General features: G+C 36.2%; 1 protein-coding gene across 1 annotated transcript; it reads right to left on the minus strand.

Annotated features, from left to right (window-relative positions):
* Nucleotides 1–31,787: 31,787 nt before the first annotated feature.
* On the minus strand, nucleotides 31,788–62,067 carry LOC131861136 (uncharacterized). Its single transcript, XM_059214920.1, has 2 exons — nucleotides 61,897–62,067; nucleotides 31,788–32,207 (listed from the first exon to the last, which is right to left on the minus strand). Exons 1-2 carry the CDS (start codon nucleotides 62,065–62,067, stop codon nucleotides 31,788–31,790), a joined length of 591 nt encoding a protein of 196 aa, XP_059070903.1.
* Nucleotides 62,068–144,179: the final 82,112 nt, after the last annotated feature.

Raw genomic sequence — 144,179 nt, forward strand, 5'->3', positions numbered from 1 at the left:
CTATTAAATTATCATTTGGGTGGCTGACCTAATTGTTTAGGTCCAGGGCTTGTATAAATATTTGTAAGATCTCATTGTAGATCATAGGCAAGGAGATAATAATGTAATAATCATTTGTGTAGAGGATTTAGTCGATCATAGGTGATCAAGTTGGGTTTATGTAAGATGTTTTACACATCTGGTATTGACCTTAACCAGAACTTTAATCTAGCATGTCTGATGCTAACATAGGCAGTTCTTTTTTCTGGATTGTTGTCCAAATATTTTGAGGTGGTTGACCTCCTCTGTAGTCAATGAGACTCCATTTTGATGAGCAGTGCACTCTAGGTAGTTCGCCTTCCTATATGTGCAGGCCCCTATTGTAATCATATACTTTCTATAGAAGTATCATCTAACCATGGATAGGGTTTGTTGGCACTGTGTTTTCATTGATTTCAACTAATATAGAAGGACAACCAGTATGGGAGTATAATTGATGTGCAATCATCGATGTCAACTAGTGTTGCAGGTCACCAGTAATGAAGAGAATGTCATTCAGGAGAACGATCACTGGATTCACCAGTACACAAGTTAGTATTTGACTTGTGTGGATGAAATGGATAGGTTACCAGTACAGTATATCATTGGTAAGGAAAGGATATCAACTGGTAAGAGTTGTGTTGACAGTAAGTAGTTGCTAACTGGCAAGCTTATGATCAATGTACAAATAGGATGAGCAAGGTGCTTGAGCTATTGTTTGTGATGAAGAGGTGGAATGCTACCTAAATCACATCAACAGAGGAGGAGAAGGATGTACAGGTCACTGGTATGCTGTGTGGATACAAAAAAATAGGACTCCCACCAGATAAAGATGCAGTCACCATGTGAATAGATAACTAACAATGAAGTGCCCACACCGGATCACATGTGCCTATTTGAAGATATGTTGCACAAATAGGGAAGCCACATGAGTGCATTGCAAGATGCAAGTGACAAGGATTTACTACCATTGGTAAGTGGATCTTATCTCCTATTATGCATAGTGTGCATCATAGTTTTGTGAGAAAAGGAAGAAGAGGTAAAGGCAGGTGTTTGAAGGCTCACACCGGATCTACCTGTGAATCAAAGGAATGCCTCAAATGCATGAAATCCAGGATATGCACTAGACTAATAGAGAAGGCATGTTGATCTACTAGAATAGATGAAGTGTGATGGGTTTGTCACTTTGAAAAAATGGTTGAGATGTGGTATGGGTTGATGAAGAAGGCAAGGCTGAGCAGCTGCAGACAAAGGAAAATAGTTGAATCGAAGATGGAGTCAATTGAAGGATTATGACATGGTGTCATGAAGAGTGTTTACTGGTGTGTATTTCCATCGGTAATATGGACAAACAAAAGATGTATAAGACTTCCATCTGTTGAAGATATGCATAAGTGAGGTTACCAAGCAGAGTGCAAGATTGAAAGTAGACTGGTTAAGGGTTTAACCGGCAGGGATAGTAACCTAGTAGAGGAACCCGTTAATGGAGTTGGTCAGTGATCCAATCCATACCAACACAAATGATCAAGCAAAGGTGGATACCGACATAGATGATCAAGAAAAGGTGGATGTCGATACAGTTGCCACATGGAGATGAAGTGACATACATGCATAGGTCGATGTATTGAGTCGGTGAAGTGTCTAATAACTCAATGATGAACCACTAGTACCAAACCGGTACTGAGAGGGGGGGGTGAATCAGTACAGACACAAATACAGTCCAAAACCAGTTTGACAACAAACACTCGCAATGACTGATAAATAGAGATACCGGTAAAACAGAGTGCAACCGGTAACATCCAGTATAGCTCACTCAGTCATAAACGGGTCACTCACTAAGATTTTCTCTTATCTCAATACCACATTATCATAATTTTCTCATGCATGAACTAGTAGACTTAACCATTAAATCTTCACAACAGTGAGTTCAATATGTTTTATAGATAGGCATAAAACATAGAACCTTCATGTGCATAACAGATAAAACAAAGCATCACAAGACAAAAGCTTTTCACATGACACACATATTTTTCACGTGGAAACCCAAATGGGAAAAACCACGGTGGGGATGAATACCCACAAGCTACTTTTTGAACTCTTTAGAAGTCCGCTCTATTAGGAGCCTTGTCCGGTTAAGAACTTTACAATAGGTTTTGGTAGGAACTGATCCTGTTAGGGATCACCCGGTTAAGGGATACCCGGTTAAGGGTTAAACCCGGTAGGGTCACCTTGTTAGAGGATTTTAAGAACTCAATAGATGAAAGGATCTCCTAAGCTTCTCTAGCTTCTCAGAACTCATTAGCTTCAAGTTACCCGATTAAGGGATTTACAGCAAGCCGGTTAAGACCACCCAATTTAAGGGATTTTGAATCAAGCCAGTTAAGGCTACCCTGTCAGGGGATTTTACAACTGTTGAAGTGGTTAGAGATCAACAGGTATTACAATGATCTATTAACAACACTTAATACTAATACAGATCCGTTTAGGCTCCTCTTTTCCTTCTGCACATACACTTTGCAGGTATCTCTTCTCTCCTATGGTCTGGCAAGAATCTTGTATCACTTTCGTTGGATACACACTCATAACTTTTGCCAACAACTTCAGACAGAAACCTAACATCGGCCTTATAGGGAACATACAGGTCAGTAGCAAAAACCTTAAATCCTAAACCTGTTAGGTTGAGCAATTCAAACGGTTCGATCCTGACCGTTGAAACATACTGCATTAAATGCACTAGTCTTGAGTCGATCTCAAGACATTCTCCATTGTCCATTATCCACCATTTTCATGGCGGCTAATAACCCATCACGCATTATCACCATTTGACAGACTTCGCACATTCCCAAGGTAGATAGGAATAGTCTTCTTCATGCAAGATCCTTCACATGCACAGAGCTTACATGGCAACATGATCTGTCCTCCATGATACTGCTAACTCATCACACAAAGATCACCGATTGAGTCACACAGACTTGAGATACTCCAACTAGAAACCCTGAAGTGGAAGCTGCCTTACCAACCAGTAGTCATACAGTGCTTCCATGTGCCGGTTCCCATAACTGCATGCCGGTTCACTTTGAACAAATGTGCCGCTTCACTTTGGCATATACTGGTTCACACATATTGTCGGTATCTCTTTCTTCACTTATCTCATGTGTCGGTTCTCACAATGTCTCATGTTGACATCAATGACAACATACAATATCATTATGTCTTCATGCCAGTTTACATAAGGCTCATTCCAGTTCACATAATGCCAACAATCTCCCCCTTTGGCATTGATGGCAGTATACAAAAGATATCTTCTCTACTTCACATCTTCTCCCCATTTGCTGCAGATATCTTTTCACTTCACTTCTTCTCCCCCTTTGACAATAATGCCAAAGTGGAGGCACAATCATCACTGTTTCCTCATGTTGCTCCCCTTGAGGAGTAGCATCCTTAAACACACCAATCAACCAAAGATTTGTCTATCCAGTACCTGACTAATGTGGAACAACCACTTTTAGTTCACCTCTTGAAGGAGCAATACCCCTAATTCACCTCTCAAATGCACAAATGTTGTCTTTGGGAGAGGCTTTGTGAATATGTCTGTTAACTGCTCCTTACTGGACACATGCTCTAGTGCAATCTCTTTATTCAGAACCTTTTCCCTCAAGAAGTGATACTTAAGCTCAAAATGCTTGGTTCCAGAATATAAAACCGGATTCTTTGATATATTGATAGCACTTGTGTTATCACAAAATATACTTACCGGTTCAGATATAGGGATCTTGAAGCCTTCCAGTACATGCTTCATCCAGATTGTCTGAGTGCAGTTCATGAAAGTAGCAACATACTCCACTTCTGCTATAGACTAAGAGATGCAACTCTGCTTTTTACTCATCCATGAGACCAGTCTACCACCGAGAAAGAATGCACCACTAGTTGTGCTCTTCCAATCATCCAAATTACCGGCCCAATCAACATTTGTGAATACTATCAGATTGAAATTATTGCTGTATGGGTACCACAATCCATAGTCAATTGTTCCCTTCAGATACCTAAGAATCTGCTTGACTGCACTCAAGTGAGATTCTCTTGGACTCTTCTGGAACCTTGTAGTGATGCCAACTGCATGTGCAATATCCGGTCTGCTATGCACTACATAATGCAACTTACCAATCATTGATCAATATTCCTTCTCATCAACCAGTGCGGAATCATCCTCCTTTGTCAATTTGCAACCGGTCACCATCGGTGTACCAACCGGTTTGCTATCTTCCATGCCAAAAGTCTTCAACACCTCTTTGACATATTTAGACTGAGTGATGAAGATTCCATCTTTCATCTACTGGATCTGCAGTCTAATGAAGAACTTAATCTCCCCTATGAGTGACATTTCAAACTCTTTCTTCATCTCATCAGCAAACTCATGACTCATCTTGTCATCTCCACCAAAGATGATGTCATCAACAAAAACTTCACAGATCAGGATCTGATCTTCTTCAGACTTAAAGTAGATATTTCTATCTTCACTTGTTCTCTCAAATCCAATCTTCACAAGATGGGAATGTAGGTGCTCATACCATGCCCTAGGTGCTTGCTTTAGACCATATAATGCTTTGTGTAGCCTACATACCATGTCACTGTCTTCAGATAGGGTAAACCCATCTAGTTGCTCAATATATACCTTCTCTTCAAGTACACCATTTAGGAATGCAGATTTTACATCCATTTGATATACCTTGAATCTCTTAAAAGCTGCATATGCAAGAAGCATACGAACTCCTTCCAATCTGGCTATAGGAGCAAAGGTTTCCCCATAGTCTTCACCTTCTTCTTGAGCATATCCTTTGCATACCAGTCTAGCTTTATTCCTAATCACTGTGCCATCCTCATTCAACTTATTTTTGAACACCCATTTGGTGCCAATGACATTTTTATGCTCTGGTCTGGGTACCAAGGACCATGTACCATTTTTCTCTATCTAGTCAAGTTCTTCTTCCATTGCCTTGATCCAGTCTTCATCATTATGAGCCTCTTTGAATGATTTAGGCTCAAATTCAGAGATCATACATAAGTTTTCTCTGATCTTTCTTCTGATAAGGATTCCTGCATCCTTATCACCTATGATCTACCTGGGATCATGATTCAACTTGACATACCGAGGAATGGTCTTAATTGGTTCTTCTTGCTTTTCTTCTTCATCCTTATCTTCATTAGTATCAACATTCACCAGTTCAGGAACACTGTTACTGGTGCTCAGTTGACTGACAACCGGTTCCCAAAAGGTTGCAACCAGTTCATTTACAACTTGCTCACTACCTGTTTTCTCAGTCTTCTCAAAGGATTCATCAACTCTTACATTGATGCTTTCCATAATTCTCTGAGTCCTATTGTTGTAGCACTTGAAAGCTTTACTCTTGGTGGAATATCCTAGAAATATTCCTTCATCACATTTAGCTTCAAATTTGCCCTGATGTTCACTCCTCTTGATGTAACATTTGCTACCAAAGACCTTAAAATAATTTACCACAGGGGTCTTACCAGTCCAATACTCATAAGGAGTTTTGTCCTTGCCCTTTTTGATGAGTACCCAGTTCATAGTGTAAACTGTAGTGCTCACCGCTTCTCTCCAAAAGGTGTGAGCAACCTTTCCTTGGATCAACATAGTTCTAGCTACTTCAACCACAGTCCGGTTATTCCTCTCTGCTAGGCCATTCTGTTGTGGAGTCTGGGGGGCAGACATCTATCTCTTGATGCCAAATTCTTCACAGTACTTGTTGAATTCACTAAAGTGAATTCCCCTCCTTGATCAGTTCTGAGACACTTGATCCTTTTACTGCTTTCCTTTTCCACTAATGCTCTGAAAGTTTTGAATTTCTGAAAAGCTTTAGACTTGTCTTTCAAGAATGTGACCCACATCATTCTTGAGCAGTCATTAGTGAGAATCATGAAGTACCTATCACCCTGCACACTTCTAGTTTTCATAGGACCACATAAATCAGTATGCACAAGATCAAGCAAGTTGTCAGTAGTGAAAGATTTACCTTTAAAAGTTGAGGAAGACATTTTCTCCAATTGACATTCTCTACACAAGGTATTATCCAGTTTGCACAACACTGGCAACCCTCTAACTGCCTTGATCTTACTAGCCTTCACAATGTTGTCAAAGTTCACATGGCAGAATCTCCTATGCCATATCGAGCTATCATCAAGCTAAGCCATAAGACATGTACTTATATTTGCATTTAGATGAAATAGGTTACCTTTAGTCTGCATGCCGGTGGCTACCAATTTACCATCTTTAACTTTGATTCTGCAAACTCCATTCTTGAATTGCAAAGTGAGTCCACTGTCATTTAACTGGGCAACACTTAGAAGGTTGTGTCTGAGACCATCAACCCAATACACATTGTCAGCACTAATCTTTCCATTCAAGGAGATGGACCCTCTGCCTTTGACCATGTATGGTGCATCATTTCCAAAGCAAACCACACCACCATCATACTCTTCTAATGATAGAAACTTGCTCCGATCACCAGTCATATGGTGAGAGCAGCCACTGTCAATGATCCACTCATTGGAATCATCAAACCGGGAGACAAGAGCCTTCTTGTCTATCACATCTTCCTTTACAGCAACGAACACAATGTCTTCATTTTCTTCATCTTCTGATTCCTCATCTGTGACACCTTCATCAACTACCACAAAACAATTTCTCCGGTTTCCTCCTTTGAATTTCTTGAACCTTTTCGGTTTGTCCTTGTTGTCACTATTAGGACAGTTCATAGCAATATGTCCTATCGGGTTGCAGGAGAAACATTTCAAAGGTAGCTTACCTTTGTATTTACCAGTTCCTTTTGAGAATCTCCTAGCTAGAAGAGCTTCAAATTCCATCAGAAACTCTTCATCCTTCATCTCTCTATTCTGACTAGGTTCCCCACTAGTGCAAGCCTCTTTTATTTTTTTGGATGGTATAGTAGAAGCTTTAAAAGCTGATTCTGACTTTTGAACACTACCATTAAAGCTATTCAGCTCATAGGCTATCAACTTGGCTATGATGGAGTCCAAGGATTCCTTAGACTTGTCTATTGATCTTAGCTCCTGAATAGTAGCAACCCTTATTGCATAGACTGGCAACAGGGATCTCAGGACTTTACTTACCATAGTGGAATCTTCTATTTTGCCACCTACACTCTTTATTTCTCCAACAACTATTTTGATTCTTATTCCATATTGCTGAATGGTCTCTCCTTCAACCATCCTCATGTCTTCAAACTTTCCTCTCAAGCTCTCTTCCTTAGCCCGTTTTACATGCTCATCACCACCATAGATATTTTCAAGAGCATCCCATACTTCTTTGGGATTTGCCTTGTCCTAAACATCAATAAACTCAATGTCAGATAGACTAATGATGAGGGCTTCCATGACTTGCCCATTTTCTTGTATCTCTCTCTTTTGGTCATCGGTGAGAGTACCAGTAGGAACAACATATACATTTTCAACATAACTCCAGTGTTGAACACCCGTGCTTTTGATGAATATCTTCATCCTGTCTTTCCATATACCAAAGTTTTCCCTGTTGAACTTTGGACCTTCCCTCTTCATCATTTGGCTAGGATCTTTTCCTCAAGCAGTTAAGCTTACAACACAAAGGACCTGGACTGATCTGATACCAATTGATAACTCAATGATGAACCACTAGTACCAAATCGGTACTGAGAGGGGGGGTGAATCAGTACAGACACAAATACAATCCAAAACCGGTTTGACAACAAACACTCACAATGACTGATAAACAGAGATACCGGTAAAACAGAGTGCAACCGGTAACATCCAGTATAGCTCAGTCAGTCATGAACCGGTCACTCACTAAAATTTTCTCTTAGCTCAATACCACATTATCATAATATTCTCATGCATGAACTAGTAGACTTAATCATCAAATCTTCACAACAGTGAGTTCAATATGTTTTTTAGACAAGCATAAAACATAGAACCTTCATGTGCATAACAGATAAAACAAAGCATCACAAGACAAAAGCTTTTCACATGACACACATATTTTTCATGTGGAAACCCAACTAGGAAAAACCATAGTGGGGATGAATACCCACAAGCTTCTTTTTGAACTCTTTAGAAGTCCGCTCTATTAGGAGCCTTGTCCGGTTAAGAACATTACAATAGGTTCTGGTAGGAACCGATCCTATTAGGGATCACCCGGTTAAGGGATACCCGGTTAAGGGTTAAACCTGATAGGGTCACCTTGTTAGAGGATTTTAAGAACTCAATAGCTGAAAGGATCTCCTAAGCTTCTCTAGCTTTGAGTTACCCGGTTAAGGGATTTACAGCAAGCCGGTTAAGACCACCCGATTTAAGGGATTTTGAATCAAGCTAGTTAAGGCTACCCTGTTAGGGGATTTTACAACTGTTGAAGTGGTTAGAGATCAACAGGTATTACAATGATCTGTTAACAACACTTAATACTAATACAGATCCATTTAGGCTCCTCTTTTCCTTCTGCACATACACTTTGCAGGTATCTCTTCTCTCCTATGGTCTGGCAAGAATCTTGTATCACTTTCATTGGATACACACTCACAACTTTTGCCAACAACTTCAAATAGAAACCTAACATCGACCTTATAGGGAACATATAGGTCGGTAGCAAAAACCTTAAACCCTAAACCTATTAGGTTGAGCAATTCAAATGGTTCGATCCTGACTGTTGAAACATACTGCATTAAATGCACCAGTCTTGAGTCGATCTCAAGACATTCTCCATCGTCCATTATCCACCGTTTTCATGGCAGATGATAACCCAACACGCGTTATCACCATTTGACAGACTTCGCACATTCCCGAGGTAGATAGGAATAGTCTTCTTCATGCAAGATCCTTCACGCGTACAGAGCTTACGTGGCAACACGATCTGTCCTCCATAATACTGCTAACTCATCACACAAAGATCACCGATTGAGTCACACAGACTTGAGATACTCCAACTAGAAACCCTGAAGTGGAAGCTGCCTTACCAACCAGTAGTCATACAGTGCTTCCATGTGTCGGTTCCCATAACTGCATGCCGGTTCACTTTGAACAAATGTGCCGCTTCACTTTGGCATATACTGGTTCACACATATTGTCGGTACCTCTTTCTTCACTTATCTCGTGTGTCGGTTCTCACTATGTCTCATATTGACATCAATGACAACATACAATGTCATTATGTCTTCATGCCAGTTTACATAAGGCTCATTCTAGTTCACATAATGCTAACAGTGTCAGGCAGTGAGGTAGATGGTGATAGGTTGACATTTATTTCAACTACGAGATTCATGGGATGCAAAGTAGAGGTTTGTGGCTCAAGGTCAATGGACAATAGAGATCTAGCATAGCCTATTTGAGGAGTTCGAGGAAGATGAAGGAAACCACAAAACCAATCTTGGTGATCGACCAAGAAATCTTCTGACAAGTTAAAAGTAGATTGCCAAAGATAGAACACATGATCAGGAAGGCACGACAATGGTGGAATTGATTGATGAGTTACAGTTCATCAATCCAGGTGATCAAATCAGATGAGATATGATTGGATTTGATTTGTCTCAGGGTTGATTAGAAAACCCTAACCACCTACAATTTGAATTGGCTTTTGGCAAGAAAACCATGTTATAAATATGCAAGCCAAAATCATTGAAGGGTGTTGCTGAATGAGGAAGTTTTGTTGCATGTAAGGATAAATCAATCAAGTGACCATCAAGAAGAAGAAAAAGAGACTGAGTGTGAGGAAGAACCGATTTGAAGTTCTCAATTGATAGTCAGCCATTGAGTCTAATAGAGGAGAGAACTGACAGAGAAGAAGTGCAAAAGACTATAGAGAAGGCAGGCATAGAACCGATAGAAGATAGTACTAGTGGAGAGCACCAGAGTAGCTGAGAGAAGTACAAAACTGGCTGAGAGAAGAACTAGAATAGAAGGTGAAGAGACAAAACCGACAATGAACTGGATAGAAGATCTAGCTGAGAGATTTGTAGAAGAGTTACAAAATTCATTTGTAACAAAGCTATTAACTTGTAAATGATTATGTTTTGTAATCACTTAGTTGGAGCTTGGTGCAGGGGCTGGTTCTCCTTAGGTTGGTTCCCTAAATCAGGGGTTGGTGCTCCTTGGGTTGATGCCCTAAAATTAGGGGTTGGTACTCCTTGGGTTGGTTCCCTAAAACATTGTAATCAGAGATTGATTGTGAGGTTGGATTGGAGTAGTTGTCTCCCACAACATTTCTCATCGAGGTTTTTCCCATCTTGGTTTTTCCTTACATATGTTGGTGTTACGTGATGTCCCTTTGTGTGGGACTACATTTGTGTTAGTCTCCCCTCTAACTGGTAAGTCTACATTGAGTTAGATTTGATAACCAGTATACTCACATAGGACAATTAAAGGGAAATGTTTGAGAACCACTGATTCAGCCCCCTCAGTGGTAAATTGTGTTTAACAATTTGGTATCAGATCTCGGTTCTTGATTGATAAGATTTCTCTATCTTGGGTAGATTTTGGCTTAAGGACACAATGGTTTGTTTAGTATCAATCCCTGCTCTAGTATTTTATGGTTCAAACTATTCCATTTAGAGCTGTAGAATGGAAGTCTACCTATCCTCTCTAGGGTTTGATGAGTGGATGTCTATTGCAAATGAATGCCCTAGTAATGTCGATCCTCCCACCGATTCAGATGCAGAAAGAAGAAACTAGTGTAATAATGTAGCAATGAAGGCTATAATTTATGGTTTATCTAATGATGTTTCCTCACAGGTGGATAGATGAAGATCTGCAAAAAGCTTATGGGATAGATTGAAGAAGCTCTATGGAAATGAGCCTACTACTACAGAACCGACTTGTGATGATAGGATGAGAAATACATCTCATGAATCTGTAGATGATGAAGGCAAATCTACTAGCAGCTGCAATAATAATGATGAAGGAACCCACCTCTTCATGGCTCAAGAATCAGAAGATGAGAGGTACACATCTGAGAATGATCATGTAGATCACTCCTACCTGCAAGATGTGTTTGGTAGTGATAGTGAAGGTGAAGAAGAAGATGAAGAAGTTGATCTTTAAGGTAAACTTGTAAATGCACTTGAAGAACTCAGTAGAGTGAAAAATGAATACAAGTTATTCAAGAATGTTGCTATAGTGGAGCAGAATCGGTTGATCAAATGCCTTGAGGAATATGAGAAATATATCTCAGAGTTGAAGACTTGAGAAGAAGACACCAAGGAGTGTTGGTGTAAAGATCTAGCATCTGAGTTAGAAGTAAAAGATAAAGAATATCAACAGCTGGTTGGAGAAATGGAGATTCTCTTAAATGACCTTGAGAAATTTTTGGATGAGCTTAAGGTAAGAATCCATTTTGATGGGAGCAGTGATGCCTTGGACAAAATGTTGAAAAAGAAAATGCATGCCAAGGACACTAAAGGATTAGGAAGTGGTGCCAGCGAATGCTCCACCAGAAAGAATGTCCCCCACAATGATATTTTGTTTGTCTCCTCAAATGGAGAGAACAAAGGAAAGACCTTCATAGTTAGAAATGCTCCTAGGAAGAAGGTTGATCTAACCACAACTGGTGAAGACGTGCAAACAAGAATGAGGATTAGTGCTGCAAGAAGAAGGAACATTGTAGATCCCAAAGGTAAAGGGAAGATGGGAGAAGACAGCTTCGCCAGAAGCAGGAACATGAGAAGACATCAAACAAGAACTCCTACCGGTAGAGGAAAAAGGGATGCTACCGCCCACAGGACAAAGCAGGTGTGGGAGATGAAGAGATCAGATGGAAGAGCTGCACAAAATGGACAACCTAGGATCCATCCTCGAAGAAGCATAAATGGAGATGCTAAAATGGTAAGATCTCCCCATGCATGGTAGAATAAATTTGTAAGTCATAGGCCATCATTTACTGGTTATTGCTTTGCATATCATGGCTATGGGAATGGGGAAAAAGGATGTAGAAAGGGATCTAGAAGGGTTAGTCTAGGATCTCATAGACTTCATGCAAATGAAAAAATTGTATCAAGGAGTAGATACATGCATATCCCCTCTCGTGGTTATGCAAATAATGTTTGTTATAACTGCAATGGAATTGGCCATAGAGAATTTGAATGTAGGAAGAGGAACTTGCAGTCACATGGAAGCTGATATAGAAACTATGCTCAACTTATAAATTCATCTAGAGCATATGGAAGTCAAAGACATGCATGGAACCAAAGAAGAAATATCCCTATAGAAATAAGAGGTCCATCGGTTTTGGTTGCCAGTCACAATAACATGACCAGAAGAAGATGGTAAAACTGGTATACTAGGAGATTCCCCAATCATGAAGTTGGGATGGATGTTGTGTGCTACTATAGCACTACTTCCGGTTGTGATGTAGAGCCTAGAAATGAAAGGACCCATCAGCAGAAGAAGGTAAGACCTTCTCCCATGACTGAAAATGGGAAGAAGAATGAGACCAAGAATGTATGGAGGAAGAAGCAAGAGGATTCAACCATGGACCAGCATTGTGCATTCAATGCACAAGTGATATCTCCTAAGGCCTAAAAGAGATGCAGGACCTCAGGGGGAGTAACATATTGACTAGATCATTCACCCCCTTAGTAAAAAAGAGCACTTGGAAGAACAAGATGCTACCGGTATGAAAATGGAAATGAGAAGATATGTGTGTGTAGTGGCTGCCTTGGGTACACACCTACAGATCAGTGTTGGATGACTACTGCATGTGTCAATGGATGGAGATTATAAATTGTAGATGAATAGTAACACAAAGTGTCATAAGTTACAGGAAGGTGCTTCAGTAGTGATGATGGACCGGTAGAGGAAACCGATATGTGCAGGATGTTGTCGACATGATTGCTAAACAGGTACTTGTAGGTTATGTAAGATAATGAGGTTGGAGATAATTGATTATCCCTAGTAACATGTAATGGGAAGTTATGTCTTAGGTGATGTTGTTAAAAACCTGAATGATATATGTTGGCCCGGTTGTTGATCATGCAAGCATGCATGTTTTGGGCTAACCAGTTTAATTTATGGCATGATAATGACATTGTATGACATTATGAAGATTCAGGATCATGTCATAGGTTGTGGTGGATATGATGGAGTTGAAATATCATCAAATGGTCATATATGCATAGCTCAATTAGTATATGGATTTGATTGGAGCCTCAGTATTGGATCTAACTGATATTATGGACCTGAGATGTATGCCTCAAGGGGAGTTAAAGTGCTTATGAAGTAGAGTTGACATGCTTGTACTTGTGAGTGTACTGACTGCCTAAACTGCAAATGATGGAATTTTTTATAGGAATACCCAGGAGAATTTTATGGTTAAGGATATCTATGCTTCATCTGGTTGGTTGTATTCATAGTACAATCACACTCAATTCTAAAGAAATTTGGGATTAAATGGGAGGTGTGTAGTCTAATCGAAAGGTGAGTAGTATTCACTAACACACCCTTTTGTAAATTGAGTGCTTTAACAATTTGTATTAGGTTTAAATGCTCAATTGGTGTTAGTTGATGGTTGAGTCCTCCATCTCAAGAGCTATAACTTGAGAAATTGAACCAATTGGTATCAAAAGAGGAGATGCATCCGGTAAAGAAAACAGGGAGAAAAATTTATGTTAGTGTCTAGTAGATACAAGGAGGAGTGATATCCTTACATTACCCTTTTCCATTGTTGTCAAAGGGAGAGAAATATTTTGTAGTATACCGCATACTACATGTGTGAGAGTTGGATCACACAAAGGGGGAGAGATATTATGTAGAATGTCGGATACTACACATGTTGACATCAATGCCAAAGGGAGCGATTGTTGGCATTGTGTTGTCATTGATGTCAACTAGTATAGAAGGACAAGCGGTATGGGAGTATAATTGATGTGCAGTCATCGATGTCAACTAGTGTTGTAGGTCACCAGTAAGGAAGAGAATGTCATTCTGAGGAATGATCACCAGAGTCACTGGTACATAAGTTAGTGTTTGAATTGTGTCAATGAAATGGATAGGTTACCAGTACAGTCTATCGCTGGTAAGGAAAGGATGTCAAATGGTAATAGTTGTGTTGACAATGAGTAGTTTCTAACTAGCAAGCTTATGATCAGTGTACAAATAGGATGAGAAAGGTGCTTGAGTTTTTGTTTGTGATGAAGAGGTGGAATGCTACCTAAATCACATCAACATAGGAGGAGAAGGATGTATAGGTCACCAATATGTTGTGTGGATGTAGAACAATAGGACTACCATCAGATAAAGATGCAGTCGTCATGTGAAGAGATGACCAACAATAAAGTTTCCACACCAAATCACATGTACCTGTTTGAAGATATGTTACACAAATAGGGAAGCCACATGAGTGCATTGCAAGATGTAGATGACAAGGATTTACTACCATCGGTAAGTGGAGATTATCTCCTATTATGGATAATGTGAATCATAGTTCTATGAGATAAGGAAGAAGAGGTAAAGACAGGTGTTTAAAGGCTCACATTGGATCTATCCGTGAATCAAAGGAATACCTCAAATGCATGAAATCGGGGATATGCACTAGACCGGCAGAGAAGGCATGTTGAGCTGATGGAATAGATGAAGTGTGATGGGTATGCCACTTTGACAAACCAATTGAGATATGGTATGGGCTGATGAAGAAGAAGGCAAGGTTGAGCAGCTGCAGACAGAGGAAAATGGTCGGATTGAAGATGGAGTCAGTTGAAGGATGATGACATGGTGTCATCAAGAGTATTTACTAGTATATATGTCCACTGGTAATATGGATAAAGTGTAGATGCAGAAGACTTCCATCTATTGAAAATATGCATAAGTAAGGTTAGCAAGAGTGCTGACCAGTTGAGTGTTCCACCGAAAGAGAAGCATAGTGCAAGATTGAAAGTAGACTGGTTAAGGGTTTAACTGACAGGGATAGTAACCTAGTAGAGGAACCTGGTAATCGAGTTGGTCGGTGATCCAATCCATACCAACACAGATGATCAAGAAAAGGTTGATGTTGACACAGTTGCTATATGGAGATGAAGTGACATGCATTCACAGGTCAGTGTATTGAGTCAATGAAGTGTCAGGCGGTGAGCTAGATGGTGACATGTCGACTGCGAGATTCACGGGATGGAAAGCATAGGTTTTTGGCTCGAGGTCAATGGACAATAGAGATCCAGCATAAACTGTTTGAGCATATTGAGGAAGGTGAAGGAAACCGCAAAACCAATCTTGGTGATCGACCAAGAAATCCATTGACAAGTTAAAAGCAGATTACCAAAGATAGAAGGCATGATCAGGAAGGCACTACAAGATAGTTCATCAATCCATGCTATCAGATTGGATGAGATATGATTGGATTTGATTAGTCCTAGGGTTGATGAGAAAACCCTAACTGCCTGCAATTTGAATTGGCTTTTGGCAGGAAAACCAGGTTATAAATATGCAAGCCAAAATCATTGGAGGGTGTTGCTAAATGAGGGAGTGTTGTTGCATGCAAGGAGAAATCAGTCAAGTTCCCATCAAGAAGAAGAAGAGATTGAGTGTGAGGGGGAATCTGGTTGAAGTGCTCAATTGACATCAATGAGGCAACCGACAGTCAGCCATTGAGTCTAAAAGAGGAAAGAATTGGTAGAGCAGAAGTGCAGAAGACTGTAGAGAAGGAAGGCATAAAACCAATAAAAGATAGTACTGGTGGAGAGAAACATAGTAGCTGAGAGAAGTGCAGAACTGACTAAGAGTAGAACCAGAACAAAAGGTGAAGAGACAGAACCGATAGTGAACTGGATAGAAGATCCAGCTGAGAGATTTGCAGAAGAGTTACAAAATTTATTTGTAACAAGGCTATTAAGTTGTAAATGATTATGTTTTTTAATCACTGAGTTGTAGCTCGGTGCATGGGTTGGTGCTCCTTGGGGGCTTGGTGCCCTAAAACGTTGTAATCAGAGATTGATTGTGATGATAGATTGGAGCAGTAGTCTTCAACAACATTTATCACCAAGGTTTTTCCCATCTTGGTTTTTCCCCATATATACTGGTGTGTGCATGAAAAGTGGTGCAATGAATCAAATATTTTGGTTTCTAGAGAAGTCCACACACCAATGGGACTCTCAGTACAAGTTATGGAGTTATATTGAATAACTCAACTTCCCAAGGGATGTTCCATTGTTCTCTATCTCACAAGACCCCTCAAGCCAATGCCTTTACTCTCATATCACTAAGGAAAGTGACTTAGGGATGACAACCATGAGAATGAGGGATATTGATCAATCTAGTATGAATGCATTCCTAATTATGCATGATACTAAATCTAATATGATTTAAACTAGCATGGATATGATGATAAGATAAAATGATTAGTAAAAACTATCCTAACATGCTATACTAGTCTAACATGATAATGCTATGATAATTAGAAATACTTCTAAAAATGCTTATTTAGATGATTTCTATTCAAAGAGAGGCTAAATGCTGGATTAAAATGATTTAGATTAGATGCTTATTAAAATGTCTATAAGCTTGATACTAAAGACTTAGATATGAAAATGAGAGAATGAGGACTCTATTTATAGAAAAAATAGGGCAATGAATGGTCAAGATTGGATAATCTTATCAAGGGCCAGGATTGAAAGCTATCAATCCATGTTTACAATTCTCACCAATGAAATGGTGACAATTGTCAATATAAGACTTCTTGAGAGGAGATGTAAGAAGCATTAAATGCTTGAGAAGACTTCATGGTTACCTTAGGAGGTAAGGGTTAAGGTTATCCATTGGATAAAGCTTTTACCCAAAGGATAAACTCTTGTGCAAGGGTTAAAGGAATAACCATGGTCAAAGCAATGAATGTTTAATATGACCCTTGGGTTAGATGAAGGTTGAGTTAGACAAAAAGTCTCTAATCATGAAAGAGGGTTGAGTTAACCATTAATGGTTTGGAAGACTTTCAAGGTTAACTTGTTGAAGACAAAGCCTTTAATGGTTTTCAAAGACTTTGAGGGTTTGCGAAGTGACTTCCCTTTGTTTAGGGATGTGACAATATTTAGGAGATGGGTTAGCCTAAATTGGAAGGGATTAGAAGAAGCTAGAAGGGGGTTTAGAGAGGCAAGTGGGATATGTAGGAAAATGCAAGTGGGTGGAGGGTAATTTTAATTAAAATAAATTACTTTATTTCAACAAAATAGAAGCAACTTGTATAAATACTGTAGATGTCTAAAAATGGTCAATGCTTGTGGAGTCATACTTTAACATTTGGGCATTGCCTTATTTTAGGGTTCTTGTGTTGCATTAACATTTCTTCTATGTTGCGCACTTGGTCTTTATCATTTGCGAGCATCGAGTCCTTCTTTTGCATTCCTCATTTTTCTCGCTTTCGAATTAGGTCTTGTCGATAGCAATCTTCAGTCATGATTTTGGTCGATCTTATCCTGTCGCATCATGGTGCGTGCTCATTTATCATCATTTTGGACATCATCAATCCTAATCGATGATAGAATTAGGGTTTTGTCCTCTTGTCAATCTTTCAATCATCTTTAGCTTGTCAGTAATCATTTGCGCTTATCAACTTGTCAATCTTGTCATTTTGTGATCGATTCTTCATTGATCCTTGTCCTTTTCAATCATGTCAATTTGGATCGATTAGTCATTGTTCCTTGTCAATTGGCACCTATCAATTTGATATCCCTGTCAATCTTGGTCAATTTGTCATTGATTTTTGTCAACCAATCTCAATCATTTATCAACATTGGTCCTTTGTCAATTAGAATCATGATCGAACCTACATTAATTTCTTGTTGTCTTGACCTAATTCCTTGTCCTCTTATTTCTAGGGTTTTATGATTTGTTCATTTAATCCTTTTCTTCTTCTTTGTGGGTTAAATAAATCTATTTATTTAGTCCTAGGTCTCTTTCATGAATTAATTAATGGATGAAAACCTATTAATTAATTCACCTAATTTCTATTTCATCTTTTTCCTCAATTTTCTAATTTGCTAATTTCTCCTAATTCCTAATTTCTATTTCTCCTATTTTCTTTAATTTTTCTAATATTTCCCCTAATTTCATTCCCTCATTTTCTCCTATGTTTATGCTTCCATTTGTTGCAATTATGGAGGCTATTTTCTCTCTTCCCTTTTATCATGGGAATGGCATTTCAATCTTCTCATAATTTGTCATACATCTTGCATAGCAACTTGCCATAATTTGTGCATAATTTGTCATACACCTTGCATAGAAAGTGTCACACATTTGTCATAATTTTGCCATTCTTGATTTGAATTTCTTTTCAAATCTCTTCATGCTAATCTTTTCATCTCTCCAATTTGTCTATAAATTGGATGATTTTCTTCAATGAAATGGGAATCAATCACATTTTCAAGTAACCTTATGCTGCGAATTTCATCTCTCAACAACTTGCTTTCCACTTGCATTTTGCACTTGTAGGTGAGATCCACATCAAATTTGAAGGTGAAAGAAGAACAGTAAAGCCACATGAAGGAGATATCTGCATCGGTTTGCTTTGATTTCATTTGATTTCAATATCTTGTCTTTATGTCTTCATTGATTGGATTAGGATTGCTTTCATAGCAGCTTTAGGTTTTGTAGTTGTCCTAATTGCTATTGTTTTGATGATTTTCAATTTCCTGATCTACAAATACAAATGGGGGATTTAATTAAATTAGATTTATTTATCTGCAATGAACAATTTAATTAAATTTATATTCAATTAAAAGGGAGAAAGGGGAATTAATTAAATAAAGTGATTTATTTAATTAAAGGCTATGGAAGGCTTAGGTGAACTTAATTATATAAATTGAGCAATTTATTTAATCAAATAGATGAATGTGAATAATTTAATTAAATAGAATTTAATTAAATAGAGAAATGAGATTAAAATGAGTATCAAACATTCACTTAGGAAAGTGGTCAATTTTATACGTCTACAGCTGGTGTTATGTGATGTCCCTTTGTGTGTGACTACATTTTTGTTGGTCTCCCCTCTAACCGATAAATCTGCATTGAGTTAGATCTGATAACCCATATACTCACATAGGACAGTTAAAGGGAAAATTTTGAGAACCATTGATTCACCCCCCTCTCAGTGGTAAATTGTGTCTAACAGGGTTTCCCGTTATGGTTTTTCCCTTTACCAGGTTTTCCATGTACAAATCATGGTGGTATGTGTTATGGTTGCATGGTATTGATTCTCTGGTTTTCAATTATGTTTTAATGTTTTATCAGTTATTCTGGTATCTATTTTCTTATATTCTGGTAAAAGTTTTGAAGTGCTTTAATTCACATAATTTGTTGACAACTGATTCACCCCCCTCTCAGTTGTCCACCGGTTATCCTAACAGAGCACGCTATTGATCCTAGTCTCCCTCATAATCCTATTCCCTCTCATTATCTTGATCCTCTTCATGATCCTAATCCCTCCCATGCTTATACCATGTTGGTGCAAGATGTTCATGAACCCCATGCATGCACAATGGGTTCCTCCACTTTAGTCCAGTTTGATCCGCTTCATGATCACATTCCATGTCTACCTCATAATGGACTCATGTTTTCTTCCCAAAGCAAAGAGTATCCTATGGATAATAAAGGCAAAGGGGTAGACCATCATAAGAAATAATCCCTCAATATCAAATAAAATATTAATGGTCATGGCCTTAGTGACATTCCTCAAGACGTTGGTACCCTTGCTAAATTCAACATCCCTCCAAAATCCAAACATGCACTTTTCCCTTTATCCCTTCCATCCATCTTAGGTCCTTATATCCCTATGTCCCTTATGCAAGGTCAATAAAGGAACACATCTTTGAGCACCTTCCATCCATCCAAAAGGCCTTCATTTCATTCCTATCCATCCATACATGCCTTTCTCCCTCCAAGCATAAGAGCTATAAGTCTAACAGTCCACATATAGTCAAGGATCAACATGTCCAATCTTATTGACATGTCAAATCAAAGCAAACTATGATCAAAAAATAAAAGAAAAATATCCAAAAGGCCACAAAGGCCCAATGAGAAAATAAAAGTAAAGTCAAAATCTATATGGGTTCCTAAATCCCTTATGCAAACAATACGTTCCAAGGAACCACAAAAACATAAAAAATTAAAAACGATGTGGATTCCCAAGCAGCTCCTTGAAGCACAACAGTCTAAAGGAACATTAGAAGTGGCACACATAATTTCTATTCCTCCATACAAACCTTTCAAATCTATTCCTCCATCACCTTCATCATCCTTTTTGGGTCATTATGTCCCAAAATCCCCATCCTTTCCTCCATCAAAATCTCAATATCCAAAATCCATTTTTCCTCCATTAGTCCATCACCCCTCAAGGTGTGTGCCACTCTTGATCTTGCCAACATTTCCGTCCACTCAAGAATAATTCTTCTAATACCCTATACATTATCCAATGCATATTTTCCATCCTTTCATCCATCCTATCCAATATTTTATATAAATCCTTACCTTAGTCCCATATCATTTCCATGTCATTATCCTGCAAAGGGGTAGACCATCATAAGAAATAATCCCTCAATATCAAAGAAAATATTAATGGTCATGGCCTCAGTGACATTTCTCAAGACGTTGGTACCCTTACTAAATCCAGCATCCCTCCAAAATCCAAACATGCACTTATCCCTTTATCCCTTCCATCCATCTTAGCTCCTTATATCCCTATGTCCCTTATGCAAGGTCAATAAGGAACACATCTTTGAGCACCTTCAATCCATCCAAAAGGCCTTCATTTCATTCCTTTCCATCCATACATGCCTTTCTCCCTCCAAGCATAAAAGCTATAAGTCTAACAGTCAACATATAGTCAAGGATCAACATGTCCAATCTAATCAAAATGTCGAAACAAAGCAAACTATGATCCAAAAATAAAAGAAAAATATCCAAAAGGCCACAAAGGTCCAATGAGAAAATAAAAGTAAAGTCAAAATCTATACGGGTTCCTAAATCCCTTATGCAAGCAATACGTTCCAAGGAACCACAAAAACATAAAAAATTAAAAACGATGTGGATTCCCAAGCAACTCCTTGAAGCACAATAGTCTAAAGGAACATTAGAATTGGCATCCATAATTTCTATTCCTCCATACAAACCTTTCAAATCTATTCCTCCATACAAACCTTTCAAATCTATTCCTCCATCACCTCCATCATCCTTTTTGGGTCATTATGTCCCAAAATCCCCATCCTTTCCTCCATCAAAATCTCAATATCCAAAATCCATTTTTCCTCCATCAGTCCATCACCCCTAAAGGTGTGTGCCACTCTTGATCTTGCCAACATTTCCATCTGCTCAAGAATAATTCTTCCAATACCCTATACATTATCCAATGCATATTTTCTATCCTTTCATCCATCCTATCCAATCTTTTGCATAAATCCTTACCTTAGTCCCATATCATTTCCATGTCATTATCCTGCCAATGTCTTCTGAGAAATACTCTTAAAAGTCATGGTTCATTTTTCAAGGCTACTCTTTGAACAAAAAATATGCTAGATTCCTTCTTCCATCCCCTATTATGTGTCCATTTTCTGCTAAAAAGTTAAAACTACAAAAAAAATACACAAAAATACAAAAAAAAGAGCAAAAAAAAAAGAAAAAATTTGAAAAAAAAAAAGAAGAAAAATGAAAAAACAAATGAGTAAAAAATAATAATTCATCCATTGGTGAAAACCTTGCAAACAGGCACCTTGGGCAAGTACCATGATGAAAACCTAGCAAACATGCATCATGCGTAATCTATGAACTTCTTGTATTCCACACTTGGGGGCACATTTCATTATCCTATCATCCCTCATGTCCATATTCCCTTTTCCACCTTTGATCTTGACAAGGATGAGGATCTTCATGAGTGTCATGCTTCATGTTCACAGATTTCATTCTATCACAACTTTTGGTTCTTATCCATTTTCTTATTACAACCTTTCATCCATGTTTCTTGCCTTATTGCAACCTTCTGTCACTATCCCTTAGCCTATCACAACCTTCAATCTATATCCCTTATCCATTTTTTATCTTTCTTATCCTATCCATATCTTATCACTGTCCATACACTCCTTTCTATCCCTTGATCTTGATCTGAAAAATACGGTTTCAAAAACCTCTTCACATGTCCCTCATGCCATTTCATTTCCTTACATTTCCATATCCAGTTCCTTATCCCATTGTTCTATAGTCCTTGGACTTGCATCAACTTTATCTTTATTATATATGGAGCCCATGGGATATGAGGTGATGTATGACATGCTAGATGGGTATGCCTCTACCCTACTTGCCTCGCCTCTTGATCTAAAGAAGAAGAGAACTGGCACCTACTTGGAAAGAGTAACACCGGTTGAAGAACCTTCAGTGAAGAAGGGAAAGGCAGTGCCATCAGTATCAGCACCAGTTACTTTAGCAAGTCCTAAAGTGACCAAGCGGTCACCGGCCAAGAAGAAACCGGAAGTTGCACTTGCCAAGGTCTTTGAAAGAAAGCGAAAAACTAAGAACACCTCACCAGATTCTGAGGATACAAAACGTGAAGTTCAGCCTAAAAAGACTAGGCAAATGAGGAAGAAGACAAAGACAACCAGCAATGAACCAATATCATTAGCACCGGTAAATATAGACATTTCCTCTTACAAACCATTGACACATTGGCAAAGAACTATCAAGAATATTAGGAGAAAAGTGCTAAGTGACTTAATAGATCATTTTGATGATTTTAATGATAATGAAAAGGAGGAAGTTGAACAGGAAGTTATTCAATATCTATGTATTAATGACCCGATCGCCATCAAAAATTAGATCTATGACACCAGATTCTTTATACAATTCTTTAGATAACAAATGGCACATTGCCATAGAAAAGGAACAAGAAATAAGAGAAGAAATTTTTGCACAATATTTTCCTGATGTGTCAAATTTAGAACTCTATGAAGTTATGGATAAATACAAAGGTCTCTTCTTCATGGGAAGAAGAAGACTCCTGTTACTAGAAGGGAAAGTTTCTAAAGTGGTGAAAGATACACACTCACATGCCAAAGCCACTCTAAGGTTGCACCAAGTGTCTGAAGCCAACAAGAAGGCTGAGCAAGAACCAGAAACCGGAAAACCGGATGAAGTATATGATAGTGAAGGAGAACCGGTCACTGAACAGATGGACATAATTGACATTGATGCTTTGGATAGTGAAAATGTCACTTTGAATGTAGCAAAGGAAAAGGCTGACAAAGAGAGAGTGGACAAGGAAAAACAAGACAAAGAAAAGGATGATAAAGTGCAAGCGGAGAAATAGAAAAAGAATCAAGAGGAAGAGAAGAGGAAACAAGTAGAAGAGGAGAAAAAGAAATAGGAAGAGGAGAAGAGAAAAGAAGAAGAGAAAAGGAAATAGGAAGAGGAGAAGAAGAAAAAGGAAGAGGAGAAGAGAAAAGAAGAAGAGAAAAGGAAACAAGAAGAGGAGAAGAAGAAAAAGGAAGAGAAGAAGAGAAAAGAAGGAGAGAAAAGGAAACAAGAAGAGGAGAAGAAGAAAAAGGAAGAGGAGAAGAGGAAACAAGAAGAGGAAAAGAAGAAAGAAGAAGAGAAGAAAAAGGAAGAAGAAAGGAAGAAGGATGAAGAGAAGAAAAAGAAAGAAGCAGAGGAACAAAATAAGGCAAAAGAGGAAAAGCAAAGAGCCGAAGTGAAGAAGGAAGTGGCAAAGAGCACACATGTGGAGACACCAAAGGCAACCGGTAGTCAAGCCAAACCAGCTGACATTATCAGTCCTATTGACCTCCAATCTGCAAATGAATCGGAGCTGCTCCAAAGCATTAAGCTTGCATAGGAGCGACTGGAAGAATTAAGGAGGAAAAAGGAACAAGATGTGATTCAAACTACAGTTCAAACTCTTACCAGTTTGATTCCCAGTACAAACCTCCCCAGTATCGATTCCTCTCTGGCCCAACTAAAACTTCTATGTATAGTTATGGAAGACTAGGTACAATGCCTAGAAGAGGTGGCTGAAGCTAATGTATAGAAGAAGCATCAAAAGGCATTAAACACTGCCTTAGTGAAGAAATTGAACGAGCTCTAGTCTAAACTTCAGAAAGAACAAAAGGACATAAGAGATGCTATGGATGAGGGAAAACTAATGCTCAGTAAGATAAGCCAACCCCATCTCTTTTGTGATGATGTGCTTGCATAGAAAGAAAAATGACAATCTGATTTGCAAGCATTTATAAGCACCTTCAAGATGCCCTATGATTCCTTTACTACATATGGGAAAACCATTCATCGGTTTCATCTCCAGTCCACCAGAATAGAGTTAGAGATTAGCAACCAGACCAGAGATTTGTAGGAACTTCAACTAGTTCTACTACCCAGACTACAAATACTTCAGAAGTACTATCTTAATCTGGATGCCTTAACAGTCACTCAAGAGATGAGCACAATAGATGCCATGGAGGAATAGGTATCCCATATGCAAAAATAAAGTGAGGTGGCTACCTCATTACTTGAATCATGGTCTTTATCCATGAAGACCTTCATGCAGGATTTTAAATCAATTTTTGATAAGTTTCACTCATTATTGTCATAAACATTTATTATATTAATGATATTGAGAAACAAGGGTTATTCTGCAATACTTTGTCATTGTTGGCAAAGGGGGAGTAGTATTTTGTATTTAAAATTTTGGTGAATGCTATGTATACTTTCATGTTATCTCTTTAAGGGAGTAGTATACATTGTATTTTCTGCAAAAAGGGATAGTGTATATGCTTAGGGGGAATAATTTTGATTATGGAATATTTTTGTTGTAAAACACTTAGATGTCAAAATTTTTCCTAAGTGTTGCCATCAATGCCAAAGGGGGAGATTGTTGGCATTTTTGATGATGATGTTGTGATTGTCATTGATGGACACACACTTGCTTTGAGATCACTTTTTGTATGTATGAGTTATGCTCAGCTGGTATTTGTTCCAACCGGTATTATGTATTATAGTCTTTATACTATCGGTGTTTTGCAGAAAGTGTTTACCGATCTCAAGCGGTATGAAGACCTCAAGTGATTCGAGGATCCCAAAGAGGTACGAAGGAACAAAGCGGTTGTTATCATTTTTCCCATTCTTCATTTTGACAAATTGGTAATTGGTAAAATGTGTGAACCGGTAATCAGTTAAATGTATGAACCAGTATTACTCTATGATGAGTTACCAACTGGTATTTTTGTGATGAGTTATCATCCATCGACACTTTGGTAGTGATTTTGTGTCGTGTTACCAAATGTGTCTAGATGCACTGAACCTAGGAACTTGCAATGTAATCCTATTGGACCGACATGAAATTAGATTCCTTTATAAGGACATCATGTCTAGGGTTTTAGGTGGTTGATGAGGTTTTTGTATGTGCGATCATAGAAGGAGATTAGGTCTGTGTGAAGAAATAGAGTGTGGAGATATTCAAGACTAAAGTAATGCTGAAATGCATTAACAATGAGCTATCAAGGATCTAACCAAGCATGTTGTGCTAGTATTTAGATCACTCACTTGTTGATTACTCACATATTCGACAAGTCTGAAACGCTTAACTAGGTAGGCCTAGCAAAGCCTTTGTAAATCCTATAACAAGGTGGTTCACAGCTGTGGATCTAAAATCCTCTCACAAGGTAGTCTTTAATCGGACTTATCTCCTAACAGAGATTGAGATTCCTAATAGGATATGTTCCGGTGAAGAACATTGTATGACCTTAACTGGTCTGGTTACTATTCTATAGATAGTTACTTGTGAGTCTCATCTCACCATGGTTTTTCCCATTTGGGTTTCCACATCAAAATCTCTTGTGTTATGGTGATTGTGCTCCTATGGGTGAATGCCTTATTTGTTGTTTGGCTTGCATTTGTTTTCACCGGTTTGTTAGTAAATCTATTATACCGGTTTATTGCTAAACTATTTAAGTGTTTGAGTTTAGTAATTTTTGGTATACTAATTCACCCCCCCTCTTAGTATTCATCACTTTTGTACATGGACAAACATTTTACTAGACGTTAGATAGAAAACATGACAAACATTGCACTTAATAAATCATGCATTAACAGATGAACTTTTGAATCAACCAAGTATTCAAATTGGTCAACTTGTCTTATCAATCAATTAACATCAATATTATTGTTCCTTGGTCAACATTATCATGGGTCTTATACAAGGTGTGGTATACTCGAAACCAGACTGTATCCTATCTTAGACAGGGTACTGCATTCCTTGAAACTAGGCAACATGATCATTCTATCATCAAACAAACATTATCACTTTGACAACAAGATCAAAATGGTTGTTTGACTTGTTTGGATTTGTGAGTCTTATCTTCATTGATTTATCTTTGATCATGTAGAGTGATTTAGAGTTGTCGAGATGGCTCATGGTCTTTCTTGTTTTTTTGTTTTCTATTTGCGGAGTGTTTCATAAAATTCAGGGGCAAACACACATAATGTCTTAGGATGGTTGAACCATTCCTTGTCTACAATGTGTCTTTTTTATGCATAGGGGATTGCATTATCACCCTGGCCTTCATTTCCATGGTGCATCGCATCCATTTTTCCATATCAAATAAAAGTTCTCACCTACTATTTGCATTTATGAAAGCAAGAATTCATCACACTAATCATTCTTCACTTCTCACTTGCATTTCTTCTATCCCATCAATCATTCTATCTATTCATGAAATCAATCATTATCAAGCTATCTATTATATTTGTTCAATCAAGAATTTCTCTAATTTCATATCAATCAACCCTTTTTCTACAATCAATCAACATTCTTCCCTTCTTACTCACATTTTTCTCTTTCGTCATATTTTCTCTTTCATCTAACATTCTTCTCTTCTTTCAAGAGATCATTCATTTCTTTCATGCATAAATAATATCTTGAGGGGGAATCCTACCTCCATCATGTCGTCTACTGGGGCATGATTTCTCAAATTTTTCTTTGAAACAACACTCAAACTCGCATTGTCTAAAAGAGGGGCAAAATGTAGACACTGAAAATTGTCCTAATTCTTCGGCGACACTTTTCACTAACCTTTTTCGTCTAAATTGATTAAATAATTTTAATTATTTAATTAGTACTAATATTCTTCTTTTAATTTTCCTATAATTAAATAATTCTTAATTATTTAATTATTGTTCTTCTAAAGTATTAATTAAATAATCTTCACTATTTAATTAATTTTCATCATTATCTCTTTCCAATCAATTAATCTTGATCTCAATTGGCTAATCCCAACTATTCCTCTTCGATTAAATAATTTTCTTAATTCATGTACTGTTTTAGTTATCTTTAATAAAATCATAAATATTACCGATAAAAAAAAAATTAATTTGCTTAATTATTTAATCCTTTTATTCTAAGATAATTATTCTTCTATGACTAAATAATTATTTCAATTATTTAATCCCCTTTCTCCAATTGTTCTAATTAAATAAATTTTTAATTTATTTAATTGTCATGTGTGGGTGAAATAAAATAGATTTATTTATTTATTTGTGACCCCACTTATCTCTTCCACTTTCTAATTTCTATCTCCCTTATCTCTTCAAATTGCTAATTCCCCACTAGTCTTTGCCTCTATTTATTTTTGGTATATTTTAGTGAAAATAGATGTTTCCAATAATTATTTTCACTTAACTCTTTTCATTTCTAATTCTTCCTCAACATTGGAAATGCAATTTCCTTTTTATCATAACTTAACATGTCCTCTCATTTAATCTTTTCCATTGATTACTTTCAATCTCAAAACAATCTTTACCATCCAATGAATCTCAATTTTTCTATAATTGGGCCCTTTTCTCATTGATTTCATCAACCACACTTCGAGCAACTTTATGTTGTGATTTTCATCTCTCATTGTCAATTTTCTTTTCACTTGCATTTGCACTTGTTGGTGAGATCCACATCAAATTTGAAAGTGAAATAAGAACAATGGAGGTCAACGGAGGCAACATCTATGTTTATTAGGGTTTGCACTTTTGATGTTTGTTTTTTGTTCTTCTATTGAATGTATTAGGATTGAATTTCATTACCAATTAGGTTTGTGGTTGCCTAATGTTTATGCTTTTGATGTGTTTTTCCTATTTTCCTAGTTATAGTTCCTTGCCTTGCTAGATACTATTGACAAATAAGTTCATCTTTCTTTATAAATAAATGATATAAACATCTTCCAAAAAGTCTTAAAATCCCTAAAAAATAGAAGTCCTAAAAAAAAGTCTTGAAAAATATCCATAAAAATAAAAAATGTCTTGAAAAATTCCCTAAAAATTGAAGAAGTGCTTATTAAATCCAAAAACATTGAAAAACCATGGAAAATACAAAAAAGAACCATTAAATAATCGGGCCAAAAATTCTAAATATCTAAAAACAATCAAAATTCGAAAACATCACCATTGACCATCCGTTATAAATTATCCTTGAAAAGGTTGACATTTAAATAGACACAAATAATATAACACATGTAAAATATTGAGCTTAACAAATCAAGATCAAAAGATGCACCACCAACCTAATTTGCAAACAAACTGATCAAATTGTCCAATCAAACATCAATCAATCCCTATCAATCATCATTCATCTTACATTGGGTATGGTATACTTGAAAACTAGATGGATTGGTCTTATACAAGGCACTTCATTTCTGGAACCAAACATGATCATCAAACAAATACTCAACTTTGACTAAAATATCATGATGGCTATGATTCATTTGGTCAAGTGAGTCTTATCTTTCATTGATTTATCTTTGATAATTTTTCTATGCTACTCAAGGATATCCACAAGTGAATAGAAGAGAAATGATGGTTCATGATCTTGCTATCATTTTTTGTTTGTGGGATGTTTTCATGAAGTTCTAGGGGAAACTATCTTTTGGGTGTTTGTGTTGGCACATTCATTCAACAAAGATCCTATGCAAACTTAAGGTCACAGATCAATATGCTTGTCACTGTCGAACATACCTTGACCCTTAACACACAAATCTTTAGAATGGATGATTAAATTCCTTGTTTGCAATGTGCCTATTAATGTAAAGTGATAACATCATCACCTTGGGTTTCTATAACTTGGTGCAAAGATATCCATTTTTCATATAATAAATGCTCTATTATTTTTATTCACTTCTTACTAATCATTTTTCTGGCTAACATTTATTCTATCAATCAATCAATTTCAATCAATGCGTCAATCAATTTATCACTCAATATATCATTCTATCCACCAATCTATCTATCTATCTATCTATTAGTCAATCAATCTCATACTATCTATTATATTTGATCAATTAAGAATTTCTTCATTTGATATTGATGAACCCTTACCTACAATCAATTAACATTATTTACTTCTTGTAAAGCCCCTCCCCAACTCATCCTTTATGAGAGAATGTAATAAATACTTTTAGATTTGTTCTCTAATAGTCTCTTTGATATTAGTGAATTCATTATGATTTATGTGGATGAAGTTATGTCCTAGACTAATATGTTGATCGGGCTTATGCACTCACTATTCATGTATGGATTATATTGCTTATGAGGTTGTGATGTTATCTTGATTATGCTAACCCTATTCCATAATTATGATGATGATTGAGTTGATGATAGTGACTGTCTTCTAGTGTCTTCGTGATAGGGATGATGTCATACCACTCACTGTGAGTATGATATGGCATTGTGATTCTCTATCACTTGCCTGATCTTTTATTATGTATATGTATCATACATATGTTGTATTGTGTTTTAGTGGTGGATGCAGGGTTGCAAGTACTAGACATAGACTCCACCTAGTCTCACAGGTTTGAGTGTGTCTTATCCCAATGGTAAGTTGTTGGAGATGGCATATGTTTCCTTCTCATACTTTAGGCTTAAGTAGATATCCTTGTCAATTAGTGTCTTGGCTTGAGTCATTGGTCTGCATCATGTGGTATGTTGTTCAACCTTATGTCGGGTTGCCTTGTGAATTTGTGATTATTTATTAATTAATAATTAATCGATTTATATAGTTTATTTAATATTAAATTAAATTAATGGATGGTACTAATATTTGATATTAATGTGTGAATTATTATTATTAGATATTTATTATTTATTGATGTTTATTTCATGAATTTGTATTTACTTGATGATTTTATATTATTATTATTTTATGGTCTGATGTTTAATTGAAATTATATGAGCTTTTGATTTATTGAATTTTTATTTATTTATAAAAGTTGATAAACCACTGAATTATATTGATAATTTTTGTTTTTTACAGGGTGTTTGGTTCAAAGAGAACTGAAGAAAAAGAACCAGTAAGAAAACCCTTTAGTATTTCTCAAATAACACAAGCCTATCTACCCATTACAAGAAGCCCATGGGCACAATCCACCAAACAACCCTTGCCAATTACATAACAAGCCTCATTAGATATAAAGGAAGCTACCAAAAGAGGCATACAAGAGGAAACTGTCAATGTGAAACACCAGGAAGAACATAATCCGTCCAAAAAACCAAAAGATCAATCAATAAGATTCGAACCCGGGGCACCCCTGTCTATGAAGCACAGTTCTCCAATCCACTGATTAGTATGATACCAAAAACAAGAAGAGAAATTATTATAAGAGATCCTGCCAAGATGAACATCATGAGCAAACATAATATAATCCAAAGAAGGAGAAGGGGAGGATGCTGAAGACACCTTGGAACCAAAATAAGGCCAAGCCACAGAATAGCCCACAAAAGCAACCAAGAAAAGAGCAGCAAGATGAGAAACCATCTCGTATACCAAACTATCTACAAGTTCCCAGATCTCAAAGACAACCACCATCCTCCAAACCTAACCAAAGTCTTTCGAATAAAATAGAACATCTTAACACAAAAGAAGTGATACCACAGAAGGAAAAACATGAGAAGAGCATCTGCAAAGCCCCGATATAAACCAATCCAATAGAGGTATCATCATGAAAATAACCAAAACCAAGCACGAAGCCTCACCGAACAAGTAGTAACCAACATTCTTTACTATGATAAATAAAGCAACATACAAGAGGAGTGAGCATATCATGATCAACATAATCATAGTCATGAAAGAAAAAACCAAGCTGGAAAATGAAGACACCCAAAAGCTCATCCCCCACTAATTACCAAATTGGAAATCATCAACGGAGAAGACTCTACCATCTCAAAGAAACCATCATTACACAATCATGCAAGTGAATGATGAACTAGGAAGACAACCAAGTAATGATAACCAAATCATCCACCAAAAACTTACCTCGGCATGATTACCAATCAAAATCGCCAACCTAAAAGGTGTAATGATAAGAATATGACCATTCAAAATAGTAGGCACCCAAGTAATGATCACAAGTAAATGATCCCAAGTAATGAGCATCTCGAGCCTTAATATTCAGGCTACCACCTCACTAATGAAAGACAAAAAAGAAGAATAATATCATGAGAAATAGGAGACATCAATCCCACAAAAAATTAAACACGTCACAACCAACCAAGCAATGGTAAGCCATATCAGAAACTTGGCCAAATCAATAGATAGGGTATAGGCCAAGCGAATGTAGCATCAACACCCTCCATGCTCCATGAGGAAATACTTACCAAGTATGTCATCAACAAAAATGTTTCCATAAGGCTAGACAACACCCTCCCTGATGTAATACGTGAAAGAAAAACCACACCAAGCAAGGAGTGTGATGAAGGATACAAACCATGACCAACCAAACTTAAAGAAGAATACTAATGCAAGAAGTAGGGATATCCCGAGGGGGAACTTCTAAATACTCAACACATTCAACAATAGCCCTATTAGCCAAGTAATCTGCAATAACATTTATCTCCCTATAATAATGAGATATAGTAAAGGTATAAAAATGTTTCAACTGTGCAAGAATACGCTCTAACAAGTATTGTAAATGCCAAGAAACACATTTCTTAGCAAAGTCCAACTGAAAGACCAACATTGAATCCCCTTCCATGATGATATCCTTAATGTCCAAAGAAATGGCCAGATCAAGACCAAAAGATAATGCCTGAAATTCAGCAACATTGTTAGAGCCAATACCAATAGATTTACCCACAACTTTAACAATCTTAGAATTATGTTCAAAGATGACCACCCCAATCCCTGACTTCCCCGGATTACCCTTAGCAGACCCATAAAAATTCAATTTGAATGAGAATTAGGGGGAAGGCATCCATTTAGCCATCCTATGTTTGGCAAGTGAGGATAATCCAGCTATTAAAGCCCCATGGGAAGGAATGGCTCAAACTGATCTCCATTTCTAGGTTACCCAATTATCCCAATGAGAAAAGGACCTCAGATGTTCCAAATTTTTGTAAATGTAAGAAAGCACCACCTCAGAAATGGAGGACAAAATCTTGTCAAGTACATCCTCTAATGAAACTGATTTATGCTTAGAAATCCTAGAGTTCCTCTCCAGCCAGATGTTCCAAATGATAATAGAAGGAACCACTATCCAAAGAGAGGAATAAAAAGAGGATGAATATAGAAAAGGACAAGCCATGAAATGCAACAATAAATTAGGACAAATGGTAGAAGACCAACCAAGCATACCAAACAACCAGTACCAACAATCCAGAGAAAATAGACAATGCAAGAACACATGATCCATGGATTCCATACAATATCCATAAAACACACAAGAGAAAACCACAGTAATCCCAAGCCTATCCAGTCTCATCCTAATGAGAACTCTATCTTGAACTATTAGACAAGCAAACAACCCAACTTTAGGAAGATAAGTCAAATGCCAGAAAAGATGAGAAGGCCAAGGGGAGGAAGAAGAGGATTGGGACAATGACTTATACCCCTCCTTTACTGAATAAGAGCCTAAAGAACTCTTAGTCCAAACCAAGATATCATCTTTATCATGAAACACAAGAGATCTTTTCTGAATCTCTACCTTGAAAGCAACTCTGAGATCATTATCGATGGGCAGAAAAGTAATAGACTTCCATTGAGATACTGGGTAAGGACCCAAGGAATCAATATCAGCATAATCAGTAACAAAGACCCCACAAAGACTGGAAAGAATATCAGACAAAGGTGACCAATCTTGAATGGAAGATAATGCAGGATGACCATTCCAAACTTCATCCCAAAACTGGGCCTTCTTTCGATTATGGATAACCCAAGAAAGGTGCAGAAGGATAATCGATCTACAACTAACGAGAAAATTCTAAAAGGCTGATCCTTTCAGAAGAGATGAGGCTATGAAAATACTTTCTCTAGGTACCCCCCTTAGATACTTAGGAAACATAATGGAAGCCCATTTACTCAATGGATCCATGTATAGTTTCCAAACAAGTTTAGCCCCCAATGCTTTATTCTAGGAAACTAAATCTTGGATACCTGCACCTCCCAGCTCCTTAGGAAGGCAAACTTTATCCCAGGCTAACAGGGGAAGCTTTTTTTAACCCCCAATGTTATCATTCCAAAGAAAGGATCTTAAAGACACCTTGAGGTCCTGGACAACTTTGGGGGCAGTTTTCAAAATAGACATCAAGTAAGTAGGAATGGAATTGAGAACTAACTTAATCAAAAGAATTTTACCAGCCAATGTGAGCCATTTATGATTACAGGAAGAAATTCTAGAAGATATCGCATGGACCACTTTATCCCCAAAAATAGTGTTATCCGAACCAACAAAAAAAGGAATGCCTAAGTACTTATAAGGGAAGGCACCCACTTGAAAACCTCAAAATTCAGTGAGCCTATTCTTAACCAGAGGGGATACATTTAGAAAAAAACCTTTGATTTCAAATTTTTAACTTTCTGCCCAGAAAAAGAAGAGTAATCAGCAATAATCTTCTTGATAACTCTGGCCTCTGTCAAAGAGGTAGAACCAAATAGAAGAGTATCATCTGCAAAACAAAAATGGGATTGCAGAGAAGGATATCCATTAATTTTAATACCACTCCACAGACTAGTTGATCTAGCATCAGAAATGGCCCTGCTTAAGGCCTTTGCCAAAAGTATAAACAAAAAAGGGAAAAGAGGATGCCCTTGCCTAACCCCTCGAGAGGAAGAAAAAAATCCAGAAGGAGAGCCATTAATCAAAACTGAAAAATGAGCAGAAGATATGCAAGAAAAGACCCATTTAATTCAACTATGAGCGAACCCAAAACGATTGAGAACAACAACAAGAGACTTCCAGTTAACCTGATCATAAGCTTTAAGCATGTCAAGTTTAAGAATCATAGCCAGAGTCTTATGTCGCGAAATGGAATACAAAATCTCATGAGCTACAATCGCACCCTCCGAGGTTTCCCTACCAGACACAAAGCCACCTATTTAATTATCTTATTTATTTTTTATTATTTATTTATTTATTTATCTTATTTATTGTTTATTTATTTATTTATTGTTGGGCTATATTTTTTAATAAAAGTGGAAAAATACTAATTGTAATAATTATAAATAATTTTTTACAAACCTGGTTCAAAGAGCACCGGTAGGAAAGAACTAGGCAAAGAAAACCTTCAGTCTTGCTCATAAAAAGACCACTATTGGGTGGATATAGTATATAAAATTACATGAAAAATAGGAGATTCCAACCCTCCAACCCATACCCAACCCATCCAAAAATTCTTATATGCCAACCTCGAGTACAATATGAGAACCCAACCCATCTAAAGCTTGGAAGGCAATTACAAAATTCACTTTCCAAAAAAACTCAAAAAAGGCCAAGCATGCAACCATCAAGGATGAAGAAAGTAGTTGCTTGGACCCACATCTGGAGGAGGTGAGATCACCTCATAATGAGAATCAATGAAAACTTGATCAACTAGAGCAATCATCCGCAAAGGTTCCACCATGCTTGGAGGAGACATAACACCATTCATAGACTCAAGAAGAAAGTGTAAACCTGAAAAAACATTTACAGCAGCAGCCAAGATAACTGGCGACACATGATCCAAGAAGACTTCAAGAGAAAGCACAGTATCATCATAGTTATTAGAAACCAAAAGTAATTCACAATGTCAGCCATTAGATAATAATTGATGTTGAGATAAAAAGCCACCATAAGGAAAATCACCAAGTTCAAAATGATAAGAAGATAGAGAATGATCCAAATCAAGAGCATAATAAAAGGAGGAATGTAAGTATGCATCTAATAATGCTCAAACCAAAGAAGCATCTATGAGCATATCCATACAAACAGTAACAAACCGAGAAGCCACTTCAACAAGGAAAACATTAGCATTTTCCACCAGCCACCTCCAGCCCACCACCTTACGAATAGAAAAATAAAACTCCTAAGAATGTAAATTAAACAACCTACCAAGCTTATCATCATTGAAGGCATGAGTATCCTAAAAATCACAATTCTTAATAGGCAGTGAAATTTTGTAATTGGCACTATAAACATCCATCAAGAAAACACAATAAACCATAAGAAACAAGCAATTCAAAATGCATAGAGTAGTTGATTATATATAAAAGAATAAAAAGATACATCATTATTTTCCAACCTCATACCACTAACAATCATAAAATCCCACAAGCCTGATAGTCCATCTCATCAAAAAACTGATACGGAACCATAAGGCCACACGAGCCATAATTCGTAACTCGTACCACCAAAGGCTCTAATTAATATTATTTTGATTATTTATTTATTTATTTATTTATGTACCTACCCCTTATTATGATTGGCCCTCTTGGGAGTTGTGATTGTGAGGATATTATTATTTAATTGTTTGTTTATTTATTTATATTATTTATGGTTTATATTTAATTGTAACATTTATTAATAATGCCTTTGATTTATTTTATTGGGCTTTAATTTATTATTATTGTTTATTATATTATTATTACATTCTCTTGTTACTAATTGAGTAATTAAACATTATGTTTATACCTACCCTATTATTTTATTGGTTGAGATTTGAGGGGAAGTAAATAATATTATTTTATATTATTACCTCGATTTTTGGAAGGGGGGTTGGTATAGAATATATTTTATTGGAATATTTTGATTGGCTGATATTCTTCTTTAGTTTTGAATGAGATCTTATTTATTGGCTTGGTGAGCATTTTTGTGGTGTGTGCTTCTGGATATCTTTCTGTGAGTTTTAGATTTTCAAATTGCTTGGAGTGAGAATTGTTTGGTTGGATTGGATTATTGAAAGCTTTTTAGTTTGTTTTTTTGCTCTTCTGTGATTGCATTACCATCACTTTACTTCCAGGTTGGAGATATTTTCCATTTTTGCATTTTGATCATTGAAAAGAGTTGTTTTCTTTGTGTCTGCTAAAAGATTGTTTTGGGTAAATTTTTGGGAGTGATTTCAGTTATTTATTATTGTTTTGATTGAAAACAAATAAATTAGAAAAGATTGCATTTGAATTTGGAATTTTGATTTTGTGCAGTGAAGGAAATGGGTGTTTTGATATGTGAATTTTTGGCTATTTTCTTCCTGTGAATGTTCTATATGATGGTTTTTTATTTGTAGAGGCTTGTATTTACCTTTTGAATCCTATTTCAGGACCTCTTATTGTCTAGTGATCTTTCGTTGTGTTTTGGTTTGATATGGTTGTCTCTGCGACACTTTCTTATGCAAGTATTCACCGATTGAAATCAAATTCTTGGATATATGACTTTATTGGGCTTGTGTATTCCTTATTCTTCTTTTATGTTGATTTTTTATGTGTTCTGGGTTGGTTTTAGACCCTGATTGAGCCCCTGCTTGAATCTAGGCAAGATCTATTGCTTCTTTTTCCCATTTTTTAAAAGTTGCAACCCAGGTACCAAAGCCCTAAAATAGAGTGTAATAGCACCACTCTGGGATTCAATGGTGCTAGAGTAAGAAAAAAGCACCAAAATAGTATCAACACACTTTTGGTTAGGGTTTTGACTTTTTGGTTGACTTTTATTGATGGTTTTGGACTCTAGAGGCTCTGTACTGTCTTTTGTGATTATTTTGGGCACTGTGCTATTCCTTTTTGATGCATTTTAATCCTATTTGGGCTCCAACAAGTATTTTTGCACTTTTCTGTTGGGGTATGGAATGTTTCTCCAACAATATGTATGCTTCCCTTGCTATTGAGGATGAGTATATGCAGCTCCGACGAGAGGTTACATTGTGCCTCGTTGTTGAGAACAATGTGGTATCATTGGATTCATATTCTTTTCCTATTTATGTGTTTGTATCACTCTTTAGGCTCTCTTTATTGTTGCATTATGATGCTTTGAGCTTATGGCATGATTCTTGTTATATGATATTTGTTTACATGTTTATTGCTATCCTTTATGATTCAGTTTGTAACAGATTTGTAATGACTTTTGAATGCTTTCATTTATGAGTTTCATGTTGTTATTGTGATGTACTTGTTATGTGCTACTCTATTGTTTTGTTCCATGGTAGGGAGAGTGGCCTCTTGCATATGTGGACCAAGGTCTTGAGAATTAGGCCTCTAGGAGGGGGTCTAGACTTGATGGAACCACATGAAGACTTTTCTTATAATTGCAAGTGATAACCTTAATAATTGATTAGTGGGTTTGGGTATTTAGGAATTCACTAAACAAGATAATAATTTGTTTTGTGGCCTCACCTCATATCCCTAGAAGTGTGCACGCTCAGGATGATCTTGGGAAGACCGTTGGAGCAATAAACCTATCTCCCTTGAATGGCTCCAAGGTTGAAATGGTTCCACATGTCGATCAAGGTGAGGCTTGGCCCCTTATTTTGTGAGGATAGCATGTGATGACTGACACTCTTTCCCTACATGTTTCCATTATCCATATGCCTTGATTTATCAATTGTGCCTCTAGAGGTTGATTTCTTGATTTAGCCATGTGATGCATTTTGATGTTGTAGTCTTATGTTGGAGTCTTATGGTGTCATGTTGTATCCTATGGTTGTTAGGTGTCAACTCAGGTCTTGAGTGTGAATTGGAACCTTATGTCATCTCCTAGCACGGGGGGTGGTTCCTATTGGTTCCACATGGTCGGGTGGTTTGATGCCTTCTTCTATATTCCTCTTCTTGGATGTTAGCATACATTGATTGGATTCTTGAATTATTCCTCATGTGAATATTCTTTGGAGCTAATTTATATGCACTTGGAAAAAGAAACATTGGATCATGATGCTTTGTATTTTTAAAAGAGATTATGTACCCTTATGTTATGTATCTTCATATAGATGTTGATGTAATTGAGAAAGGGATGATGCAATAGCTAGGTGAAGTTTTTGTGGTACATTCATTAAGTATTGGATATTCATTGTGTAATGTTAGATTATCAGTTCTATGTGGATAAGAAAAAGTTAGTGTGTATGCATTTGTGTTGTATTGAAATTTTAAGATGAGGTTGTATGTATAATCTTATAGAAATTAAGCTGGAAGAATAGTAGTTGTTGTTATAGATCTTGTTTAAGAAAAGGAAGTTATCTAGATGAAATGGATTATGTTACTTAGGTAAATGAGATAGTTATCTTAGAAATATGAAATGAAAGTTGAAAGAATAATCTAGTCCTATAGAAGAGAATGGTTATACAAATTATGATGCTTTTATGATGAATGAAAGAATGGATATTGGGAGCATTTGATTTGATAGTTTCTAAAAGAATCTAAAGAGTATGCTAAGTGACTAAGTTATACAAATGTGTTAAGGATTTACTATAGTTGTATGGAAAGTAAATGGATAGATGGATAATACAATATGATGTTCTAAGTGTTGGCATAATGGTGGACATGATGAAGTTTGAGGTACTTAAGAAGTTGTCATTGATGGCAATACTGGTTCTAATGTCATCATAACCAATCGGAAAAGGGTTATAGTGGATTGGTAAGAAATAGGGGACTAAAGACTTCCACCGGTGAGTAGAGACCAGTTTACAAGAAGCAACTAGTAGTTGAGTTGAGTAAAGCAAGTTCGCCGATATAAAGAAAACAACCGGCAGTAGATCACAACATTGAAATGAAAAGGACAAGTACGCGTAGTCATCAACATGTTTGACTTGCTAACATGTAGATCTGACAAATTTAGAAAGATCCAGTTGAAGTCGGAGTTCTTGCTAGAGAACCGGCGAGATTTGTGGCATGAACGATTAGTCCCACTAATATAATTGGCAAGATTTGAGGAACAAACAGATTGGCACATAAAATGATTTTTTGAGTTTGTATTTTTGAGGGAAAGTTCGTGCCAAGATTGAAGACAGCTATATACATGTTTTTCATCTTGATTTTAAAGTGTCGATGGAGTTGTAAGTGGATTGAGGTTGAAAATTAGAGAAAGGAAAAGAACAAGCGAAGTGAAGAAGGGTTCCTCATGAATCGGTGAAGCCATCACCAAGTAGAGAGTGAAGCTGATACAAAAAGGATCCATACGATAGAAAAGTGTCATCATCAAATCAATGATTTGCTTCTCTCTAATAATTGTAGCAGATTAAATCCCTTAACAGGCTGAACCTTAACCAGTTCTATTTGTAAAATCTCCTAAGAGGGTCACTCCATAGAGGAAGTGTAAAATCCTTTTGCAAGGTGAATCCTAACATATTCCAAGGTATTCTTAACAAGATACCAGTCATCTTTAATAGGGTGATGTTCTGAGAAGGAACAGGATTGTAAACTCTTAACAGGGCACTCTTTATCATTGTAGTAAAAGAGATTGTGGGTTATCCCCATTATGGTTTTATCCCGCTAACTAAGGGTTTCCACATATAATTGTTGGTGTTTATGTGATGTTTATTTGATGCATGCAAATATATTTCCTTCAATGTTCTTGTCTTCATGATTAATGCAATTATTTAAGTTAATTTGAAAATGGTAGTTGCAGACCGGTTAGCTTGAAAGTTTTAATTCTATATAAATTGTTTTGATTGATTCATCTCCCTCTCAGTCACCAGTTAAAGAAAAAGTGTAACAGCTTGAGGAAAAGATCATGGAGGAATACCGGTATCAGAAGAAGCTTGATGAAGCTAATGAGATGATTGCTCAACTAAAGGAGAGACTGAAAAAATCACTTGCTAAAAGGAAGGAACTCGCTCTACAACTTAATGAGAGTCAGGATATCATAGATAAACTCTCTGATTAGAGTGGATCTAAAGAAGAAGAAGAGGTAGTCTTAGAACTGATGGAAAAGAACAAGAAGCTGCTTGAAGAAATCACAAATCTAAAAAGAAAGCATGAAAGTCAGGCCCTGATAATGACTGAAATACTAGAAGCCAACAGGATAGTAGAAGAAAAAAATAGAAATGCAGATGAAGCATTGTCAAAAGCTGAAAGAGCCAAAAGGCTTGCTGAAGAATCCCTAAGAGAGAATGATGCAATCATCATTGAAAAGGATGAAGAAATTTGAATTCTTACTCAAGAGAATATAGTTATGTATGAGCATCTCCATGGCAAAACAAAGGAAAATGAGAAGACGATGAAGGAGATTAAACAACTCAAAAATGAGTTGAAAGCTATAGATGAGAGAAATGAAAAGTTGAGAAAATTTAATGAAATCTCTGAGAAGATAGATAAACAATTAAAAGATTAGAGGAGAATAAAGTAGAAAACTAGTCTTGGTTACTTCGGTATAGGTCCAATGGAAAAGGGAGAATCATCTAATCCCAAGAGGATGAAGGATGATAAAAAGAACAAATCAGGAATGAAAGGAATGAAGTTTTCTAAATCCTCTTGCAATTATTGTGGTAAACTGGGTCATAAGTCTGATGTCTATAGAAATCAACCAGTCAGTCACAAGAAGCTATTCACCTGTGATGGTTATTGCTATAACTGTCACAAGTATGGACACACTACTTATGAGTGTAGACCTTGATCAAGTAGCATGTCTAGTAGAAGAAACTTTAATGGATATTTCTTTAGATGCAATAAATATGGACATAGAGCTGAAGAATGCATGTCCAAGACAAATGCATCAAGATCTCCATCTAAACCAGTTATCCCTAATAAGAAGATTAATCATCTCAATGCCACCTGTTCTACTTGTGGCAAATTTGGCCATGTTACAGCGAATTGCAGGATGAGAATGGGTCAGAGAAACAATGTAGGACCATGGAAGACAACTAGTATGACATGTTTCAACTACCATAAGATCCGTAATTTGGCTAGAGAGTGCCGGAACCGATCCTACAACCGGTCTGAAGATAGGAACCAGTTTGTCAAGAAGAAAGGGCCAAATGATTTGAAAGGAAAGAAGATAGTTGAAGAGGTGAAGAATGAAATGAAAAGGATGTGGACTACGAAGGAAGAAAGAAAATAAGAAGAGAAGCATTCTAAAATTAATTCATCATCCACTGGTGATGACAGTTCTTCTTCAAACTAAGCAAATCGATGCTCAGGGGGAGCACTTATTGAAAAATCATGGTTGACTCCCTGTAACCAAAGTGAGGTAACTCTTATTTGCATTACTTATATGTAGAAAATTTGACATATTGTTTGTAACTCTTCATCAGTGAATTGTTAATAGTATAGGTGTTAAAGGTTGTATTGTTATCAACAAGGAAGTGACACCGGTAAACTTTAAGTTATTACCATTTGAGATGGTACAACTTAACAAATGAATAAGGAAATGAAAGCTCATTTTGTCTATCTTGCTTTCATTTGTGCACTTTTGAGCTCCTAGTGCAACCAAAGGTTTTATAAATATGTCAAGTGCATTTTGTGCAAAGAGAGTTTGGAAATCAAGCCATGAAGTTTCGGTGATCAGAAGACCTAGCAGAAATGGTAGAAGAAGTCAATATGTAAATTTTGTTCAAATTCATCATGTCAGCTTCTGTGTCGACTCTTGTGTTGGTTGAGGTAGTTAAGGAACCACAACCCAAATTCAAGATGCATTCTATGAAGGCCAGAGAGATCGATATAATCAGTGCCCTATCAATTGTGCCATCTAGTGTGTTACTAGTTTAAGATATCTATTCCTTTATCCACTACAATATTGAAGATCTTGGAGACAAATTCATTCAAGATGAATTCAAAGGGTTTTGTGACAATGGTCTATTGAAGGAATAACATATGTATCTAAAGACCAAGGGTTTTTCGTATGCTGTTGATATTCCTAACCAATTCCATGTCGATTGGATTAGGTATGTGCTAAGTAGAGTGCATGACCAGTTTCTATGGTTGGAAGCTGAAGCACCAATCAAAATCACAAAGGATGTGATCCAAAGAGTAACAAGCATCAATGAAACAGGTGAAGCACTAACCCTAAGGACAATATCATCTGGTGAGGTCACTCGATTGACTCAATCCTGATATGACAAGAGAGAAATGATAGTCACTCATATTGAGGATGCAAAAGTGAGGTTTTCATTTGCAGTAATAGCTTATAGAGTGCCGCATGAATAGTGTTTTGAGTAGTGCTATCCATGTAGCTTACCGAATCATCGAAGAGGATGCAACATACAATATTTGTGAGATGTTAAGAAGTCAATTCCTAGTGAACATGGCCCGAATTAAGGACATAAAACAATCACTCAAGTATGGTTCAATAATAGTATGTATCTTCTTCTATGTGCAAAATTTCTTTCTCGGTAAGGTTAATGTAGTATGGTCTACAGATAAACCTATCACAATTCATATAGGTGAAATGATTAGAGACTTAGGTGATAAGTTTAAAGAGACAATGTGGGGTTATTATAAATAATTCCAAACTAGAATGCATCAAAGAGAAAGAATCCCGATCGGTACAGTTCAAAAGTACAAGGACACTATTTGCTTTCTTGTCGATACTGATTGTTGCATTATTCAAGCGGTTGAACCTAGAATTTTCAGGATACCCGCTATGGGTTATGAGATTGGGGCAGACATTGCCAAAGTATATGCAAACATGTTACTATCTAAACCAGTAGACATAAAAGCTAAGAGATTTGGAACTTATGAAGAGGCAAGCTCCAAAATTAAGAAGGAACTCAAGGAGCCTATCATTCAAAAGAAATTTAGGAAAATGATTGACACCTTAGACAAGAAATATGGAGGTGAAGCATCCGGTGCCACTTCTTCCATCGGTACAAGTGAACAAACAGGGGCAAAATCAAGAAAAGATGAAGAGAAAACAAAAGAAAAGAAGAAAATGTCCAAGACAAGATCCAAGGGTGTTGCATCCAGCAAACTAGTAGCATACATGAAAGAAAAGGACTGAGATATTCCTACATCTTCCCAAGGTAAAGGTGGACCTGTAGGAGTCACATATGCAAGAAAGAAAAAGAATGAAAGGACAATTGATACAAAGACTACGAAGAATCCCAAGAAAGACAAAAAGGAGGATGATAACTCTGACACCCAATCTAATGTGGTAGTTAAAGAAGTTAGAAGAAGTGGTAGGAATGTAGCTACAACTATTGATGAGTTGGTCCATGGGATCAAATAGTATGGAGGTTTATCTGGTGTTGAGAGAAAGTATCCCCTCTACAATAAGGAAGAAAAAATAAAAATTGAAGATGCACTCATCTAGAACTTACTTAAATTATGCAGAATTCCCAGTGAACTTAATGGAATAATTCCATCATATTTATAAAATCTCATTGAAGGGAAATGGAAAACCGCCCTGACAATTGAGAAGGAACACATAATAAAGGCACTCATGGAAGTGAAACATGAATTGGATTATAATCAAGCATCTTTAGTGGCCGAAGCATGTGTACAACATTTCAAAATAAGGAACGGAACAAGGAGAGTGGCCATACAAGATATTCAAGGTGTGCATGATGAGGGTGTTGACATGTGGAAAATAATTTTGAGCTAGCAAAAGGAAGCTGAGGAGGAAATAGAAAAAGAAGTGAAACAAGGACAAGATATAGTTGCTCAAGAAAAGAGAATGAAAAGACAAGGACACCACTGATGAGTTTGATGTATTTACAGTTGAAAATATCATAGGTGATGTTGTATCAGATATTCCTAATCTGACAAAGGATGCAGAGCCACTGATTGAACAAAAATCAACTGTTGAAAATATTGATATTGATGATACATTGACAAAGGGAACTGATCAAACTAAGCATCTTGAAGAAGATGAAGTTACAATTGAGGACATCCCTTATGAAGAAAAAACTCAAAGGCATCCAATGACAATAAATATTCCCATAACACACATGCAATAAACCTCATTTACAAGAAAAAGGTGTAGAGGGAGAAAACCCCAAGATGATAAATTCATCAATATCACCTGTTGATGAAATGGAGGAGAAGGAACAAAAAAAGAAGGAAGCAAAAAATAAGAACAAAGAGATGAAGTAAATAGAGGAAAAGAAAATAGAAAGGAAGGAAATAGAAACAATAGATATTGGTCCAAGGGAAACCAAGGAACTGGAACAAGAGAAGAAGATATAAAACTCTTCATCCGATCAACCTAAAGGAGGTCAGAAAAGAGTGGTGGACACTCCTCCAGTAAAGAGGAGGTTAGTTTTAGAAAAGGAAACTGAGAAAAAGAAAGCTAAACTCCCCATCTCAACCAACTCTGAGGTAGAAGCTGAAAAAGAAGAAGAAGTAATATAGGAGGAAGAAGGGGAAGACTCAATAATTGATATCAAGAAGATGACCCCCAAACAGTTAAATTAAATTTCAAAAAAATTGAGAATTCAAGCTGAAAAGGCCAAACTTAAAGAAAAGAAAAAGAAGGCAAGAATTATTAATACTGGAAAGACAATCTTATCTGATCTCATTGCTAATATTTCTGTTGATGAGAATGCACCTATCATCGATCAATTGGGAACTCTTGTTAAAGCAATTAGTTCAGAGGCAACTGATCTAGAGAAGGTTGTAGCAAGGCAGTATGAAACCAGAAGAGGTGAGCAATTAATGGAACAAATATCAGTTGGTAAAGTTGGTCTCTCTACCAGCATTGAAGAGGTGAAATCAATCTTAAAGGAAGTTGGCCAATTATATGTCAAATTCTCAAACTTCCCCAATTTCATCAAAGATCTTGAAGATAAAAGAGTAAAGACTCAAAAGGAAATTCAAGATCTACTAGGTTCTTTTGATCCTCTTACAAGCTTAGTAGAGACTTTTAGTGGAAAATTCAAACAGTTGACTCATGAAAACAACAAGCCAAAAAAGGAACGAGACAAACAAGCTCTAAACATGCTAGAGATACAGTGTTATCTTGCCCCCTTCATTGATCTATTGCAAGGCAATGTGAAACAAGCAGAAGGCCTCATCATTTCACCTGACTACAAGACAATGGATGACATGGAGGATTTTGTCACACACCTACATGGAAAAATTCTCACTATGAAACAGTTGAAGCCTACATGGGAATCTTCTTTGGAGGCTACTAAGTTTAATTTCAAAGACATTTTTGACTTGCTCTCATGAATTATTTTGTATACTTTGATTCCTTTATTCTTTGTCATTGTTGCAAAAATGGGGAGAATGAATGTATAGTTGATTGTACATATGAGGAGGAAGGGCTATAGAGACAAAGTATATCGGTAGAGTAGTACCGATAGAAAGGAAGAGTAGTACTAGCAGAGATAGTGGCATAACAATACTAGCAGAAAAGGCAGTACCGATAGAGAATGGTGAGAATAGGGGGAGAATTAGCAGGAATAGAAGATATTAGAACAGGGGGAGAATTAGCAGGAAAAGAAGATATTCATTATTCCTCTAATCCAGTTCAATCCATCTAGATGTTTTGCCACCAATGCCAAAGGGGAAGATTGTTGGCATCATGGTGGGCATGATGAAGTTTGAGGTACTTAAGAAGTTGTCATTGATGACAATACTGGTTCTAATGTCATCATAATCGATCAGAAAAGGGTTATAGTGGATTGGTAAGGAACATGGGACTAAAGAATTCCACTGGTGAGAAGAGACCGGTTTACAGGAAGCAACCAGTAGTTGAGCTGAGTAAAGCAGGCTCATCGATATAAAGAAAACAACCGGTAGTAGATCACAATGGTGAAATGAAAAGCACAAGTACGCATAGTCACCAACATGTTTGACTCGCTAACATGTATATTTGAACAATTTAGAAAGAGCGAGTTGAAGTTAGAAATTCTTGCTAGAGAGCCGATGAGATTTGTGGCATGAACGGTTAGTCCCACTGATATAATCAGCAAGATTTGAGGAATGAACAAATTGGCACATAGAATGATTTTTTGAGTTCAAATTTTGGAGGGAAAGTTCATGCCAGGATTGAAGATAGCTATATACATGTTTTTCATCTTGATTTTAAAGTGTCGATGGACTTGTAAGTGGATTGAGGTTGAAAATTAGAGCAAGGTAAAGAACAAGCAAAGTGTAGAAGGGTTCTTCATGAATCGGTGAAGCCATCACCGAGCAGAGATTGAAGCAGATACAAAATGGATCTATATGACAAAAAAGTATCATCATCAGATCAATGATTTGTTGCTCTCTAATAATTATAATAGATTAAATCCCTTAATAGGGTGAACCTTAATCGGTTCTGTTTGTAAAATCCCCTAATAGGGTCACTCTATAGAGGAAGTGTAAAATCCTTTTGCAAGGTGAATCCTAACAGATTCCAAGGTATTCTTAATAGGATACTAGTCATCTTTAACAGGGTGATGTTCTCAAAAGGAACGGGATTGTAAGCTCTTAACAAGGCACTCTTTTTCATTGCAGTAAAAGAGATTGTGTGTTATCCCCACCATGATTTTCTCCCTCTAACTGAGGGTTTCCACATATAATTGTTGGTGTTATATGATGTTTATTTGATGCATGCAAATCTCTTTCCATCAATTTTCTTATCTTCATGATTAATGTAATGATTTAAGTTAATTTGAAAATGGTAGTTGCAGACCGGTTAGCTTGAAAGTTTGAATTTTATATAAATTGTTTTGATTGATTCACCCCCCCTCTCAATCACCGGTTAATATCAACACTAAGATGGATATATGATGTGTTAGGATTTTGTCTAGTAATGACGTTGAGATACCCTAGGGAATGGATTTGCATTGTATGAGTTTGTATAGAGAATATGTTAATGATTAAATGGTCATTGTGCTTGCGTAATATGATTCTATGGATATGTTCATGTTGATTTATGCATTCATGTAAATTGTTAATGGTGCATTGATGAATATTGGTAGTAATTTTGCATTAACAGAATGTTAGAAATAGCATAGAAGTGATAGTTACCTTAAAGAAAAATAAAATTATCTCCTTTTGTTAGTAGATTTTGGTTTACTTCTCTAGGGTATTTTGGCGAGCATTACACTTCTTACTAACCATCCTTCTCTTTTATAATATTTTCTCTTTCATCTAACAATCTTCTTCTTTTGAGAGATCATTCATGTCTGTTACACATAAACAATCTCTTGAGGGGGCATTCTACCTCCACCCCTTGATCTGCTAGGGCATGACCTAAAGCCAATTTTGCATTTTTTTTTGAAACAATGCCCAAAATAGCATGTCTCAAAGAGGGAAAAAATGAAAACATGGAAAATTGTCCTAGGTCTCCAATGAAAAGTTTCCCTAACTTTTCATCAAAGCTAATTAAATAATTTTATTATTTAATTATTGCTAATATTCCTCTTCTAATTCCCTATAAATAAATAATTTTTGATTATTTAGTTATTGTTCTTCTAAACCATTACTTAAATAATCTTCATTATTTAATTAGTGTTCATCATTATCTCTTTCTAGTCAATCACACTTGATCTTAATCCCCTTTTTCATCAATTATCTAAACTAATCTTTCCACCATGATTAAATAATTATTTATAATTATTTAATCTCTAATTCTAAAATTCCCTAATTATATAAATTTTTAATTTATTTAATTTTTGAGTGGGTGAAATAAATAAATTATCTATTTATTTATGAACCTACTTAACTCTTCCACTTTCTAAATTCTCTCCTCACTCAGCTCTTCCATCTGTTTCCACTTAACTCCCACTTGCTGATTTCTCTCCTCACATAATTCTTCCATCTCCTTCAACTTAACTCTTACTTACCAATTTGTGCTCCACTACTGAAATGGTAGGTTTTGATGAAAATAAATAATTTCTTTATATATTTTCAATCAACTCATTTTCTCTCCACTAAACTAATCCTCAAAATCAATCTTATCTATTGATTTCTTGAAAGCTAAATCAATCCTAGCCATTGATCAAAATTCAGATCATCTATAAATCAATCTTTCATTTCATTTTGATTGAACCACATGACCGGGCTCTACTACATCCATTTAGTTAGTGCAGGTTGTGATGTACATGACCTATTTGAGGTATTAAATGGGGTAACCCTATGTCCTAAGTGAAGGATTATTTAATTATCAACTATAGATGTATATTCAAAGATGCCACTAGCACTATATGTGCAACAAGTATTATTATGTTTTCTATCATTGTATAAAAGGAATGTACTAATCTACTGGAAACATAGATAGTGTTGAAATGAGAAACTAATTAACATATTAGTTGTTGTGGGTAACTCAACAATGGCTATAGGTATAACTTATCAACATAACTAAACAAACTATAATTTTGTGGCAACTATGACTCTTAACTACAATAATATTATTGAACATGAATTGATAACTAAAGATTAAGAGTAATTGTTAACTACATTCATGAAACTGAATAACAGAAAGAATAAAGGAGTCTCACATTACCTCAAGTGGCCCTTGCTTGAATAATGCACTCTCTATGAAGGATAACAATACAACTGAACTTACAGAACAATAATAACTCCATCATTATTAACTCATACTCAGAACAACTAGATAATGATTATGTAAAAGATCTAATAATAAACACAATCTATATTTTTTGCATTGTATATTCAAATAATAAGTACAAAAAAATATTGAGATGATTCTAACTAGAACGAATATTTCTCCATTTAAATAATTAAGAGAAAGTGAGCCATTAAATTCTTCCAACTGAATTTAACCAAATGTATCTTCTCCCTAACACTGAGGTGACTTATTCTAAAAAGAGGAAGAACAAAAATAAAAAATTAACACTACAAGAGTTTGTTTCATAACAAACTCTTTTATTAAGAAATAACACAAAAATAGGAACATGGTAGCTTCATTAAATTAGGAATAATGATACACTTCACCAATTTCAATGATGCATTATCTTCTCAACATCCTATGGAAAGATAGGGTGAACAAGGACTCTTCTTCAACCAAAACTTTTCTTCTCTATGTTTCTTGTTCCCATGTGTGCCGACACTAATACAATTGGACTAGATTTCTGACTGAGGTTTCCGACGGAGAAGGTATATTGTGGCCAAATTTGTTTTTTTTTTGAAAAAATACCCGCATTCGTCATAATTCTGACAAAAATTTCCCATTTGGTTTCGACAAAGAAGGCATTAGCAATGAGAATTTTCTTTTTTCCAAAAAAGTGCTCGAGTTCGTCGTAATTCCGATGACAACGGCCATTATAAGTTTAAAAAAAAAAGAGGGGAATTCATTTGTATTGCAAATTTCCCGCGTAGGCATCCGTGGTGACTTCAACCCCCAAGAACATCAAACCCGTGTCGAAGGCATTTGTGGCATTGCTTGCAATCCCGCGCAGGAGGTAGATTCAAATTGCCCAATTTTTTAATTTCATGTTGCAAAAAATATACATGTGGTGGTTAATTGTCCTAGTTTAATCTCGTAAAACCATAGAACTGTGATTGAGGAGTGAGCGTTCAATTTTGTAGCAGCAATCCCTTCCTCCCGTATATGCGCGTGTTGATTGTTCACATGAGTTAACATCTCTTTGCAGCATCGTATTAAACAATTCACGAGCCTTGTCCATGTTTCCACATTTTGCTTTCATGTCAAGCAAGGCATTTGCAAGTACAACACCTAACAAAATTCCTCCATCCGTTAGGCTTTGATGGATGTCCATACCCTGTTCCAAAGCTCCCATTTTTGCTTACGCAAGTAGGATGCTAGCAAAGGTTGTGGAATTTGGATTTATGCCTTCCAATTTCATTTGCTTGAAAGTGTCTAAAGCCTTTTCGACAAAACCATTTTGTGCATATCCAACAATCGTTGCAGTCCACGAGACAACATTTCTTTTAGGTATTCTATCAAACAGTTCATGTGCCTTGTCTATGCTTCCACATTTTGCATACATGTCTACTAGGGTAGTTGCAACTACAACATCTGACAAAATTCCTCTATCCTTTATGCTTCGATGAATGTCCATACCCTATTCCAAATCTCCCATTTTGGCACAGGCAGGGAGGATAGTAGCAAAGGTCATGGAATTCATCTTTACACCTGCCGATTGCATTTTCTTGAAAGTTTCTAAAGCCTTCTCAACAAATCCATTTTGTGCATATCCAGCAATCATTGCAATCCAGGAAACCACATTTCTTTGCAGCATACAAATAAGTGAATTTGATATTCAAAACTATCTACAATGAATTCAATTCTTATCCATTAGTCATTTATGTTTGCAATAAGCATCTTCTTTTGTTTTTCTTAATCTTTATTCATAGTTATGTGCATATTTCACATTCTATAGTTAGGATATCAATTGCTATGGTTGAACACTAGCATGATGTTTGTGTTGTGGTATAGGTGTGTGGAAACATAATTATGGGATTGTTATATTATAGAGATCATAAATCTAGATATTGCATATTAGTTATAGATCTTCTTGGATTGAGTCTAAAGTTGACAATGGACATATAGTCATAAAGCCATTATTAGCTGATCTATCCATTTCTAGTAAAGACAATTGAGAAAGTCATTTTGATATTGAGAGTTTCTTATCTGTTTACCTATTGATCATTATTAAGCCATAATATTTAGGTCTATTTATCTCTCTTGCAAAACCTCTGTAAGTGTCCTAGATTGTCCCTACTACTCACTCTTCAATGAAATAGTGGAGTTCTAAAGATTTGTTGCACAAGATGGTGTTGAACATATCAACAAGGCTAGCATGGAAGGCATGTTCAAGTTTCCACTTGTACAACTTACAACAAATGATTTGTTGATAGAAGAAATTCTTGAAATAGGATACAATCAAAAGACAAGTAAGTACATACAAACCTCTTCAATTGAAAGTAAAATCTGTGTATAAAAAGAGTACATTGAATCCCAATCCATAAACACAATAGAGATACCGATGGAGACTTAATTGGATGTAGCATGTCACACCAAAGTTGTTAGAGTATGCTAAGCTAGTACATAATGTTTCCTAAAGCCACATTAGTATTTTACCCAGATCATTATCTACCAAAACTAACTATAGTAATCCTTTTGAGGATTCATTTCATGGTGCTAGATCTTCATTTAGTTCCACTTCTTGTTGGAGAAAAGAACAGTTATTTCTTGAGGTAGATGAATATCCCATCAACAAAGGACAAGACCCTTTCTAGAATATAACAAATTCTACTCCAACAAAAGATCATGGGGGTTTCACTACGGATATTGAATAAGAGATAGACTTCTACTACTGCATTAAAAGCATTGGCATGTTCTTCATTTATTAATGTAAACACTCTGTGATGCCACCACAACCAACAAAGGTGTAAAAAGTTGTTTGCAATGCATGGATTTTTAGGATTGTCCTTTGAGAAAATAGAATTAAAGTATGGAAGCAGGATCTACCAGCTCCTAAGGGAATCTTGATGAAAAATAACTGTAAAATATTTGGCCGAGCTTATATGCAAAAATGCATGCTTCCTGATGGGTTTATGTACAGAAATAAGCATGAATTAAGCGGTAAAGGGGCTTCTAGAAACAAGAGGGACAGAGAGGCAGTGGAAGTGAAAACTTCTGGTGTTGTGTCTGCTCCATCTCAGAATGGGAATGACAAAGGTGATGTAAGAGGAGCTAAGAAGGGTGTTGGAAGAAGTGGGGGTGTTTACATTCCCCCATTTAAGCTGGCTCAAATGATGAAAGATGTGGAAGACAAGAGTAGTGTGGAATACCAGTGCATGACATGGGATGCCCTTTGGAAGAGTGTCAATGGGTTAGTAAACAAGGTAAATGCATATAACATCAAGAACATCACTCTAGAGTTGTTTGTCAAGAATCTCATCTATAGGAGGGGTCTATTTTGTAGGTCTTGTATGAAATCCCAAATGGCATCCCCTGGATTTATAGATGTTTTTGCTATGTTGGTTGTTGTGGTAAATACAAAATTTCCTAAAGTTGGCAATCTGCTTTTGTAAAGAATTTTTTTGCAGCTTAAGAGGGCATACAAATGCAATGACAAGCACATGTTGATAGCAGCAGCCAAATTCATAGCTCATTTAGTGAATCAACAAGTTGCACATGAGATCATTGCTTTGGAGCTTCTCACCCTTTTACTAGAGAACCCCATAGATGATAGTGTAGAGGTTGCTATTGGGTTCGTGAAAGAATGTGGTTCTTTGTTGCAAGACCTTTCACCCAAAGGTCTCTATGGGATTTTTGAAATATTTAGAGGTATTCTCCATGAGGGGGAAATTGACAAATGAGTACAGTTTTTAATCGAAGGCCTTTTTGCATTTTGCAAAGCTAAGTTTGAGGGTCATCCAATTGTGCATCCAGATCAGTTAACACATGAAGTTTTCCTAGAAGATGAACTTGATCAAGAGGTTGGTTTGGATGTTTTCAAGCCAGGTCCTCATTTCTTAGAGCATGAGGCAATGATGATGATGATGATGATGATGATGATGATGATGATGAAGCTGAGGAAGCATTGAGAATATAGGATGAGATAGAGACAAACTTGGTCAATTTAAGACGTGCAATTTATTTGACAATCATGTCAAGTGTTGATTTTGAGGAAGCTAGTCATAAGCTACTAAAGATCAAGCTTGAACCTAGTCAAGAGAGAACATACCTTCATTATTATGGTATTCTTGGTCAAAGATTTTGTATGATCAATAAAATATATGAGGAATTTTTTGATAAGTGTTTTGTACAATAGTATTCTATGATACACAGACTGGAAACAAATAAAATGCGTAATGTTGCAAAGTTTTTTGCCCACTTACTTGGCATAGATGCTCTTCCATGGCATTATATTGCTTATATATGTGAGACAGAGGAAGATACTACTTCCTCTTCCCATATTTTTATAAAGATTTTCTTGCAGGAGCTGGCAGAGCAGCTTGGTATATTGTTGCTTAATGAAAGGTTGAGCAATCCAACAATGCAGGAGTCTTTTGATTCAATTTCTCTAAAGGACAATCCCAAAAATTCACGGTTTGCTATCAATTTCTTTACTTCTATTGGTCTTGGTGGTATCACTGAGAGTTTAAGTGAGTATTTGAAGAATATGCCAAGGCTTGTAATGCAGCAGCAAAAGTCTATTCCTGAGTCAGATGAATCTACCTCTAATGATGATTCATCTAGTTCATCAGGTTCGTCAGATTCTGATACATCAGACTCAGATTCTGAGAGTGAAACTGATAGTGAGAGTAGTAAGGAGTCATCAAGAAAGAAAAATAATTCAAAGCATGACAATGAGTATGAAAAAACAAGAAGAAAAGGGCATGTTGTCTTATGTATTTTAATAATTTCTTTTTTCTTGCCTGTGAAGAAAGACCATGTCAGACAATATCAATGAACAACAAAATAAGGAGACAATTGCTAGATTGTGGTCTAACTTGAAAAGAAAAGGTGATGGAAAATGTTATTGTCCATGCAAAATTTGTAAGGGGTTAAAGACTAGAAGACTTCTAATCAAAACAACGAAGAAACATTGTAGGCTGCATGGTCGCATTGAAGGTGGACATGATTATCATCCATTGGTAAGTTTTTCATTATATCATTTTGACAATTTATATACATAATAAATCACGTGATGATGAGATCATGATCACGGTTTATTTATGTATATCAATTTAATATAGGTTGAGCACCATGGAGCACATGGTATGGATCAACACAACCCTGAGTATATAGTTTTTGAAGTGGACAAACATGGAGGTGTGAATATCAAAGCTGAAGATAATGATCCCATGGAAGATGACAATCATGAGCCAGAAAACACAATTGAAGATGATGGTACAAATACATTGATCCATGACTCATTTAGTATTCACGCAGTTGATCATGATGATGAAGATGACCTTGATGTTGTTCATGATGTCCCTCTACTTGAGAAGGCATCTGAGGCCCTTTATGAAGGCTCGCAGGCAACTCTTCTCTCCGCTATATTGTTGTTGGTGAACTTGAAGGTTATGAATGGTTTATCCAACATAACAATGTCACGTATGTTAAGGCATGTCATATATGTCATAATAAACTGTGAATCATGTTGTACCATTAATATTCTTTATTATAACAAATTATATTTTGTTGCTGTAGATTGATAGGTGAGTTTTTGTTACCACCATCAAATATTCTACCTCGCTCATATTGAGAATTATCTGTCGTTATAAAAGATATTGGAATGGAGTATCAAGCAATAGATGCTTGTCCTAATGAACATATTATATATCGAACATATCAAATAACATATCAAATAACAAAAAGGGTTACTCACAAGGTTCTTTGCTATATTCCCATTATTCCACGTATGCAACGATTATTCAAGTGCACTAGCTTGGCACAATTTATGGATTACCATGCACACAATAGAAGTCAAGATGACATTATTTGAATGCTTGTGGATGGTTCAACATTTATGGACATAGAGGAAAAGTGGCCACACTTTAAAGAAGAACCTCGTAATCTCAAGCTTTCATTGGCAGTGGATGGTGTCAATCCATTTGGAGAGATGAGATCTGTTTACTCAGTGTGGCCTGTTTTTGTTATCAACAATAACATTCCTCCATGGATGTCAATAAAGAGGGAGCACATAATGTTGGCAATGATTGTTCCAGGTATTTTATCATTTAAATATAGTCGTCTAAATTTAATTATAAATATTGTAGTAAAATGGTCATAATAATTATGTAATGTTTTTGTTCATTCGATTAGGTAAGTACCAAGTTATAGATATGAATGTATATATTGAGCCTCTTATTGACGAGTTGCTAGAGTTATGGAATGGTGTCATTATGTATGACGTCTCTAGACCAATAGGACAAAGACAATTTCAATTCCATGCGATGCTTCTATGGACAATACACGATGCCCCGGGGCTAACACATTTTTGTGGTATGTTATAGTGCTTAACTTGTGCATGAACATTATAATTCAAAAAATTATCATATTTAATCCAATTATACATTATCTTGTAGGTCTTCAAACAAAGGGAAAATTTGCATGTCCTGTTTGTGGTCCAAAGATGAAATCTCGTCATTCAAAAAGTTTAGGAAAGCAGGTGTTTGATGAGTATAGGCACTTTCTCCACAAAAATCATAAGTATCGAAATACTGAAAAACATCTTTTCAATGGGGAAAGAAGAGAATACATCAAAGCCACAAAGAATGACACCTCACCTGTGGAAGTTGGAATATAATAGAATTAATCATCAAGGTAATGCCATTCCATCTATTGGTTTGTCATAAAACATCTTTTCTATTTTGTTTTATTTACTGATGATGTGAATGATGATCATGAAGGTCGTGAAGGAATAAATGACCACCTTCCTAAGGGAATAAAAAGTTATCCCCGACAATTTAGTAGGTTGCCCTACTATGAGCAGTTACAAATTGTTCATTTGTTTGATAGTATGCATATTGGAAAGAATATAACAGATACATTATGGAAAATATTGGATGGAAGGCGTGACAAAGACAAAATTGTCAAAATATGTAGTGAGATTCAGGATTCCAATCATGCAATGATAAATGCCATTCAATCAAATAGCCATGGAGACCAGATTAATATAAGTGAGCTTCCTTGGTTATTAATGTACCAACAAAGCAATGCTATAAAAGAAGTCATACGAAAAATTCAATTTCCCACAGGATTTGCTGTGAACATAAACAATCTCATATCAAATAAAAGTGAATTTGGGCCAGGGATGAAAACGCATGATTGGCATACCTTGATTAAGGTAATTCATGTTCTTGTGTTTTTAGTATGTATTTAAGTACTACGCGTACGTGTACTTTTCATTATGTTACAAAAAAATGAAAAGATAATTTTATAATTGTTGCAGTACGTTCTACCTCTATCTCTCCCAGACGACTTTGACAATAATGTCAAGCAAGTCATATATGATCTTGGAAAATACATGAGGTAAGTAGTGATATTTGTTTAGTTCGTTATATAGATATTATATTTGTGATTTGTTTTACTTCTTATGTAATATATTTTTTTGCGTCTTGAATACCTTGTAGGTGGTTGTCATGTAAAGAAATCCATAAAGACGATATAAAATATTGGAAGAGAAAAATTTCTCATTTAATGTGTGTAATGCAAAAGTGTCTACCTCTAGCTTTTTTCAATGCACAAGAACACTACCTCATACACCAAGTTGAGGAGATTGAATTGTGTGGACCTGTACACACTAGGTCAATGTGGATGGTTGAGAGGCACTTGAAATTTTTGAAGGCTTTGGTTCGACAAAGAGCACATCCTGAGGGTTCTATGGTGGAGGGATATATGGTATACCAGACTATGGTGTACATTTTTGAATATCTTCCTATGTTTGTAGCAAAGATCCACGTGGATCACATTTGGGATCCCAACACCATTAACAAATTCGAAGGGGAGTACTTGACGGGGAAAGGTAGATTGAGGAAAGTGAGAGGTAATTATAAGATGTTATTGTAGTTAATTAATTCTTAATCTTCAAAATCAATCAATTGTAAGATGTCTATTTATTGCAAACAATCTTGATTGGATGACAGTATGGATTGAACGTTATCAACATTATGGATGCACGTTAACATGGGAAGGTGTGGCTTCATTGGTTAAAGAAGCACATCGTAATGGAGATTCCAATGTTACGCAAAGGGAAATTGATTTAGCATATGGTTTAAGAGATAAACAGGTATGTATAAATTTATTAATCACCCATATGTTTATCAACTCACAATGCAATAAATTTTACATGTTTGACATATCGCAAGTCAAACACCACAACGCTATGTGCTGCAATGGTCATAAATTTCGCATAAAAAAGTTGGATGACACGAAGAAAACTTGTGATTCTGGCATCACTGCAGTCTTTGAGGTGACAAATATTTCATCGAGAAATGACATTCATCCTCAACAGTCTCAAAATCGATACTATGGCATTTTGGATGATATACTTGAGTGTGACTTTAATTCCTTCAAATTAGTTTTGTTCGTCGTCAAATGGTACAGGCTACGATTGAATAAAAATGATCCTGATAGAAATGTTATTGAACATGATAATGGTTTTATAATGGTAAATACAAGGTCATTTGAACTAGTTGGGGATGAGCTCTATGTTCTTCCAAGCCAATGTGAGCAAGTATTTTACTCAAAGGTTCCACATAAACCGAGTTGGTCATTTGTTGTTAGACACGATAGAAGCGGAAGGTCGATAAAGTATAATGTGATTGAAGAAGAAGATACCAAAGAAGTAGAAGATGAAGTGGATGATGATCATGATCAATAGTTTCACAATGATGATGAAGAAGAAAAATAAGAAGAAGAAGAAGAAGAAGAAGATGATGATGATGATGATGATGATGGTGATGACGGTGATGGTGATGATGGTGATGATGATGGGGAAGATGTTGATGATGATGATGATGATGATGATGATGATGATGATGATGATGATGATGATGATGACGATGACAATGACGACGACGATGATGATGATGATGATGATGATGATGATGATGATGATGATGATGATGATGATGATGATGATGATGACCTTGATGTTCATGATGATGAGGAATGAAATGTATGAGGAATGCGATTAGTATATTATCTATTGAATATTGACTTCTTGATAGAATTTTTTTTACATAATTAATTCATTCTGTTTTGAATTCTAATGCCATTACATAATTAATTCATGATGCGCCTTTTAATATGGAGATGAAGATAGGGGTGTGAATATTTATGTGACAATTTTTAAACTGTGTTTATTTATGGAAATTGGATTGTTTATTAGCTATGTGACTATTTATGTGACCATTTAGTTGAGGATCCTGCATAGTCCACATAAAGTAAAGGTAAGGAATTAAAAAATTTACAATGATTTTGATGACAACATCATTTTATTATTTAATACTCTTTTTGTCTACAAGGTTCATGTTGTTCTTGTTGTGTATGATGTAATTTCGCTAATGTTTTTTATATTTTTTCTTTGTCACAAGCCGACATGGATCCATCACATATCGCAAATAGAGATGTACCTTGCGACACTTCTACCGAGCAGGTAAACCTCATTGTAATTGTACAAATTAGGTAGAAGCAAACTGTTACATTATTATGTTCTTTTTTTTAGTGATTTATACTAATTTTGTAATTGTTAATGATATTCTTTACACAGACAAATGTTTGAGGAAAGGGAAAGGGAGTTGCAGTACCTGAGAACCTTTCTATGGATGTGGAATCATTAGGGTTAAGCAATGATGACCCTGAAGATCCCACAGACCTTGTGAAATTCTTTAAAATGCCTCTTATAAAAATTAGAAAAGAGATTGTTGCTTTGGCAATCGTGCATCCTACCACTAATGAGATATGACAGAGGGTGGAATTATTGTATAAGACAGTAGAAAAATTGCAAGTAAGCAGTAATGAAAGCTTTAATTATAACAAAAGTTCAATAATGGTTTATATTTTATTCTCTTTTTATGTCATTAACTAGAATATGTACGTATTATTTTTATAGCAATTTATCCGCCCTCATGAAAGGTGTTCCTATGATCAGGGTGTTGCAGGATCAGGTGATGATGATTTTCTTGTATTATCACTTGCTTGGCTTATCACTTTGAGTACCCAAAACACATCATACTTGATACTGTCAATTTTCAAAATAAAGGTTCATCCTTATTTACAATTCTTGCACTTTTCATATATTTAATGTTTGATATATTTAATGTATTATTCTTTAGGTGCTGTCAATGTTACTGTACAAATGTCGACGCCGCCTCATCAGAGGTTACCCTCACCTGTATTGCCGACTACAATGTCGGCAACACGTAGCATGCAGACATCCTCTAGTGCATGTCATATTGGCCTGCCCACTATTGGTAGATCCCTCTTTTGCTCTATCTTCTATCACGTGTTTATTTCCCTTCAAGCGTTCTTTCTTGAATTCTAATGCCATTTCATAGTGGATTCATTTTTTGCAGGAGGAGATGCACATGAGGATGTTCCACAGGTGACTACTGCTGATACCATAGCATTGTTTCCTAGATCTTCTTGTATCGCTAGTACAGGAACATTGCAAGCCACATTCATGGTGAGCGACGAAGAAATGCTTCCCTTAAAGATACAAAAGGTTCCAAGTACTTTAAAATTATTATTATATATAATCTAATTGTAATTTACTTTATGATCACTCATTTTGGACTAATATTGATCCCATGAATTTTTTGCAGGCAATGATATTTTCTATAAACATCTTAGTGACATTGCATTGTAGATATTTGGGCCCACCATACGTAAAAGGTGGTACATCATATGTGAACTAACCCTTATCCACTTTTGATTTCATATCATTGCTAGAATACTTTTCCTTTGATCCATTTCTTGAAGTGTAATAAATGTAGCTTCAGTTCATTTCTGAATCTAACAGGTTTGTTTTTGCTTTAAAAGGTGGAATGACCAAGAAAAAAGGTTAAAAGATGAATTGACAAACCAAATGGTTGAGTGGTTTGGAAATGACACCTTTGACAAAACCAAGCTCCTTGAAAAAGCTGGCACATATCTAAAGTATGTGAGGGACCAATACAGGACCCATTTGGAGAGAAACCTAAAGTACGAGCGTCCCCCCATGATTCCAAAGAGGGAGTGAAAGGACTTGATTTTGGATGCCAAGGAGAGAATTGAAAGGAAAAAAGGAAAAACACCAGTAGACGCCAAAAGAAGGTACGGGATACTATTAAGAATATAATTATGTACTAATTAATTACTCTTTATATTTATATAATCTAACATATTTCAAACTTTTTATAGACTGAGTGTGTAATGCCCCTACCCTAGTTGGACTTGTAAAACCCGTTTGACCTTGGTTGACTTCCTATGTGGTATTCTTGAATGGTAGGTTAACCGTGATGCAATGGGTAGTTTAGATAATATAAATAATCGAGCATACTTATTATTGTGCTCTTGCATCGATTTTTGTGTAAATGTAATTGTTTCCTAACTCTTGTGATAAATCTTGAGCTAATGCCTTCATTGAATATGTATATGTATATGTATGCTTGCGTGATTCATGAGTGCAGGAGATTGCAGGTACGACACCGCCTAAGGCGAGGTTCATCTCCTTCGGGGTTCGCAGGTTTGAGTAAACCTCCTCCATCCTTAGAATTTGGATTTGGGGGTCATTAAACTCTCGTCTTGCCTTAGCCATGGTCAGGTGAGCATCGTGTGTGGATTCGTGGGGCTTACCTTGCATTGGGTTGCATGTCATGTGATTTGGTGGACTTCCTCGATTTGTGTGCCTTGCGCGAGGTAAGTGAAGTTTGTTACCCTAAGTATTAAATTCAATTTAATGAGTAGACATACACATTAGTGATATAGAAATTTAAATAGGTAGTTTCTTTTATATGATTAATCGTTAATTTAAAAAGAGATCGCTTTAATTATTATTGTAGCGAGCTTAAGGTATTTAACTTGGATTAGTGTGCTCATTTACGCATTTGTAGTTGAGAAATTAGAATAAATAAGACTCTTGCATTAGATTAGTCATTTATTTAAAAAGGTCGCTTTATTATGTTATAGCGAGTCAATTTAATAGCTAATTTTAAAATAAATGAATTTAATGAGTTATGCATTTTAGAAAGGAAAGATTCAAAGTCATTTGGGAAAATAGAAATAAATTCATCATTTTCGCATTTTGGAATAGAAAGGATAAATTTTATTATTTAAAAGGAAATAATTATTCTTTTTACTTGCAAATTGATATAGTATAAAGGATTGATTATTTGAGATCTAAATTAATTTAAATATCTCACCCTTGTTAACAGTTCAAAATATAAATGTAGGCCTAAATTGATATTGAGAGATTAAAATTAGAATTAAATAAGAAATAAAAGCATGTTAATTTTAATTAGAATAAAACAAGTTAGATTTATTGAGCAGTGGAAAATAATAGTTTCCACTTTCATGTTTCTTTTTATTTCAAAAAAAAAAATGCCTAAATTCGAAATTGAAAATTAGGGCAAAAATAGGGTTTCTCATTTTAACCTAGTTGGGAAATGTTTTTGGGGGTTCTTTTCCTTTTGGGAAAAAAAAGGATTTTTGGGGTTGGAAATAGAGGTGGGAAAAATGTTGGAGGAAATGGAGTTCTCTTGCTTGGAGTTGCAGGTGGAGCTCTTCGTCAAAAATCTCTTCCCGGAATGCATTTGGAGGTAGGATTCCAATCTACCCTTTTTGTTTATTGTTATGTTCTCCATGAAATGCTGGAAAAATAGAAAGGAATACTACCCATGAGAGTTCTTAAGATTTAGTTTTCAGTTTTGTTGAAGGCTTGGTTGTTCTTGGTTTAAGATTGACCATGGTTTCTTGGGTTTTTTTGGAAAGAAGAAAGATCTTCCTCAAATCTATTGATTAAATAATCTGGAAAATGTTTGTGGCTGTAAAAAAAAAGGGTATGAAGTTTTTTTATGTATTTTTGTTTATCAGTCCATTTAGTTTCATTCAAGTTGTTTTTTCTAAAAAAAAAAAGAAAAAAGAAAACCGAAACTTGAAACTAGATCAAAAGAATGCATACAATAAATAAATAAAATAAACAAAAAAAAAAAATGTATTGGGGTTAGGGTTTGGCGGGCGGAGGAGCCGAAGCTCGGTTCACGCCGCCGCCCCCTCCCCCGTCTCTTCCCCTCTCCCGCGACACGCAGGGAAAACCCCACAGTGCCGCAGGGACCTGCAGCCATTAAGTGGCCGCAGGGAACCCTACGTTCACTGTGGCCGCAGGGTAAAACCTGCGACCACAGTGGCCGCAGGGAAACCCTGCGTGCACAGTGGCCGCAGAGGGATTCCCTGTGCCACTGCCGGGCCGCGAGGGAGCTGCGGGATCCCCGCCCCTTCTGTGTTGGAAGGTGGGCCCCGCAGTGCCCCGTGCTTTCATTATTTAATTTAAGTTTTATTTTGTTTTAGTTTTAAAAAAAATTTATGATTTAAAAATAATAATAATAAAATGCAATAAAATATACTTTGAGAAATATTTTGTGTTATATAAACGAGTTGGGAATTTTATTTTAGAAAATAATGTTTTTCTTCAAAAAAAAAGAGGATAAATGCATAAATTAAAATACATGCTAATATAGTTAGCATCTATTTAGCAAATATTATTAAGTATATATATAGATTTTTGGGCTGTAATCTAGAATGACTTTCATTGTATTTTAAATCGAATGACAATTGATTATATGATAATGAGTAATTTGAATGGGGGTAATGGTCTTTAATTTTTAAATGTATGCAATAGAGGCTTAATTTAGCTCGGAAATGATCTTTCCATTGCTCCATTCACTCTTAATGTATTTTGCTCTTGTGGTAGGAGGGTTGTTTTTTTGTATCGTTAAAAAAAGGGGTTAGATTATTGTTGTAAAATTAACTTGTCATTAGTGTTTATCTGAGGTTTAATTAATCTGTCTAGATGCTTAAGTCAACTTGGGAAAAATGTTGTAATTACTCGTTAACGCCAAAGTACGACCTATTATGATTTTAGTAATCGATGCGTCTGTTATAGTAGCATGTCTTGCTAGGTTTGTTTGGACCCTGTCATATGGATATTTTTGTTGGTCATAGCCGATTTCGTCCCTAGTCAGAGTATCGTCAGTCATTTGAACTTGTAATTAATTGCCTTGAAGTGTTCAGTTGGATCCGCTTCAAAAGGGATCATTATGTAAATTCTGACCGAGGTGTCTGTTGTATATTGATTGTACTCACCTAAGTGGCAAGGATGTAAAAGACTTATAAATTATGTATTCCTAACGATATAATACCAAAGGGGTCTTGCAGTTGAGCAGACCCGGAGATGTAGCCTTTAGGGGTGAACTCCCAGATCATATCTGTGTTATGCGATGTTTAGCTTCCTATGTTTCATGCTTTAAATTATGGTGGATGGTTGTTATCTTGTATAAGTGTATGATGGAAAAACTAACGAATTTAATTCTAAGTGCATAAAATTATTCATCTTGACAAATGTAGTAATTAGGTTCTTGAAAGATTGTAAATGAGATTATGGAAAAGTATTTTGAAAATGTGAATTAAAAGTAGTATTAGTGAATAGAATCTTGCTGGGTTACATCCTTGGATTAACTTGTTATTAATCATGTAAATTGATCGAATGTGAATGGGAATACAAAGTTTGAATTAATGTTTTAAAATTATAAGTTGAAATTTAAAGGATGAACCTCATATAGATATTTACTTTTATCTTCTTAAATGAGTAACGCCATGCTAATTATGTTCCACTACATTGGATGAATTTGCTTAGTTATTTCATGTTTTAATCTTAACAATAATCCTTACCAAAATTAACTTGGAAATTGAGTTAACTCAACTATTTATCCATAATTGTAATTCTTAATAAAAGAACCCCTTATAATTGCTAAAATGGAACTAAAATGGGAAGTATGGGTATAGTTGATTTTATCTCAACTTTAGTAAATGTATCTCTTCATGTTAACCTTATTTGATTAAAAAGGAGTGACATGCAATAAGATAATTATACTTTAATCCTAATGAAAGAACGTCACTATGTACTCATGTTTTTAATCATGTAATGATGAATATCATCTTGCTAACTATATTTTAATTTAAGGGATGCTCTCATGTGTCCTAATACTTTCTCACCTTAATGAATTTAGCCATCTATTAGCACTATTAAAACTTCAATGAATTCTATGGCTACTCACATTTTATTCTCCAATAAAAGAACTACAACTCATTAGCTGGCTATGCATGAAATCAAATGAAGGGACCGCACTCTATTAATTGTAGTTTATTCCTTAATGAATGTATCTCATCTTATTAGCCATACTTATAATATTAAAGGATGATATCAATTGTGAATGGATACCCTAAACCCAATGAATGAACCTCGTTATATTAAACGCTTGAAACCTATTGGGAGGCCTCCTAGTGAAATTATGAATTAAAGTGCACTGAGAAAATAACCTCTCGATGGCCTCCCAACCACCCAAAGTAAATGAACGCTTCCTAAAATTATAAGATGTCATATCATCGAACATATAGATAATCATGTCTTAAGCATTATCCCACAATTAAGACATCCAGATTTATGTATCATTTGATGCAAGTTGAGTTAGGTGTAAGGTTATGTAATCGTGTTGGGAAACCTCTTAGGATCATTTAGCCTTTCGCTGTATTATCTAAGTTTCAGATAACTCCAAATTATCTTAATGTTGTAACTTTTCATTAACGCTCTTAATTATTATTATAAAAAAAAAATATTTACACTCTAATTGAGTGTTTTCAATTTAAACCCTTAGGGGTTTCCTGGCGGGGCATTATAGAGTGACACGTCAAAGGCAACCAAGGAAATGCAAGAAAAGCACGGGCAACGCAAACTCAGCTTTGGTGGTTACATGAAACTTGTTGCATGAATTGTAAGTATCTCATGTAAACTCCCATATTGTCTCAAAATATTAATAAATTGCAAACATTTTTTTTTATCAAACAATACAAGCAAAATTCATGGTACCAAGCAAAAATGCAGGGCTCTGAATTCAATAGAGCACTCATAGAAGATGACAAGAGAATTTCCTACCAGCAAGGCTATTCAGCCATGGCTAATCAGCTACAAGAATTGAGTGGGCATACACAACATTCGAGTGCATCCATCACACAAGTAAATATGCTAAATGGAAGTTGTTTCAAATTGAATACTTTACCAATAATCTAATTGATGTTGAGTTCCAACATAAAGTGACTATATTTGTTTTAAATAAGCAAGCAATGATAACAATGTACATGTCATTGGAATGCAGCCTACTAATTGTGAAACACCACCTGCACATGAAGGTCTAGATGTGCATCCCAGTAGTGGAGGTATTCATTTGCTATTCAAATTTATTTATTTAGCTATTAATACAATTAAACATCTTAATTTGTAATTAGATTAGTAATTAATGTAACCTTTCTTGTTAATATTTTAGAGCATGTAGTCGGTGGTGAGTAAGTGGAGCATGATCTGGATACACAACCTCAAGAACGTGATGTTCCCCACTCAGGTAAAGAGGACCGTGGTGTTCAGCATGTTGAGGTTGAGGCTACACAAAATGATGTGGCCCCATCAGGTAAAGAGCACAATAATTATGTTCTCTAAATTAATGAAATACTTGTAACAATAATAAATTATTTTTTTTGAATTTAACCCATTTCTTTGTTATTGCAGAGGACCCCCCTTCGCTTCAGTGTCCTCATCCTCAGTATAGGACTAGGCATACATTGCGATCACGAGCAGTTGGCGGAACATCTGCAGAGGGGGGAAATGATGAAGACACCGATGTTCCACTTAGTCTTTTCATAGCTTCAAAGAAAAAACAAAGAAAGAAATGATTGTAATCTAACTTATTTGATAATGACTGATTTTTATGTGTTAGTGAATGTAATTATGTGCTAATTAATGGTTATGGATGATATGTGTTAATTAATATTGATGAATGTTGCATGTTAATTAATGTTAATCAATGTTATGTGTTAATGAACGTTATGTGATATTAATGAATGAATGCTATATTTTATTAATGGTAGAAATAATTAATGAATGAATGTTATAATATGTTAACGGGGAATTTAGAGTGATGTTAGGGGGGGGGAGGGGCCAAATGAGCTTCCACCTTCACGTGGTTGGCCCTGTTAAGTAGAGAATATTAAACTATTCTCAAAACCCAGCGAAGCTCAACAAGGTAACACACTTTTCAATATTTCATTATGTTGCACAATTAATCTTATTGAATAATGTATATTGAATCTTAATTGCAGGGTCCAATAGAGCCAACACGAACAACAACACCACGAGTTGCTGGGTATAATGAACTCCCATATTGTCTTGTCTATACATGAACAATATGAGTTGCTTCTAGTGTTGATATCCAAGGTGGGACTACAAAAGTTATGAAAATGCCTCATCCTTGTAAGTTTTTTTATTACAACTCCTAATTCTTGAGACTAAACTTTTTGTTCTTGATGTTTTTCACTAGTTGTCATAACCTCTGACTTTGATGCTTGTGCCTTAATAGAACTAGATGTTTCTTGTATGCATACTTGGTCAAGGACTGCATTATGATGCTATAGGGCTACAAACTAAGATTATTTATTGTATTGAGTTGCACATTTGACATGAGTTTCCCTATGACTGCTATGCACATTTATGTATATACACTATTTCTAGTCTGTATATTGATGTTAATTTTGAGAAAATATTACAAAACTCAGAGTATTCTCCATATGACTAGAAAAAAGCTCAGATAAATTTCTGTAGTGTTTTCTTACAATTACTTGCAATCATTTTTTTAGGAGTCCTGGTATCCATTTATAATATTATGGATGCATACAAGCTTTGGACCCTTCAAAAGAAAGTTTGTTACAAACAACCGGTCATTTTCAAGAAGCGGTTATAAGTCCTTTTCAACATCTATGGCTTCCTCTGCTTGTTGTTCTGTTGCAACCTCCTGTAACTGCTCCCGAGCATCTTCTTTTTGTCCCATATACTTATCTTTCCACTCCTGATACACATCATCACTAGGCCAAGTAAAACTAGCAATCTTCTATTTCATATCTTCTAGCTGCATCCAAGTGACTCGTACATGCCCAATCTCTGTTTCTATGAAACCATAATGAGGTTTCACTTTTTCAATTTCCTCAATTGTTTGGACAAATAAGGATGGATCATTAGTACTAATAATCTAATTGATCCTTAGGGACAAATTGTGGTCCACCTCCTTTAACCAAGTCTTCTCTTCCTTTAGCTGGACAGGACCAATGAAACCTCCTGAAAACATTTCAAATTTATGATTTGAATATTCTTTCCTATAAAGTTGGGCTTTTCTTTTTATACCTGCTCCTTCCACTAAAAGAATATTCATCTCTTTTATAAACTCACATGTGGACCTTAGATTGTCATTCTCTTCTGCATCTGCATGGGAAGAACATGTGAGCTCTAACTCTTTACCTCTAGGCACCCACTTATTCAGGATTGGTTCCAAAGTGGCTTCTTCTTCTCTCAATTTGATCAAAATCTCAAGAATCCTCTTCATATTTATGTATACATTGGAGGTTTTGACTGAGTCAGCAAACTTCAAGATGGTGACTTTCACCTTCTCCTCATATTTGTTTGCATACAATGTCTGAGCTTGTTTCAATTTTTCCAACTCATGTTGGACATTTTCAGGTAATTGGGAACTAGAAGGCATAGGAGAAGGGGGATATTCAATGATGGGACTAGTAGGAGGGGGTCTTACTGGAGAGGAGGCTATCATGACTATAGAAGATTCACCGGGATGATATTGACCTGCCAATTGACTCTGGAGTCTAGCAATTATGTTGTCTCTATTGGCTATTCCTTCTTTAGCATCATTGTAAGCTTTTAAAATAGTCTCCAACTTCAATTGGAGATTAGTCTTTTCTTGTGCCTCTTTCTCTGCCACCGTAACACTGAATTTTGCAGTCTCTATGACTATGCTTGCAGCTTCCACTACCCCTGTGTCATGGACTCTTTTAACTATCATGCCTCCTAAGAGGCTATAATCTGATGCATCCTTCCTTCTTTTGTTTTCATCCTTCTTTAAAGACCACATGACAAGAGAAACATTATCTTTGCTGAATGTCACTCCTTCCGTAGGCTTTGTTTCTTTCCTCACTGCATCAAGCACTAAGGCATCAACTATATCCCATTCAGGGAGAATCAACACACCAGCCTTTGCTACCATTTCTCTTCCTTTCTCAGGGGTGATTGCTTTTAAATCCTCCATCATTTCTTTCTTAACCTCTTCTTCTACCTGAGTTGTATTTTTAAGAGGTTGTTCACTTTTCCTCTATTCACATCTAGTCTTGAATTGATCAATATTTTGCTTCCATAGAAACTGTATAAAAGCTCCTGATGTGACAAAATTACTATTAGCTAGGAATTCTTCACTAGCTTGCTTAACAGTAAGGTCCATTTCTTGGCCCTTTAACTCACCATCAGTCAAATCCATTTCAGCATTAGGTGGCTCTTTGGGCATCCCCTCTTGGGTCTCCTCATAGGTATAGGCAATCTCACTGAGACTCCCTAACTGCAATAATTGTTCAGCCATAGCTTGTTCATCTCCAATGTGGATAGGAGACTGAGATGGAGAATATTGAGGCTCATCTATTTCAATTTCCTTTCCCACTCTCTACTTCTTAGGGGAATCCTGGATGTCAATGACATCTTCAATTTTCCTCTTCCCTTTTGAAGTGGAAGGCTCGCCTGTCACTGGCATTATCATAGTGTACTTTGACCTTTTGTGCATTACATAGTCACCATGTGGGATATCTCTAGCAAAGGCAGGCTTAGCCAATACTATCTTAGCCTTATCAGGCTCATTTTGCATTATGGCCTCCCTCTTTTCTTTTAAGTTTTGCATGAGATCTTCAAAATAAAGAATCAAGAATTTTATTTTCTCCTCAAATGGATTGAAGCTAGAAAGGGGGTCATAGCCAGTGTCAAATTGGTGGATAAAATCAAGGGATTTCTTATATGCCACCCACTTCTCCTTCCTTGGTTCTTGCTCATCTAAGCTGAATTCATTTCTAATCAGATCTTCTAAGAATTGAAATTGATGTGGCCTACCTCTGCACACTACTCTTTTTCTGAACATGCCATTGGAAAAATCCTCGGGGTTTGCACATCTTGACATTGTAGTAGACAGCCTATATGGCTTAAAGAATTCTTCAAAAAATCTCCATCCACCCTTAGTGATCACAAAATGATGAGCCATGGTAATAGTTGGTAAAATAGTCCCTTTACCTCTATTGGTTAGCTCTGCTTCTTGTACTCCCCCAATTTGTCACAGGACTTCTGCAATCCCTATCTTCAATGGGACCTGATAGGGTAGTAAAAAGGGGGTGCCTCTAAATCCAAACACTCTAAAAATAGTAGACACATGGTACAAATATATGTCTCCCCAATTGTGAACAATCTTGGTATCCTCTACAAACTCCTTTGGTCTGAGAAACTCCAAAAGAGCCTTAGGAATTCTAGGGTTTTCTCTGCATAGAAGAATCCTAATTTTAGATGCAAAGCATCTATCAAACTTTAAATAACTTGCATCTTCTCTATCCCAAGATAGAACAGTACTCCATAATTGCACTGGTATCTCCTCTTTATCCTTGACCTTAATCAGGTCCATCTCCTTTCCAAAATAATCAGCCCCTTTGAACAGAAACATATGCATTAACATGGAGTACCATCCAAATGTCCTATCTACCCTACCATTTTTTATTCCTACTAGCCCTTTATGAATTGCATCAGCAAGGTATGAGGCATAATCAAATGTTATTGCTAGGGAGGGGTTTAGAATTTTTGCAATCATTAACATATAATGGGTTGGTATATTCTTTTCAGCATCCTCTCCAAAAATCTGGCATAATGCCCAATACATACCCTTAGCTCTCAGAGTGAATAGGTTGAGAGAGAATGGTTCCATTGTGCTGGGGCCTACAACTATTAACCCCCCTATCTTTACAAAGAATTCTTTCAATGGGCCACTTCTAAGATGATCCCTTTGTGTGTTGTAAACCTGGGCTAATGACTGAAAGTCAATAGGTTCTAACAAATTGGAGGACTCACTGAGTTTAAACACTTTCTTGAATTCATCTTCATTTATCTCAATCAAGACTGATCCCTTTATGTTCCTGATGCATCTTGCCACAGAGTCATAATTCTATGCAATCAGGGCTAATAGATCTACATCCATAAAAACACCTAGGATGACAAGCTTTCCTACATCCTGCTCCCATATGCCATTCAAAGGAGCTGGGGAATTCCTCTGCCCAAAACCGACTTTGAAGAGTCCTAAGCCCGACAATCCTATTTCAGGGTCCCTCAACCAATTACCCTTATCATAAAGGCCATCTCCAATTTTTAGATGAGGGTTCTTAGCTACTAGCTCTTTGGCATTAGCCCCAGCATTGGTGGACATGGTTAATTGCTCTAAAAAATCATCACAGATATTTTGGTCTTGGTAATTCACTTTCCCTGTAAATTCTCTTCTGGGTGCCATTTTGGTCAAACAATTATACCACTAGAAGCTAGCACGGACCTCTAATGAAGTAATTAACACAACAGTATTTGAGAACAAACCAAGAGTTATCAAGAAAAGCACAAGAAACCTGATTATTCACCTGAAGAAAATCGCTCTACAACAATTCGTTCTGCAACAATTCGCTCTGCAACAAACTTCGATGAAACAATACTTAGCAATCAAGTTGATGCAGACTCAAAAGGGCAAGTTGGCATTTAAGTTTTTAGAAATTAACTCCGCATGCTTCGGCTTTCTTTTCAGAATTGAATTTGCCAAATCAAATTCAAAACTGGCTCCAACGAGTCATAATTTCTCTATGTCTTTCCTCTGTTTTGCTCTTTCGCTACTTCGCAGAACATAAAACCCGTGCTCTTTTCTTTCGCGAAACAACGCTGGCCGTTGGATCTCAAGAACTTACATCGCCTTTATCTTCATTTAATCTCTTTGCTTTAGTGTCAGGCCCTACCTCCTTTTTGCCACTTCACGGAGTTTAACAGTCGTGCACTTTTCCTTCGCAAGGCCGTGCCAAGCGTTAGATCAAACTCAAATCACCCGGCCTTTAACTCCAACCGGGACCGTCAATCCTTTTAACTAACCACACCTCATCTTGACGGCTAACGGTTTTCACCATTTTATTGAGGTTAAGCTGCAGGCATCTTCGGGTCATGAAACAATGAGAAGCATTGGATCAATCTTGAGATGAATGCCTTTTAAGTGGGCCCTTTATCTGGGAATTACTTACCCCACTTGTTCTCTAGTTAATAAATGCCACATGGCAGTCAGCCATTAGCTCTGGAAACTCCTTTTGGTTCCACCCTTAATCCACCATATGTTCCCTTTTACTATTCCCGCATAACTGTCAGTTACACCTAGGCGGGCCCTCAACCACTTTTTTAAACCACGTGTCACACGACACATTACTATCAAGCTCTACAAAAAGCGGCAGCTATTATGCCACGTCACTCCTCCGTGTGATTTCCACCTGTCTTTCGTGACTTCGCAAACATTATTCTTCATTTGGCTTGCAGCCATGAAACCACGAGAACCGTTAGATCAAAATAGACCTGATCTTCTTTTAACTTCATGCCATGCCTATCCCTTGGGCCCATCGACCTTTTCGCTACTTCGCAATGACTAACTTGCTAGCATCTTATCTTCGCGAATTCATGCGAGCCATTAGATCTCAAGAACTTGCTCATTGTTTACTCTTTTTATGACAACCTTGCCCAGACCCATTTCATACCACCAACTGAGTGCCTTGTCACCACCATGTCATCGCCAACTGGGGTTACCACATTTACTACCACTCTTAGCGGGACCCTCCACCTTTTCGCTATTTCGCTGAAGGTATAGCTCGTGCATCTCCCGGCCACGAAACAACGAGAAGCCATTGATCTTTTTCCAACCCGATCATTCTTTAACCAAAGAAGACTGCTTATCTCTGGGACCCGCCAAACCCTTTCGCCACTTCACAAAGGTTAAAACACATTCAACTTGATCTCATGAAACCACGATGTCTGTCCGATTAGATGAAACTTGATCGGTGTTTAGCTTTGGTCCAAACCTATATGTCGGGTCCACCTTCACCTTTCGCTACTTCGTGGAAAATAAGTTTCGAGCACTTTTTGGTCGTGAATCAATGTGGGCCATCAGATCAATAGAAAATCACATGATACTTATAAGGCCCAACAAACATTAGAAAAGGCAGATTAAAAGCGAACAAGAATAAAATATTTAAAGGGACCACCTAGGTAAATGACAAGGGGAGAACAATTTTATGATAAATGGACCCATCGCTTAAGTGAATAAAGTAACGCCAAATTAGAAACCAAAAGGGCTTTTCTTAGGTATTGAAGCGACTTAAAACCTAAACCCTTAACCCCTTAGGATTTAAAACAAATTGAAAGAACACAGGCATACCGGACATAGAATTTTCAAAAAACCTAGCCATTTATGGACTGAGAACATCCATTTTTAAAACAGTGATAATAGGACCATCCCTTTCAGTGAGTCTTTTTGCACCGATAGTGTTATATCCTGGAAGACCTTTTCTTGTCGATGAGAACCATCTCCACTTTCCTCAATATCTTTTATAGATGGAGTTACTATCTTTGATGAGTCCTTTATGAAGTTCATCGGCGTTTGCTTTCTTCGATGCCCTTTTTATATCGATGAGACATCGTTGGGTCTCATCAATACTGTTCAAATCTTAGATACTTTGATAGAATGCTTTTAGAATTGTTTGATAACTTATGGGTTATTACAGTATCAATGAAAATGATGATTTCTTTCAAAGAGAGATGGCTTCTATCGATGAAACCATGTGTATCGGAGACATGCCTTTTAGTCTCCTCGAAACTCATTCTCATCGAAATCTTTTTGCTGTCCGCCAGGTTTCATGTCGAAGAGACTTTGGACTTTGGTGACTTCTTTTGTCCTCCCATCGAAACTCATATCCTTATCGATATCATTCATCGATTTAGTTTTCTTCTGTTTTATCGATATCAACTTTTTGATGAGAATGCTTCTTTTAATGAATCTTCTTTATCTTGCATCGATGATATTGTTTCTTCGAAAGCCTTTTCTCATCGGTGGGGGCCACCTCTACTTTCTTCGATACCTTTTGTTGGTGGGACCATCCCTTTCGGTGAGTCTTTTTGCACCGATAGTATTATATCCTCGAAGACCTTTTCTTGTTGATGAGAACCATCTCCACTGTCCTCGATCTCTTTTATCGATGGAGTTACTGTCTTTGATGAGTCCTTTCTAAAGTTCATTGGCATTTTCTTTCTTCGATGCCCCTTTTATATCGATGAGACATCACTGGGTCTCATCAATACTATTTGAATCTTAGATACTTTGATAGAATGCTTTTAGCCAAGAAAGAAGTCCTTATGATTGGGTCCCGCCAAACCTTTTCGCTACTACGCGATAGGTAACTTTTGAGCATGTTGAGTTCATGAATCCACGCGGGCCATCCGATTGACTAAGAGTTGCATGACAATTACAAGTAGAAAAGGCAATTTAAAGGCAAATAAAAATTAAAACATTTAAAAGGACCGCCTAGGTAAAAAACAATGGGGGGAACACTTTGCATGACAAAAGGACCCATTGCTTAAGTGAATAAAGTAACATGGAAATATAATTAAGGGTTTTTTCTCAGACATTTTGAAAGTGATTAAACCTAAACCCTAAACCCTCTTTAGGACCCAAAGCAATAGAAGTCACAAGGCCATACCAGACCCAAGAATTTCATTGACTTAGCCAATTATGGAAAAGAATACCCATTTTTTAAACAGTGATAACAGTAACCTCTGAACCTTTATCTCTTCCCTCAAAAATGAAACTTGCCATTTGAATTCCTTTCTCATATTGATTAGCTTAATAATATTTGTTCAATGGTTTTTATCGTTAAAATATTACCTTCCTTTTAGATAAATTAGTTAGATTCTTATTATGTTGAAGAACATTTAGTTAGTTTTCTCCTTCAACTGAAGTAGTTATGTTTTATTTTGAAATGCTCAATTTTTTATCTTAATATAGATCACAATTTATTTTTTTTAAGTATAGAATTAATGGAATATTACATATGGTATCAGAGCAACCAAGTTCGACATTGAACCTTGGGATTTCCACCTATAAACAAAACTATATACATATGCAGGCGCACCATGGTTGAGATAATATGCATGCGCACTATGTACAAAACTATATTCGCAAGTAAATCTTTTATTCAAATCCACAATATGAAACATAGAGTTTTACTGGAAGAACACAAGTAACCTTATCTCTTTTAGATAATATCACAAGTAACTACCTACAGAAAGATGCAGTAATCCACAACAAATACACAAAGGAAAGACGGCTGATTATATTATGTATGTTCGCAAAATGGTACAATAGTAAGCCTGAGGCTATATTCTACTTCTTCTCTAATGATCCTTATTGTTATAAAAGTTCCCTCATTTATATGAGGGTATACATTGTCACCAAGCATTGTGGCTTTTCAGCACATAACTATTAATTAGCACTTTTGTTAACAAACTGGAAGATAAAAAAGTTCAACATTCCTATGTGTTCAATGTACTTATCATCTTTATACATTAGAATGCCATTGTTTAGTGTCCTCATGTCGCTTTCTATCTGGAAATGATTGGATAGAATATTGTTAACACAAAGTGACAAATCTTTGTCCTGATCCAACTCTGCTACTACTCGATTCTTGTCATCACTAAACTTTTGTTTCCATTGTTCCAATGATACTAACTCACCATTACTGTAAAAAGAGGGCACCCTAGGGGTATTCCCATCATCCAGCCTTTGATGCTCTTTCCTTAATTGATTTTCCAATTCATCATGGGAGTTCAAGTGAGCCTTGGCTTCAATTTTCTCACCTGGATTCATCAGACTATTGTCATTCATCAAGCCTTCCAACCAAGACCTGAGCCTTTCATGCTCTTTCACAGCTTTGACTATTCCATTGTATGTCTTCCAATAGATTTCTGCAACCTGCATCATACTTTTGAATCTATGGTCAATGACCTCAAGAACTAACTTATCCATCTTTTGTTGTTACTTTTTTAGTTGTCGAGATGTCTTTTCAACCCTGTTCCTCCAATACATAGAGTCTGTCAAGGCATCCATGGCATCTCTGTCAACACCAAATGTCATCCCTGTTTGACTGGTACCTATATCAATCTGAAGCAATCTTGCTTGCAGCCTCTATTTTTCTTCGTCGGTTTTCTCATATAGGCTTTTGTATGTACAATTTTCTCAGACCAGAAACTCTATCTGATCTTGGTTCAGTTTAGCGACATCCAAATTTAGTTTGGCAGTTATTCTAGGGTCAGACTTTCCAACCTACTGCACCATCAAATGTCCAAAAGCTTCTTCTGTAGCAACCAATATAGGTCTTTTATCTTTGGGATAGATAGCCCACTATAGAAGAGCCTTCTGATCTGGATCATATCCTAATCCTCTAAAGAGTTTATCAATCTCTTTTGGCAGCATTTGCCTACTTGGGTCCTGTCTCTTGAGGAATCCATCAAACAACAAGGCAGAGTTCATGTCCCATCCAGATTATAATAGCACACTAGCTTCCTTAAGCAACTATCTTCCCTTCTCAGGTGTCATTTCTCTCATCACAAGATCCATCTCCTCTTGTAACTTTTGAAGTTGCTGCTCTTCTTCACTATTTCTCATGTTATTCCTAATTTGAGATCCTTTATGTTGATAGAGGAATGCGTTGAACTTCTTGGAAGCAATGAAGTCACTATCAGCAATGAAATCCTCATGCTCCAGGAATCTGATGTCAGCCACTTCTTAGACATTTAGTTGTCCTGTTGCCAAGTCTATCGGTGTATCCTCTGCATAACCAGGGGGGTAATCCTCTTGAGGAGTGAATGAAATGATGGCAGATGTGGAAGAAGGAGATATATGAGCCAAAGGCTCTGTATTCCTAATAGTATCAATGTAATCCCTAAAAACATGAGGCACGACTCCCTCAAGTATTTCCAATTCATGCTCCACAAGTTTGTTGGCCAACTCCAAGGGGTCTTCAATCTTTTGTAGCATGTTCTCATCCATTTTCCTTCTATAAAGCTTCCATTTATAAGCCTGCATTGCTTTCTCAAACTTTATTCACTTCACTCTGGCCTCTTCTCTGCCATTGTTCTTAATGAGGTCATCCGGTAGGTAAGATTTATGCTCTCCAGCCTTCAGCTTTTTTGATGACTGGGCTATCCTTATGTATCCTTCAGGATCAAAATTGGGCCTTGGATCCCCCATAGCCATGCCATAATAATCCAATTTTGTCTGCAGCAGGCCATAACTCTTTGAACTTTTCACAATAAAATTTGAAAAATACTAACCCAGGTACAATTGATTGTTTTCCATGGCTTGCCAGATGTTCTGTACTCACTAGTGATAGGGTCATAATTGTTTTCCAATGCCTTCATGAGCTCCACATTCATGAATAAATTAGCCACAACTAACCTTTCTAAGTTCAATCGCCATAAATTGTTGATAGGTTGAGCAGAAACTCTTCTGTTGTACCCATATATGAATAATTCATACCCTCTCAACTCTATCCATATGTCTCCAAGATCCTCAAACTGGTCCTCCAGGCCTTCCTCATCAGCTCTAATCTTCTTGGACCTCAAACTGGATGATGGGCACTGGTCAATTAGGTCCTGGGCCAAAGAACACCCTTCCCTTTTCTGTCTTTTAGGTTTTTCTTCTGCAGTGATAGGTTATTTTCCCTTTCTGGTCTTATTAGTTTTAGAGGATGATTCCATTTGAATTTTGTAAAAGAGGTCTGTGTGCAAACAACTTACTTGGAATTACTGAGCTTTATCTATGAATTCGCCCAATTCTTGCTTTCAGTTCGTTGCCTATGAATTCCTTAATGTTGTGCCCTTTGATGGTTGATCCACTACTTATGGCGTATTTAATCAGTTAGTAATGGCGCTTTGGACAACGGTCACTCGAGCACATGTTTGAATTTAATGGCGATGTGACCTTCCCTGGGATTTGTTTATGATTTTCATGGCAATCAATAATCATTTCGATGAGGATATGTCTTTCGATCATTTGTTTCTTTAGTCCATCGATCTATTTGTTTCTATCGACAATACTTTTGTTTCGAATATTACTTCAATCAAGTATTTTTTCCCTTCATCGAAATACTGTATTCGGTCAATATGGCTATCTCCTCAGCGAAACATATTTGATATCCATCAGGTCTTATGTCGAAGAAACCTTGGGCTTCGATGTCCTTTATTTTTCCATCAAAATACTTATTTCATCGATATCACTATGCCTCATCGATGAATGAGTCTATTATCTCACCGAAGCTTTTCTTTATTTTCCCTTGTCGTTCTTCACCGATAAAGTTACATCGGCAAAACCACGCATATAGAGAACATGCCTTTTAACCTCCTCGAAACCTATATCCTCATCGATATCTTCTATCGATGTAGCTTCCTTTTGTCTGATCAATATTATTCTTTCGATGAAAACACTCCTTTCGGTGGGTCCTTTTTATGTTGCACCGATAGTATTATTTCCTCGAGAACTTTTCTCGTCGATGAAGACCTCTCTGCTTTCTTCAATATCTTTTGTCAATGAAGTTTAACCTCCTCTAAACCTATATCCTCATTGATATCTTTTATCAATGTAGCTTCTTTTTGTCTGATCGATATTATTCTTTCAATGAAAACGCTCCTTTCGGTGGGTCCTTTTTATGTTGCACCGATAGTATTATTTCCTCAAGAACTTTTCCCGTCGATGAAGACCCTCTCTGCTTTCTTTGATATCTTTTGTCGATGAAGTTATTATCTTTGGTGAGTCCTGTTGGTGTTTCCTTCCTTCGATGGCTCTTTTATATCGATGATAATTATTATTTTTTTATAAAAATGATCAAAGTCAGAATTACGACGAATACCAAGCTTTCAACCGACGACTTCTTTGACCGTCAGTAGAGTCCATTGGATTGTCGAATTTCTGATGGGCATGGCATCATCGACCAATCTGACATTGAGTTTTTGACGGTGGATTTTGTCGACACTCCGATGAAAATTTGTCGAAAATCCAACAAATGACCATCGGAAATCAGCTCCGAATGTACTAGTGCGACAAAGTTCCACTTTCTTTGACTATGGATGGAACTGTTACCAAAAAATTACATATGCCAAATTTGGTTCCCTAATGAAGCCTTGCATTATTTTGAAAAGGTCCAAATCATGAGCAAGAAATCAGAAATACACCTTTTTCTCTAACTTGTTTGCTTCATGTGCAGATATAGAAGAAGCAATGCAGCATGTGGGTTAAAATGGGCTCTCGAAGAGGTTGAGCTCAGCATGCTGATTTAAGATTGCCAAAATCTCCCTACCACCTAATCAAGTAGTGACAAATAAGGACTCAAAGGTTTTCATGCATCAAGCTTAGAGATTTTCATGACAAATGCTCAGGTGCAGGTCACATATAATAGAAGCAGTTTCAGTCGCCAGTCATGAAGAACATTTATCCCATATTGGTAGTGGGGAGGAACTCTTTAGCATTTAAATGTAAAGCCACACACATATCAAGCGTCAAAAGCTTGAAAGATTTTGGCAAGAGATAGCTTGTGGCTTGGTGGACCCTGTGCGCGTGCATCTCAAGGCATCCTAATTTTGTGATCGGCTGGCAAGAGAGACTAAAGAGAGAGCAAGTTGAAGAAAGATCAACGATGATGCGGGTGATCCAATAGTTGTCTCTATGTCACAATGAAAATATGCACATCGGGTTATCGCCGTGACTTGGTGACTGATGACATGGCAGAAAAGAGAGTATAAGACCAAAGTTGAGGTGGTGGTCCAGTGGCTGGTGACATGGCACGGATGGGTGACATCGAGTAGACCTTGGCCACGATGAGTCCCGAAAAGGTTTCATCAAAAACTCAGTTCCATCGACATCAAGTAGACCTTGGCCATGATGAGTCCTGAAAAGGTTTTGTTGAAGGCTCAGTTTCATCGACATAACAATATCAATGAAACTACAAGTTTGATGAGACTGGTAAATGGCTCGCCAAGGGATAACTTTGGCTAAAAGAAGGATATCTGATAGAGAAAGATGTGTTGCAAGCTCGACGGACAGGTGGTGCCCAGGCAGATCTCATGAGCCAATCAGAGGGTGACACATCTTGACACGCTGCACAAGAGAGAAGATCAGTCGGTGCTAAAGATCAAGCAAGTTTAGGAAAGATCAACGGTAGTCTAAAAGATCTAAGGGGTATTCCTATACTTCTATAGAAAGAAGCTCATTGATTTTCCCCTGCGACTTGGCGACAAATCACGTGTGGAAAAGGTGAGCAACTAAGAGGTTAAAGATAGAGTAGTTTGAGGACAGATCGACGGCCATCGCTAGACCGCATGATGAATATACTCGATGATTATCCCCTGCGATATAGCGACTATTGATGTGGTGGTAAAGGTAGCACCCAATTGGATCCAAAAGAGGTGACATGTGGTGACACCATGGCATAAGAGAAAGTGCTCAGATAGGCTAAAGATCGTGCAAATCTGAAAGATCCGAAGGTTGTTGCTAAGGCGCAAGGAAAAGTTGCATGCCCAGTTATCGCTGTGACTTAGTGACAAGGTGGGTCCAAGTCCAGTGGTAGGCCCAGATAGTAGACAAAGTGGACCCATGAGCAAATCAGAGGTTGACACATGGCAAAAAGCTACAAACAAGCAGATGTATGTATTTTTAAATTCAACTTTGAACTTGAACTTTGAATCAGTTCAAAGTGGTTCAACGATTCAAAGTGGTTCAATGGTTGAAAGTGGTTCAATGGTTCAAAGTTCATTATCGTTGCTCATTCTCGTGGGCCTGGGATGAAGAGAGCAACATGAGAGATAAAAGAAAACAAGCAGAGATAAAAGCAAATGGTGGGGCCCACTAGAAAGTAAACAAAAAAGTTAAATGCAAGCAGCCATGGTCAATGCAGGTGATCCAGTGGCTGGCAATAATAAAAAAATTGCATGGTGGACTCAGAACTGGTTGTTTGAATAGTGAAAATCCCACCAAGCAAGGAGATGATTTCTACATGAAAGATTAATGCAGATGCTTATTGATTATCTGAATATGCAAGTGTTACATACTATTGGAAAGCTCACGAAATAGGAAGATCATTTCCACAATTATTTTTTAATAGAAGTTTCAACATGGAGAGCAGTTGCCAGAGAATGCATAAGATTTTCTTAGTGGGATTTCTTTTTAATATAGTGACAATTCAGTTCATCATGCAACTTTCACATGGGGATAGCTATTTTTCGCATTTAGATATGCAGATTTTTAAACAGGAAGATCAATGGTAGTCCTTTTGAGCAGTAAAGATTATTATTTTACAGTATTGTACATGATTTTTTATGCCATTTTTAAGGCAGATTCACCCAACGCTTTTCTCATGAAGTGTTTTTAGGGTTTTTGAAGGGCATTCATCATGATTTCTATATATTCTTTCTCTCCTTTTTTCCCCCCGTTTCTTTCTTTTTTGCATACACACTTTTGCAAAAAGGCATTGTAGCTCAACAGTATTTTGAGTTTTTGTAACAGTAGCACTCCTTTATTTATAAGTAAAATAGCAGTAGATTTCCTTCTTGATACTTCTGGTATTATCTAGTGAATGAATGATTTGATAATTTCCTGTGATTTTTGTCCTCTAATTTATCTCATTCAGTCAATTTGTGGTGCAAGGAGATACATGTTAGTTGCAGGTTCTAGTTTCTGTTAGTTGATTTTAATTGCTTGAAGTTGTGAAAACTTGTTGTTTTCCTTCATGCGTGCATTAAATTCATCCCTTTCTAGGAAATTTTTATGCAACTACATGTTCAGTTGAGTTGTGAAGCAATCAAGGTTGTTTGTTGAAGGTTTTGTGAGTTAAGCAGGTTGTAGATCTTAGATAAGATATTTGGTGCATCACCTTCATTACATGCAATCCTTCTATCCCTTTCTATCCCTTTTCTTATCAATAGTATTTACAAGAGATTCACCAAACAGGAAGCCGACCTGATCTCTGGAGATTCACCTTCACTTTGAGCAACCCATAGGCTTGAAGGTGTTTCCATGTTTCAAAGGATTGCTTGTTTTCGAACTTAGCATCAGAGGTGCAATCCTCAGTGACAAAAGTTTTTGGCATGCCTGATGGGACCTCTTTGGATTGTTTTAATCCAAAGCTTTTCCACATACTTCTAATTTTTGGTGTGAAAAATAGAAAATCCAGCCTTTGGAGGCAAGATCTACCAACGCTTGGCGACTCTAAGTTATAAATCTACTAGTTTCAGTAGTCTAAGTGCTAGTATGATTCAAAACAATTCTAAATTTTTAGTTTCTAGCTCTTTATATGAATAAAGATGTCTAATTTCCAGGGACAGTATAATTACCCACCTCCGTATTATGAGAATTCTATCCAAAATGCTTCTTATCAGCAATACCCAAATAGCCATACTCTTGGTTTTAACCCAAATAGCCATATTGCAGCTAATAACCAGCAAGTTTATCCTTCTTACCACCCACCCACCACAACTCAGTTTGCATGGCAACCTAACCCAGCCTATAATCAGCCTCGGGGAAGTTTTATTGATGCAAATCAGTATGATTCAGAGCTTAGATAGATCAAGGATATGGCAGAAAAGCATTTCAAAGACCTACAATCCATCAATAGTATATTGTAAGGCTATGTTGTGCATATCGATGAGACTAACAATAATTTAGATCAGTAGCAAGATGAGTGGGCTCATCAAGCCTATCTTCATGAGCAAGAAGAGTTAGATTTACAAGCTCAATTTTATGAGAATAAATTGAAGGAACAAGGTAAAAAGTTTGCAAATCAGTTGGCAGTCCAAAAGAGACAATATGATGAGAAGCTCACCAAGTTAGAGGTACAATTAATACCTCCTCTTTCATTGCAAGATTTTGTGCTTAAACAAGAAGAAGGCCCAGCTGGTATTTTTCCAAACCTTTTCTTTGGTAAGGAAATCCATTCGTTTAACACCATGTGTTTTATGCTTAGTGAGCCCACATATGAGAAAATTCAGCCTACAATTGCTCAAGAGAAGCCTTGTGAAGGAACTTCACAAGTTTATTTGATTGAACATGTTGAATCTCAAGAGTGTTGTTATGATAGGCAAGACACATTAAAGCAGCAAGATGATAATATCGAAGAGGATGAACTGGTTTATCAAATTTATCTTTGTGAACAAGAGATGGAGGACCAAAAAAGGCAGCATGAAGAGCAACTTGCAAATGTGATGGAAACAAAAAATGAGCAAATGAAGGCTTTATCAGTTCAATTTCAGAAAGATCAGATTCTTCCAATGCCTAGTTTCGGCCAAGAACCTCCAGTAATAGTAGCTTCTCCTACCAAAGAAAAGGTAACACATGCAGATAATGTTCAATATGAAATACAAAAAAGACAGTTTAAAGAAGAGATTCAACAATAGATCACTACAAAGGAGATGCAGATGAGGTTATTATCTGCCAATCAAGAGACTTCCAAGATCAAAATACCAAGTTTCAAACATAGTGAGTCTTCTAAATCTTGTAATTTTCAAATTCCTAGTTTTAGGAGTCCTCAATCATTTCAAGAACCTATTATTGAACAAGTGCATCCCTATAAAAAGATCATTCAAGAAGATCCCATCATAAATCAACCTATTAAAGAAGAGCCTCACAGATTTGCATTCCCAAATTTTAGACAACCTCTTTTAGTTCAAGAGCCTCAACAATTCATTCCTGAAGAACCCATTGATATCTTGGTTCCTCAAGATATTAAAGTTGAAGATCAAGAAAAAGAGGTACTTAGTGAAAATAAATTAGATCTCTCACCTATTAAGATGCATGCTTATGATATTCAAGATGATAGGTTAGATCTATTACAGCAAAAAGAAAAGGTTATAAATGAAGAACTGCAAGTTCAAAATCTAGAAAAGGTTGATAATTGTAAACTTCTAACTAATTTGTTTGATGAGCTGCCACTTTTTGTGAAAGATGAGGAAAATGAACTTCAGATTGCACCCATACCAACTTCACCACAACAAGAAGAGGTTCAAAACATTGTTGTTTTGATCGCACAAGAGATCTACAACAAGGTAGCAGACAATCCTCTTCCTCGGTAGATTGAAAACAATAATGAAGAGGACTCTTTCTGGGATGATTTAGAGGAAACAAAAAGCAGCATTGTTGAGCAAGTTCAGGAGGTTGATCTAGATGCAAATTTGGTTCAGGTAGAGAAAGAAAATCAGCAAGACACAGATTTCCAAGATATGAGTGCTGAAAACAATCAACAAATTACAACAAACAATACTCAGCATAGTGAAATTGACCAAGAAGTGAGTATTTTCTCAAACATCATTGAATATTTTTGTTCTAATCTTGCTAATAACTTGATACCTTTGGAAAGAAAAAAATTTGATCAGCATACACAGGTGGAGGAAACAGTTCTGGTTCAAGACATAGTTAACCAAGAAGAAACCAGCAAGGGGAGCCCAAGCTTCGTTCATACAAGGGGATGTCCTATAAGATATCTTTCCAGATTGGAGGCCAAAAAGACAATACAAGATGAGCTTATGCCTAAAAATGAAGCTTCAGTAAAAGGTTATCATCTTACCTATAACCTCACAAATAGTAATATATATAAGCAAACAAAAGAGGTAGGCCATGTTATTTTCATACTTACAATAGTCTTACAACATTATGTGAGGCACCTCTTCGTACTATATTTCTTCTCAATTGTTCATAAAATTTTGAAACATCCTAAGTTGGGAAGAAAAGGATGTTATTTCTCAAAACTAGTGAATGGTTTTGTATAACCAAGTTTCACACTTGGTTAGGGTAGGATAGAGTAGTTTTTCAGTTTGAGTTCAATTTTTAGTTTTGGTTTTTCAAGAAGTGCAGTTTGTACAGTGTGCAGGCTCAGTTGTATGCAAAGCCTTTGTAGTTTCCTTTTCAATTTTGTTTAGAATGCTGAGATGCAATTCTAGATTTTGAGGAAGATAAAATTGACTCAATACCCAATGGATATGCTAGGCTACTAGATTCTACTATTTAGCAAGCAAACACCCCTAAGAGGTTGCCAAAAATGTTACCAAAATTTTACACATGCCAAATTTGGTGCCCTAATGAAGCCTTGCATTCATTTTGAAAAGGTCCAAATCATGAGCAAGAAATTAGAAATACACCTTTTCTCTAACTTGTTTGTTTCATGTGCAAATACAGGAGAAGCAATGCAGCATGTGGGTTAAAATGGGCTCCCGAAGAGGTTGAGCTCAGCATGCTGATTTAAGAATGCCAAAATCTCCCTGTCGCCTGATCAAGTAGTGACAAAGAAGGACTCATAGGTTTTCAAGCATCAAGCTCAGAGATTTTCATGACAAACACTCAGGTGCAGGTCACATATAATAGAAGTGGTTTCAGTCACCAGTCATGAAGAACATTTATCCCACATTGGTAGTGGGAAGGAACTCTTCAGCATTTAAATTTAAATCCACACACATATCAAGCGTCAAAAGATTGAAAGCTTTTGGCAAGAGGTAGCTCATGGCCTGGTGGACCCCGTGCGTGAGCATCTCAAGGCATCCTAATTTTGTGACCGGCTGGGGAGAAGAGACTAAAGAGAAAGCAAGTTGAAGAAATATCAATGATGATGTGAGTGATCCAACGACTGTCGCTATGTTGCAATGAAAAGATGCACACCGGGTTATCGTCATGACTTGGTGACTGATGACATGGTAGAATAGAGAGTATAAGACCAAAGTTGAGCTGGCGGTCCAGTGGCTGGTGACATGGCATGGATGGGAGACATCGACCAGACCTTGGCCACAATGAGTCCCAAAAAGTTTTCATTGAAAAATCAGTTCTATCGACATCGAGCAGACCTTGGCCACGATGAGTCCCAAAAAAGGTTTCACCGAAGGCTCAGTTTCATCGACATAACAATATCGATGAAACTACACATTCGATGAGACTAGTAAATGGCTTGCTGAGGGATTACTTTGGTCGAAAGAAGGATATCCGATAGAGTAAGACGTGTGGCAGGCCCAACGGATAGGTGGTGCCTAGGCGGATCTCATGAGCCAATCAAAGGGTGACACATCTTGACACACAACACAAGAAAGAAGACCAGCCGATGCTAAAGATTGAGCAAGTTAAGGAAAGATCAATGGTAGTTCAAAAGATCTAAGGGGTATCACTATACCGCTATAGAAAGAAGCTCGCTAATTATCCCCTGTGACTTGGTGACAAAGCACGTGCGGAAAAGGTGAGCAGCTAAGTGGTTAAAGATCGAGCAGTTTGAGGATAGATTGACGACAGTCTCTATACCGCATGATGAATATTCTCATCGATTATCCCCTGTGACATAGCGAGTGATGACATGGTGGTTAAGGTGGCACCCAGTTGGCTCCAAAAGTGATGACACATGGTGACATCGTGGTATAAGAGAAAGTTCTCAGAGAGGCTAAAGATCATGCAAATCTAAAAGATCTGACGGTTGTCGCTAAGGCGCAAGGAAAAGTTGCATGCCCAGTTATCACTGCGACTTAGCGACAAGGTGGGTCCAAGTCCAGTGGTAGGTCGAGATGGTAGACAAAGTGAACCCACGATCAAATCAGAGGCTGACATGTGGCAAAAGGCTACAGACGAGTAGATGTATATATTTTTTAAGTCAACTTTGAACTTGAACTTTGAATTGGTTCAAAGTGGTTCAATGGTTCAAAGTTCATTATCGTCGCTTATTCCCGTGGGCCCAAGATGAAGAGAGCAACAAGAGAGATACAAGCAAATGGCTAGCAAGCTTGGAGGGCGACCCCAACTTCCGGTGCCTAAACTGCATTCCAAAAATGAAAGCTGAAGTGGCAAAAGGGAAAGCATCGACCTCTGAGGAGGGAAGGGACTAGGAGGAGGTGACCCAGGGGGATAGTGAGACTGAGTAAGTGGCCTATTAGCAATGAACTAGTTTTTTTGTCTGCTTGCTATAAGTTGTGGGCAGTATGGTTTTCTCTCTATCTGCGTTTATGCATGAATGACTGCAAATTTTGTATCTTGAAACTTTTGAATTAATAGAATCAAAAATCCTTTACCGATAAACTTTTGTACCTTGAAACTTTTGAAATTTTGTATTTTGAATGACTATATATTTATAAAATTATAATCAACCATAATCAATGTACAAATAATTAATGGAATGAACTGATTTTTTTTTTATATAGCATAACATAAAAAAGATCACAATATTAAATGTATTTCCATCGTTTAACAAATAATTGAAATAACGTAACTCATATACAAAAAGCATTTGAAAGAAATTAATTAATAAAAATGAAATAGAATAATAGAAAGCATTTTTATATCCACAAGACTGTAAGAGGCAAACTGAAATAAACTAGAATTTGAAAAATTATCATTAATATTTATGCTTTTGAAATTAACAATTTTTTCGTCTGAGACTTGAGTCCCCCAAAAACTTAAAAGCCAAAATGAGTGAGCCACTGGCACTGAGCCTGTTAGGGTTCGAGGACATAGGAAAAAAAAACTACAGGGGGGCAGGGCTAGGGCACAAGTAGTGGAATTGTTTACAATTTTGCCCTAAGAATCTAGCCCTCCTTCAATGTAGAATTCTTCAGACAACATAAGCTGAGAGAATTCTTCAAGCCACATGTAGTTTGGAAAGTGGTCCAGGAGGAACCATTTCCGGAGGAAGTCCCTGCCAATCCGCGCCCATTTCCTGTGATGCATCAACTGCTCCGCATTCAAGTTTAGGAGAAACGGTTGCCTGGCCACTGGCAATGTTTGGTCAGAGAGGAGAAGCTTGGATAATTCACTCACCCAAGGGATCCCCACCACTAATTCTGCAAGGATGACAAGAGTAATGTCATCTCCAAGGAAGTCCTCCTTAAAAACCTTCCTCAATAGCATCAGCATATCCACCTTGTCTCCTCCCAGGTGCAGAAGAGACGCTAATAAGCGAGATGTAATGTCCATGTTAACATGGTACCTATTTTTCGTTTCGCAGAAACTCTCTACCCAACACCATCCACACAGCCTCATTAGTGAATGACCCAACCTCCTTGCAGACTGATTGGAGGGTTGGGTCTCTAACGGAGCCTAGAAAGACCCTTTGGTCCTTTGTAGAAATGCTTCTCAAGCGGATGGGAGTGTCCATCTTGAGAAAATCGATTAACAAATTAAACAACCTGAGCCTATAAACCTAAAATACCGTGAGCTGAAGCTCTAACGATTTATCTACCAAATGGCAAAGGCTAATTGAAGATGAAAGAAGAAGATATCATATATAAATTACTGAAGCTCTTGATTGTAATAATTACTTCTTTAACCGTATTAACTGCTATAAAAAAACTTAAATCTTTTGTATCTCTGCAAATCTTTCCCATAAATGCACTATTGTGCGAAAATGGAAACAACTATGAACCAGTACCAAATTGGCAAGTATCACATTGGAAGTCGTGGGGACAAAGTGGATTGAAATTAGTAAAAATATATATTAAATGAACAAAATTATCGATCATGATTTGTGACATTTGATACATGTCTATTGAATCCAATTCCATTCTGGGCACTTTTTGGTGAGTTATGTTCTCTTCAGAAAATTGGGCCGAAATAAAACTTCAGCCATTGATCTATGATCATTGAATGGTTTAAAATCATTGATAGATTTTAGTTATGTGTCACCTTTCACATGTCAAAGAGGTCACGCTTATTGATACATCGTGCAGAGTCCGAACTCAATGTATTATGTGATGTGATGTACTGATGTGATGTGATGTACCTTGTCTATTAATGGCAATGAATTCATGAAATTACCAATAAATTATATATTGTACCATAAATAACAAAATATTCACCAAACAAATTAAATAATTTTCAAGCAGTGGAAAAAAATCGCCAATACATTTAAATAATTTTCAAGCGGTGGATAAAAATCACCAATACATTTAAATAATTTTTCCTTCGGAGTAAAATATTTCGCTCATACAATTATATATTTGTTCCTTTTAACAAAAATTATTCGCCTCCCACAATAAATATTTTCCCCATAGAACAAGGTATTATTCGCCAGAAATTTATGGAATTTTCGTACCCTAGAAAAAAAATTGCCAATACAAAATAATATTTTCCACATTTAAAAAAAACATGAAATAATGAAAAGCATATAACATGAAAAGCATATTTAAACTGTGTACCGGTAAACTAGAAATAATGCACCAAATAAGAATAACAACCACAACATGAAAAGCACACCATAACACAATATTTTAACAAGGAAAACCGTTGTGGGAAAAACCTCAGTGGGATTTGTGATCCACAATATTCACTTACTGGCCAATAAGAGAATATTACTGCTACAATAGGGGCCTGCACATGTAGGAAGGCCAAGTGCCTAGAGCTCACTGCTCAATTACAAAAGAAATCACACTGACTTACAAAAATGGATTATACAAATCCAATTTCTTGTACTGCTTCAGATTAGCATCTGCTATGCTGGATTCAATACCGATTTAAGCTCTGCTACATACATAAACCCTTAACCACTAATTCGCATATTAGGTCTGCTACCTTCTATTCATATTTCACATCATGTCATATCCTATATTATATTCTAAATGATCTACAATGATCTCACACATATATGAGTCATATTACAATCCGCCATGTTGGATTACAAAATATTTTACAATTAATTACAAAATACATTAATACAAAATTGTTATCGGCTAGGGTGTCGGTAATCTTCCTTTTTGGTGTCGGTGTTCTGCATGTCGGTGTAGAGTATGTAGGTGCCAGGCCGGTGTCTTCCTGTCGGTATCACATGATTGTAAGGTTGCCATCAATGACAATACCTTCAATCACCTACAATATCTCATTGGAGTGTGCATTTGCAAACAATCTCCCCCTTTGGAATTGATGGCAACACTCATGAGAAAAATTCAAGAACATATCCAAAAATTGAAGTCCAAAAATCTTGCCAAAAATTGTACCAAAAAATTGTACTAGATGTGTGCTCCCCCTAAGCAGATGATCTCTACTTTTTTATTTTTATCATCTCTACTACTCCCCCTTTGACATCAATGACAAAGGTTTTCATTCGCTATCAGTGGAGTCCTGCCTAGATTCTTGTAACCGGTGGGTTACAATCTGGAATATATCTGTCAAAATCAGTTTTAGGCTGTCACTGAATCTTGTGCTTTCCTGTAATGCCTCTTGGGTTCTCTGAACTATACCGGTGAGTATGTGCATTTTCTCTTCCAATGTCTTAAGTCTGGGAACCAGAGCCTCAGAAATTTCTTTTCTCAAAGAAATGAGGTAGTCTAGTTTTGGACCAAGTTTACATTTCAAGTTCTTTGCCTTATCCTTAACTTTTTCTTTGTCCTTCTCTAACTTCTCAATTTTCTCTTCTAGATTTCCAATTTTCTTTTCTATCTCCAAAAATGAATCGGATGTACCTATCAAATTGTCAACAAAATTGTTTATTTCAGTTTGAGTTTTGCTGATATCTGAATCTATATCTTGTGTCAAGATGTCTATTTTGCAAGTATCCCTGTATATTTTCTTAAAATCCAAAATTGTTTTTCCTAGATCCGGTAACAAGGTGTCCATTTTCTCCTTGTTCTTCTTCACAATTTCCTCAAAGAATTTCTCTTTTTCCTTAATCAATCTCTCTTTAAATGTATCCTCATTTATTTGATCAACTGTCAAAATGTTGCTAGTGATGAACTTAGACAATGTGTCTAGTTGACCTAAAGAATATTTATTATCCACTATGCATTTAGGTGCTACCAATTTAAGAATAGGGATTGTATCATCTATAGCCTTATAGGCTTGTGCATTACATTATGTGATCTTCTTTATTGAATCCAATAAGACCTCTGTTACATTTGTAGGTAGTAATCACCTTGCTTGGTTTGACCTCTGGTAGGTCAGTTTGTGTTTGCATTTCTACAAACAAAGGTTTGGGCTTTTCAGTTTTGGCTGCACTGTCTCTGTCTGAACTTGTGTCTCAACTTGCTTTTGTTCTAGTTTTTCAATCTGTATCTCAGAAGGTTTCTTTGAGCTCTCAACAACCAGTTTCTCAAGTATAGCCTCGGTATGCACTTCCGGTTTCTCTATTTGTACCTCTGCACTGTCCATTGCTGGTTCTCCTAACTATTTTTCAGTTGTATCTACCGGTTTCTCTAATGGTTTACCAATGGTATCCTCTGTCGGTTTCTCTATCAGAGTAGGTTTTTCTGTGTTTATATTTACAGTTTCATTTACCTCAACCTCAGCATCTACAGCCGGTGACTCAGTAGTCACATTTGTCTTCTTGTCCTCAGTGGTTTCTCTATCAACCATAACATTTACTTCTTGAGTATCTATATTCATAGTGTACAAAACTTCAGACTCAAGATTTGTATCCTCTAATGGAGTCTCCATACTCTCAGTAGATGGTTGACTATTAGTAGTATCTACTGGTGGAGTATCCAAAGGAGGTGGGGTTAAGTTATCAGTTATTTTCAGGCTTGGAGGTCCACCTACCTTACCTTTCCCCTTGTCCCTATCTTTTTGGTATACTCTAATAGTTTTGGGTCTTAGTAACTCTTCCTGTTTCTCTTTTTCTACAAAGAATATATCCCATACATCTACTGTTTCCTCTGAGACTTTATTTACTCTACCTACCATTAGTTCTACATGTCGGTGAGCAGTGGAGAATACTGTCCAGTTTGCTTCATTGATTAGTTTATCTATTTCATCAGTTGAATTGACTGGATGTACTGCAAGTAATTTCTCAATCTTGATTTTCTTGTCCAGCTCAATGATGGCTAACCTTCTAGCTTCTAATATCCTATACAGATCATTTGGTATTTCATCAACAATTTCCATCAAAAATTTCTTATATATATCTAAGTGTAAGATTACACTATTCTCTATGTTTTCCTTGTCATCAACAGATAGTGTGTTATATATTTTGTTGATGTTTTTCAACTTACCATCCTCTGTTATTTCACTTAAGAGTTTATCTAGTGGATAAATATCATGTTTTACCTTCCTTTTCTTCTTAGGAATCAACTTCTTTTTCACTAGAGGCCTCATTGCCTGTTGCTTTTGCCTTGTTTTCCTAGGTGTAGGTGAGGGTACTAGTGAGGGTTTTCTTTTCCTTTCTACCCTTTTAAATACCGCTGACATATCACTCTCAGAGGAGGTTCCAACCAATGAAAGATGAGCTTCCAATTGAAGTCCTTCTAACTCACTTTCCTTTATACCAGTTTGTTTCAAAACATCTTCCTTAATTTCTTTAGCCTACCGGGTTCTTTTTCTTATTGTTTCTTCGACCTTCTTAACCCTTTTTCTAGACTGAATTCCACTCTCAATTGTTTCAGCATTTCCAAAAACTTTCTCAGTGGGTTCCTTTGGTGCTTCAAGGAGGACTTTTGCGTAAGTTTCAATAATATTGTCATCTGTTTGATAGCCCATTTCAGTTACCAAGATAGTTCTAGGGACAACTACCTCCATCCAGATTTCATCCTTCTTGATTTCAAAACAAATTTCTTTATGATATTTGTCCACAATAGCCTATGAGAGTCTTACTCTAGTTTTCATTCGAGCCTTCAATGCTTGAAAATATTCATTTAAGTTTTTCTCCTGGTTTTCTCCCATGTTGTTTAGTAGATCCAATAGTTGCTTTCCTACCAGAATGTCAAAGCCAAAATATCTTGCACCAATACCGGGTACCTTTTTAGTTATGTACAACATTAGACAAACAAGTAAATTTCCAAATCTGAATGTTCCTTTCTTATCTCCTTTAATTTTTCCTAGATTGTCTATCAATTCATCTTTGAGCCATTCACATACATCTACTCTAGTATTTTCATTAAGCATGTCATATGCACTTTTGATACATAGGCTAGAAACTGAGTTCAACCTATTTGCATGTGTAGCTTTGTAGCCTAAGATCATACTGATAAATCTCACATTTATGTCCTTGACATCATTTACCCTTAGAGACCTTTTGTCGAATGTTGCACCGGGTAGGTTTATCATTGGGTCATTTGAGACCTTCTTTGTTTTGTCAGGTCTGCTATCGGTGAAAGGTAACCCTATTACTGCCTTAATGGCTTCCTTTGTGATTTTATGAATTGAATCCAACCAGAAGAATTCACCATGAACTCTACTTAGCACAATCCTTATAATATCCTTGGGAAAATCCAGGACACTAAGGATTTCAGTAAAACCTAGGGTTTCCACTATCTTATGTTCCAGCTTGATATTTCCAGATTCATCACAAATCACAGTGCTATCATAGTGATATTTTGAGAGAATGCACCTATGCTATCATCTTTCTTCACTATTTTAGGAACCAATTTGAATATGCATCTAGGGCGCTTAACTACTTCAATCACAGTAGGGTTTGCAATAAATTTAGGAGTGGATGAAGATGCCATGAAAATAAATACCTCAATCCGCCTTTAGGATGAATGTTTTGATGAACTACTTCACTTTTTCGCTAAGGATGCCTTCGCTCGGGAATTTTCATGCTCTTGAAGGTTTGAATGCACAGTGAATGAAAAAGGAGCCAAAACACTTGCTTTATAATGTTATTTTCTCCAACTACCACATTTAATGCTCGTCAGTTAAGTCACAACTTAACTCATCTACCGGTATAGAAGTAATTTCAACTTCTCACCATCAGCCAAGGGAATAATAGCATGTTTTCTATTTTTTTGCTAAACCCCCAAAGGATTTTCCTTCAGTTAGATGAAGAGTCTCCTGTCGGTGGAGTGATACTCTATTCTATCGGTGGAGGAGTATTCCCATCAACATTCTGATCTGACTTTCTGATCCATTGTTTTGAGAATTCTTTCTTTACCTCTTCAACCTTTTCTTTACCTTTCAAACTAGGACCTTTGTTATCTCCCGGTGGGGACTTGCTTCTACAAAATTTTGCAATATGTCCAATTTTGTTAGAGGCATAACAAGTCACGTTGTTTTTTTTAATATCCTTCTCATATCCTATGCCGGTATGTGTTCTGCATTGATTAAATAAGTGTCCAAATCTTCCACAAACATAACATCTTACATTTATTCTGCAATTTTATGAATTATGACCAAATTTGTTGCATTTAGAACATTGATTGGTGGGTGTAATATTGTTCTGATAATTTCTAGATCTACTATGATTTTCTCTATGACCATACTTTTTATAGTTAAAGCATTTTCCATTAAATTTGTATGCATTAGGTTTTCTTACCGGTTTGCTATGATCATGATTGTTTGCAGTACCAGAACTTTCACCAGTTTCAAAGCCAAGGCCATTTGTATCACCATTAGGTTTCTAATTCTTCAACATGTCAACAAGTTCTTCTGAACTTTTCTTAAATTTATCCTTGTGTTGATTTGCAACAGTCAGTTCATTCTCCAAGATTCCTTTCTATCTTATGAGTTCAGTTCTGTCATTTTGTGTGTGCACTAAATTTGTCTTCAACCTATTATTTTTATGACTGAGTCTTGTGTTTTCATTTCTAGCATCATTTAGTCTTCTAACCAAGTCTTCTTCATTCTTCTTTTTGTCTTCATTTTCTTTACAAAACCTCATAGTCATATCTTGCATCTCATTCTTTGTTGTACTGATTTCTTGTCTTAGCTTGTTTACCAAATCATTAAGAGTTTCCTTTTCATCTTCCTCTTTTTGCATCTTCTCACAAAGTTCTCTTCTTTTATTCCTTGTTATAGCGTAATTTTCTTGAAGTGCTTGAATGATATCCTGAGCAGCCTTCAGATCATCCTCAAGTTTTATATTCTTCAAGTTTTCTGCATCATAGTCTGAAAGAGTTGTTTCTAATTACTTTCTCAAATTTTCCATCTCTACCGGTGTCAAGATATTCCTCAAGTTGTTAGGCTTCTGAAAATAGAGGACCAGGCTCTGATACCAATTATTAGGATTCAGGGTGAATCAGTATCTGACTGGTAATAATAGTTTCTTAACTTATAACATGAAAAGCATATTAAAACTGTGTATCGATAAACCAAAAATAATGCACCAAATAAGAATAACAACCACAACACGGAAAGCACACCATAACACAATTTTTTAATGAGGAAACCCAGTGTGGGAAAAACCTCGATGGGATTTTTGACCCACAATATTCACTTACTGGCCAATAAGAGAATATTACAGCTACAATAGGGGCCTGCACATGCAGGAAGGTCAAGTGCCTAGAGCTCACTGCTCAATTACAAAAGAAGTCACACTGACTAACAAAAATGGATTATACTAATTCAATGTCTTGTACTGCTTCAGATTAGCATATGCTATGCCGGATTCAGTACCGGTTTAGGCTCTGCTACATGCATAAACCCTTATCCAATAATTTCCATAATAGGTCTGCTACCTTCTATTCATATTTTGCATCATACCCTAACATATATATAATGATCTACAATGATCTCATACATATATGAGTCATATTACAATCTGCCATGTCGGCTTACAAAAGATTTAACAATTAATTACAAAATACATTAATACAAATTGTTGTTGGCCAGGGTGTCGGTAATCTTCCTTTTCGTTGTCGGTGTTCTGCATGTCGGTGTAGAGTTTGTTGGTGCTAGTGTCAGTGTCTGCCTACCAGTATCACATGATTGTAAGGTTTCCATCAATGACAATACCTTCAATCACCTACAATATCTCATTGGAGTGTGCATTTTCCAACAATCTCACCCTTTGGCATTGATGCAACACTCATGAGAAAAAATCAAGAATGTATCCAAAAATTGAAGTCCAAAAATCTTGTCAAAAACTGTACTAGAAATTGTACCAGATGTGTGCTCCCCCTGAGCACAGATGATCTCTATTTTTTTTTATTTTTCTCATCTCTACTACTCCCCCTTTGACATCAATGACAAAGGTTGTCATTCACTGTCAATGGAGTCTTGCCTGGATTCTTGTAACTGGTGGGTTACAATCTAAAATATATCTGTCAAAATCAGTTTTAGGCTGTCATTGAATCTTGTGCTTTCCTGTAATTCCTCTTGGGTTCTCTGAACTGTACAGGTGAGTATGTGCATTTTCTCTTCTGGTGTCTTAAGTCCGAGAACCAGAGCCTTGGAAATTTCTTTTCTCAAAGAAATGAGGTAATCTAGTTTGGGATAAAGTCTACATTTCAAGTTATTTGCCTTATCCTTAACCTTTTCTTTGTCCTTCTCTAACTTCTCAATTTTCTCTTCTAGATCTCCAATTTTCTTTTCTATCTCCAAAAATGAATCGAATGTACCTATCAAATTGTCAACAATATTGTTAATCTTATCTTGTGCTTTGCTGGTCTCAATTTCTAGATCTTCTGTTATATTTCTTTTACAAGAATCTCTATACAATTTCTTGAAGTCAATAATTATCTCTCCAAGTTCCGGTAATAATATTTCCTTTTTCTCCTTATTCTTCTTCACAATTTCCTCAAAGAATTTCTCTTTTTCCTTAATCATTCTTTCCTTGAATGTGTCTTCATTTATTTGATCAATAGTCAATATGTTGTCGGTGATGAACTTAGACAATGTGTCTAGTTGACCTAAAGAATCTTTGCTATCTACAATGCACTTAGGTGCTACCAGTTTAAGAATAGGGATTGTATCATCAATAGCCTTATAGGCTTGTGCATTACATTCTGTGATCTTCTTTATTGAATCCAATAAGACCTCTGTTACATTTGTAGGTCAGAATTCTGCCATAGAAGTACCAGATGTCTGTCCAACTATCTTCACAATAGCCATACTACCGGTTGTATTAATCACCTTGCTTGGTTCGACCTCTGGTAGGTCAGTCTGTGTTTGCATTTCTACAAACAAAGGTTTGGGATTTTCAGTTTTGGCTGGTGTCACAGTCTCTATCTAAAGTTGTGTCTCAACCTGTACCTGTTCCATTTTTTCCATCTATATCTCAGAAGGTTTCTCTGAGCTCTCAACAGCCAGTTTCTCAATCTGTGTCTTTGTATGCACTTTCGGTTTCTCTGTTTGTACCCATGCACTGTCCATTTTTGTTTCTCCTGACTATTTATCAGTTGTATCTACCGGTTTCTCTAATGGTTTACCAGTGGTATCCTCTGTTAGTTACTCTATCTGAGTAGGTTTTTCTATGTTTATATTTATATTTTCATTTACCTCAACCTCAGCATCTGCAGCCAGTGACTCAGTAGTCACATCTATCTTCTTGTCCTCAGTGGTTTCTCTGTCAACCACAACATTTACTTCTTGAGTATCTATATTCATAGTGTACAAAATTTCAGACTCGGGATTTGTATCCTCTAATGGATTCTCCATACTCTCAGTAGTCAGTTGACTATCTGTAGTATCTACCGGTGGAGTATCCGAAGGAGGTGGGGTTAAGTTATCAGTTATTTTTAGGCTTGGAGGTCCACCTACCTTACCTTTTCCCTTATCTCTGTCCTTTTGATATACTTTAATAGTTTTTGGTCCGAGTAATTCTTCGTGTTTTTCTTTTTCCACAAAGAATATATCCCATGCATCTGTTGTTTCCTCAGAGACTTCATTTACTGTTCCTGCCATTAGTGCTACGTGTCGGTGAGTAGTGGAGAATATTGTCCAGTTTGCTTCACTGATAAGTTTATCTATTTCATCAGCTGAGTTGACTGGATGTACTGCAAGTAATTTTTCAATTTTAATTTTCTTGTCTAGCTCAACGATGGCTAACCTTCTAGCTTCTAATCTCCTATAAAGATCATTTCGTATTTCATCAACAATTTCCATCAAAAATTTCAAATATATATCCAAGTGTAAGATTACTCTGTTCTCTATGCTTTCCTTGTCATCTGCAGATAGTGTGTTGTATATTTTGCTGATGTTTTTCAATTTTCCATCTTTAGTTATTTCGCTCAAGAGTTTATCCAGTGGAGCAATATCTTGTTTTACCTTTCTTTTCTTCTTAGGTGTCAACTTATTTTTCATTGGAGGCCTCACTGCCTATTGCTTTTGCCTTGTTTTCCTGGGTATAAGTGAGGGTACCGGTGAGGGTTTTCTTTTCCTTTCTACCCTTTTAAATACCGCTGGCATATCACTCTCAGAGGAGGTTCCAACTGGTGAAAGATGAGCTTCTGGTTGAAGTCCTTCCAACTCACTTTCCTTTATACCATTTTGCTTCAAAACATCTTCCTGAATTGCTTTAGCCTATTGAGTTCCTTTTCATACTATTTATTCGACCTTCTTAACCCTTTTTATAGACTGAATTCCACTCTCAATTGTTTCAGCATTTCCAAAAACTTTCTCAGTGGGTTTCTTTGGTGCTTCAAGGAGGGCTTTTGCATAAGTTTCAATAATATTGTCATCTATTTCATAGCCCATTTCAGTTACCCAGATAGTTCTAGGGACAACTGCCTCCATATAGATTTCATCTTTCTTGATTACAAAATAAATTTATTTCTGATACTTGTCCACAATAGCCTGTGACAGTCTTACTCTAGTTTTCATTTAAGCTTTCAATGCTTGAAAGTATTAATTTAAGTTTTTCTCCCAATTTTCTCCCATGTTGTTCAATAGATCCAATAGTTGTTTTCCTACAGGTATGTCAAAGCCAAAATCTGTTGCACCAATACCGGATACTTGTTTAGTTATGTACAACATTAGACAAACAAGCAAATTTCCAAATCTGAATGTTCCTTTCTTATCTTCTTTAATCTTCCCCAGATTGTCTATCAATTCATCTTTGAGCCATTCACATACATCTATTCTTGCATTTTCATTAACCATGTCATAAGCACTTTTAATACATAGGCTAGAAACTAAGTTCAACCTATTTGCATGTGTAGCTTTGTAGCCTAAGATCATACTGATAAATCTCACATTTATGTCCTTTACATCATTTACCCTTAGAGACCTTTTGTCGAATGTTTCACCGGTTAGATTTATCACTGTGTCATTTGACACCTCCTTTGTTCTGTCAGGTCTGCTACCGGTGGAAGGTAACCCTGTTACTTCCTTAACGGCTTCCGTTGTGATTTTATGAATTGAATCCAACCAAAAGAATTCACCATGAACTCTTCTTAGCACAATCCTTATAATATCCTTGGGAAAATCTGGGACACTAAGGATTTCAGTAAAACCTAGGGTTTCCACTATCTTATGTTCCAGCTTGATATTTCCAGATTCATCACAAATGACAGTGCTATACATGTTTTTTATCTCATCATCACCTAATTCCTCTATATGATAATGTATATACATCCTAGGGTCTTCCGCATATACTACTCCCTTAGGAATTTGAGAGAATGCACCTATGCTATCATCTTTCTTCTCTATTTCAGGAACCAGTTTGAATACGGGTCTAGGGCGCTTAACTACTTCAATCATAGTAGGGTTTGCAATAAATTCAGGAGTGGATGAAGATGCCATGAAAATAAATACCTCAATCTGCCTTTAGGATGAATGCTTTGATGAACTGCTTCACTTTTTCTCTAAGGATGCCTTCGCTCGGGAATTTTTGCGCTCTCAAAGGTTTGAATGCTCGGTGAATGAAAAAGGAGCCAAAACACTTGCTTTATAATGTTTTTTTCTCCAACTACCACATTTTATTCTCACCGGTTAAGTCACAACTTAACTCATCTGCCTGTATAGAAGTAATTTCAACTTCTCACCATCAGCCGAGGGAATAATAGCATGTTTTTCATTTTTTTGCTAAACCCCCAAAAGATTTTCCTTTAGTTAGATGAAGAGTCTCCTGTAGGTGGAGGAGTATTCCCATCAGCATTTTGATCTAACTTTCTGATCCATTGTTTTTAGAATTATTGCTTTACCTCTTCAACCTTTTCTTTACCTTTCAAACTAGGACCTTTGTTATCTCCCGGTGGGGACTTGCTTCTACAAAATTTTGCAATATGTCCAATTTTGTTACAGGCATAACAAGTCACATAGTTTTTCTGAATAGCCTTCTCATATCCTATACCGGTATGTGTTCTGCATTGATTAGATAAGTGTCCAAATCTTCCACAAACATAACATCTTACATTCATTTTGCAATTTTCTGAATTATGACCGACTTTGTTGCATTTAGAACATTGACTGATGGGTGTAATAGTGTTTTGATAATTTCTAGATCTACATTGATTTTCTCTATGACCATACTTGTTACAGTTAAAGAATTTCCCATTAAATTTGTATGCATGAGGTTGTCTTACCAGTTTTCTATGATCATGATTGTTTGCAGTACTGGAGCTTTCACTAGTTTCAAAGCCAAGGCCATTTGTATCACCATTAGGTTTCTGATTCTTCACCATGTCAACAAGTTCTTCTAAACTTTTCATAAATTTATCCTTGTGTTGATTTACAGCAGTCAGTTCATTCTCCAAGATTCCTTTCTCTCTTATGAGTTCAGTTCTGTCATTTTGTGTGTGCATTAAATTTGTCTTCAGCATATCATTTTCATGACTAAGTCTTGTGTTTTCATTTCCAGCATCATTTAGTCTTCTAACCAAGTCTTCTTCATTCTTCTTTGTCTTCATTTTCTTTACAAAACCTAATAGTCATATCTTGCATCTCATTCTTTGTTGTACTAATTTTTTGCCTTAGCTTGTTTACCAAATCATTAAGAGTTTCCTTTTCATCTTCCTCTTTCTGCATCTTCTCACAAAGTTCTCTTCTTTTATTCCTTGCTATAGTGTAATTTTATCTAAGTTCTTGAATGATATCCTGAGCAGCCTTCAGATCATCCTCAAGTTTGATATTCTTCACCTTTTCTACATCATAGTCTGAAAGAGATATTTCCAATTGCTTTCTCAAATTTTCCATCTCTACCGGTGTCAAGATCTTCCTCAAGTTGTTAGGCTTCTGAAAATAGAGTACCAAGCTCTGATACCAATTGTTAGGATTCCCAAAGATACTGAGAGGGGGGGTGAATCAGTATCTGATTGGTAATAATATTTTCTTAACTTATAACATGAAAAGCAAATTAAAGTTGTGTATCGGTAAACCATAAATAATGTACCAAATAAGAATAACAACCACAACATGAAAAGCACACCATAACACAATGTTTTAATGAGGAAATCGGGTGTGGGAAAAACCTCGGTGGGATTTGTGACCCACAATATTCACTTACTGGCCAATAAGAGAAAATTACAGCTACAATAGGGGCCTGCACATGCAGGAAGGCCAAGTGCCTAGAGCTCACTGCTCAATTACAAAAGAAGTCACACTGACTTACAAAAATGGATTATACTAATTCAATGTCTTGTACTGCTTCAAATTAGCATATGCTATGCCGGATTTAGTACCGATTTAAGCTCTGCTACATACATAAACCCTTATCCAATAATTTGCATAATAGGTCTGCTACCTTCTATTCATATTTTGCATCATACCCTAACATATATATATAATGATCTACAATGATCTCATACATATATGAGTCATATTACAATCTGCCATGTCAGCTTACAAAAGATTTTCCAATTAATTACAAAATACATTAATACAAAATTGTTGTCGGCCAGGGTGCCGGTAATCTTCCTTTTCAGTGTCGGTATTTTGCATGTTGGTGTAGAGTCTATTGGTGCCAGTGTCGGTGTCTGCCTACTGGTATCACATGATTGTAAGGTTGCCATCAATGAAAATACCTTCAATCACCTACAATATCTCATTGGAGTGTGCATTTGCCAACACTTTTTTCCCCCTGGTTCTTTTTTTTTTTTGCGTACACACTTTTGCAAAAAGGCATTGTAGCTCAGTAGTATTTTGAGTTTTTGTAATAGTAGCACTCCTTTATTTTTCTGTAAAATAGTAGCAGATTTCCTTCTTGATACTTCTGGTATTATCTAGTGAATGAATGATTTGATAATTTCCTGTGATTTTTGTCCTCTAATTTATCTCATTCAGTCAATTTGTGGTGCAAGGAGATACGTGTTAGCTGTAGGTTCTAGTTTCTGTTAGTTGATTTTAATTGCTTGAAGTTGTGAAAACTTGTTATTTTCCTTCATGCATGCATTAAATTCATCCCTTTCTAGGAAATGTTTATGCACCTACATGTTCAGTTGAGTTGTGAAGCAATCAAGGTTATCTGTTGAAGGTTTTGTGAGTTAAGTAGGTTGTAGATCTCAGATAAGATATTTGGTGCATCACCTTCATTATAATAGAATTTCATTACATGCAAGCCTTCTATCTCTTTCTATCCCTTTTCTTATCAATAGTCTTTACAAGAGATTCACCAAACAGGAAGTCAGCCTGATCTCCAGAGATTCACCTTCACTTTGAGCAACCCATAGGCTCAAAGGTGTTTCCATGTTTCATAGGATTGCTTGTTTTTGAACTTAGCATCACAGGTGTAATCCTTAGTGACAATAGGAACAAAGATATGTTAGCTATAGTTAGCTCCTTCTTCTTGCAGCATATTGGTTCTAGCAATGGCAATAATCCACATAAATTAACGTTTATTACATTTAACAACATACCATCTATTAAAACATTGTATATTCATATCAATATATCATATGTATTTATTATAATTAGCATTAATATGGTTCTAAGGATGATTAAAACACAAATATCTAGTGATAATCTAGTACAAGTCTATCAAAGTGGCACAAGAAAGAAAACTAATCCCTAAGTTTATATGTCCCATAACATCTAGTCTATAATCTTATTTGGGCCACTCCAAAAGTCTAGTTTGAGTAGAATCCTCTTTCATCAATAATCTTACTCTAGTGCTCCCTTTCTCTTTCTAGATTTATCACTTGATTACATGTCCAGTGTGGCACCAAAAAGGAGTGGAGGATGGAACTTGAGTGGTCGTCATGCTATTCCTCTCTCCCTTGCATCTCTCATGTACCTTTTAACTTTGAGTTGAATTGTACAACAAGTGGGGTTCTCTCCTTTTAACTTCCTAAGTCAATTCCATCCATCTATATTGAATATCTTTCACAGTCTTTTCCTTTGTTGTTCCATGCACAAATGCCCTGAATCTCTGATGGTTTTGTCTCCTAATCTCATTAAGGTTTTCCACCACCTCTAACATATTAACAATTCTAAACCACTCCACTATATCATTTGGGTCTTTACACTAAGCCCTTATCTTCAACGGATGTGTTTTTTCATGTTCCTACTATTGCTAATATAATTTAATTCACTCATTGTTCATTCCTAAGATAAGATGTGAGTTATTTGAGTTGTAGATCTCCAACATAATATAAAGAATTCCATTAGTGTTGTATGGAACAACTAGATTGTGTAGACAAAACTCACACATCTAGTCTTGTGTGTCTAAAGCAAATAAAAATGAATGTGGTGATACAATAGATATTGGGAAATTATTTAACAATTGGCTATATTGAACACATAAATTTATCTTGCAAGTATAAAGCATGTACATGGGTAGGAGGGTGGAAACTTCTCAATTAATTGGCTAAATAAATCATCTATGTTAAATTAATGATCTATTACTTGACCTCTACATTTTTCTATTCTAGATCCACCTCATGCCTTTCCTAGAGCAACTTTATTTGCTTCTTCCATTATGTCATACAATTCAAACTTTGACATGATCAAGATGATCAAATGCAGGTTGTTTTGGTTGAGTTGCAACAGTGATGGATCAAATCAGAGTCGAGTTTCAAAAGGGTTGTTCATACTAGATTTCATGTCCCCTTGTCATCCTTGCATTTCAGTATAATAATGTATTTCAGTAAGACCCTTATTGGCCCTTTGCAGATATCATTTGGTTTGCCAAAATATTCTATTTTGGTGGGACTATCTTTGGGTCTTGGCGACTTCATTTCTAGTTTGGCATGATATTAGTCGGGTCTTTTCAACATGCTTTATATTTCAATGTGACCCTGTAATTTGAGGATACTCTATTTCAATTTGTGTCGAACACATGTCCTATGTCAATATTGTCTCTTTCGGTGTGAGGTGCAACTTGTCTTGGAGACATGCACTTTTTGGTCCATGTGACTCCATCAACTTTTTCGAGCCCACTTTGTCCAAGTGTCTTTCAAGATCCACTTGGCATCCACTGATGTATCCACCCATAGCATGGTCTATTTGCATGGGGACCTTGATGATATGGCTCTCTTCTTTTAGCAAGACCCTCCATTTTGGTCTGTATAGAGCCCACACATCTTGTTGATATACCTCTTTCGGGGTGATTTTTGTTGTGTCATGTAGATATGGCCTCCTTTTGTGTTTAGGCCCACTTCACCCTCATGTCAATAATCTAGTTGGCTACTATTTTTTTTCATCCATATGATGATGTGTTCTTGTGGGTCCCTCGATAGTGTGGAGTTAAAAGTTCTTTCAGTGTGACCACTGTCGAGCCCACTTCGTCCTTGTTTCCATCGATATCAACTTGGCGACTATTCATTGGTCCACCTTGGTAGTGAGTTGTTCATGTGGGGTACATCTACTTTTTTGACATAACCTTGGGTCTCGGTATAACCCAAAGTGCCTTGTGTCGGCCTGTGGGAGATACACCGAAATGATCTTGTTTGATGTGATTGGTGTTGTGTCTTAGCAATAAGGTCTTCCCTCTTTGATGTGAGTTAGCACTTCGGTGTAACTCAAATGCCCTTTATCTATTGGCAAGAGACATTATTCTAATAATGATTGATTCATGATGAATTCTTAGGGGTTGTCATTGATGGAAACTCAGTTCGGTAACCACATCCGATGTGCATAGATCTTATTTACCGAAAGTCAGTTTATTCATAAGGCATAAGCCTGGAAGGTAGAACACAATAACTAGTAGAGAATGAGATCATGGTGTATATATTGACATTGGTGTTTTAATTTTGTTTGTGGTGATCAAGGTAGTTGATTCAAGGTTTGAGACAAATCATTTCATGATCCCAGTATCTAGTGTTGAATTGTGTGCAAGTTTAGAGCTTTGGTATCTAGTAATCCAGTTAGAACAGAGTTATTTTGGTGTAAGATGTGTTGCGAAATCTTAGGGATGATTTTGATGATTGGGCTGACTTATGGGAAGCTTATTATAATCTTTTTTTGGTCTGCATTTGGATTTGTGGACATGTTGAGCCGATTTGGTGATACACATTTCATATTGCATGTTATGCATTTTTAGAGGCTGACATGGTTAATGATTCTTTTTGTTGGTGCAGATCATATATAAGATTGATTTGGTTGATCATTTTGATAGATGTAATGAGAAAAGAGAGTTTGTATAAGCAAATTTGTGAGTTTGGTGAATGCGATTGAAGGTTTTGGTGGTTCAGTGAGTGAAAGAGTAGGAAAACAGAGAAGAGAGACCGATCAGGTGTAGGAGATAATCTGAGCCTAACCGGAACTGCAATTTGGCACAATTAGATTCTATACTTCAGTTCATTCACTATTATAAACATTTTTTATTATCTTGTAAGGCAGTGAGCCTTTCTCTAAGTTGTAGCCCTTTTATAATTAAGCAGTGGGCTCTAGGCAGTGTGCCTGAATGTAAGTGTGTTCCCCTTATGTAATATTATCATACTTCTGGCCATAGTATAACAATATTGTGGCTTCAAATTTCACTATGGTTTTTCCTTTCTTTCCATGTAAAATTTTTGGTGTTATGGTTGTTTGGTTATTTGTTTTGAGTTTTTGCATATTACTTTGTTTCTTGTGCATCTAGTGGATTAAGAATCAGATTAATAAGTATGCTAATTATAAAACACCGATTCAGCCCCCCTCTCAGTGTTTATTGATTCCAACAATTGGTATTAGAGCCTAGTACCTCGAAGGAATCCTAACATCCTGAGGAAGATCCAGAAGATTCAATCAATGGGCTCCGATTTGCAGAAACACTTTAGTGTGGCACTTGAAGATCTTGATGTAGCAAGAAATGAAGTAAGTTCTCTAATAAGAAATTTGAACTCAATTAAAGACTTCATTAAAACCCTGAAAGATCAAGTGAGCACTTCTAAAGAAAAGAGAAAGGATTTGATGGAAAAGCTGGAGGAGAAAGAAGAACAAAGTGTTGACAATCAAGCCCTACAAGACAAGACAGATGAATGTGAGAAGTTGGCTAGGGAGAATAGATTTTTGAAGATTGAAATGCAATCCATTATAATGAAGTTGACAAAGAAGATTGAAGACCAGAAGAAGAATGAAGAAACCTTGACTCATTAAGTGAAGGATAATCTAATGATTGTTGCAGATTGACATATGAAAATGATCAGTTGAAGCTTGAATTGGTGCAATGGAAGAATTATGGACAAGAACTTGAAAGGTAGATCATAATTATGAGATATGAGGTTTCTACTACTAATGAGTACAAAGAAAAATTCAAAGCTAGCTCTACCCGATTGGATGATATGATGGAAAGTCAAAGACATGGGAAAGACATGCAAGGACTTGGATTTAAGAAAGGAGAATCCTCCGGTTCTGGTCAAATCAATCATAAGAAGGACAAGAAACCTCCGGTAAGACAACCTAATGCTTGTAAATTCAATGGTAAATATTTTTTTTGTGGTAAATTTTATCATATGGAAAGTCAATGTAGAAGTAAGATGAATAATGGGATGATGAGTAATGTGATGAATAATGGTCCTACCTTTACCAATCAATGTTTCATATACAACAACTTCGTCATAAGTCAAATATGTGCAGAACAGTGATAAACAATTTTCAAAACAAAAGGTGTTATGCTTGTGGAATTTTTGGACATATATCTAACCAATGCATGATGAGACCAAATCAGATGAATTTAGGGCCTATGCAGAGGAATATTTTTTGTCATGCATGCAACAAACCCGATCATATTGTAAGATATTGCAGAAGAAAGAATGCTTTGGTGAACAAGAACAAATCAGATGAAAAGGGAAAAGATAAAGTGGAAGAGATAAGAGATCAACATAAGAAGATGTGGGTGAAAAAGGAAGATTCAAATGTGCAAAATAGCTCCACACCTAAATCCAGTGATGGAGCCTCATCCGATAACTAGGGCATTTTTCCTTAGGGGGGAGATTTTCATGCAAATCTTTAAAACCCCCTTTTGGAGATCTATAATCAGTTCTGGAAGGTTGCAAAAGATCTATATTAGATGTCCAAATGTTATCCGAAAGAATTCATGGCAATTTGAGATTCCAGTGAGTGAATTCAAGAAAAAAAAGGTACCCGAAAGATTTTAGGGTTGTGCATTTATTACAACTAAAAGTTAGGTTTTTGAAAGATAAAAGGGAATTATTCTATTCATTTTTCACATTGCGAATGAATATTAGAGCACTGCAACAAAGAGAAAGGAGATATTGCAATGAAATCTGATCTTGAAGTGATTCGTCAGAAGATTCCTTGCATCTGGTTGTGATTGAAAAGGTATTTATCCAAACACAAGCTATCTATTCATACCCTATTTTTGTGATGGCAACTACATCTTGTATTGCAACTCCACTTGTTGAGATTACTGAGAGAGAAAGGCATGCATTCAAGAGGCATCCATTCAAATCTATTGAAGATGATCCAGAAGGTGCATTTTCCTCCATTTCTTATGGTGTGCTTCATAATGAGGATATTAAGGAATACATCCACTGCAACATCAAAGAACTTATAAATGCAGATATGCTATCATTATATACCAAGAATATTCATATTTCAAGTAGTTACCTATTTGAATGCAATGGTGAGATCCCTAGTCTGAGAAAAGTTCAAAATACTATAGTAACAGCTATTATCAGATCCCAATTTGATAGCCGGACAATGACAATCATCGATATCATCGAGCATGATGTGATATTTTCCTAGATGGTGATTGGATACAAGATATATCAATCCAGTAGGTAGAATTTTGTATTCGACACTACAATATTTGTAGCCTATGAAATGTTGAAGGAGGACAAAAGGTATGATCTTTGTGCAGTACTTCTCAGTGAGTTATTGAGAAATCTAAAGAAGATAGAGAAAGACAAGAAGTACGTATTCAAACTTGGTTCCTTGATTGTTTTCTTAGCACTGTATTTCCTAGATGATCTCCCCAGTATTGGGAAGATTAAATGGGGTTATGATAAACTAGTGGTAGTTCAGATAAAGGAAGGATCGCAGGGTTTAGGTGATATTGTTGTACATAAATCTTCTTTATGGGGGCTACTTCAAATCATTTGAAGGCACAATGAAAAGTGGAGAGAGGATCCCTAAGGAGATTGTTGAGAAATATGAGAATCACATGGATACAATTGAGCTGAGAACTATCTGGATCATGGCTATGGGTTATGAAGTGGATGCAACCACTCTTGATGCATATACTCAACACTTGTTGAGTCAATCGGTGGATGATAAGGAAGAAAGGTTCAAAAAATACAAAGGGAAAGATTTAGACATGCATAAGAAATTAATCAAACCGGCAAGGAAGAGGAAAGTGAGAAAGGAGGTTGAGGAGATGGTAGAATAAATGGGTCTATCTAAGGAGGTTGTGCAGAGGGCAAGAGAACAAAACATTCTGAAGGAGGAGGACATGGCTAAGCCTAAGAAGTCTAAACCTATTTCCACTCCTCTGAAGCAATCAAAGCCTAGACAGTCTTAGTCTGCACCTAACTCCGGTGTGCAAAAACCCATTCCTCCACCCAATCCACATACAACATCATCTGATGGAGGGGAGAAAAGGAAGAAGGAGAAACCCCAAAGAGTGTATGTTTTTGCCACTACCAAGGACATAGAGACAAAATCTAATGAAGCAGTGAAAGAGGTGAAAAATTTAGCCACCTATGCTAGAGTTGTGAAGAAGCCACAATGTGGTGGAGTTCAGCAATCAGAGAAGCAAAGGGTAAAAACTAAGTCATCCAGAAAAGATGGAGCAAGCAAGAAGCAGAAGTTAGAGATAGATGAAGCTCTCAAATCTGGTAAAATTAAAGGTACATTTGAATTTGTGCCCCCATTAATTTTGAAAGAATTAATTGATGAAATTCTTAAGGATGGAAATTTGAAGAATGTTCTTACATATTGTGAAAATTTTGATGATAAAGATCAGAGAGAAATTGAGGAATTAGTTATAGAATACATGGATGTCTATAGTAAGATATTGATAGAACTTTCATCCATGATCCCTAAAAGTTTGTATGACATTTTGGATGCGAGAAGGAATATTGTGAGTCTTGAGGATGAGAGAATAAAGGAGTACGTACTAGTAAATCTATCCTTAGTTATTACTAGAGCTCAAGTTGTTAGATTATTGAAGCTTGCAAAGGATAAATTTCTAAGTAAGAAGAGGGTGAATAAGATTATGCCTAGCAAGACAAATGAGTTAACCAAGGAGATTAAAGCAATTTTGAGATAGTTTTTGATAGATCACAGAGTTAATGTGAATCTAGAAGAACCATCTTAGGACACATCTGTTCTATGAGTTCACGTTGTTGTTCCTGACCAATGAAAGGATCAATCATCTGAGAAAGTCACTCTGGAAGAGTAGCCCAAGGTACAGACCAGTGATAACATTGATGACTCTAGTGACACTGTATAGGATCCTCCGGTGATTGAAGTCATTTCAGAAAAGATAGTTGAGGAGATAGTTGATAGGGACAAGAATGGTGGTGATAAAGGTGAAAAGGATGAGAGTGTAGAGGTTGTAGATAAGGAGAAAGGAGAGGACAAGGCTGATCAAGCTCTGGAAACAATGGCAAGTGACACTGTTGATATCAAAGGGAAACAAGTTGCTATAGATTTAGATGATTTTGGTCAAGGGCCAATTGACTTGAGCACCTTATGTCCTATTCAAGCATTAAAATTGGAAACTCTTGCACAAGCCAAAGCCACTGAGGACTTTCTTAACTCCCATTCTACTGACAAAGAGTTGATATCATTGGCTAAGACCTATTGGAGAAAATGATGCCATCTTTCAAACCACACTCATTTGATCTAGCTGGTAAGCTTAAAGGTTTGCTAAATATTGTGGGTTCCCATTTTGAGTCTCTAGAGAAGGTTGCAGACACTAAAATTTTGAATCAATTCAATGCTATGAGATTAAGACAATTTTTGAAGATGATTGAAGATGATAGAATTAGTTTAGTGATTGCTATGAAAAGTATTCAGGATGATCTTGATGAAGGTGGTCATTTATACAAGTCATGTCTGATTTTGTCAAAGTTCACTATAGACATTAACAAGAAAATAAATGAATGTGAAGGTCAGATAGCTAATGTATCTCAATCTTATGCACCTCAATTGGCACTGACTAGCAGTTTTGAACCCCAATTTTTGAGTATAGTAGATAGGATTAAGATTCTAAATCAAGAAAAGATAAGAGTTTTGGGTAGAGTGTCAGAAGTGAGAAGTCTTATTACTAAGTGGATAGATTCTTTGATGAGTAGCATGCAGGATGATAAGGATGCAATCAATAAGCTTGTTCAGGTAGACAAAATAGGATTAGAGATGCATGCCTACCTTTTTAGTGGAATATATATTATTTTGGAGAGTTTAAAGAAGGCATGGGATAATCATTTGTTGTCCCTTCAGTCAATTTTTGTAGACATATTCAAGTTTTGTGAGTAGTTGTACATATTTGTGTATATAGATTTTGGAAAATTCCTATATTTGGCAATGTTATCAAAGGGGGAGAGAGCAGAGTGAAAAACAGTGCTAATTCTCAAGGGGGGTTTGATATTTTAAAGTTTTACAATTTTGAGTAGTTTTGAGTGTACAGTTCATTTTTTACAATGTTGCCATCAATGCCAAAGGGGGAGATGGTTGGCAAGAGACATTGTTTCGGTGATGATTGATGCATGAGCAATTCTTAGGGTTTGTAATTTATGGCAACTCAGTTCGGTAACCACATATGGTGTGCATAGATCTGATTTATCGGAAGTCATTTTATCCATAAGGCATAAGTCTGGAAGGTAGAACATAATAACCAGTAGAGAATGAGATCATGGTGTATAGATTGACATTGGTGTTGTAATTTTAGTTGTGGTGATCAAGGCAGTTGATTCAAGGTTTGAGACAAATTATTTCGTGATCCTAGTATCTGGTTGAATTGTGTGCAATTTTAGAGCTCTTGTATCTAGCAATCCAGTTAGAACAAAGTTATTTTGGTGTAACGTGTGTTGTGGAATCTTGGGGATGATTTCGGTGACTATTTTTGTGTTTGAGGTGATTGGGCCAACTTATGGGAAGCTTATTATAATCTTGTTTTGGTTTGCATTTGGATTTGTGGATGGGTTGAGCCAATTTGGTGATACACGTTTCATATTGCGTGTTATGTGGTTTTTGGAGGCCGACATGGTTAACGATTCTTTTTGTTGGTGCGGATATATAAGATTGATTTGGTTGATCATTTTGATAGATTTAATGAGTGAAGAGAGTGTTGGACATTGGGGAGATTGTTGGGCATTGTTGCTGCTAGGATATTCTGTTGTCATTGATGTCAACATATTCCTACTTCGGTGATTGAAGATTGGTTCATTGTGATTATGGTTTGGTGTATTGAGTATCTTTAGTATCATTATAATATTCTATGCTAGTTTTGGTGATCTAGGAAGCTTAATTGATCATATCATATGATCTGGTTTTGCAGTTTGTTTATCTTATTAGTTCTTTACAGAGTTCAGTATTTCCTCCGGTATATTCCGGTGTGATCAGATCTTGATATGAGATTTTGGGATATTTTTTGGGATAGTCTTATGTATCTTCATTTCAAATGGTTCATGATTTGGTTCTCTGCAAATTATCTTTCTTCATGATAGTTGTAGTTGTTTGAGTGTTCTTGAGTTTCAGGGGTTGACAGATGAAGATTTTGTTGGTAATATGGATATGTTGCATTGGTTTTGTCATTGATGTCAACACTTATCAACACTTATCCTTCTAGAGATCTTTGGTTATGCTCAGCGACAAGTTCAATGACTTAGTCATTGGTATTTGGTTCAGCGGTAGGTTATATTGTTTACCAGCACTGAGGATGACTTGTTATCATCTGGAGATCACTTGGTTATGTCAAAGACATGGTTTGGACACTTGGTTTTGGAGATTTGGCTATTGGTCTAATTGGGTTGACATATTTGTTGTTACCGGAAAATTGGTCTAGGTTATGGATCGACATGCACTATCTATTCCAGATCAGCATGACACATTATAGAGATGGTTTAATTAATTGTTATTGTTGATGAGCCGACATGATGCATTGCATCTTGACTTACTTATAATTTATTTTTTTGTAATATTCTTAGTGACCTGGCCTACACATTTGGTCTTAGGTTTTGGTATATATGTAAGATCTCATTTGTGAGATTAATGTATGGTATGTAATATGGTATGGTAAGGTTGTGATATTTGGTATATGCAAATATAAGAATAGCTACTCATGTAGACATCATTTGAAGATTCAAGGAAGGTTTGAAAGAGATAATTAGAGCTTAACTGGTACTGAATCCAGTATTGGAGATGCTAATCTGAGCAGTACATTATCATTAGATTTAATCATCCAGTTGTAGTCAGTGAGACTCCCATTCTTGTGATTGAGCAGTGAGCTCTAGGCAGCTAGCCTTTCTACATGTGAAGACCCCATTTGTATACACATACTATCTGTAGTAGTATCATCTGACTGTGGGTAAGGTTTCCCACCCTCGTTTTTCCCCTTACTGGGTTTCCATGTACAAATCTTTGTGTTATGTGTTGTGGATGTTGTTTCTCTTTCTATTTCATGCATTAAGTTTTACTAGTATTGTTATTAACTATTAATCTGTTTATCGGCATTAAGTTTGGTTTATTGGTATTAAGTATCAAGTTTGATTAAGTTATATTTGGGATGAAATTAATAGACAACTGATTCACCCCTCCCCTCTCAGTTGCCTCCAGGTCCTAACAATTGGTATCAGAGCTAAGTTCTCTTTTTGCAGAAGTTTAACAACTTGAGGAGATTCTATGACAACTAACTATTTCAAGAAGGACAATCTAAAACTTGATGGAACTAACTATGGTATATGGAAGATCAAAATGGAGACACATCTGAATTGCATTGGAAAAGACATATGGGATGTTACACAAAATGGTTATGTTGGTCCTACACAGAGTCAACCTAATCCACCTATATTGGCTAAAGATCAAGAGAATGATTGCAAAGGAAGAGAGGCACTTTTGAGCGCCTTGTCAAATCAGAAAATCATGGGATTATCAAACTGGTCTACTACTAAAGATATTTGGGATAAATTGGAGACAATGAATGAAGGTGATTCCACTGTCAAAATTGTAAAACTTGAATGCTTCCGAGTCAGGTATGAAAATTTGAAAATGGAAGAAGATGAAAGAATTTTTGCTTTTATGGAAAGGGTTAATGAAATTGTTTTGGGAATACAATGTTGTGGAGGTTCCTTAAGTGAAGATGAAATTGTTTCTAAATTTTTAATAGCATTTCCACCAGCATACAAAATGAAAGTAACTGCTATTAATGAGTTAAGAACTATGCCTAATATATTAGTATCTAAAGATACCTTGGTTGGAAAACTTTCAACATTTGAGCTTGAGGAATTTGGTCATGTTGCTACAATTAAGATAGATTTAGCTTACAAAGAATCATCATCTGCAACATCTTCATCATCAGCTAATAAATCTAATTGGAAAGAACTCTATGCAAGAGAACTTGAAGACATCAGGAAGGAAAATGAAGAACTTTAAGAACTTGAAGCACTATTTGCAAGGAAAATGCCTAAAGGTCCTATTGGAAGTAAGTAGGAAGGTAATCACCTTTTAAATGTTTTAACTACAATGAAATTGGTCATATGGCATCTAGATGTCCTAATAGACATGCAAGATTGAGAAAAGAAGCTAAAAGAACATATAAGCCTAACCCTAAATATCAGAGATACAAATTTAAGAAGAATAGAAACAAATCATGTTACTATGCTAATGAAGGAGTTACTGATGATTCTGATGAAGAACCAAGAGACAATGGATGGGCTTTTGTTGCAATAACAGAAGATCAACTGACACCTACTGTTCCACTGGTAGAGATAGCCCTGGCAGCTAAAATTGAAGAAAAGGATGAATGGATTATAGATTCTGGATGTTCACATCATATGACTAGTGATAAAAGTAAATTCTTATCTTTTTAGGAATACAATGGAGGTATAGTGAGATTTGGAGATGACAAAGCTTGTTTGATCAGAGGAAAAGGCACTATATCTTTTGATGGTAAGCACAATACTGATAATGTTTATTATGATGAAGGTTTGAAGCATAATCTTTTGAGTGTTGGTCAATTAGTTGAAAAAGGTTTTCAGTTACAATTCAAGAATGGTAAATGCAAAATCATGAATAGAATTGGTTTGGAAATTGCAACCAGTAATCAGACTAGAGGTAATATCTTTCATTTGAATAATAATGAAAATACATGCTTGATTGCACACACTGATGAAAGTTGGTTATGGCATAAAAGACTCTGTCATGTAAATTTTGATTGCATTGTAAAGATTAGTTCATCTAAGGTAGTAAGGGATTTACCTAAGATTGTAAAACCTCATAATCTGGTATGTAAGGAATGTCAAATGGGAAAGCAAGTTAGAACAACTTTCAAGAGTATTTCTGAGAAAACCAATGAAGTTCTTGATTTAATTCATACTGACTTCTATTGTCTGGCAAGAATAAGAAGTCTATAGGGAGATAGATACTTTATGCTAATCATTGATGATTATTCTAGAATGTGTTGCATTACATTTCTCAGCGAGAAATCAGAAGCTTTTGGGAAATTCAAATTATTCAAGGCACTTGTAGAGAATGAATTAAACCGGCAAGAAAATCAAATATTTAAGATTAGATAAAGGAGGTGAATTTACATCTAAGGAGTTCAATAAATTTTGTTAAGTGAATGGAATTAGAAGACAACTATCAGCACCTCAGACACCTCAACAAAATGGAGTTGTGGAAATGAAGAATAGAACTATTCTGGATGCAGCAAGAAGCATGATATCAAAAGAAAATCTACCTCATGTGTATTGGAGAGAAGCAGTGAATACAACATTTTATACTTTCAACAGAGTTCACAATAAAGGTGAAACCGGTAAGACACCCTATGAATTGTGGTTTGGTAATATTCCTACTCTTAAGTACTTCAGAATATTTGGAAGCAAATGTTGCATTAGGAGAGATGAGTATATTGGTAAATTTGATCCTAAAAGTGATGAAGGAATATTTTTTGGTTATTCATCTAAGAGCAAAGCATATAGATGTTTTAATAAAAGATTACAGAAAATCATTGAGAGTGCAAATGTGAGGATAGATGAACACTTTAGAAGAAATTCAAGGTCTATGGATTCCAAATCGGTAGTTGAGATGATCACAAATGAACCTATACAAAGTGCAATGGTACAGAATGTTGATCTAGTCACACCGGCATCATCAGAGAATCAACAACAAGTAAAGACACCCAGGTTTGTAAGATTGAATCACTCTGAAAGTCAGATAATTGGGAATAAATATCAAGGAGTTATGACAAGAGGGAGACTAGCAAATGAAGAGGTATGTTTAATTTCTCAAATTGAACCAGCATCTGTTATTAAAGCATCATCATCTATAGCATCTTCATCATCAGCTGATAAATTTGATTGGAAAGCACTCTATGCAAGAGAACTTGAAGACATCGGGAAGGAAAATGAAGAACTTGAAGAACTTGAACCACTATTTGCAAGGAAAATGCCTAAAGGTCCTATTGGAAGTAAGTATGAAAGTAAATCACCTTTTAAATGTTTTAACTATAGTAAAATTGGTCATATGGCATCTATATGTCCTAACAAAAATGCAAGATTGAGAGAAGAAGCTAAAAGAACATATAAGCCTAACCATGAATATCAGATATACAAATTGAAGAATAATAGAGACAAATCATGTTACTATGCTAATGAAGGAGTTATTGATGATTCTGATGAAGAACCAAGAGACAATGGATGGGCTTTTGTTGCAATAATAGAAGATCAACTGACACCTACTGTTCCACCGGTAGAGATGGTCTTGGAAGCTAAAATTGAAGAAAAGGATGAATGGATTATAGATTTCGGATGTTCACATCATATGCCTGGTGATAAAAGTAATTTCTTATCTTTTCAGGAATACAATGGAGGTCTAGTGAGATTTAGAGATGACAAAGCTTGTTTGATCAGAGGAAAAGGCACTATATCTTTTGATGGTAAGCACAATACTGACAATGTTTATTATGTTGAAGGTTTGAAGCATAATCTTTTGAGTGTTGGTCAATTAGTTGAAAAAGGTTTTCAGTTACAATTCAAGAATGGTAAATGCAAAATCATGAATAGAACTGGTTTGGAAATTGAAACCAGTAGTCAGACTAGAGGTAATATCTTTCATTTGAATAACAATGAAAAGATATGCTTGATTGCACATATTGATGAAAGTTGGTTATGGCATAAAAGATTTTGTCATGTAAATTTTGATTGCATTGTAAACATTAGTTCATCTAAGGTAGTAAGGGATTTACCTAAGATTGTAAAACCTCATAATCCGGTATGTAAGGAATGTCAAATGGGAGAGCAAGTTAGAACAACTTTTAAGAGTATTTCTGAGAAATCCAATAATATTCTTGATTTAATCCATACTGACTTGTGTGGTCCGACAAGAACAAGAAGTCTATAGGGAGATAGATATTTTATGCTAATGATTGATGATTATTCTAGAATGTGTTGGGTTACTTTTCTCAAGGAGAAATCAGAAGCTTTTGGGAAATTCAAATTATTCAAGGCAATGGTAGAGAATGAAACTGGTAAGAAAATCAAATGTTAAGATCACATCAAGGAGGTCAATTCACATCTAAAGAGTAAAGCATATAGATGTTTTAATAAAAGATTACAGAAAATCATTGAGAGTGCAAATGTGAAGATAGATGAACAATTTAGAGGAAATTCAAGGTCTATGGATTCTAAATCGGCAGTTGAGATGATCATAAATGAACCTATACAGAGTGCATCGGTATAGAATGTGGATCCAGTCACACCAACATCATCAGATAATTCCATAGTGACTGAAGAACAACACCAAGTAAACACACCCAGGTATATAAGACTGAATCACTCTAAAAGTCAAATAATTGGGAATATGTATCAAGGTGTAATGATAAGAGGGAGACTAGCAAATGAAGAGGTATGTTTAATTTCTCAAATTGAACCAGCATTTGTTATTGAAGCATGTGAAGATAAACATTGGATTAAAGCTATGAAAGATAAATTAGAACAAATTGAAACATGGACATTGGTTCCCTGAACTAAAGACAAAAATGTAATTGGAACTAAATGGGTATTCAGAAATAAACTTAATGAAGATGGTAAGGTAATCAGAAAAAAAGCAAGATTAGTGTGTAAAGGATATTCACAGAAAGAGGGAATTGATTACAATGAAACCTTTGCATCGGTAGCTACAATTGAGGTAGTCAAATTATTTCTTGTATTTGCAGCCCACAAGAACTATAAAGTATATCAAATGGATGTAAAATGTGCATTTCTGAATGATGATGTTGAAGAGGATGTTTACATTGAACAGCTTGATGGATTTTCATTGACAAATGATAAAGATATGGTTTGGAGATTAAGGAAATCTTTATATGGATTGAAGCAAGCTCCTAGAGCTTGGTATGCTAGATTGGACAAATATCTTATGAAGCTTGGTTACACTAAAGGTAATGTTGACAAAAACTTATATTTCAAAGTGACTAATGAAAACATTTTGGTTATTGAAGTTTTTGTTGATGACATCATTTTTGGAGGAGAAGATGGATTGTGTAAAGACTTTTCTAACAAGATGCAGGAAGAATTTGAAATGTCTATGATTGGGGAGATAAAATTCTTTTTAGGATTGCAGATTTCATAGACTGATAAAGGTATATTCTTATGTCAATCAAAGTACTTGAAGGAATTACTGAAGTAATTTGGTATGGAAAACTTTAAACTGGTAAGTACTCCTATGACTACAGCAGATAAACTATCATTGAAGGATGATTCAATTCCTGTTAATCCGACAAAATACAAATCTATGATTGGAGGTTTACTATATTTGACACAAAAAAGACCTGATATAATGAATGTAGTGTGTATTATTTCAAGATTTCAGAGTAATCCTAGAGAAATCATGAATCAATAGTGAAAAAGATTTTCCGGTATTTACAAGGCACAACAAATCTTGGTTTATGGTATCCTAAAGATAAAAATTTTGAGTTATGTGCATACACCAATGCTAATTGGGAAGGAGATGTAGATGACAGAAAGAGAACCACCGGTGGGGCACTCTTTCTTGGTAGCAGATTGATTTCATGGTTGAGAAAGAAACAGAGTTGTACATCATTATCAACAGTAGAATCAGAATATGTTACAGCAGCAACTAATTGTACTCAGGTATTATGGATTAAGAAAATGTTGAAGGACATAAAGGTAAAATAAAAAGAACCTATAATGATCTATTGTGATAATTCAATAGCAATTGATATATCTAAGAATCTGGTATTTCACTCTAAAACTAAACATGTTTCTATCAAATACAATTTTTTGGAAGAGAATGTTGAAGCAAAAGAAGTGAGATTGGTTTATGTGAATACTAAAGAGCAGATTATAGACATCTTTACTAAGCCTTTGCCTAAGGAAACTTTTGAATATCTCAAAGAATAGCTTGGGGTTATACCCTCACCAGTAGAGACTTAGACAGTTGATGCTTGGCATCAAACCGACAGAATTTACAGAGAAATATTTTTCCATCTTTGATGTAGGAGAGCTACTTCTTAGGGGAGTAGTTGGATAAGTTGGTATTTGTAATCGGTTCTATGAACTAGTTGTATCTGGTATTTATATTTCTTTGGCATTTGATGTCAAAGGGGGAGAGATATCTATGGAAAAACATAAAAAACATTATCCTTTGGGGAGAGATTATTCATTGGGGGAGAGATTCATACTCTCTGCATTAGTATTTTGATTTCTGGTATTTTTTATCTATTCTGGAGATTGTTGGTTTTTGGTTTTTGCTAGTTAGATGGTTTTTCAATCTTGTGTTGCTATCAATGCCAAAGGGTGACTTATCAACACTTATCCTTCTGTAGATCTTTGGTTATGTTCACCAGCAAGTTCAGTGACTTATGCACAGTCACCAGTATTTGGTTCACCGGTAGGTTATATTGTTCACTGGCACCGAGGATGACTTTTTATCATCTGGAGATCACTTGGTTATGTCAAAGACATGGTTTAGACACTTGGTTTTGGAGATTTGGCTATTGGTCTAATCGGGTTGATATATTTGTTGTTACTGGCAAATTTGTCTAGTTTATAGACTCGAATGCACTATCTATTCCAGATCAGCACGACGTGCTATAGAGATGGTTTAATTAATTGGTATTGTTGTTAAGCTGACATGATGCATTGCATCTTGACTTGTAATTAATTTTATTGTAATATTCTTAGTGAGCCGACCTACACATTTGGTCTTAGGTTTTGGTATATATGTAAGATCTCATTTGTGAGAGTAATGTATGGTATGTAATATGGTATGGTAAGGTTGTGATATTCAGTATATGTGAATATAAGAAGAGCTACTCACGGAGACATCATTTGAAGATTCAAGGAAAGTTTGAAGGAGATAATTAGAGCTTAACTGGTACTAAATCCAACATTGGAGATGCTACTTTGAGCAGTACATTATCATTGGATTTAATCATCCAATTGTAGTCAATGAGACTCCCATTCTTATGATTGAGCAGTGAGCTCTAGGCAACTGGCCTTTCTGCATGTGCAGACCCCATTTGTATACACATACTATCTATAGTAGTATCATCTAATTGTGGGTAATGTTTCCCACCGTGGTTTTTTCCCTTACAAGGTTTCCACGTACAAATCTCTGTGTTATGTGTTGTGGATGTTGTTTTTTTTTTCATGCATTAAGTTTCATTGGTATTGTTATTAACTGTTAATGTGTTTTCCAGCATTAAGTTTGTTTTATCGATATTAAGTATCAAGTTTGATTAAGTTATATTTGGGATGAAATTAATAGACAGCTGATTCACGCCCCCTTCTCAGTTGCCTCTGGGTCCTAACAGATTTGATAAGTGGTGTTGGTGTAGCTATTATTGATGATTCTAAAATGATTGATGGTGTTTCCTAGTTGTGTCCTATTTGTCTTGATGATCTACATTGATCGTTGTGCAAGTTTTTTTGTAATTTTGTTGAACTAGTGATGTTCTTCGTGTTATGTGGTTTTCCTAATGGTGTAGCATGGTGCAGTTAGTCTTGGCATAATTTTTGGTGGTGTTGTGTGTTTGAAGATTTTATTTAGGTCCATGTTATGAACGTAAATCATTATATTGGTCTGGTGGTTGATCTTTGTATCGTGTGATATAATTTTGTAATTGTGAGTTAAGGGATTAGCTAACCTTGTTGTCAAGGTTGATGAGTTGTATAAATAGGTGATATTGTCATATAATCTGGGTGTCAAGGTTGTGTCTACATTATCTAAGAGTGGTGTATGTGCAAACAAGGATTCATCTTTCGGTGTGGTGCATTGAGGAGAGATTGGTCTTGTAGAGCATACAATTGTGTTTAACCAGAACTGTCATCAGACATTTGGAGATGTAACTATTGTAGTTAATTCCTTCTAGATTGTAGTCTGAATCTTGTTGTAAGTCAGTGAGACTTACCTGAGGGTTGTAACCTTTCAGGTCATTATCTTTTGAGTAGTGTGCCTAAATTCATGTGCATTCCCCATTGTAATATTTTCACAGTAGAGTATCATCTTATTGTGGGTAGGCTCTCACCGTGGTTTTTTTCCTTAACCAGGTTTTCCATGTCAAACTCTTGGTGTTGTGTGTTGTGCTATCAATTTTCTAATCTCTATTATTGATGTCGTTTATTAGATTTGTTTTTGTGGTTGATTTTTTAGATTTGGTGAAAACTGATTCACCCCCTCTCTCAGTTTTCCTCCAATGTTGTTGCTAACAATTGGTATTAGAGATAGATTCTTTGAAAGAAGCTTAACCGCTTGAGGATATCCGGGATGGCAATTGGAACTAGAGGTGTTATCTTTAAGAAGGAGAGTCTAAGATTTTATGGTAGTAACTATTCTATATGGAAGAACCAGATAGAAGTGCACTTGAGATGTCTTGGAGAAGATTACAATGAATTCATTTTCTTCTCATCTGAATGGACCAGTTATTTCTGATGAGATCAAGGAAGCTGAACATAACATTACAGAAGAGGAAGCATTGTTGAGTGCCCTGACTAATTTAGAAGACAAATGTAATGGGACTTCAGACCGCACATGAGGTTTGGGAAAAGCTTGAGACCCTGTATGAAGGAGATAAATGAGTCAAAGTTTCTAAGTTGTAGAGTTTGAAAGGAAAATATGAGATGTTGAAGATGGGAGAAGATGAGAACATAAATACCTTTATGCTTAAGGTAAATGACCTTGTCCTAGGTATCAGATGTGTTGATGGAATCCTTCAAGAAGATGAAATTGTTACTAAGATGTTGAGATCTTTGCCTCCTGTGTATAAACATAAGGTAGCTGCTATTGATGAGATCCGAAGTGTGACTACAGTGATAAGATATATGTTGTTTGGAAAGATTGTTGCATTTGAGCTGAGCAAATTTGGAGAATCACATGAAAATAATGATACATCATTTAGAGCATCTGTATCTGAAAAACAAAAGTCTAAACCTGAAGAATGCAAAATATCTAGATATGAAAGAGAAAGGAGAGAGATGGAGGAGAAAGAAAGAGAATTGGATGAGCTTGAAGCATTGATTTCCCAGAGATTGCCTAAGGGATCCGGTAAGTATGATAGAAAATTGCCTTTGAAATGTTTCTCTTGTAACAAGGTAGGACATTTTGCTTCTAGGTGCTCGAAGAGAATGGATAAGTATGACAGGCATGATAAATTTGATAAGCATGAAAAAAATTATAGATATGAGCAGCATGAGAAGTATGATAAGCCTTACAAGTCTAACTGGAAGTATAGGAATCAAAAGAATTTCTATTATGCTGTTGATGAAGGTTTTACAGATGAAGAATCAAAAGGAGATGAAGTTGTTCTTGGCAATTGAAACTCAATTGGCTGGTTTCAGTATGTTGTCATTGATGGCAACATGGTATCTTGTTTCGGCTTCATGTTTTGGTTCATTTGTGTACCGATAGGCACTTCACAGACATTACATCGGCACCGATAGGATGGAAGGATTTCTTTGGTTATCAACAATGCAGGCCAACATGGTTTATAATAAGGTTATCAGTATTGGAGACCAACATTCCTTGTATCGGGCATCGACAATTGTTTTTGATATTCATGTATTTATGTTATCTAACTGACATGTAATTTGATATTGTAAATATCTTTGTAAGCTAACATAAGGCATGATAAATTGTAGAGGGTATACAGATCGGTTGGATTAGATCATTTTATGATATGTGAGATTATGGAATATGTGGGTGTGATATGATGTGAAATATATCAGAGAGATCATGTATGTGAGCTTAACTGGAACTGTATTTTGTTATAGGAGATGCTATCTTTTGTAGTTCAACATTTGTCTGGATTGAAGTCTAGATTTATATGTAGTTAGTGAGGCTCCTTTTGTGATTGAGCAATGTGCTCTAGGTTGTAATCCTTCCTGCAAGTGTAGGCCCCTATATTTTGTAATATCTCTTCATATGGCTAGTGAATTGATATTGTGGGTCACAATTCCCACCATGGTTTTTCCTCTTCGAGGTTTTCCATGTATAATTTTGTGTTTTATGGTGTTCATTTATGTGATTGGCTTATTGGTTGCTTTACTTCTTTCAATTATTTATGTACGAGTATACTGGTTGGTGTATGCATATTTTAATAAGGCTAAAATTAATAATTCTAGTATGACATTGATTCACCGCCCCTCTCAGTGTTATTGGATTCCAATAATTATTAATAATTCTAGTATGACATTGATTCACCGCCCCTCTCAGTGTTATTGGATTCCAATAATTGGTATCAAAGCCTTGTTCCTTAGAGGAAGTTTAACAGGTAGAGGGAGATCCTGAATCTGGAATCCATGGATATGGGTTTGGAAAATCAACTTGAGATGGCACTTGAAGATTATGATGCTGAAAGGTTAAAGAAATTGAAGCTACAAGATGAATTGAATTATGTTAAGGAATTCATTCTTGTCCTACAAGAGAGGATATCATCTGTCCAAGCTAGGAGGAAGGAACTATTGCAAAATTAGGATGATGAAGAGAAAGATGCACTTGTTAGAATCAATGACAGTCCTAAAGACACTGAGAGGGGGGGGGGGGTGAATTAGTGTCTAACTGGTTAACAAAATATTTATACTTATTAAGAACTTTGCATCTCAAAATAGTGTACTATTAAATAAGAATTAATGCAACAAATAAGAATAACAGAGACAACATAGAGAACACACCATATCACAAGATATTTAACGAGGAAACTCGGTGTGGGAAAAACCTCGGTGGGATTTGTCACCCACAATATTTACAATGAGGGGCCTGCACATGCAGGGAGGCCAACACTCTAGAGCTCACTGCCCAACTACAAAATAGAAGTCTCACTGACTTACAAAATGGATTATCAAAATCCAATACAATGTATTGCTTCAAATCAGTATCAACTATGCTAGGATCAGTACCGATTTAAGCTCAGTCTATAACCAAAACCTTCGCTGTCAACTATATCACCTTATACAAAATTGCCTTATACTTCTCATCTATCCTCTACACAAAAACACCTATAAGATCTCATACATATATGAGTCTTTTACAATATGTCATGTCAGCTTTTACAAGAGATAATTACATTATAAAACAATAAACAAAAGTTTATTCCATGTCGGCTTGAGTGTCGGTATGCATTGTTGTTGCTGCTGGTGAAGTGCCTGTCGGTGAAGTGCCTACCGGTGTATGTAGAAGTTTATTGCCAGTGTCGGTAAATGCCAGTTGGTTTCTAGATGATTGCCAGTTGGTTGCCATCAATGAAAACATCAACTATTCTCATAAGAGTGTAGAATGCCAACAATCTCGCCCTTTGGCATTGATGACAACACTCATGAGAAAAATCCAAAAACTATTCCAAAAAGTTTCCAAAAAGATGTGCTCCCCCTAAGAAAGTGATCTCCTCTATATAAGTATTTTTCTCTCCAATACTCCCCCTTTGACATCAATGACAAAGGTTGTCAAAAATAGTCAAATGAGTGCAAATATTTCACCTCAAGGTCTGTAACCGGTTGGTTACAATCTAAAAAATATCCGCCAAAACTAGATTTAGACTCTACATAAACCTTTTGCTATCATTCAAGGTTGCCTCAGTCTGTTGGATCGTGCTGGTGAGATAGTGCATGTGTTCTTTTGGTGATCGCTGTCCTTGAAGTAATGCCTTAGATATTTCAACTCTTTAAGAGATGACATTGTCCAACTTAGGACCAAGTTTATTTTTAAGTTCTGGGGCATTGAACCTTATCCTTGCCTTCTCTTTCTCAAGTTTCTCTAATTTCTCCTCAAAAACTATCATTTCCTGCTAAAAAACTGATATATGTCTAGGTGAACCAATTATATTATCAACTATGTCATCAATTTCTTTTTGTGTTTTATTGATCTCCTTATCTATTTTCTTTGTCAAAAGGTGAGGTTTGCATGTTTCCCTATATAGCTATTTGTACTCCAAAATTGTAGAGTTAAGTACCGGTAATAATGTATTCAAGTGTTATGTACACTTCTTTATAGTGTCTTCAAATAATTTGTTTTTCTCCTTTTCAACTCTCTCCTTGATTGTGTCCTCATTTGCCTTATCAATAGTTATTACATTGTCAACAATAAATTTGGACAATATGTCCAATTTACCTAAAGAATCCTTAGTATGATCTATGTTACAATTTGGTGCAATCAACTTAAGAATAGGTAAAGTGTTGTCAATTTCCTTGTAGGCCAATGCATTGAAATCCGTTATCTTCTTGATTGAATCCAAAAGTACCTCTGTAACATTGGTAGGTCTGAATTCACCTGTAGATGTGTCGGATGTCTGACCAATTATCTTTATTACCTTTGTGCTTCCATCAGGTGTAATCATTTTTCTTACATTTTCCTCTGGTGGATTAGTCTAGGTTTGCATCTCAACCTACAAAGGTTTCTTAGACTGTTTTAATGTCTCTGTGATTGTCGGTTTCTCTGTTCCTATGTGTACCTCTGCCTCAGTTTGTTTTTCTGCTTGTTTTTTTGTCTCAAGTGGCCCTGTACAAGTACCTTTATTTTTAGTAGGTTTTTCAGTTTCTAATAGTTGCTCTTTTTGGGTTAGGATCTCAGCTTCAACAGTTTCTACTGGTACCTTTGTCATGTTGTCACTGTCAACATTGTCTATTGTAACCTCTAAATTATCCTTATCCACAATAATGTTTACTTCTTCAGTATCCACATTCATGGTAAAGAGTATCATCATGTGTAATACCTTCAGTGTTAATAACCAGTGGATATTTAGAGTGTACCGGTGTAGTATCCAAAGGTGGTGGCATATTGTCAGTAATCTTAATTTTTGGAACTCCACCAATTTTTCCTTTGCCCTTGTCCTTGTCCTTTTGATACACTTTGAATGTCTTTTTAGGTCTGCTCATTTCCTCTTGTTTTTCCTTTTCCACAAAAAATATATCCCAAATATCTGTAGTCTTATCTGCAATCTCTTTCACTCTTCATGCCATTAAGCTCACTTGTCGGTGCCCACTAGCAAAAATGGATCAGTTAGCCTCAGAAATAAGTTCATCAATTTCTTCTCTTGAATTAAAAGGATGTACAGCTAGAAGTTTTTCAATTTTCACTTTCTTATCCAGCTCCATTTCTGCTATCCTTTTTGCTTCCAATCTTCTATAAAGTTCATTAGGTAAGTCATCCACAACTTCAATTAGAACCTTCTTATATATGTCCAAATGTAAAATAATTTTGTTCTCAATACTCTCCCTGTTAGAATCATTAAATGTATTATATAGTTTGTGCACATTAGCCAAATTGTCATCATGAGTTATTTCATTTAATAAATCATTGAAAGAAGGAGTAACCGATTGTTGTTTCTTCTTTGGTGTTAGTTTCTTGGGCGGTCCCCTTACTGTCTGTTGTTTCTTTCTTAAAGTCCTTGTTCTCTTAGGTGAAGGAGAGGGTACTGGTGAAGGTTTTCTCTTCCTCATTTCAACTCTTTTAAATTTCGTTGCCTTATCACTGTCAATTCTAGAAGATGTGTCAATCGGTGAAATATGTGCCTCTGATTGAAGTCCTTCAAGCTCACTAGCCGATATTCCACTAAGGTTCATGATATTTTCTTTGATTTCCTTTACTTTCTTAGAAGCATCTCTAATGTATTTTTCTCTTTTCTTTCTTTTCTTCAAAAGATTTACATTACTCACAATGGTCTCAGCACTACCAAAGACCTTTTCTAATAGTTCTCTTGGTGCATCCAGTAAAGCTTTGGCATATGTCTCCAGAATAGTAAGATTTACTTCATATCCCATCTCAATGACCCAAATAGTCCTAGGGAGTACTGCCTCCATCCATGTCTCATCTCTTTTGATAACAAAACAAATTTCTTTGTCATATTTATCTACTACACTCTATGGTAACCTTTCTCTAGCTCGCATCTTAGCTTGGAAAGTTTTAAAGTAATCTATTATGTTGTTGTCTCTAGTAGTTCCCATGTCGATAAAAGCTTCCTATAGTTGTTTTCCTACCGATATATCATAACCAAAGTCTTTGGGTCCAGTACAGGGGATCTCTTTAACAAAGTACAACATCAAACATACCAACAGATTTCCAAAACGGAATGTGCCTTTCTTGTCTCCCTTAATATTTTTCAAGTTGTCAATAAGCTCATCTTTTAACCATTCACACACATCTATCATTTCATTTTTGTTTACCATCTCATAATAAATTTGTATACAGAGACTAGAAATATAATTTAGCCTGTTAGCATGTGTGGCCTTATATCCTAGCACCATACTTACAAATCTCACATTGATGTCCTTAATATCATTTACTCTAAGTGATCTATTGTCAGATGTTGCTTCGGTTAGGCTTATCACCTTGTTGTTGAGAATCTTCTTTGCCATATCAGGTCTACTACTGGTTGAGGGTAAACCAATAACTGACCTGATTGCTTGTCGGGTTATCTTGCAAACAGAATCCAACCATAAGAATTCTCCATGTTCTCTACTCAATACAATCCTTACCACTTCCTTTGGAAATTGAGGGATATTTAATATCTCCCAAAACCTAAAGTTTCCACAATCTTGCGTTCGGGTTTAACAATACCATGTTCATCACAAATGACCTTATTAAACATTTTCATTAATTCTTCAGAACCTAGATCTTCTATATTGCAATGTATATAAATCCTAGGGTCTTCTGCAAATGCTACACCTTTAGGAATTTTTGAAAATGCCCCTACAGAGTCATCTTTCTTTGCAATTTTGGGAATTATCTTAAACATGGGCCTAGGGAATTTCACATTTTCCATAATGGTAGGGTTTGGAATAAATTTGGGAACAGAAGAAGAGGCCATTGAAAAATACCTTTTACTGCCTGAAAATATTCTGAATGTCTGAAGAAATCACTTCACACCTTCGCCTTGAATGCCTTCGCTCAGTTTTCACACTCTATGATAATTTGAATGTTCGATGAGTCAAAAATGAGGGAAATCAACTGATTTATAATGACATATCTTCCACCAACTGCATTAAATGTTCACCGGCTAAGTGAAAACTTAACAAATCTGTCGGTAAAGAAGAAATCTATCTTCTCACCATCAACCAAGGGTAATCTGCATGATTTTCAACTTGCTGCAATACCCCCAAAGGGTTACTACTCAGTTGGATGAAGAATCTCTTACCGGTGAAGGATTAATTTGTTCTACCGGTGCAGAGACAGTTTCATCAACTTTTTAATCTCTCTTCTTAATCCATTGTTTTGAAAAATTTTGCTTTACCTCATCTACCTTTTCTTTGCCTTTCAAACCGGATCCTTTATTGTTTGTCAGTGAAGTCTTGCTTCTATAAAATTTAGCAATATGTCCAATTTTGTTACAAGCATAACAAGTCACATTATTCCTCTAAATAGCCTTTCCATATCCTATGCCAGTTTGTGTTCTGCATTGATTAGATAAATGTCCATATCTTCCACAAACATAACATTTCACATTCATTCTGCAATTTTCTGAATTGTGACCAACTTTGTTGTATTTGGAACATTGACCGGTGGGTGAGTTTGTATTCTAATTATTTATAAATCTACATTGATTTACTCTATGACCATATTTGTTGCAATTGAAATATTTGCCATTAAACTTATAAGAATTAGGTTGTCTTACCAGTTTGTTCTGATCTAGATTGTTTGCAGTACCATAACTTTCTCCAACTTCAAATCCAAGTCCATTAGTATCTCCATTAGGTTTCTGACTTTTCAGCATGTCATCAAGTTCCTTTGAACTTTTCTTGAATTTTTCTTTGTGTTTATTTGCAATAGCCAACTCATTTTCCAGAATTCCCATTTGTCTCATAAGCTCAGTTTTATCATGTTGCATGTGAATCAAATCTGTCTTCAACATATCATTTTCATGACTAAGTCTTAGATTTTCATTTCCAGCATCATTAAGTCTCCTAGTCAAGTCTTCTTCATTCTTCTTTCTGTCTTCAATATCTTTACATAACCTCATAGTCATATCTTGCATTTCATTCTTCATATTACTGTTTTCTTGTCTCAATTTGTTTACAATATCTCTAAGAGTTTCTTTTTCATCATCATCTTTCTGCATCTTCTCATGAAGTTCTTTTCTTTTATTTTGTGCTATAGAAAAGTTCTCTTGAAGTCCTTTAATGAATTCCTGTGCAGTCCTTAGATCATCTTCAAGTTTGATATTCTTCAATTTCTCTGTATCATAATCTACAAGAGATCCTTCCAACTGTACCGGTGTCAGAATCTTCCTCAAGCTGTTAGGCTTTTGAAAATATAGGACCAAGATTTGATACCAATTGTTAGAATCAATGACAATCCCAAAGACACTAAGAGGGGGGTGTGAATCAGTGTCTAACCGGTTAACAAAATATTTATACTTATTAAGAACTTTGCATCTCAAAATAGTGTACCGGTAAATAAGAATTAATGCAGCAAATAAGAATAATAGAGACAAGATAGAGAATACACCATAACACAATATATTTAACGAGGAAACCCGGTGTGGTAAAAACCTCAATGGGATTTGTGACCCAAAATATTCACTCACTAGCCAATGAATAAATATTACTTACAATGAGGGGCCTGCACATGCAGGGAGGCCAACATCCTAGAGCTCACTGCCCAACTACAAAATAGAAGTCTCACTGACTTACAAAATGGATTATCAAAATCCAATACAATGTACTGCTTCAAATCAGTATCAACTATGCTAGGTTCAATACGGGTTTAATCTCAGTCTATAACCAAAACCTTCGTTGTCAACTATATCACCTTATACAAAATTGCCTTATACTTCTCATCTATCCTCTACACAAAAAGACCTATAAGATCTCATACATATATGAGTCTTTTACAATATGCCATGTTGGCTTTTACAAGAGATAATTACATTATAAAACAATAAACAAAAGTTTATTCCATGTCGGCTTGAGTGTTGGTATGCATTGTTGCCGCTGTCGATGAAGTGTCTGTTAGTGTATGTAGAAGTTTATTATTAGTGTCGGTAACTATCGGTTGGTTGCCAGATGATTGCCAGTTGGTTGCTATCAATGACAACATCAACTATTCTCATAAGAGTGTAGAATGCCAACAACACTTAAGGAACAGTGTCAGAAGTTGAGTCAAGATAACATGGTCCTGAAGAATGAAATGCAAGCTATAACCATAAGAATGTCTAAAGAGATTGAGGACCGGAAGAAAAAGGAAGAAAATATTGTTGTATCTTTGAAGAACAAATTTGAAGAATGTGGTAGGTTGGTTCATGAGAATGATATGTTGAGAATTGATTTAGTACAATCCCAGTGTAATGAACAAGAGCTTGAGAGACAAATGATAATTTTAAGATATGATCTAACTACTGCAAATGAGTGTAAATAAAAATTCAAGATTAGTTCAACACAACTAGATGAGTTATTGAAGAGACAAAGGCAGATTGGAGATTCTAGTGGACTTGGATTTGAGCAAGGACAGAGTTCTGGTACTGCTAATGAAGATCAAAACCATAAGACACTGATAAGGAAATTTAATGCTTATAAATTTAATGGTAGATGTTTTGTTTGCAATAAATTTGGTCACATGGCTAGGCAATGTGGAAACAGAGCAAATCAGAACCCTGATTTTGCTCTTGGTCAATGTTCTAAATGTAATAATTATGGTCATAAGATAGAAGATTGCAGAATGAATTTTAAATGCTATGCAAGTGGAAAATTTGGACATATGGCTAATCAGTGCAGGTCAAACAATTATACCAGTTTTAGCAAAGCAATTCAAAGGAACAATGTTACATGTTATGCATGTATTGAAGTTGGACATATTGCTAAATTCTATAGAAGCAGAAATCCACCGGTTGGTAATGGAGGATCAAATAAGAAAGGGAAAGAGAAGGTTAATGAAATCCGGCAAGATCATACCCAAAGATGGGTCAGGAAGACTAAAGAACAATCAGTAGATGGGAATGCACTAGTTACTTATCCAACAAAGGAGGTTGCACCTACACTGGCAAGAAGCTCAACCGGTAACTAAGGCAGATGCCTTAGGGGTAGGCAAAATTCATGAAGATGTTGCACATGCCCCAGGAAGAGGATCTAGAAGATGTTCTCGACATTGGAAATGCTTATCCGGCATAGATATGTTAATGAAAGATTAGGGTTTTTCTTGGAGATTAAAAGGTCAAATTCACTTCATTATTGATCACCATTCAAAGCGATTAAGAGTGACTCAAAGCGATCAAAGGTGATTCAGTGCGATCAGATATCTTCTTGAGTGATTTCACCGGTGACTGCAAGAGTCTTTAGGTTTTCACCGGAAGTGATTAACAAGTACTTATCTTTAATCATGGAAGTAGGATCATCATCTATTCCTATCTTTGTTGTAAATCTGACTATTGTAGAGGTCAAGGACCCTCCCAGGCCAATTTTCAAGTGGTATTCGGATGTGGCTACCATGGAAGATTTGGTTGGAGCATTCTCCCGTGTTTTGAAAGGAGTTGTTTATGTTGAAGATGTTAGGGCATACATAAACTATCACATTGAGGATTTGGGGACATCTGATATAAAGAGCATGTACATGAGCGATCTTATGGGAGATTCTAGAAAGATCAAACCTGAATACAAGCATATTGAAGACTTAGGGTTTACCAGCATTCTAGATATTCCAAAATTTGAAGATGCAATAGCTAGGTATCTTTTGAGCGGAGTACATGGAGAGTTTATCTAGTTGGATAGACTTTGTAATACCCTAAAAATGGTCATTTAAACCATGAGCCCCTAATCTCAACAACATCACCAAGGTCCTAACCAAAGACAATTAAATCAATGTTGAGCACGATATCAATTCTTTAATCATCAAATGTCACATGGCAAATCAATTACTCGATATTAATTAAATATTTATTTAATTAATTGAATCATTCCAAGAATATCATTTTGATCAATTATCCTATTTAATTTATTAAATATCCTAGCATATTTAATTAATAAATAAATTTGCCATTTAATCATGCAAAAAAATGAATTAATTAATTACAAAGCAAGAGTTAAATTGAAAATAAAATAAAAGAATTAAATTGAGAAAGAAATCAAACTTGAGATATTATAGATATTATTTATTTCTTCTAAATTGAGAACTTGAAATCAGAAAAGCAATTAATTGAATTATTAATCATTCTCTAAAATTGGAACTCAAATCTTTTTAGAAAAAGAAGTTTAGTTGCATTAAAAGACTCTTTTCTTGAATAAATCAAAGAATTATCTATTTTTATCACAAGTGCATGGAATTAATTAATTCTTATTTCTAATGCAACTTGAACTTCTTATCTGAATGCATTTCAATTAAACTATAATTGGAATCTATCTCAAAGTTGACTGAACTTGATTTCTCAATTATTTCAATTAATTCTAAATTGTGTTTTTTCTTGATCTCTCTTGTAATTCTCTATAAATTCAGCCTTTAGCTCTCATTCAAATCAGCCCAAAGATTCTTGAAAAACACCTTGGAGATTATTATTATGCTGATTTTTCTCTGGAGTCATTGAAGATATTGTGCTTTTTTTATTATTTGCATCTTAGTTTAATTTATTCATTATTACTTGAATCCATATTGCTTGAATTATTCATCCATCTTGCATCTGTTTTTCTTGTTTATCATATCATATAGATTAAATCATTCATCTTGGTGTAGTCTAGTCACTGGTATTGCTTATAAAAATCTGAGAGCAATCTTATACTCGCATCTTTTAGAAGGCAATTAGTCACTTTGTTATGGTTTATTATTTATTGATTATCGATTTACTAACCATACATGTAATGACTTAATTGAAGTGTTGTGCTTGTAGCTATCAGACCTTATTTCACTTTTTCACACACACATTTCTAGCACCCACCGTGGGGTAGAAGACTACATTTTTTTTGGCCTCCAAGATTGACTTTTTATTTTTGTTATTTTTTCAGATTTTTGACTTTTCGGATTTCCATCCATGCAGTCTCTACGTAATATCGTACGACATTTCTCATAGGCCAAAATGACAAATTGCAGGTGTCGTACAAACTGGAATCCTATATCGTACGATCTTGTAAATACTGTCATACGATTCTGTATTTTTCTTGGTTAAAAAGAGAAAAAAAAAAAGCAAATTTTATGACTCTGGTTTTCTATTCAAATTGATTATACTAACGACTGACCCTAGTTGTTTATCTATCTATCTTAGAATTTTTCACAACCTAATCAGTTTTTGCAGAATGCTTGTCGAAGAATATGCTTGTCACACAAAGAGAATATGACTACTGATTTGTTGTCTTTGCAGGTTGCCTGAGAAGAATCAACCAAACATCGTGTATTCTTTAAATTCATTTTTAGGCACCTAAATTGCTATCTGGTTAAAGAACAAATCTGTATTTTGTGTTTTAAGTAAATTCTAAGAGGTGGGAGAGTATGCTCTTGTCTTTTTAGACAATTAGAAATCCAGACCCTTGAGGCATTTTCTTTGTTTGAGATTTGTACATCTTTAGCAGGCCTGCCCTCCCGAGGAGCTTAAAAACTCTTAAAGCCGTTACGGCCGGTGTGAGGGGAATGACCTAAGTGGGAATGGCTAAACACCAAGTAATCCAACCCACTATAAAATAAACATGATTTGATGAAAATAAAGTCAACGACAGTGCTCGGGAGTAGCTCTCCTCAGTACCTTTGGGTATATTAAACCTTGGTTTTCAAGGCTGGGAGACCTCTTAATTGAGTTTATACCTCGACGCACCGAATAGACCCCTTACTAGATCCAATTAAAACTAGAAGCTACTTGGTTCACCTCTGAAAGGGGGATAATCTTTGTGCAAGAGAGATAGTAACTCTCCCAAGATACTTGTCATTTTGTACCCCCATTAGCGTTTGGAGTCGGATAATATGACCTTGAGAATCTATTGCGTGAGACTCAGCGGCCGTATTCTGATTAGCTATTGGGTGTGTACCTAAGTCTACAAAAAAAGGTTTTCTTCTCTCACCAAATTTTGTAGGGTTTGCATGTTGTGATTGGGGTTACTATTCATATTACGCATTTTCCATGTTTTCATCCCTCAAACTAAAACTGAAATACCAAAAACTGGAGAAAACAAGAAACAAATCAGCGATCAAAAACTCTGTCCGTGTCAGAACTAGTCTATCCTAAGTCGAAATTCTATCCAAAACTAGTCTATCCTAGTAAAAAATTAGTCCATCTCAAAATTGGTCATGCTCGGTTGTCATACTCAGCTATTGAAAACTCAGAATTTAGTCTTTGTCCTGTGAACAGTCATACGAATCTGATCATTTATCATCCTGCTTCATATCATGTGTCGTACGAGTCTAATTATTTATCATCTGAGCCTCAATACTGTATCATATGAATCCTAAAAGTCTTTCATCTACTACTAAATCCTGTATCGTATGATAAAAAATTGCACTGAATAGTCTGTCATCCTAGACATACCCATCTATCGTAGGTACTAGGCAGCAACTCGTACAAAATACTGTTGTTGTCCTGAAGCTATTGAATTGTCGTCTAGTCCTGAGAAACCTGTCATACGAATCTCTAATTTTGTTAGTCTAGAACAGTCAAACTTGCCTAAAATAGCCTACAACAAGCATAAAACTGGTTATTATCATCTTGAGCATAAACAAATCAAAATAATGTACCTCTGCCATTTGTGTTGCACGATTTGTCAATCATCCTTTCAGCTAGTTCAATCAACTACATATCAAACCTAAGTCACTTAGATAAATGTCTTATATAGGATAGATCTTTCCTGAAACCAGACTCAGTCTTAGTCACTTCTCTCAGATCAACTTAGATAAACATCTTATATAGGATAGATCATTCATGAAATCAAACTAAATCTTAGTTGCTTCTCTCAACCAATACGTTAACTGAACAACTAGCTCTGAATTTGATCTTGACTTCTGCATCACAAACAATTTTAGGTCACACCAATCAATAAAAAATGCCTACTCAAACAAGGAGTTCTCGTAAGAAAGATGCCAAAGGCAACGGGCAACCCTTTTCATATAAAGATAATCTATTTTATGAAGAGGATCCCCTGACTGATAAACCTTCATCATCAGAGAGACCAATTTATGATCAACCATTATCTCCCACTATACCTAGAACAAAAAAAAATAATGAAGACAACCTCAATATTCATGAAACCAATAATGGTTCCTCATCAAGTGAAGCTGAAGATTCTGAACCTCCAGAAAAAGATATCCATAAATGTCAAAAGGATAAAGATTTCTGAAAAATTATGAAGGCTATCATGGCTAGAGAAAAAGAAGACTATTTTCTAGAACTAGCAAAACAAGGCGCCAAACTTCCCACTGGATATGACATTTAGACTCTTATCACTAAAAAGGAAGAATCACCTATAATGATGGTCCACATATAATTACTAGCTTTATGGACTGAGCTTGCAGAACTCAAAAACAAGGATAAGTCCCCAAAACAATATTCTCTGGAGACAATATGCCCATTTCCATTTGACAAAAACCTATACATACTTCCATTCCCTTCAAGAGTCGAGTTTCCAAAATTTGACAAATATGATGGTGCCTCAAATCCTCAAGATCATGTCAGAGAATTTTGCACTGCTTGCATGGAGTTCATGCACGATCAAACATATCTCATGCGCCTTTTTCCAAGGAGTTTAGGAGGACAAGCTATGGAATGGTTCTCAAGTCTACCTAAAGGGATAAAAACTTTTGAAGAACTAATCCAACTATTTTTATAACAATACTCTTACAACATTCGACATCTTGTTACTATGATCGAACTTTGCAATACCAAACAAAAAATAGGGGAGCCTTTTCTCGCTTTCCTCCAATGTTGGAGAAAGATGTTCTCTAAGTATTCATGGCCTATCCCAGATGCTGAGAAAATGGATATATTCATCAATAATCTGGTCCCTAAATTGAAATATAGTATCCAAATGAAAGTACACCCATCATTTAACAAAATGGTAGTTAATGCTATCCGAATGGAAGATGTGATTATAAAGAAAGGAGATATCATGCCTTGGAAAGAAACACAACCAGGATCTAGCTCTAAAGAGAAGAACAAGTATTGGAAGTATGGCAAAGACAACAATAAGAATGTTGTTAATCAAGAAGTAGTAGACACTGTTAAAACCAACTCAAAGCCCATGATATTCAACTTGGCTAGTGGCACACAAGCACTCAAAGCAGCTAAAACCGCAGTAGAAAATCTTCTGAAGAAATCAAAGGAGTGGTTCAAAGAGAAACCTTGGCTTTCCAAACCTAGACGCGAATTCACTCCTCTAGAAGAATCATACAAATCCGCTTTCAAAACTCTATTGGAAAACAACCTGATAATGTTACCAGATAATTCCAAGCCATACGATCCAAAATCAAACCAAAATGGAGAGAAAATGAGTACTGTGAATTCCATCAGAATAAAGGTCATAACACAAACAACTGCATGAAGCTCAAACATGAGATTCAAGATCTCATAGATGCTGGTAAAATTATTGTCGGGAATCACCCAACCAATGCTGATCACAAAGCATTTAAGGGCCCTTTACCTATTTACGAACAAGGTGAATCCTCAAAGACCAAAGGAGGTACCAAAAGTAAAATATACTTACACTAGCAATGACAACGTTATCAACATGATTGAGCATTCCCAATCTGAATTTTGCAATGTGATCATAATCCAAGATAAACAAAATGAATCACGATATGCAAAGGCTATGACCCGTTCTCAAAAGAAAGTAACTCTCCAAGGAGCTAGTTCTTCAACTCCAGCTCAAACAACATCAAACCTACCAGCCTCGTCAAACAAACAAAAAGAATCAACATTTGATAAATTTAAAAGGCTAACTTCATCATCATCCTCTAGGTATAGCATTGTTGAATAGTTGAAAAAGACAAATGCTCAAATTTCCATATTTGAATTACTAAAAATCTCCTTCTCACAAAGAGATCTTGGACAACGCCTTGCTCACCACTAATGTTCCAAAAGATTTAGACATTAATCAGTTTCAATCCATGGTGGGTCATCTGACTTCACCTCACTATCTGATCTTCTTTGAGGAAGATGACAACTCTCTAATTCATCCACATAACTAGTCATTGCATATTGAAGCCATGATCCATAAAACAGGGTTAAACGTGTTTTGATAGATGGAGGTGCGGGGTTGAATATCTGTACTTATACTTCGCTTACACAACTAGGTTTTTCTAAAAATGTCATTGATCCGGGCAAGAAAATAATAATTAAAGCCTATGATGAAGAGGAAAGGACCTCTAAAGGTCTGGTATCATTACCAATCAGGGTGGGACCCATAGAAAGAGATGTAATTTTCTAGGTACTTGATCTTCCTCTGTCATACAATATCTTACTAGGCAGGCCATGGATTCATGAAATGAAGGCAGTTCCATCTACATACCATCAATGCTTAAAATTTCCTTATAACGGAGTTGAAGTCAATATTCCTGCTAATACAAATGTCACTTATAATGCATTGACAAAAGATGTTGATACCTTTGTGCCTCATAATAGGGAAGCCTCTACAAATGAAAATATAGAAACACTGATGAAAGACTTAGAAAAGAAATTAAAGATTACAAATACCAGCATGGATGGCTACAAGATAGAACCGGTACTTTCATTAGTCTCTCTCTCTCCATAACCAAAACACTTGGGCAAACCATCAGAGGTTATGAGAACATAGACTCCAGCTCCGAATATCATATATGATGGTCTTTTTGTACAATCTTCCACTTCCTTGGTAGATGAAATAGAAGAGGATGATGTTCTAAAATGGCTTTTTAAGGAAGATAGTGAAAACAAAGAAGTACGTCATTGTGAGATTTCCTCAACACAATATGGCTCAGGATACAAAATGATTCAATGCATGGGATATTTAGGTATTGGTCCCCTGGGTAAACATCAAGAGGGTATTATTGAGCTGATTCAGCTACAAACAAAATCAACAAATGATAAGGCTGGACTGGGGTACAATCCAAATAAGACATCAGACCAAAAACATGCTTCTAAGTCTAAGTGACAGAAAAGGATATCGCCTTCAACATTACAGGAAACAAACACTCCACAAATTCAAGATAGCTATGAAACAGAACAAGAGGAATCAACAATCAAGAAAGAAGAAACAGTCAGCACTCAAGCTTTGATGGTGTCGGCTACAACAATACAAGGAGTTGAAGTCCCAGAGGATATAAGAGACGAAGTAGAAAGAATCAGAGAATTGTTTGCACCACTAAAAATTCCAGTCACATACACTGGTAGGCAGCAACCAGATGATTCAGAGACTGAGTCAAACGAGTATGAATGGGGTCTAGACCACCTCTCAGATACATCCAGTACACAAACTCCAGTAGAGTCTAGCGGTATCATAGATGATACTCAAGAGCTGATGCGCTTAAAACTAGAAAAGGAGATACAGGAAATCAGACTAAGAAGACAAGCAGACTATGAACAAGGGTTGAAAGAAGGAAGAATACCAGAAAGTTTTTCATCTATTATATACCCCTCTAATAAAACATAAAAAATTAGGTATGGGTTTACACAAGAAGAATTGGAAGCTACAGAAGCAAAACTGGTCATCACTCCAGAGGAAGCTGAATGGAGTAGACGACAGGGAATCATAGAAACATCAAGATATATCAACAGGTGTGTCAGATACAAATGATAAATGAGCTAGATCTTGAAGGAACTTGTAGCATTAAAGATGTTGGTATTGATACCATACATATACTCACTAAATCACTTGAAAAAGACTCGGAAAGTTCATTCGATGACTCTGATGACTGACAATAGTCCTATTCTTGACAATATCTACTCAACATCCAAATCTGAATCATCTAATGTAAATGATGAAAATCTGTCTACTGATCTTATTGTTGTTGAACCACGGTACGAAGTCCAGTCTAGCATAGAGAACGATACTATAAGTATGTCTATTGGATTAGGTCAACTAAATATTAACATGCACTTTAATAATCATGTTCTGACTCTTCCTAGTCTCAAGACATTTATGCAAGGTATCCTTCTGGAACTTGACTTTTCGATCCGCAGTTGTGATGACAATACCATGAACTCCCTCGAACCTGTCCAAAATTTATCCTTAGTACATCCAGAACTAATTGATTGTACTTTACAAGACTAACCCATGAATATACCTACTTTTTCCAATGACTACGTTAGCCTATTATCTCAATGCAGTTGAACCTATGGACTCTTCCACCAGTGAACAGAGTGAAAACATGACTGAAATAGATATCAAGTATCTTAGTCACAAAAATCAAAAAAATCAAAATAAAAGATCTGATGGCGAAAACCACATTGTGGTGGTATCAGAATCTAAAAAGGAGAAAATAAAGGACGTACCTAAAGGTGAAAACTTCTCTGAGGCGCCTGAAAGTGAGATACTTGATATATTGCCAAGTCACTTCTAGGAGAGATCTTCTATATTGATTGAGCCAACTTAGCCAGTGAACATTGGGAGTCAAGAGACACCACACATCATTCATGTAGCTCAATCATTATTAGCAGAAGAATTGAAAGATTTCACTCATCTCTTTTCAGAAAAGAAGATCAATTTTGCATGGACATACTTTGATATGACAAACCTAGATCCTAATCTTATCATGCATCATCTTTCTATCACACCAAGAGTTAAACCAGTCAAGCAAAAACTTCGTAAGATTCACCCTCACATGGCACTACTAGTCAAAGTTGAGCTAGAAAAATTGCAAAAAGATGGATTTATCAGAGCTATAGACTATGCGAAATGGATTTCAAACATAGTACCTGTGTCAAAGGTAGACAAATCTATTGCTAGTGGATGGATTCTCCAGTTATAATCAGATCAAAATAGCTCCTGGAGATCAAGAAAAGACAACTTTCACCTGTGCATGGGGAACCTTTTGCTGGAATGTCATGCCATTCGGGCTGAAGAATGCAGGAGCAACTTATCAAAGAGCAGTAAAAACTATATTTCATGACATGATGCATAAGGAAATGGAAGATTATGTTGATGACACTTTGGTAAAGACTATGAAGAGATCCATGCATATTTAAGAGCTAGGCCCTATACTAGATAGAATGGAAAAATTTAAACTCCAGCTAAATCCAAAAATGTGTGCATTTGGAGTGACATCTGGTAAACTACTTGGCTACATCATTTCAAAAAAGGGAATTGAGGTTGATCCTGAGAAGGTCCAAGCTATAATGGAAATGCCACCTTTGAAGAATATCAGTCAAATGAGAAGTTTACAGGGACGTCTCCAATCAATCAGATGTTTCATTTCTCAGCTGGTAGACAAAGCTCAACCTTTCACAAAAGTATTAAGGAAAGGAGTAATATACAACTGGGATTGAGAATGTGAACAACACCTTCAGCAAATGAAAGAGTACATGTCCAATCTACCAATACCGATGCCACCAATTTAGGGAAAACCATTGATCTTATACATATTAGCCACTGATTCATCATTGGGGACACTTCTGGCACAACAGGACGAAAATAAAAAAGAGAAAGCTATATATTACATCAGTAGAACATTGGTGTCTTATAAAATGATCTACACTATAATAGAAAAAGCATGCTTGGCATTAGTCTTTGCATCACAAAAATTGAGACACTACATGTTGGCACATTCAGTCAAGCTGGTGGCTAAAATTGATCCACTCAAATATCTTCTCAAAAAAGAAACACTTACAGGAAGATTAGCAAAATGGGTCATGATCCTTACAGAGTTTGATATTGAATATGTGGAATGCAAAGCCATAAAAGGATAGGTAATTGCAGATCAACTCGTTGAAGCTCCACTTGAAGACACTCAACCGCTGCATATAGAGTTTCCAAATGAATCAATCATGTACCTTAACAACCCTGGAAGATGATCTTTGATGGGTCTTTCACTCAAAATGGTTCCGATGTTGGAATACTATTTATTACTCCTTAGAAGTATTCAATCCCAAAGTCTTATAAGATTATGTTCCCTTGCACAAACAACATTGCAGAATATGAAGCTTTGGTCAATGGGATAAAGATAGATATAGAATGGAAGGTTGCAGAATTACACATCTATGGAGATTCTCAATTGATCATCAATCAAATCAATGATACATATCAGACTCGAGCTGTACTTCTTTCATCATTGTTGCATGGCTAACCATTTTAGTTGTAACCCCTGATGCCTTATAAGAGAATGGTGGATGATCTCAAGAAATATTTTGCTTTTGTATCATTCCAACAGATCCCTAGATCAGCAAACAGAGTAGCAGATGCTATGGCCATCTTGGCATTTATACCTGAGTTACAAGAATCCAATTTTCACTTTGAATTCCTAGTGGAAGAGTTACATTACCCTACCTATGATTCTCCTGAGACCCAAATAGTTTGTTCTATTATTGGACATGAATCATCCTGATACAACCACATTTACTCTTATCTACGAGACCAAATTATCCCTGAAAATCTTACCCATAATGAGAAAAGAAACTTAACTCGAAACACTTCATGGTATGTTATCATTGCTAGCGATTTGTTTAGGCAAAGTTTGGATGGTACATTGCTTAGGTGTCTAGAAACTAAAGAATCTAAACGTGCATTATCGAAAGTCTATGAAGGTATTTGTGGATCTCATTCGAATGGTCTTAATTTAGTTTGGAAACTACTAAGGGTCGGCTACTACTAGCCAGACATGGAGAAGGATGCTATAAAGTTTTCTAAAACTTGTGAAAAATGTCAGCTACATGGAAATCTCATACATGCTCCAGCAAGGGATCTCATACCCTTCATCACATATTGGCCTTTTCAGTAATGGGCCTTTGATCTCATTGGTCAGATCTATCCTGCATCATCCAATGGACACAAGTTTATCATAACTACCACTGAGTAGTTCACTAAGTGGGTAGAAGCAGTTCTGCTCATCAAAGCAACCAGTAAACAAGTAGCTCTATTCAGTCTAAATCATATTATTTGCAGGTATGGGACACCTTTGTCCATCGTGACTAATAATGGAGGACAATTCAAGAATAAAGATCTGGATGAGCTCTGTGAGAAATTCAAAATTAGACAACATTGATCATCTATATATTACCCTCAAGGTAATGGATAAGATGAGGCATCTAACAAAAACCTGTTGACTATCTTACACAAAATAGTAAATAAATCTGGGAAGGATTGGCATCTGCGGCTCAAACCTGCATTATGGGCTTATAGAACAAGTATCAAAACACCTACTGGGGCTACACCTTTTTCTTTGGTGTATGGGTCTGAAGCAGTATTACCTATTGAAGTAGAAATACCATCTCTAAGAGTTTCTTTCCAAGGTCTTGTTACTAATGAAGACTATACAATATCTAGATTGCAAGAACGTGAATTGTTGGATGAACGTCGGCAAGTGGCATTTGATCATCTTAGAGTGTATCAAAAGAGAATGTCTAGAGGATATAACAAGAAGGTTTGACAAAGAGAATTTCAGGTTGGTGACCTAGTTTTGAGAGAAAATCCTAAAAATCAATAGTTTCGAGACAACAAAGGGAAGTTTGAACCCAACTGGTTGGGTCCCTACATCATTACTGCAGTATTTGGCTCTGGTGCCTATCAACTCTCAACATCGAAAGGAGAATAGTTCCATGAACCGATTAACACCATCCATTTGAAGAAATTCTTCACTTACCATTCTCTGCTCCAGCAATCTATACAGCTGAAAAATGTCCTAAAAAAAACTCTAAAAATCATAAAAAGTCCTGAAAAAAAAAAAGAAAATGAAAAAAAAATGCCCTGGTGAAAACCTGGTAAATAGGCACCTTGGTAAAAATAAATAAATGAATCTCTGCCAAGTAGGTGAAAACCGGGCAAACAGACACCTCTTGTACTCAACGCTCCATCAATCAACACAACGTTAGCATTTCCCGCTTACATGTATCTTTATTATCGCTTGTACATATTTCAGTCACTTTTGTGACATTCTGGTTCGTTGGAACCCTCATGGCTTGAAACTGATCAATGTCCTAGTCTTAGGTTAATCAACAGAGCACATTACATATCCTAAGCAGTATCAACCAAGTCATCTTTTCGTCTGTGAAACTTGGTCGTCCACTCTAGGTCAGTCACCTATAACCTAACTACTGAAGAGTTTTATCACTGAGTACACAAGAAAAACAACAAAATTGAAAACAATCACTAAATAGCTTGAGCTATGAAGGAAAATTTACTTTGTATGTTGTCTTTTATATTGATTTTCGATTATTATCCCTCTGAGTAACTCGAGGAAGTCTATCTTGACTAAGAGAAGCAAGGATTGGGGGCATAATATTTTCTTTGTTTTCTGCTTGTAGGAATGATTCCGATGATATGGAAACATCTAATAAGTTGGGTATTTGTGATAAGAGCCTTCACATCAAGGTGAAATTTCCACACATACCTCGACTCTGCTTATTTGTATGCTACAGGGAGGTTCCCATCATTTCTTTGTCTATTTTTTAGGGAATTTCTTTATCATGCAATCCGGGTCCCTACGAAATCTATCTAAGGATATGAATGAAAAAAGGGTCATTGCGGACAAGATAATTAATATTGCACATGAAAAGAAAGGGAACTCTAATCTGCTTGTTATGTTTATTATGCTCAATGATGAAACTTAAGCATTTTAAATCCAGTGACTAGGTTTAGGTTGCATTTCATTTTGCATCTCATTTTGCATTTCATTTTGTATTTTGTGAATTTAGAGTGATTTTGTTATGGTAATAATCTCTTTATATTCTGAATGAGAGTTGGATGCATCATCATTTCTTAGCTAAGTGGTCTCTTTTTCATCATTTCTTCGATCGAGTACTTTTGTATTGAGATGTTAGCTGCATACATAAGCATCTTATATAGATTCATACATTTCATTATCACTCATTCGCATTTATCTTATTGCATAGAGAAAAAGGAAATATAAAAATTTGCATACATTTCATTATCACTCATTCGCATTTATCTTATTGCATAGAGAAAAAGGAAATATAAAAATTTGCATTACTCATTACTCATTTTCATCATTTATTTGCATATGAAAAGAAACAAAAACAAACATTCATATTCATCTGCATTACATACATCCATGCTAAATAAGAAATGCATACATATAGAATAAAGCATATAGAAAGCATCTCATAATCAAATCAACACAAGTACAATGAAGTCAAATCAGATCTCGTATATATATATATATATCGTATAAAGTCTCAGAGTACAAAATGATGTCAATTGACATCTACAAACTCCCATCAGAGCAAGAATCGTATAGGCTACAAAAAATGGGTGTGTCTACAAAAAATCTCAGAGCTACAAAAAGAATATCTAGCTCTCGGCCTCTCCCTCATCGCCTAGTGGAGGAGGTGGAGCCTACTGACCAGGATCCTGATGAGGTGCTCGTGCTCCCTTTGATTGTGCCATGTACTGCGAGTAGGGTACAACCTGCTACGCTATAGGAACAGCTACGCTGTAAGCTACAACATAATAAGCTACTCGACTGGTCTGGTGTAAAACCTCCTGCTGAAGAGTGTCTCTCTCTACCCTCATCGGTGCAACCTGATGATCTCTCTCCACTCTAATATTTGCTAGCTGTCGGTCTCGCTCCGCCAGCTGTGTTTGTGCCACTGTCAACTGTGACTGTAGATCCGCTAGACCTGCTCTCATCAACCATGCTACATCACCCCCTGCTCTCTCACAGGCTCTCCACTCCCATCTCCACCTCTAGCTCCACCCTACTCCTCCCATCTCTACCTAACCTATCTCGGAGCTACTTGCTCCTCCTCACCTCCACCCAACCTAACACCAACACTACTTAAAGATCCACCCTCACCCCTCTATTGTCTACCCCCAGCTGGAAACCTGCTGCTGCTAGCACCAGGGTCCCCACCTGTTCGCCTCGAAGCCTCGGTTCTCCGTCCCTGTCCCTGTCCCTATGTGGGGGCATCATCCTCAATCTCCTCAATACGAGGTGCCTGCTTTGTTGGATCAATGAATCTAGGGAAAGGGTGTTGCTGGAACCAATCCCTATACTAGGGTAGTACCCCCACATCTGCAATGTCATCCATGTAATCCTATCGGAGTCTCTATAATCCAGTCAACTTTTGCATACCCAAGGCATAAGATAACCTTGATGCCCATTCCTGCCTCTCCTCATCAGCATATCATGTGTATGCAGTGAACTCCTACGAGATCCCTTGAGGTCTACCATACTACCTCATCACTCGAGAAACCATGAATCGCTCAACTAGAGTCTGTGATCTACCAATGAGTGGGCAAATAACAAACAAATCTCTTCAAACAATCCTCCAATCACCCCATGGCTCTAAAACCCTGTACGGTCTCCATGTAATGGCTATCAAGTCATCCAGTTGTCATCTCCAAAAATCTATGTTGCCTAGATGGGGCTGAGTGACATAACCTGAATATCTATATACAATAGGCTGACCAGGATCTCTATCGTCATTTACAATCAGCCTACATACTGGGAGGCGCTCCAAAGCCCATACCTGTAAGATCACAACTCTGGCAGCCATGCTCTTCCCCTCCCTATAAACAATCTCATGCATCTCGTGATACATGTGTGCTAAAATACAAGAACCCCAACCTAATCTCTGAGGGGTCTCAACAAGCCTCTCCAACATCCTGCCCCATCCACACAAAAATCCCTATTGTCCCCTATCTAGCATAAGAAAATAGCCGATAAACCCTGCCAAGACGCAAGCAAGTAGAAAATCCTAACTGTACCTGCTCATCATCATGTCCCA

The sequence above is a fragment of the Cryptomeria japonica genome, chromosome 2, assembly GCF_030272615.1.
Source record: "Cryptomeria japonica chromosome 2, Sugi_1.0, whole genome shotgun sequence".
NCBI lineage: Eukaryota > Viridiplantae > Streptophyta > Pinopsida > Cupressales > Cupressaceae > Cryptomeria > Cryptomeria japonica.

Bases quoted from the DNA above. Each gene is read 5' to 3' on its own strand.
- LOC131861136 (XM_059214920.1), bottom strand. From the start codon at position 62,067: ATGAAAGCACGGGGCACTGCGGGGCCCACCTTCCAACACAGAAGGGGC. The intron at 32,208-61,896 runs GTAGGGTTCCCT...GGGTCTGCTAAG, and splicing joins ACCCTGCGGCCACAGTGAAC to GGTAATCCGGGGAAGTCAGG.